This window comes from Chiloscyllium punctatum, chromosome 27, assembly GCF_047496795.1.
Source record: "Chiloscyllium punctatum isolate Juve2018m chromosome 27, sChiPun1.3, whole genome shotgun sequence".
NCBI classification, from domain to species: Eukaryota; Metazoa; Chordata; class Chondrichthyes; order Orectolobiformes; family Hemiscylliidae; genus Chiloscyllium; species Chiloscyllium punctatum.
Window position 1 is genome coordinate 53760481 of NC_092765.1, and position 144179 is coordinate 53904659.

A 144179-nucleotide genomic window follows, 5' to 3' on the forward strand; every position below is an offset into this window, starting at 1 on the left:
AAAGAGAAGATCTACATTTTGAATTATGACGTGCAGTCTTTTTCATTCAATGAATGTGAGCGGTTTGATTCACTGCATAAGTTAGTTACATCTGTCTCATTAAATCTAAGAATGCCGATTGATTCATTGAATTACTGTTTGAAGTTTAAATCAATGGCTGATTCACTGGTTTCAGCTTGTTTCATTAAATGAAAACTTTAAACTCGAAACAATGAATCAATGAGAGAAGCTGTACTCTTTGAATTAACACATGCACTTTTTATCATTAAATGAATGGGTGTAGTTTGTTTAATTGAATCGATTCCTTGAACTCGTGGTATTGAATCAATGTGTGAAGCTCTACTCATTGAATGTACAAGTGCAGGCTTTTTCATTGAAACAAAACGTTTAGCTAGGGACAACGAATAAATGAGAGTAGCTGTACTCATTGAATGAACACCTGCAGTTTGTTGCATTGAATGCATGATATAAGCTGGAAACGTTGACTGAATGAAAGAAGCTCTACACATTGAATTAACAAGTGCAATCTGCTTGATGAAATGAATGCAGGCAGTTGGTTTCTTTGACAGAAAGCGTGCAACAGGTATCATTGAATGAATGGCAAAAGCTCTACTCATTCGATTAGCATGTGCAGATATTTTCATGGAATGAATGAGTGCTGTTTGATTCATTGAATGGATGCATGCTCTTGGAATCACTAAATAAATAAGTTAAGTTTCGTTCATTCAATCAATGAATGACGTTTGATTCATTGAATCGATGATTGAAGTTTGGCACAATGATTGAATGATTGCAGTTTGTTATATTAAATGAAGGAGTTAAGCTTGACATATTGAATAAATAAGAGAAGCTCTACTCTTTGAGTTAACACGTGCAGTCTGTAAATTCAATAAATGTGTGCAGTATGTTTCACTAAAAAGGTTCGTTAGATCTGTCTCATTGAACTTAAGATTACCGTTTGATTCATTGAATCTATGATTGAAGTTTAAATAAATGACTGATTCAATTGTTTCAGCTTGTTTCATTAAGTGAAAACTTTAAGCTGGAGGCCCTCATTCAATTAGCACATGCACTTGTTGTCATTAAATCAATGGGTGCAATTTGTTTCATTGAATCGAAACCTTAAACTCGTGGTATTGAATCAATGTGAGAAGCTCTACTCATTGAATGAACACCTGCAGTTTGTTACATTGAATGAATGAGATAAACTTAAAAATTGAATGAATGAAAGAAGCTCCACACATTGAATTAACGAGAGCAGTCTGTTTGATTAAATGATTGCATGCAGTTGGTTTCTTTAACAGAAAGCATACAACTTGTTTCATTAAATGAATGGCAAAGCTCTACTTATTCGATTAGCATGTGCAGATTTTTTCATGGAATGAATGAGTGCTGTTTTATTCATTGAATGGATGAATTCAGTTGGAATCGCTAAGTAAATGAGTGAAGTTTCTTTCATTGAATCAATGAATAACGTTTGATTCATTGAATCAATGATTGAGGTTTGACACAATGATTGCAGTCTGTTATATTAAATGAAGAATTAAGCTTGACATAATGAAGAAATAAGAGAAGTTCTACTCTTTGATTTAAGACGTGCAGTCTGTTTCATTCAATGAATGTGAGCGGTTTGAGTCACTGCATAAGTTAGTTACATGTGTCTTATAAAATCTAAGAATGCCGATTGATTCATTGAATTACTGCTTGAAGTTTAAATCAATGGCTGATTCACTGGTTTCAGCTTGTTTCATTAAATGAAAACTTTAAACTCGAAACGATGAATCAATGAGAGAAGCTGTACTCATTGAATTAGCACATGCACTTTTTATCATTAAATGAATGGGTGTAGTTTGTTTAATTGAATCGAATCCTTGAACTCGTGGTATTGAATCAATGTGTGAAGCTCTACTCATTGAATGAACAAGTTCAGGCTTTTTCATTGAAACAAAACGTTTAGCTCGAGGCACTGAATAATTGAGAGAAGCTGTACTCATTGAATGAACACCTGCAGTTTGTTGCATTGAATGAATGAGATAAGCTTAAAAAGTTGAATGAATGAAAGAAGCTCTACACATTGAATTAACGAGTGCAGTCTGTTTGATTAAATGAATGCATGCAGTCGGTTTCTTTGACAGAAAGCGTCCAACTTGTTTCATTAAATGAATGGCAAAGCTCTACTTATTCGATTAACATGTGCAGCTTTTTTCATGAAATGAATGAGTGCTGTTTGATTCATTGATTGGATGAATGCTGTTAGAATCACTAAGTAAATGAGTGAAGTTTCTTTCATTGAATCAATGAATAAGGTTTGATTCATTGAATCAATGATTGAGGTTTGACACAATGATTGAATGTTTGCAGTTTGTTACATTAAATGAAGGAGTTAAGCTTGACATAATGAATAAAAAAGAGAAGATCTACTTTTTGAATTAAGACGTGCAGTCTTTTTCATTCAATGAATGTGAGCGGTTTGATTCACTGCATAAGTTAGTTACATCTGTCTCATTAAATCTAAGAATGCCGATTGATTCATTGAATTACTGTTTGAAGTTTAAATCAATGGCTGATTCACTGGTTTCAGCTTGTTTCATTAAGTGAAAACTTTAAACTCGAAATAATGAATCAATGAGAGAAGCTGTACTCTTTGAATTAACACATGCACTTTTTATCATTAAATGAATGGGTACAGTTTGTTTCATTGAATCGATTCCTTGAACTCGTGGTATTGAATCAATGTGTGAAGCTCCACTCATTAAATGAACAAGTGCAGGCTTTTTCATTGAAACAAAACGTTTAGCTAGGGGCAACGAATAAATGAGAGTAGCTGTACTCATTGAATGAACACCTGCAGTTTGTTGCATTGAATGCATGATATAAGCTGGAAACGTTGACTGAATGAAAGAAGCTCTACACATTGAATTAACAAGTGCAATCTGCTTGATGAAATGAATGCAGGCAGTTGGTTTCTTTGACAGAAAGCGTGCAACTAGTATCATTGAATGAATGGCAAAAGCTCTACTCATTCGATTAGCATGTGCAGATATTTTCATGGAATGAATGAGTGCTGTTTGATTCATTGAATGGATGCATGCTCTTGGAATCACTAAATAAATAAGTTAAGTTTCGTTCATTCAATCAATGAATGACGTTTGATTCATTGAATCGATGATTGAAGTTTGGCACAATGATTGAATGATTGCAGTTTGTTATATTAAATGAAGGAGTTAAGCTTGACATATTGAATAAATAAGAGAAGTTCTACTCTTTGAGTTAAGACGTGCAGTCTGTAAATTCAATAAATATGTGCAGTATGTTTCACTAAAAAGGTTCGTTAGATCTGTCTCATTGAACCTAAGATTACCGTTTGATTCATTGAATCTATGATTGAAGTTTAAATAAATGACTGATTCAATTGTTTCAGCTTGTTTCATTAAGTGAAAACTTTAAGCTGGAGGCCCTCATTCAGTTAGCACATGCACTTTTTGTCATTAAATCAATGGGTGCAATTTGTTTCATTGAATCGAAACCTTAAACTCGTGGTATTGAATCAATGTGAGAAGCTCTAAGCATTGAATGAACACCTGCAGTGTGTTACATTGAATGAATGAGATAAACTTAAAAATTGAATGAATGAAAGAAGCTCCACACATTGAATTAACGAGAGCAGTCTGTTTGATTAAATGAATGCATGCAGTTGGTTTCTTTAACAGAAAGCATACAACTTGTTTCATTAAATGAATGGCAAAGCTCTCCTTATTCGATTAGCATGTGCAGATTTTTTCATGGAATGAATGAGTGCTGTTTTATTCATTGAATGGATGAATTCAGTTGGAATCGCTAAGTAAATGAGTGAAGTTTCTTTCATTGAATCAATGAATAACGTTTGATTCATTGAATCAATGATTGAGGTTTGACACAATGATTGCAGTTTGTTATATTAAATGAAGGAGTTAAGCTTGACGTAATGAATAAATAAGAGAAGTTCTACTCTTTGATTTAAGACGTGCAGTCTGTTTCATTCAATGAATGTGAGCGGTTTGATTCACTGCATAAGTTAGTTACATGTGTCTTATAAAATCTAAGAATGCCGATTGATTCATTGAATTACTGCTTGAAGTTTAAATCAATGGCTGATTCACTGGTTTCAGCTTGTTTCATTGAATGAAAACTTTAAACTCGAAACGATGAATCAATGAGAGAAGCTGTACTCATTGAATTAGCACATGCACTTTTTATCATTAAATGAATGGGTGTAGTTTGTTTAATTGAATCGAATCCTTGAACTCATGGTATTGAATCAATGTGTGAAGCTCTACTCATTGAATTAACAAAGTTCAGGCTTTTTCATTGAAACAAAACGTTTAGCTCGAGGCACTGAATAATTGAGAGAAGCTGTACTCATTGAATGAATACCTGCAGTTTGTTGCATTGAATGAATGAGATAAGCTTAAAAAGTTGAATGAATGAAAGAAGCTCTACACATTGAATTAACGAGTGCAGTCTGTTTGATTAAATGAATGCATGCAGTCGGTTTCTTTGACAGAAAGCGTCCAACTTGTTTCATTAAATGAATGGCAAAGCTCTACTTATTCGATTAGCATGTGCAGCTTTTTTCATGAAATGAATGAGTGCTGTTTGATTCATTGAATGGATGAATGCTGTTAGAATCACTAAGTAAATGAGTGAAGTTTCTTTCATTGAATCAATGAATAAGGTTTGATTCATTGAATCAATGATTGAGGTTTGACACAATGATTGAATGTTTGCAGTTTGTTACATTAAATGAAGGAGTTAAGCTTGACATAATGAATAAAAAAGAGAAGATCTACTTTTTGAATTATGACGTGCAGTCTTTTTCATTCAATGAATGTGAGCGGTTTGATTCACTGCATAAGTTAGTTACATCTGTCTCATTAAATCTAAGAATGCCGATTGATTCATTGAATTACTGTTTGAAGTTTAAATCAATGGCTGATTCACTGGTTTCAGCTTGTTTCATTAAGTGAAAACTTTAAACTCGAAACAATGAATCAATGAGAGAAGCTGTACTCTTTGAATTAACACATGCACTTTTTATCATTAAATGAATGGGTACAGTTTGTTTCATTGAATCGATTCCTTGAACTCGTGGTATTGAATCAATGTGTGAAGCTCTACTCATTGAATGAACAAGTGCAGGCTTTTTCATTGAAACAAAACGTTTAGCTAGGGGCAACGAATAAATGAGAGTAGCTGTACTCATTGAATGAACACCTGCAGTTTGTTGCATTGAATGCATGATATAAGCTGGAAACGTTGACTGAATGAAAGAAGCTCTACACATTGAATTAACAAGTGCAATCTGCTTGATGAAATGAATGCAGGCAGTTGGTTTCTTTGACAGAAAGCGTGCAACAGGTATCATTGAATGAATGGCAAAAGCTCTACTCATTCGATTAGCATGTGCAGATATTTTCATGGAATGAATGAGTGCTGTTTGATTCATTGAATGGATGCATGCTCTTGGAATCACTAAATAAATAAGTTAAGTTTCGTTCATTCAATCAATGAATGACGTTTGATTCATTGAATCGATGATTGAAGTTTGGCACAATGATTGAATGATTGCAGTTTGTTATATTAAATGAAGGAGTTAAGCTTGACATATTGAATAAATAAGAGAAGCTCTACTCTTTGAGTTAACACGTGCAGTCTGTAAATTCAATAAATGTGTGCAGTATGTTTCACTAAAAAGGTTCGTTAGATCTGTCTCATTGAACTTAAGATTACCGTTTGATTCATTGAATCTATGATTGAAGTTTAAATAAATGACTGATTCAATTGTTTCAGCTTGTTTCATTAAGTGAAAACTTTAAGCTGGAGGCCCTCATTCAATTAGCACATGCACTTGTTGTCATTAAATCAATGGGTGCAATTTGTTTCATTGAATCGAAACCTTAAACTCGTGGTATTGAATCAATGTGAGAAGCTCTACTCATTGAATGAACACCTGCAGTTTGTTACATTGAATGAATGAGATAAACTTAAAAATTGAATGAATGAAAGAAGCTCCACACATTGAATTAACGAGAGCAGTCTGTTTGATGAAATGAATGCATGCAGTTGGTTTCTTTAACAGAAAGCATACAACTTGTTTCATTAAATGAATGGCAAAGCTCTACTTATTCGATTAGCATGTGCAGATTTTTTCATGGAATGAATGAGTGCTGTTTTATTCATTGAATGGATGAATTCAGTTGGAATCGCTAAGTAAATGAGTGAAGTTTCTTTCATTGAATCAATGAATAACGTTTGATTCATTGAATCAATGATTGAGGTTTGACACAATGATTGCAGTCTGTTATATTAAATGAAGAATTAAGCTTGACATAATGAAGAAATAAGAGAAGTTCTACTCTTTGATTTAAGACGTGCAGTCTGTTTCATTCAATGAATGTGAGCGGTTTGAGTCGCTGCATAAGTTAGTTACATGTGTCTTATAAAATCTAAGAATGCCGATTGATTCATTGAATTACTGCTTGAAGTTTAAATCAATGGCTGATTCACTGGTTTCAGCTTGTTTCATTAAATGAAAACTTTAAACTCGAAACGATGAATCAATGAGAGAAGCTGTACTCATTGAATTAGCACATGCACTTTTTATCATTAAATGAATGGGTGTAGTTTGTTTAATTGAATCGAATCCTTGAACTCGTGGTATTGAATCAATGTGTGAAGCTCTACTCATTGAATGAACAAGTTCAGGCTTTTTCATTGAAACAAAACGTTTAGCTCGAGGCACTGAATAATTGAGAGAAGCTGTACTCATTGAATGAACACCTGCAGTTTGTTGCATTGAATGAATGAGATAAGCTTAAAAAGTTGAATGAATGAAAGAAGCTCTACACATTGAATTAACGAGTGCAGTCTGTTTGATTAAATGAATGCATGCAGTCGGTTTCTTTGACAGAAAGCGTCCAACTTGTTTCATTAAATGAATGGCAAAGCTCTACTTATTCGATTAGCATGTGCAGCTTTTTTCATGAAATGAATGAGTGCTGTTTGATTCATTGAATGGATGAATGCTGTTAGAATCACTAAGTAAATGAGTGAAGTTTCTTTCATTGAATCAATGAATAAGGTTTGATTCATTGAATCAATGATTGAGGTTTGACACAATGATTGAATGTTTGCAGTTTGTTACATTAAATGAAGGAGTTAAGCTTGACATAATGAATAAAAAAGAGAAGATCTACTTTTTGAATTAAGACGTGCAGTCTTTTTCATTCAATGAATGTGAGCGGTTTGATTCACTGCATAAGTTAGTTACATCTGTCTCATTAAATCTAAGAATGCCGATTGATTCATTGAATTACTGTTTGAAGTTTAAATCAATGGCTGATTCACTGGTTTCAGCTTGTTTCATTAAGTGAAAACTTTAAACTCGAAATAATGAATCAATGAGAGAAGCTGTACTCTTTGAATTAACACATGCACTTTTTATCATTAAATGAATGGGTACAGTTTGTTTCATTGAATCGATTCCTTGAACTCGTGGTATTGAATCAAAGTGTGAAGCTCCACTCATTGAATGAACAAGTGCAGGCTTTTTCATTGAAACAAAACGTTTAGCTAGGGGCAACGAATAAATGAGAGTAGCTGTACTCATTGAATGAACACCTGCAGTTTGTTGCATTGAATGCATGATATAAGCTGGAAACGTTGACTGAATGAAAGAAGCTCTACACATTGAATTAACAAGTGCAATCTGCTTGATGAAATGAATGCAGGCAGTTGGTTTCTTTGACAGAAAGCGTGCAACTAGTATCATTGAATGAATGGCAAAAGCTCTACTCATTCGATTAGCATGTGCAGATATTTTCATGGAATGAATGAGTGCTGTTTGATTCATTGAATGGATGCATGCTCTTGGAATCACTAAATAAATAAGTTAAGTTTCGTTCATTCAATCAATGAATGACGTTTGATTCATTGAATCAATGATTGAAGTTTGGCACAATGATTGAATGATTGCAGTTTGTTATATTAAATGAAGGAGTTAAGCTTGACATATTGAATAAATAAGAGAAGCTCTACTCTTTGAGTTAACACGTGCAGTCTGTAAATTCAATAAATGTGTGCAGTATGTTTCACTAAAAAGGTTCGTTAGATCTGTCTCATTGAACTTAAGATTACCGTTTGATTCATTGAATCTGTGATTGAAGTTTAAATAAATGACTGATTCAATTGTTTCAGCTTGTTTCATTAAGTGAAAACTTTAAGCTGGAGGCCCTCATTCAATTAGCACATGCACTTTCTGTCATTAAATCAATGGGTGCAATTTGTTTCATTGAATCGAAACCTTAAACTCGTGGTATTGAATCAATGTGAGAAGCTCTACTCATTGAATGAACACCTGCAGTTTGTTACATTGAATGAATGAGATAAACTTAAAAATTGAATGAATGAAAGAAGCTCCACACATTGAATTAACGAGAGCAGTCTGTTTGATTAAATGAATGCATGCAGTTGGTTTCTTTAACAGAAAGCATACAACTTGTTTCATTAAATGAATGGCAAAGCTCTACTTATTCGATTAGCATGTGCAGATTTTTTCATGGAATGAATGAGTGCTGTTTTATTCATTGAATGGATGAATTCAGTTGGAATCGCTAAGTAAATGAGTGAAGTTTCTTTCATTGAAACAATGAATAACGTTTGATTCATTGAATCAATGATTGAGGTTTGACACAATGATTGCAGTTTGTTATATTAAATGAAGGAGTTAAGCTTGACGTAATGAATAAATAAGAGAAGTTCTACTCTTTGATTTAAGACGTGCAGTCTGTTTCATTCAATGAATGTGAGCGGTTTGATTCACTGCATAAGTTAGTTACATGTGTCTTATAAAATCTAAGAATGCCGATTGATTCATTGAATTACTGCTTGAAGTTTAAATCAATGGCTGATTCACTGGTTTCAGCTTGTTTCATTGAATGAAAACTTTAAACTCGAAACGATGAATCAATGAGAGAAGCTGTACTCATTGAATTAGCACATGCACTTTTTATCATTAAATGAATGGGTGTAGTTTGTTTAATTGAATCGAATCCTTGAACTCGTGGTATTGAATCAATGTGTGAAGCTCTACTCATTGAATTAACAAAGTTCAGGCTTTTTCATTGAAACAAAACGTTTAGCTCGAGGCACTGAATAATTGAGAGAAGCTGTACTCATTGAATGAACACCTGCAGTTTGTTGCATTGAATGAATGAGATAAGCTTAAAAAGTTGAATGAATGAAAGAAGCTCTACACATTGAATTAACGAGTGCAGTCTGTTTGATTAAATGAATGCATGCAGTCGGTTTCTTTGACAGAAAGCGTCCAACTTGTTTCATTAAATGAATGGCAAAGCTCTACTTATTCGATTAGCATGTGCAGCTTTTTTCATGAAATGAATGAGTGCTGTTTGATTCATTGAATGGATGAATGCTGTTAGAATCACTAAGTAAATGAGTGAAGTTTCTTTCATTGAATCAATGAATAAGGTTTGATTCATTGAATCAATGATTGAGGTTTGACACAATGATTGAATGTTTGCAGTTTGTTACATTAAATGAAGGAGTTAAGCTTGACATAATGAATAAAAAAGAGAAGATCTACTTTTTGAATTATGACGTGCAGTCTTTTTCATTCAATGAATGTGAGCGGTTTGATTCACTGCATAAGTTAGTTACATCTGTCTCATTAAATCTAAGAATGCCGATTGATTCATTGAATTACTGTTTGAAGTTTAAATCAATGGCTGATTCACTGGTTTCAGCTTGTTTCATTAAGTGAAAACTTTAAACTCGAAACAATGAATCAATGAGAGAAGCTGTACTCTTTGAATTAACACATGCACTTTTTATCATTAAATGAATGGGTACAGTTTGTTTCATTGAATCGATTCCTTGAACTCGTGGTATTGAATCAATGTGTGAAGCTCTACTCATTGAATGAACAAGTGCAGGCTTTTTCATTGAAACAAAACGTTTAGCTAGGGGCAACGAATAAATGAGAGTAGCTGTACTCATTGAATGAACACCTGCAGTTTGTTGCATTGAATGCATGATATAAGCTGGAAACGTTGACTGAATGAAAGAAGCTCTACACATTGAATTAACAAGTGCAATCTGCTTGATGAAATGAATGCAGGCAGTTGGTTTCTTTGACAGAAAGCGTGCAACAGGTATCATTGAATGAATGGCAAAAGCTCTACTCATTCGATTAGCATGTGCAGATATTTTCATGGAATGAATGAGTGCTGTTTGATTCATTGAATGGATGCATGCTCTTGGAATCACTAAATAAATAAGTTAAGTTTCGTTCATTCAATCAATGAATGACGTTTGATTCATTGAATCGATGATTGAAGTTTGGCACAATGATTGAATGATTGCAGTTTGTTATATTAAATGAAGGAGTTAAGCTTGACATATTGAATAAATAAGAGAAGCTCTACTCTTTGAGTTAACACGTGCAGTCTGTAAATTCAATAAATGTGTGCAGTATGTTTCACTAAAAAGGTTCGTTAGATCTGTCTCATTGAACTTAAGATTACCGTTTGATTCATTGAATCTATGATTGAAGTTTAAATAAATGACTGATTCAATTGTTTCAGCTTGTTTCATTAAGTGAAAACTTTAAGCTGGAGGCCCTCATTCAATTAGCACATGCACTTGTTGTCATTAAATCAATGGGTGCAATTTGTTTCATTGAATCGAAACCTTAAACTCGTGGTATTGAATCAATGTGAGAAGCTCTACTCATTGAATGAACACCTGCAGTTTGTTACATTGAATGAATGAGATAAACTTAAAAATTGAATGAATGAAAGAAGCTCCACACATTGAATTAACGAGAGCAGTCTGTTTGATGAAATGAATGCATGCAGTTGGTTTCTTTAACAGAAAGCATACAACTTGTTTCATTAAATGAATGGCAAAGCTCTACTTATTCGATTAGCATGTGCAGATTTTTTCATGGAATGAATGAGTGCTGTTTTATTCATTGAATGGATGAATTCAGTTGGAATCGCTAAGTAAATGAGTGAAGTTTCTTTCATTGAATCAATGAATAACGTTTGATTCATTGAATCAATGATTGAGGTTTGACACAATGATTGCAGTCTGTTATATTAAATGAAGAATTAAGCTTGACATAATGAAGAAATAAGAGAAGTTCTACTCTTTGATTTAAGACGTGCAGTCTGTTTCATTCAATGAATGTGAGCGGTTTGATTCACTGCATAAGTTAGTTACATGTGTCTTATAAAATCTAAGAATGCCGATTGATTCATTGAATTACTGCTTGAAGTTTAAATCAATGGCTGATTCACTGGTTTCAGCTTGTTTCATTAAATGAAAACTTTAAACTCGAAACGATGAATCAATGAGAGAAGCTGTACTCATTGAATTAGCACATGCACTTTTTATCATTAAATGAATGGGTGTAGTTTGTTTAATTGAATCGAATCCTTGAACTCGTGGTATTGAATCAATGTGTGAAGCTCTACTCATTGAATGAACAAGTTCAGGCTTTTTCATTGAAACAAAACGTTTAGCTCGAGGCACTGAATAATTGAGAGAAGCTGTACTCATTGAATGAACACCTGCAGTTTGTTGCATTGAATGAATGAGATAAGCTTAAAAAGTTGAATGAATGAAAGAAGCTCTACACATTGAATTAACGAGTGCAGTCTGTTTGATTAAATGAATGCATGCAGTCGGTTTCTTTGACAGAAAGCGTCCAACTTGTTTCATTAAATGAATGGCAAAGCTCTACTTATTCGATTAGCATGTGCAGCTTTTTTCATGAAATGAATGAGTGCTGTTTGATTCATTGAATGGATGAATGCTGTTAGAATCACTAAGTAAATGAGTGAAGTTTCTTTCATTGAATCAATGAATAAGGTTTGATTCATTGAATCAATGATTGAGGTTTGACACAATGATTGAATGTTTGCAGTTTGTTACATTAAATGAAGGAGTTAAGCTTGACATAATGAATAAAAAAGAGAAGATCTACTTTTTGAAGTAAGACGTGCAGTCTTTTTCATTCAATGAATGTGAGCGGTTTGATTCACTGCATAAGTTAGTTACATCTGTCTCATTAAATCTAAGAATGCCGATTGATTCATTGAATTACTGTTTGAAGTTTAAATCAATGGCTGATTCACTGGTTTCAGCTTGTTTCATTAAGTGAAAACTTTAAACTCGAAATAATGAATCAATGAGAGAAGCTGTACTCTTTGAATTAACACATGCACTTTTTATCATTAAATGAATGGGTACAGTTTGTTTCATTGAATCGATTCCTTGAACTCGTGGTATTGAATCAAAGTGTGAAGCTCCACTCATTGAATGAACAAGTGCAGGCTTTTTCATTGAAACAAAACGTTTAGCTAGGGGCAACGAATAAATGAGAGTAGCTGTACTCATTGAATGAACACCTGCAGTTTGTTGCATTGAATGCATGATATAAGCTGGAAACGTTGACTGAATGAAAGAAGCTCTACACATTGAATTAACAAGTGCAATCTGCTTGATGAAATGAATGCAGGCAGTTGGTTTCTTTGACAGAAAGCGTGCAACTAGTATCATTGAATGAATGGCAAAAGCTCTACTCATTCGATTAGCATGTGCAGATATTTTCATGGAATGAATGAGTGCTGTTTGATTCATTGAATGGATGCATGCTCTTGGAATCACTAAATAAATAAGTTAAGTTTCGTTCATTCAATCAATGAATGACGTTTGATTCATTGAATCAATGATTGAAGTTTGGCACAATGATTGAATGATTGCAGTTTGTTATATTAAATGAAGGAGTTAAGCTTGACATATTGAATAAATAAGAGAAGCTCTACTCTTTGAGTTAACACGTGCAGTCTGTAAATTCAATAAATGTGTGCAGTATGTTTCACTAAAAAGGTTCGTTAGATCTGTCTCATTGAACTTAAGATTACCGTTTGATTCATTGAATCTGTGATTGAAGTTTAAATAAATGACTGATTCAATTGTTTCAGCTTGTTTCATTAAGTGAAAACTTTAAGCTGGAGGCCCTCATTCAATTAGCACATGCACTTTCTGTCATTAAATCAATGGGTGCAATTTGTTTCATTGAATCGAAACCTTAAACTCGTGGTATTGAATCAATGTGAGAAGCTCTACTCATTGAATGAACACCTGCAGTTTGTTACATTGAATGAATGAGATAAACTTAAAAATTGAATGAATGAAAGAAGCTCCACACATTGAATTAACGAGAGCAGTCTGTTTGATTAAATGAATGCATGCAGTTGGTTTCTTTAACAGAAAGCATACAACTTGTTTCATTAAATGAATGGCAAAGCTCTACTTATTCGATTAGCATGTGCAGATTTTTTCATGGAATGAATGAGTGCTGTTTTATTCATTGAATGGATGAATTCAGTTGGAATCGCTAAGTAAATGAGTGAAGTTTCTTTCATTGAAACAATGAATAACGTTTGATTCATTGAATCAATGATTGAGGTTTGACACAATGATTGCAGTTTGTTATATTAAATGAAGGAGTTAAGCTTGACATAATGAATAAATAAGAGAAGGTCTACTCTTTGATTTAAGACGTGCAGTCTGTTTCATTCAATGAATGTGCGCGGTTTGATTCACTGCATAAGTTAGTTACATGTGTCTTATAAAATCTAAGAATGCCGATTGATTCATTGAATTACTGCTTGAAGTTTAAATCAATGGCTGATTCACTGGTTTCAGCTTGTTTCATTAAATGAAAACTTTAAACTCGAAACGATGAATCAATGAGAGAAGCTGTACTCATTGAATTAGCACATGCACTTTTTATCATTAAATGAATGGGTGTAGTTTGTTTAATTGAATCGAATCCTTGAACTCGTGGTATTGAATCAATGTGTGAAGCTCTACTCATTGAATTAACAAAGTTCAGGCTTTTTCATTGAAACAAAACGTTTAGCTCGAGGCACTGAATAATTGAGAGAAGCTGTACTCATTGAATGAATACCTGCAGTTTGTTGCATTGAATGAATGAGATAAGCTTAAAAAGTTGAATGAATGAAAGAAGCTCTACACATTGAATTAACGAGTGCAGTCTGTTTGATTAAATGAATGCATGCAGTCGGTTTCTTTGACAGAAAGCGTCCAACTTGTTTCATTAAATGAATGGCAAAGCTCTACTTATTCGATTAGCATGTGCAGCTTTTTTCATGAAATGAATGAGTGCTGTTTGATTCATTGAATGGATGAATGCTGTTAGAATCACTAAGTAAATGAGTGAAGTTTCTTTCATTGAATCAATGAATAAGGTTTGATTCATTGAATCAATGATTGAGGTTTGACACAATGATTGAATGTTTGCAGTTTGTTACATTAAATGAAGGAGTTAAGCTTGACATAATGAATAAAAAAGAGAAGATCTACTTTTTGAATTATGACGTGCAGTCTTTTTCATTCAATGAATGTGAGCGGTTTGATTCACTGCATAAGTTAGTTACATCTGTCTCATTAAATCTAAGAATGCCGATTGATTCATTGAATTACTGTTTGAAGTTTAAATCAATGGCTGATTCACTGGTTTCAGCTTGTTTCATTAAGTGAAAACTTGAAACTCGAAACAATGAATCAATGAGAGAAGCTGTACTCTTTGAATTAACACATGCACTTTTTATCATTAAATGAATGGATGTAGTTTGTTTAATTGAATCGATTCCTTGAACTCGTGGTATTGAATCAATGTGTGAAGCTCTACTCATTGAATGAACAAGTGCAGGCTTTTTCATTGAAACAAAACGTTTAGCTAGGGGCAACGAATAAATGAGAGTAGCTGTACTCATTGAATGAACACCTGCAGTTTGTTGCATTGAATGCATGATATAAGCTGGAAACGTTGACTGAATGAAAGAAGCTCTACACATTGAATTAACAAGTGCAATCTGCTTGATGAAATGAATGCAGGCAGTTGGTTTCTTTGACAGAAAGCGTGCAACAGGTATCATTGAATGAATGGCAAAAGCTCTACTCATTCGATTAGCATGTGCAGATATTTTCATGGAATGAATGAGTGCTGTTTGATTCATTGAATGGATGCATGCTCTTGGAATCACTAAATAAATAAGTTAAGTTTCGTTCATTCAATCAATGAATGACGTTTGATTCATTGAATCGATGATTGAAGTTTGGCACAATGATTGAATGATTGCAGTTTGTTATATTAAATGAAGGAGTTAAGCTTGACATATTGAATAAATAAGAGAAGCTCTACTCTTTGAGTTAACACGTGCAGTCTGTAAATTCAATAAATGTGTGCAGTATGTTTCACTAAAAAGGTTCGTTAGATCTGTCTCATTGAACTTAAGATTACCGTTTGATTCATTGAATCTATGATTGAAGTTTAAATAAATGACTGATTCAATTGTTTCAGCTTGTTTCATTAAGTGAAAACTTTAAGCTGGAGGCCCTCATTCAATTAGCACATGCACTTGTTGTCATTAAATCAATGGGTGCAATTTGTTTCATTGAATCGAAACCTTAAACTCGTGGTATTGAATCAATGTGAGAAGCTCTACTCATTGAATGAACACCTGCAGTTTGTTACATTGAATGAATGAGATAAACTTAAAAATTGAATGAATGAAAGAAGCTCCACACATTGAATTAACGAGAGCAGTCTGTTTGATTAAATGATTGCATGCAGTTGGTTTCTTTAACAGAAAGCATACAACTTGTTTCATTAAATGAATGGCAAAGCTCTACTTATTCGATTAGCATGTGCAGATTTTTTCATGGAATGAATGAGTGCTGTTTTATTCATTGAATGGATGAATTCAGTTGGAATCGCTAAGTAAATGAGTGAAGTTTCTTTCATTGAATCAATGAATAACGTTTGATTCATTGAATCAATGATTGAGGTTTGACACAATGATTGCAGTCTGTTATATTAAATGAAGAATTAAGCTTGACATAATGAAGAAATAAGAGAAGTTCTACTCTTTGATTTAAGACGTGCAGTCTGTTTCATTCAATGAATGTGAGCGGTTTGAGTCACTGCATAAGTTAGTTACATGTGTCTTATAAAATCTAAGAATGCCGATTGATTCATTGAATTACTGCTTGAAGTTTAAATCAATGGCTGATTCACTGGTTTCAGCTTGTTTCATTAAATGAAAACTTTAAACTCGAAACGATGAATCAATGAGAGAAGCTGTACTCATTGAATTAGCACATGCACTTTTTATCATTAAATGAATGGGTGTAGTTTGTTTAATTGAATCGAATCCTTGAACTCGTGGTATTGAATCAATGTGTGAAGCTCTACTCATTGAATGAACAAGTTCAGGCTTTTTCATTGAAACAAAACGTTTAGCTCGAGGCACTGAATAATTGAGAGAAGCTGTACTCATTGAATGAACACCTGCAGTTTGTTGCATTGAATGAATGAGATAAGCTTAAAAAGTTGAATGAATGAAAGAAGCTCTACACATTGAATTAACGAGTGCAGTCTGTTTGATTAAATGAATGCATGCAGTCGGTTTCTTTGACAGAAAGCGTCCAACTTGTTTCATTAAATGAATGGCAAAGCTCTACTTATTCGATTAACATGTGCAGCTTTTTTCATGAAATGAATGAGTGCTGTTTGATTCATTGATTGGATGAATGCTGTTAGAATCACTAAGTAAATGAGTGAAGTTTCTTTCATTGAATCAATGAATAAGGTTTGATTCATTGAATCAATGATTGAGGTTTGACACAATGATTGAATGTTTGCAGTTTGTTACATTAAATGAAGGAGTTAAGCTTGACATAATGAATAAAAAAGAGAAGATCTACTTTTTGAATTAAGACGTGCAGTCTTTTTCATTCAATGAATGTGAGCGGTTTGATTCACTGCATAAGTTAGTTACATCTGTCTCATTAAATCTAAGAATGCCGATTGATTCATTGAATTACTGTTTGAAGTTTAAATCAATGGCTGATTCACTGGTTTCAGCTTGTTTCATTAAGTGAAAACTTTAAACTCGAAATAATGAATCAATGAGAGAAGCTGTACTCTTTGAATTAACACATGCACTTTTTATCATTAAATGAATGGGTACAGTTTGTTTCATTGAATCGATTCCTTGAACTCGTGGTATTGAATCAATGTGTGAAGCTCCACTCATTAAATGAACAAGTGCAGGCTTTTTCATTGAAACAAAACGTTTAGCTAGGGGCAACGAATAAATGAGAGTAGCTGTACTCATTGAATGAACACCTGCAGTTTGTTGCATTGAATGCATGATATAAGCTGGAAACGTTGACTGAATGAAAGAAGCTCTACACATTGAATTAACAAGTGCAATCTGCTTGATGAAATGAATGCAGGCAGTTGGTTTCTTTGACAGAAAGCGTGCAACTAGTATCATTGAATGAATGGCAAAAGCTCTACTCATTCGATTAGCATGTGCAGATATTTTCATGGAATGAATGAGTGCTGTTTGATTCATTGAATGGATGCATGCTCTTGGAATCACTAAATAAATAAGTTAAGTTTCGTTCATTCAATCAATGAATGACGTTTGATTCATTGAATCGATGATTGAAGTTTGGCACAATGATTGAATGATTGCAGTTTGTTATATTAAATGAAGGAGTTAAGCTTGACATATTGAATAAATAAGAGAAGTTCTACTCTTTGAGTTAAGACGTGCAGTCTGTAAATTCAATAAATATGTGCAGTATGTTTCACTAAAAAGGTTCGTTAGATCTGTCTCATTGAACCTAAGATTACCGTTTGATTCATTGAATCTATGATTGAAGTTTAAATAAATGACTGATTCAATTGTTTCAGCTTGTTTCATTAAGTGAAAACTTTAAGCTGGAGGCCCTCATTCAGTTAGCACATGCACTTTTTGTCATTAAATCAATGGGTGCAATTTGTTTCATTGAATCGAAACCTTAAACTCGTGGTATTGAATCAATGTGAGAAGCTCTAAGCATTGAATGAACACCTGCAGTGTGTTACATTGAATGAATGAGATAAACTTAAAAATTGAATGAATGAAAGAAGCTCCACACATTGAATTAACGAGAGCAGTCTGTTTGATTAAATGAATGCATGCAGTTGGTTTCTTTAACAGAAAGCATACAACTTGTTTCATTAAATGAATGGCAAAGCTCTCCTTATTCGATTAGCATGTGCAGATTTTTTCATGGAATGAATGAGTGCTGTTTTATTCATTGAATGGATGAATTCAGTTGGAATCGCTAAGTAAATGAGTGAAGTTTCTTTCATTGAATCAATGAATAACGTTTGATTCATTGAATCAATGATTGAGGTTTGACACAATGATTGCAGTTTGTTATATTAAATGAAGGAGTTAAGCTTGACGTAATGAATAAATAAGAGAAGTTCTACTCTTTGATTTAAGACGTGCAGTCTGTTTCATTCAATGAATGTGAGCGGTTTGATTCACTGCATAAGTTAGTTACATGTGTCTTATAAAATCTAAGAATGCCGATTGATTCATTGAATTACTGCTTGAAGTTTAAATCAATGGCTGATTCACTGGTTTCAGCTTGTTTCATTGAATGAAAACTTTAAACTCGAAACGATGAATCAATGAGAGAAGCTGTACTCATTGAATTAGCACATGCACTTTTTATCATTAAATGAATGGGTGTAGTTTGTTTAATTGAATCGAATCCTTGAACTCATGGTATTGAATCAATGTGTGAAGCTCTACTCATTGAATTAACAAAGTTCAGGCTTTTTCATTGAAACAAAACGTTTAGCTCGAGGCACTGAATAATTGAGAGAAGCTGTACTCATTGAATGAATACCTGCAGTTTGTTGCATTGAATGAATGAGATAAGCTTAAAAAGTTGAATGAATGAAAGAAGCTCTACACATTGAATTAACGAGTGCAGTCTGTTTGATTAAATGAATGCATGCAGTCGGTTTCTTTGACAGAAAGCGTCCAACTTGTTTCATTAAATGAATGGCAAAGCTCTACTTATTCGATTAGCATGTGCAGCTTTTTTCATGAAATGAATGAGTGCTGTTTGATTCATTGAATGGATGAATGCTGTTAGAATCACTAAGTAAATGAGTGAAGTTTCTTTCATTGAATCAATGAATAAGGTTTGATTCATTGAATCAATGATTGAGGTTTGACACAATGATTGAATGTTTGCAGTTTGTTACATTAAATGAAGGAGTTAAGCTTGACATAATGAATAAAAAAGAGAAGATCTACTTTTTGAATTATGACGTGCAGTCTTTTTCATTCAATGAATGTGAGCGGTTTGATTCACTGCATAAGTTAGTTACATCTGTCTCATTAAATCTAAGAATGCCGATTGATTCATTGAATTACTGTTTGAAGTTTAAATCAATGGCTGATTCACTGGTTTCAGCTTGTTTCATTAAGTGAAAACTTTAAACTCGAAACAATGAATCAATGAGAGAAGCTGTACTCTTTGAATTAACACATGCACTTTTTATCATTAAATGAATGGGTACAGTTTGTTTCATTGAATCGATTCCTTGAACTCGTGGTATTGAATCAATGTGTGAAGCTCTACTCATTGAATGAACAAGTGCAGGCTTTTTCATTGAAACAAAACGTTTAGCTAGGGGCAACGAATAAATGAGAGTAGCTGTACTCATTGAATGAACACCTGCAGTTTGTTGCATTGAATGCATGATATAAGCTGGAAACGTTGACTGAATGAAAGAAGCTCTACACATTGAATTAACAAGTGCAATCTGCTTGATGAAATGAATGCAGGCAGTTGGTTTCTTTGACAGAAAGCGTGCAACAGGTATCATTGAATGAATGGCAAAAGCTCTACTCATTCGATTAGCATGTGCAGATATTTTCATGGAATGAATGAGTGCTGTTTGATTCATTGAATGGATGCATGCTCTTGGAATCACTAAATAAATAAGTTAAGTTTCGTTCATTCAATCAATGAATGACGTTTGATTCATTGAATCGATGATTGAAGTTTGGCACAATGATTGAATGATTGCAGTTTGTTATATTAAATGAAGGAGTTAAGCTTGACATATTGAATAAATAAGAGAAGCTCTACTCTTTGAGTTAACACGTGCAGTCTGTAAATTCAATAAATGTGTGCAGTATGTTTCACTAAAAAGGTTCGTTAGATCTGTCTCATTGAACTTAAGATTACCGTTTGATTCATTGAATCTATGATTGAAGTTTAAATAAATGACTGATTCAATTGTTTCAGCTTGTTTCATTAAGTGAAAACTTTAAGCTGGAGGCCCTCATTCAATTAGCACATGCACTTGTTGTCATTAAATCAATGGGTGCAATTTGTTTCATTGAATCGAAACCTTAAACTCGTGGTATTGAATCAATGTGAGAAGCTCTACTCATTGAATGAACACCTGCAGTTTGTTACATTGAATGAATGAGATAAACTTAAAAATTGAATGAATGAAAGAAGCTCCACACATTGAATTAACGAGAGCAGTCTGTTTGATGAAATGAATGCATGCAGTTGGTTTCTTTAACAGAAAGCATACAACTTGTTTCATTAAATGAATGGCAAAGCTCTACTTATTCGATTAGCATGTGCAGATTTTTTCATGGAATGAATGAGTGCTGTTTTATTCATTGAATGGATGAATTCAGTTGGAATCGCTAAGTAAATGAGTGAAGTTTCTTTCATTGAATCAATGAATAACGTTTGATTCATTGAATCAATGATTGAGGTTTGACACAATGATTGCAGTCTGTTATATTAAATGAAGAATTAAGCTTGACATAATGAAGAAATAAGAGAAGTTCTACTCTTTGATTTAAGACGTGCAGTCTGTTTCATTCAATGAATGTGAGCGGTTTGAGTCGCTGCATAAGTTAGTTACATGTGTCTTATAAAATCTAAGAATGCCGATTGATTCATTGAATTACTGCTTGAAGTTTAAATCAATGGCTGATTCACTGGTTTCAGCTTGTTTCATTAAATGAAAACTTTAAACTCGAAACGATGAATCAATGAGAGAAGCTGTACTCATTGAATTAGCACATGCACTTTTTATCATTAAATGAATGGGTGTAGTTTGTTTAATTGAATCGAATCCTTGAACTCGTGGTATTGAATCAATGTGTGAAGCTCTACTCATTGAATGAACAAGTTCAGGCTTTTTCATTGAAACAAAACGTTTAGCTCGAGGCACTGAATAATTGAGAGAAGCTGTACTCATTGAATGAACACCTGCAGTTTGTTGCATTGAATGAATGAGATAAGCTTAAAAAGTTGAATGAATGAAAGAAGCTCTACACATTGAATTAACGAGTGCAGTCTGTTTGATTAAATGAATGCATGCAGTCGGTTTCTTTGACAGAAAGCGTCCAACTTGTTTCATTAAATGAATGGCAAAGCTCTACTTATTCGATTAGCATGTGCAGCTTTTTTCATGAAATGAATGAGTGCTGTTTGATTCATTGAATGGATGAATGCTGTTAGAATCACTAAGTAAATGAGTGAAGTTTCTTTCATTGAATCAATGAATAAGGTTTGATTCATTGAATCAATGATTGAGGTTTGACACAATGATTGAATGTTTGCAGTTTGTTACATTAAATGAAGGAGTTAAGCTTGACATAATGAATAAAAAAGAGAAGATCTACTTTTTGAATTAAGACGTGCAGTCTTTTTCATTCAATGAATGTGAGCGGTTTGATTCACTGCATAAGTTAGTTACATCTGTCTCATTAAATCTAAGAATGCCGATTGATTCATTGAATTACTGTTTGAAGTTTAAATCAATGGCTGATTCACTGGTTTCAGCTTGTTTCATTAAGTGAAAACTTTAAACTCGAAATAATGAATCAATGAGAGAAGCTGTACTCTTTGAATTAACACATGCACTTTTTATCATTAAATGAATGGGTACAGTTTGTTTCATTGAATCGATTCCTTGAACTCGTGGTATTGAATCAAAGTGTGAAGCTCCACTCATTGAATGAACAAGTGCAGGCTTTTTCATTGAAACAAAACGTTTAGCTAGGGGCAACGAATAAATGAGAGTAGCTGTACTCATTGAATGAACACCTGCAGTTTGTTGCATTGAATGCATGATATAAGCTGGAAACGTTGACTGAATGAAAGAAGCTCTACACATTGAATTAACAAGTGCAATCTGCTTGATGAAATGAATGCAGGCAGTTGGTTTCTTTGACAGAAAGCGTGCAACTAGTATCATTGAATGAATGGCAAAAGCTCTACTCATTCGATTAGCATGTGCAGATATTTTCATGGAATGAATGAGTGCTGTTTGATTCATTGAATGGATGCATGCTCTTGGAATCACTAAATAAATAAGTTAAGTTTCGTTCATTCAATCAATGAATGACGTTTGATTCATTGAATCAATGATTGAAGTTTGGCACAATGATTGAATGATTGCAGTTTGTTATATTAAATGAAGGAGTTAAGCTTGACATATTGAATAAATAAGAGAAGCTCTACTCTTTGAGTTAACACGTGCAGTCTGTAAATTCAATAAATGTGTGCAGTATGTTTCACTAAAAAGGTTCGTTAGATCTGTCTCATTGAACTTAAGATTACCGTTTGATTCATTGAATCTGTGATTGAAGTTTAAATAAATGACTGATTCAATTGTTTCAGCTTGTTTCATTAAGTGAAAACTTTAAGCTGGAGGCCCTCATTCAATTAGCACATGCACTTTCTGTCATTAAATCAATGGGTGCAATTTGTTTCATTGAATCGAAACCTTAAACTCGTGGTATTGAATCAATGTGAGAAGCTCTACTCATTGAATGAACACCTGCAGTTTGTTACATTGAATGAATGAGATAAACTTAAAAATTGAATGAATGAAAGAAGCTCCACACATTGAATTAACGAGAGCAGTCTGTTTGATTAAATGAATGCATGCAGTTGGTTTCTTTAACAGAAAGCATACAACTTGTTTCATTAAATGAATGGCAAAGCTCTACTTATTCGATTAGCATGTGCAGATTTTTTCATGGAATGAATGAGTGCTGTTTTATTCATTGAATGGATGAATTCAGTTGGAATCGCTAAGTAAATGAGTGAAGTTTCTTTCATTGAAACAATGAATAACGTTTGATTCATTGAATCAATGATTGAGGTTTGACACAATGATTGCAGTTTGTTATATTAAATGAAGGAGTTAAGCTTGACGTAATGAATAAATAAGAGAAGTTCTACTCTTTGATTTAAGACGTGCAGTCTGTTTCATTCAATGAATGTGAGCGGTTTGATTCACTGCATAAGTTAGTTACATGTGTCTTATAAAATCTAAGAATGCCGATTGATTCATTGAATTACTGCTTGAAGTTTAAATCAATGGCTGATTCACTGGTTTCAGCTTGTTTCATTGAATGAAAACTTTAAACTCGAAACGATGAATCAATGAGAGAAGCTGTACTCATTGAATTAGCACATGCACTTTTTATCATTAAATGAATGGGTGTAGTTTGTTTAATTGAATCGAATCCTTGAACTCGTGGTATTGAATCAATGTGTGAAGCTCTACTCATTGAATTAACAAAGTTCAGGCTTTTTCATTGAAACAAAACGTTTAGCTCGAGGCACTGAATAATTGAGAGAAGCTGTACTCATTGAATGAACACCTGCAGTTTGTTGCATTGAATGAATGAGATAAGCTTAAAAAGTTGAATGAATGAAAGAAGCTCTACACATTGAATTAACGAGTGCAGTCTGTTTGATTAAATGAATGCATGCAGTCGGTTTCTTTGACAGAAAGCGTCCAACTTGTTTCATTAAATGAATGGCAAAGCTCTACTTATTCGATTAGCATGTGCAGCTTTTTTCATGAAATGAATGAGTGCTGTTTGATTCATTGAATGGATGAATGCTGTTAGAATCACTAAGTAAATGAGTGAAGTTTCTTTCATTGAATCAATGAATAAGGTTTGATTCATTGAATCAATGATTGAGGTTTGACACAATGATTGAATGTTTGCAGTTTGTTACATTAAATGAAGGAGTTAAGCTTGACATAATGAATAAAAAAGAGAAGATCTACTTTTTGAATTATGACGTGCAGTCTTTTTCATTCAATGAATGTGAGCGGTTTGATTCACTGCATAAGTTAGTTACATCTGTCTCATTAAATCTAAGAATGCCGATTGATTCATTGAATTACTGTTTGAAGTTTAAATCAATGGCTGATTCACTGGTTTCAGCTTGTTTCATTAAGTGAAAACTTTAAACTCGAAACAATGAATCAATGAGAGAAGCTGTACTCTTTGAATTAACACATGCACTTTTTATCATTAAATGAATGGGTACAGTTTGTTTCATTGAATCGATTCCTTGAACTCGTGGTATTGAATCAATGTGTGAAGCTCTACTCATTGAATGAACAAGTGCAGGCTTTTTCATTGAAACAAAACGTTTAGCTAGGGGCAACGAATAAATGAGAGTAGCTGTACTCATTGAATGAACACCTGCAGTTTGTTGCATTGAATGCATGATATAAGCTGGAAACGTTGACTGAATGAAAGAAGCTCTACACATTGAATTAACAAGTGCAATCTGCTTGATGAAATGAATGCAGGCAGTTGGTTTCTTTGACAGAAAGCGTGCAACAGGTATCATTGAATGAATGGCAAAAGCTCTACTCATTCGATTAGCATGTGCAGATATTTTCATGGAATGAATGAGTGCTGTTTGATTCATTGAATGGATGCATGCTCTTGGAATCACTAAATAAATAAGTTAAGTTTCGTTCATTCAATCAATGAATGACGTTTGATTCATTGAATCGATGATTGAAGTTTGGCACAATGATTGAATGATTGCAGTTTGTTATATTAAATGAAGGAGTTAAGCTTGACATATTGAATAAATAAGAGAAGCTCTACTCTTTGAGTTAACACGTGCAGTCTGTAAATTCAATAAATGTGTGCAGTATGTTTCACTAAAAAGGTTCGTTAGATCTGTCTCATTGAACTTAAGATTACCGTTTGATTCATTGAATCTATGATTGAAGTTTAAATAAATGACTGATTCAATTGTTTCAGCTTGTTTCATTAAGTGAAAACTTTAAGCTGGAGGCCCTCATTCAATTAGCACATGCACTTGTTGTCATTAAATCAATGGGTGCAATTTGTTTCATTGAATCGAAACCTTAAACTCGTGGTATTGAATCAATGTGAGAAGCTCTACTCATTGAATGAACACCTGCAGTTTGTTACATTGAATGAATGAGATAAACTTAAAAATTGAATGAATGAAAGAAGCTCCACACATTGAATTAACGAGAGCAGTCTGTTTGATGAAATGAATGCATGCAGTTGGTTTCTTTAACAGAAAGCATACAACTTGTTTCATTAAATGAATGGCAAAGCTCTACTTATTCGATTAGCATGTGCAGATTTTTTCATGGAATGAATGAGTGCTGTTTTATTCATTGAATGGATGAATTCAGTTGGAATCGCTAAGTAAATGAGTGAAGTTTCTTTCATTGAATCAATGAATAACGTTTGATTCATTGAATCAATGATTGAGGTTTGACACAATGATTGCAGTCTGTTATATTAAATGAAGAATTAAGCTTGACATAATGAAGAAATAAGAGAAGTTCTACTCTTTGATTTAAGACGTGCAGTCTGTTTCATTCAATGAATGTGAGCGGTTTGATTCACTGCATAAGTTAGTTACATGTGTCTTATAAAATCTAAGAATGCCGATTGATTCATTGAATTACTGCTTGAAGTTTAAATCAATGGCTGATTCACTGGTTTCAGCTTGTTTCATTAAATGAAAACTTTAAACTCGAAACGATGAATCAATGAGAGAAGCTGTACTCATTGAATTAGCACATGCACTTTTTATCATTAAATGAATGGGTGTAGTTTGTTTAATTGAATCGAATCCTTGAACTCGTGGTATTGAATCAATGTGTGAAGCTCTACTCATTGAATGAACAAGTTCAGGCTTTTTCATTGAAACAAAACGTTTAGCTCGAGGCACTGAATAATTGAGAGAAGCTGTACTCATTGAATGAACACCTGCAGTTTGTTGCATTGAATGAATGAGATAAGCTTAAAAAGTTGAATGAATGAAAGAAGCTCTACACATTGAATTAACGAGTGCAGTCTGTTTGATTAAATGAATGCATGCAGTCGGTTTCTTTGACAGAAAGCGTCCAACTTGTTTCATTAAATGAATGGCAAAGCTCTACTTATTCGATTAGCATGTGCAGCTTTTTTCATGAAATGAATGAGTGCTGTTTGATTCATTGAATGGATGAATGCTGTTAGAATCACTAAGTAAATGAGTGAAGTTTCTTTCATTGAATCAATGAATAAGGTTTGATTCATTGAATCAATGATTGAGGTTTGACACAATGATTGAATGTTTGCAGTTTGTTACATTAAATGAAGGAGTTAAGCTTGACATAATGAATAAAAAAGAGAAGATCTACTTTTTGAAGTAAGACGTGCAGTCTTTTTCATTCAATGAATGTGAGCGGTTTGATTCACTGCATAAGTTAGTTACATCTGTCTCATTAAATCTAAGAATGCCGATTGATTCATTGAATTACTGTTTGAAGTTTAAATCAATGGCTGATTCACTGGTTTCAGCTTGTTTCATTAAGTGAAAACTTTAAACTCGAAATAATGAATCAATGAGAGAAGCTGTACTCTTTGAATTAACACATGCACTTTTTATCATTAAATGAATGGGTACAGTTTGTTTCATTGAATCGATTCCTTGAACTCGTGGTATTGAATCAAAGTGTGAAGCTCCACTCATTGAATGAACAAGTGCAGGCTTTTTCATTGAAACAAAACGTTTAGCTAGGGGCAACGAATAAATGAGAGTAGCTGTACTCATTGAATGAACACCTGCAGTTTGTTGCATTGAATGCATGATATAAGCTGGAAACGTTGACTGAATGAAAGAAGCTCTACACATTGAATTAACAAGTGCAATCTGCTTGATGAAATGAATGCAGGCAGTTGGTTTCTTTGACAGAAAGCGTGCAACTAGTATCATTGAATGAATGGCAAAAGCTCTACTCATTCGATTAGCATGTGCAGATATTTTCATGGAATGAATGAGTGCTGTTTGATTCATTGAATGGATGCATGCTCTTGGAATCACTAAATAAATAAGTTAAGTTTCGTTCATTCAATCAATGAATGACGTTTGATTCATTGAATCAATGATTGAAGTTTGGCACAATGATTGAATGATTGCAGTTTGTTATATTAAATGAAGGAGTTAAGCTTGACATATTGAATAAATAAGAGAAGCTCTACTCTTTGAGTTAACACGTGCAGTCTGTAAATTCAATAAATGTGTGCAGTATGTTTCACTAAAAAGGTTCGTTAGATCTGTCTCATTGAACTTAAGATTACCGTTTGATTCATTGAATCTGTGATTGAAGTTTAAATAAATGACTGATTCAATTGTTTCAGCTTGTTTCATTAAGTGAAAACTTTAAGCTGGAGGCCCTCATTCAATTAGCACATGCACTTTCTGTCATTAAATCAATGGGTGCAATTTGTTTCATTGAATCGAAACCTTAAACTCGTGGTATTGAATCAATGTGAGAAGCTCTACTCATTGAATGAACACCTGCAGTTTGTTACATTGAATGAATGAGATAAACTTAAAAATTGAATGAATGAAAGAAGCTCCACACATTGAATTAACGAGAGCAGTCTGTTTGATTAAATGAATGCATGCAGTTGGTTTCTTTAACAGAAAGCATACAACTTGTTTCATTAAATGAATGGCAAAGCTCTACTTATTCGATTAGCATGTGCAGATTTTTTCATGGAATGAATGAGTGCTGTTTTATTCATTGAATGGATGAATTCAGTTGGAATCGCTAAGTAAATGAGTGAAGTTTCTTTCATTGAAACAATGAATAACGTTTGATTCATTGAATCAATGATTGAGGTTTGACACAATGATTGCAGTTTGTTATATTAAATGAAGGAGTTAAGCTTGACATAATGAATAAATAAGAGAAGGTCTACTCTTTGATTTAAGACGTGCAGTCTGTTTCATTCAATGAATGTGCGCGGTTTGATTCACTGCATAAGTTAGTTACATGTGTCTTATAAAATCTAAGAATGCCGATTGATTCATTGAATTACTGCTTGAAGTTTAAATCAATGGCTGATTCACTGGTTTCAGCTTGTTTCATTAAATGAAAACTTTAAACTCGAAACGATGAATCAATGAGAGAAGCTGTACTCATTGAATTAGCACATGCACTTTTTATCATTAAATGAATGGGTGTAGTTTGTTTAATTGAATCGAATCCTTGAACTCGTGGTATTGAATCAATGTGTGAAGCTCTACTCATTGAATTAACAAAGTTCAGGCTTTTTCATTGAAACAAAACGTTTAGCTCGAGGCACTGAATAATTGAGAGAAGCTGTACTCATTGAATGAATACCTGCAGTTTGTTGCATTGAATGAATGAGATAAGCTTAAAAAGTTGAATGAATGAAAGAAGCTCTACACATTGAATTAACGAGTGCAGTCTGTTTGATTAAATGAATGCATGCAGTCGGTTTCTTTGACAGAAAGCGTCCAACTTGTTTCATTAAATGAATGGCAAAGCTCTACTTATTCGATTAGCATGTGCAGCTTTTTTCATGAAATGAATGAGTGCTGTTTGATTCATTGAATGGATGAATGCTGTTAGAATCACTAAGTAAATGAGTGAAGTTTCTTTCATTGAATCAATGAATAAGGTTTGATTCATTGAATCAATGATTGAGGTTTGACACAATGATTGAATGTTTGCAGTTTGTTACATTAAATGAAGGAGTTAAGCTTGACATAATGAATAAAAAAGAGAAGATCTACTTTTTGAATTATGACGTGCAGTCTTTTTCATTCAATGAATGTGAGCGGTTTGATTCACTGCATAAGTTAGTTACATCTGTCTCATTAAATCTAAGAATGCCGATTGATTCATTGAATTACTGTTTGAAGTTTAAATCAATGGCTGATTCACTGGTTTCAGCTTGTTTCATTAAGTGAAAACTTGAAACTCGAAACAATGAATCAATGAGAGAAGCTGTACTCTTTGAATTAACACATGCACTTTTTATCATTAAATGAATGGATGTAGTTTGTTTAATTGAATCGATTCCTTGAACTCGTGGTATTGAATCAATGTGTGAAGCTCTACTCATTGAATGAACAAGTGCAGGCTTTTTCATTGAAACAAAACGTTTAGCTAGGGGCAACGAATAAATGAGAGTAGCTGTACTCATTGAATGAACACCTGCAGTTTGTTGCATTGAATGCATGATATAAGCTGGAAACGTTGACTGAATGAAAGAAGCTCTACACATTGAATTAACAAGTGCAATCTGCTTGATGAAATGAATGCAGGCAGTTGGTTTCTTTGACAGAAAGCGTGCAACAGGTATCATTGAATGAATGGCAAAAGCTCTACTCATTCGATTAGCATGTGCAGATATTTTCATGGAATGAATGAGTGCTGTTTGATTCATTGAATGGATGCATGCTCTTGGAATCACTAAATAAATAAGTTAAGTTTCGTTCATTCAATCAATGAATGACGTTTGATTCATTGAATCGATGATTGAAGTTTGGCACAATGATTGAATGATTGCAGTTTGTTATATTAAATGAAGGAGTTAAGCGTGACATATTGAATAAATAAGAGAAGCTCTACTCTTTGAGTTAACACGTGCAGTCTGTAAATTCAATAAATGTGTGCAGTATGTTTCACTAAAAAGGTTCGTTAGATCTGTCTCATTGAACTTAAGATTACCGTTTGATTCATTGAATCTATGATTGAAGTTTAAATAAATGACTGATTCAATTGTTTCAGCTTGTTTCATTAAGTGAAAACTTTAAGCTGGAGGCCCTCATTCAATTAGCACATGCACTTTTTGTCATTAAATCAATGGGTGCAATTTGTTTCATTGAATCGAAACCTTAAACTCGTGGTATTGAATCAATGTGAGAAGCTCTACTCATTGAATGAACACCTGCAGTTTGTTACATTGAATGAATGAGATAAACTTAAAAATTGAATGAATGAAAGAAGCTCCACACATTGAATTAACGAGAGCAGTCTGTTTGATTAAATGAATGCATGCAGTTGGTTTCTTTAACAGAAAGCATACAACTTGTTTCATTAAATGAATGGCAAAGCTCTACTTATTCGATTAGCATGTGCAGATTTTTTCATGGAATGAATGAGTGCTGTTTTATTCATTGAATGGATGAATTCAGTTGGAATCGCTAAGTAAATGAGTGAAGTTTCTTTCATTGAATCAATGAATAACGTTTGATTCATTGAATCAATGATTGAGGTTTGACACAATGATTGCAGTTTGTTATATTAAATGAAGGAGTTAAGCTTGACATAATGAATAAATAAGAGAAGTTCTACTCTTTGATTTAAGACGTGCAGTCTGTTTCATTCAATGAATGTGAGCGGTTTGATTCACTGCATAAGTTAGTTACATGTGTCTTATAAAATCTAAGAATGCCGATTGATTCATTGAATTACTGCTTGAAGTTTAAATCAATGGCTGATTCACTGGTTTCAGCTTGTTTCATTAAATGAAAACTTTAAACTCGAAACGATGAATCATTGAGAGAAGCTGTACTCATTGAATTAGCACATGCACTTTTTATCATTAAATGAATGGGTGTAGTTTGTTTAATTGAATCGAATCCTTGAACTCGTGGTATTGAATCAATGTGTGAAGCTCTACTCATTGAATTAACAAAGTTCAGGCTTTTTCATTGAAACAAAACGTTTAGCTCGAGGCACTGAATAATTGAGAGAAGCTGTACTCATTGAATGAATACCTGCAGTTTGTTGCATTGAATGAATGAGATAAGCTTAAAAAGTTGAATGAATGAAAGAAGCTCTACACATTGAATTAACGAGTGCAGTCTGTTTGATTAAATGAATGCATGCAGTCGGTTTCTTTGACAGAAAGCGTCCAACTTGTTTCATTAAATGAATGGCAAAGATCTACTTATTCGATTAGCATGTGCAGCTTTTTTCATGAAATGAATGAGTGCTGTTTGATTCATTGAATGGATGAATGCTGTTAGAATCACTAAGTAAATGAGTGAAGTTTCTTTCATTGAATCAATGAATAAGGTTTGATTCATTGAATCAATGATTGAGGTTTGACACAATGATTGAATGTTTGCAGTTTGTTACATTAAATGAAGGAGTTAAGCTTGACATAATGAATAAAAAAGAGAAGATCTACATTTTGAATTATGACGTGCAGTCTTTTTCATTCAATGAATGTGAGCGGTTTGATTCACTGCATAAGTTAGTTACATCTGTCTCATTAAATCTAAGAATGCCGATTGATTCATTGAATTACTGTTTGAAGTTTAAATCAATGGCTGATTCACTGGTTTCAGCTTGTTTCATTAAGTGAAAACTTTAAACTCGAAACAATGAATCAATGAGAGAAGCTGTACTCTTTGAATTAACACATGCACTTTTTATCATTAAATGAATGGGTGTAGTTTGTTTAATTGAATCGATTCCTTGAACTCGTGGTATTGAATCAATGTGTGAAGCTCTACTCATTGAATGAACAAGTGCAGGCTTTTTCATTGAAACAAAACGTTTAGCTAGGGGCAACGAATAAATGAGAGTAGATGTACTCATTGAATGAACACCTGCAGTTTGTTGCATTGAATGCATGATATAAGCTGGAAACGTTGACTGAATGAAAGAAGCTCTACACATTGAATTAACAAGTGCAATCTGCTTGATGAAATGAATGCAGGCAGTTGGTTTCTTTGACAGAAAGCGTGCAACTAGTATCATTGAATGAATGGCAAAAGCTCTACTCATTCGATTAGCATGTGCAGATATTTTCATGGAATGAATGAGTGTTGTTTGATTCATTGAATGGATGCATGCTCTTGGAATCACTAAATAAATAAGTTAAGTTTCGTTCATTCAATCAATGAATGACGTTTGATTCATTGAATCGATGATTGAAGTTTGGCACAATGATTGAATGATTGCAGTTTGTTATATTAAATGAAGGAGTTAAGCTTGACATATTGAATAAATAAGAGAAGCTCTACTCTTTGAGTTAACACGTGCAGTCTGTAAATTCAATAAATGTGTGCAGTATGTTTCACTAAAAAGGTTCGTTAGATCTGTCTCATTGAACTTAAGATTACCGTTTGATTCATTGAATCTATGATTGAAGTTTAAATAAATGACTGATTCAATTGTTTCAGCTTGTTTCATTAAGTGAAAACTTTAAGCTGGAGGCCCTCATTCAATTAGCACATGCACTTTTTGTCATTAAATCAATGGGTGCAATTTGTTTCATTGAATCGAAACCTTAAACTCGTGGTATTGAATCAATGTGAGAAGCTCTACTCATTGAATGAACACCTGCAGTTTGTTACATTGAATGAATGAGATAAACTTAAAAATTGAATGAATGAAAGAAGCTCCACACATTGAATTAACGAGAGCAGTCTGTTTGATTAAATGAATGCATGCAGTTGGTTTCTTTAACAGAAAGCATACAACTTGTTTCATTAAATGAATGGCAAAGCTCTACTTATTCGATTAGCATGTGCAGATTTTTTCATGGAATGAATGAGTGCTGTTTTATTCATTGAATGGATGAATTCAGTTGGAATCGCTAAGTAAATGAGTGAAGTTTCTTTCATTGAATCAATGAATAACGTTTGATTCATTGAATCAATGATTGAGGTTTGACACAATGATTGCAGTTTGTTATATTAAATGAAGGAGTTAAGCTTGACATAATGAATAAATAAGAGAAGTTCTACTCTTTGAATTATGACGTGCAGTCTGTTTCATTCAATGAATATGAGCGGTTTGATTCACTGCATAAGATAGTTACATCTGTCTCATTAAATCTAAGAATGCCGATTGATTCATTGAATTACTGCTTGAAGTTTAAATCAATGGCTGATTCACTGGTTTCAGCTTGTTTCATTAAATGAAAACTTTAAACTCGAAACGATGAATCAATGAGAGAAGCTGTACTCATTGAATTAGCACATGCACTTTTTATCATTAAATGAATGGGTGTAGTTTGTTTAATTGAATCGAATCCTTGAACTCGTGGTATTGAATCAATGTGTGAAGCTCTACTCATTGAATTAACAAAGTTCAGGCTTTTTCATTGAAACAAAACGTTTAGCTCGAGGCACTGAATAATTGAGAGAAGCTGTACTCATTGAATGAATACCTGCAGTTTGTTGCATTGAATGAATGAGATAAGCTTAAAAAGTTGAATGAATGAAAGAAGCTCTACACATTGAATTAACGAGTGCAGTCTGTTTGATTAAATGAATGCATGCAGTCGGTTTCTTTGACAGAAAGCGTCCAACTTGTTTCATTAAATGAATGGCAAAGCTCTACTTATTCGATTAGCATGTGCAGCTTTTTCATGAAATGAATGAGTGCTGTTTGATTCATTGAATGGATGAATGCTGTTAGAATCACTAAGTAAATGAGTGAAGTTTCTTTCATTGAATCAATGAATAAGGTTTGATTCATTGAATCAATGATTGAGGTTTGACACAATGATTGAATGTTTGCAGTTTGTTACATTAAATGAAGGAGTTAAGCTTGACATAATGAATAAAAAAGAGAAGATCTACGTTTTGAATTATGACGTGCAGTCTTTTTCATTCCATGAATGTGAGCGGTTTGATTCACTGCATAAGTTAGTTACATCTGTCTCATTAAATCTAAGAATGCCGATTGATTCATTGAATTACTGTTTGAAGTTTAAATCAATGGCTGATTCACTGGTTTCAGCTTGTTTCATTAAGTGAAAACTTTAAACTCGAAACAATGAATCAATGAGAGAAGCTGTACTCTTTGAATTAACACATGCACTTTTTATCATTAAATGAATGGGTGTAGTTTGTTTAATTGAATCGATTCCTTGAACTCGTGGTATTGAATCAATGTGTGAAGCTCTACTCATTGAATGAACAAGTGCAGGCTTTTTCATTGAAACAAAACGTTTAGCTAGGGGCAACGAATAAATGAGAGTAGCTGTACTCATTGAATGAACACCTGCAGTTTGTTGCATTGAATGCATGATATAAGCTGGAAACGTTGACTGAATGAAAGAAGCTCTACACATTGAATTAACAAGTGCAATCTGCTTGATGAAATGAATGCAGGCAGTTGGTTTCTTTGACAGAAAGCGTGCAACAGGTATCATTGAATGAATGGCAAAAGCTCTACTCATTCGATTAGCATGTGCAGATATTTTCATGGAATGAATGAGTGCTGTTTGATTCATTGAATGGATGCATGCTCTTGGAATCACTAAATAAATAAGTTAAGTTTCGTTCATTCAATCAATGAATGACGTTTGATTCATTGAATCGATGATTGAAGTTTGGCACAATGATTGAATGATTGCAGTTTGTTATATTAAATGAAGGAGTTAAGCTTGACATATTGAATAAATAAGAGAAGCTCTACTCTTTGAGTTAACACGTGCAGTCTGTAAATTCAATAAATGTGTGCAGTATGTTTCACTAAAAAGGTTCGTTAGATCTGTCTCATTGAACTTAAGATTACCGTTTGATTCATTAAATCTATGATTGAAGTTTAAATAAATGACTGATTCAATTGTTTCAGCTTGTTTCATTAAGTGAAAACTTTAAGCTGGAGGCCCTCATTCAATTAGCACATGCACTTTTTGTCATTAAATCAATGGGTGCAATTTGTTTCATTGAATCGAAACCTTAAACTCGTGGTATTGAATCAATGTGAGAAGCTCTACTCATTGAATGAACACCTGCAGTTTGTTACATTGAATGAATGAGATAAACTTAAAAATTGAATGAATGAAAGAAGCTCCACACATTGAATTAACGAGAGCAGTCTGTTTGATTAAATGAATGCATGCAGTTGGTTTCTTTAACAGAAAGCATACAACTTGTTTCATTAAATGAATGGCAAAGCTCTACTTATTCGATTAGCATGTGCAGATTTTTTCATGGAATGAATGAGTGCTGTTTTATTCATTGAATGGATGAATTCAGTTGGAATCGCTAAGTAAATGAGTGAAGTTTCTTTCATTGAATCAATGAATAACGTTTGATTCATTGAATCAATGATTGAGGTTTGACACAATGATTGCAGTTTGTTATATTAAATGAAGGAGTTAAGCTTGACATATTGAATAAATAAGAGAAGCTCTACTCTTTGATTTAAGACGTGCAGTCTGTTTCATTCAATGAATGTGAGCGGTTTGATTCACTGCATAAGTTAGTTACATGTGTCTTATAAAATCTAAGAATGCCGATTGATTCATTGAATTACTGCTTGAAGTATAAATCAATGGCTGATTCACTGGTTTCAGCTTGTTTCATTAAATGAAAACTTTAAACTCGAAACGATGAATCAATGAGAGAAGCTGTACTCATTGAATTAGCACATGCACTTTTTATCATTAAATGAATGGGTGTAGTTTGTTTAATTGAATCGAATCCTTGAACTCGTGGTATTGAATCAATGTGTGAAGCTCTACTCATTGAATTAACAAAGTTCAGGCTTTTTCATTGAAACAAAACGTTTAGCTCGAGGCACTGAATAATTGAGAGAAGCTGTACTCATTGAATGAATACCTGCAGTTTGTTGCATTGAATGAATGAGATAAGCTTAAAAAGTTGAATGAATGAAAGAAGCTCTACACATTGAATTAACGAGTGCAGTCTGTTTGATTAAATGAATGCATGCAGTCGGTTTCTTTGACAGAAAGCGTCCAAATTGTTTCATTAAATGAATGGCAAAGCTCTACTTATTCGATTAGCATGTGCAGCTTTTTTCATGAAATGAATGAGTGCTGTTTGATTCATTGAATGGATGAATGCTGTTAGAATCACAAAGTAAATGAGTGAAGTTTCTTTCATTGAATCAATGAATAAGGTTTGATTCATTGAATCAATGATTGAGGTTTGACACAATGATTGAATGTTTGCAGTTTGTTACATTAAATGAAGGAGTTAAGCTTGACATAATGAATAAAAAAGAGAAGATCTACATTTTGAATTATGACGTGCAGTCTTTTTCATTCAATGAATGTGAGCGGTTTGATTCACTGCATAAGTTAGTTACATCTGTCTCATTAAATCTAAGAATGCCGATTGATTCATTGAATTACTGTTTGAAGTTTAAATCAATGGCTGATTCACTGGTTTCAGCTTGTTTCATTAAATGAAAACTTTAAACTCGAAACAATGAATCAATGAGAGAAGCTGTACTCTTTGAATTAACACATGCACTTTTTATCATTAAATGAATGGGTGTAGTTTGTTTAATTGAATCGATTCCTTGAACTCGTGGTATTGAATCAATGTGTGAAGCTCTACTCATTGAATGTACAAGTGCAGGCTTTTTCATTGAAACAAAACGTTTAGCTAGGGGCAACGAATAAATGAGAGTAGCTGTACTCATTGAATGAACACCTGCAGTTTGTTGCATTGAATGCATGATATAAGCTGGAAACGTTGACTGAATGAAAGAAGCTCTACACATTGAATTAACAAGTGCAATCTGCTTGATGAAATGAATGCAGGCAGTTGGTTTCTTTGACAGAAAGCGTGCAACAGGTATCATTGAATGAATGGCAAAAGCTCTACTCATTCGATTAGCATGTGCAGATATTTTCATGGAATGAATGAGTGCTGTTTGATTCATTGAATGGATGCATGCTCTTGGAATCACTAAATAAATAAGTTAAGTTTCGTTCATTCAATCAATGAATGACGTTTGATTCATTGAATCGATGATTGAAGTTTGGCACAATGATTGAATGATTGCAGTTTGTTATATTAAATGAAGGAGTTAAGCTTGACATATTGAATAAATAAGAGAAGCTCTACTCTTTGAGTTAACACGTGCAGTCTGTAAATTCAATAAATGTGTGCAGTATGTTTCACTAAAAAGGTTCGTTAGATCTGTCTCATTGAACTTAAGATTACCGTTTGATTCATTGAATCTATGATTGAAGTTTAAATAAATGACTGATTCAATTGTTTCAGCTTGTTTCATTAAGTGAAAACTTTAAGCTGGAGGCCCTCATTCAATTAGCACATGCACTTGTTGTCATTAAATCAATGGGTGCAATTTGTTTCATTGAATCGAAACCTTAAACTCGTGGTATTGAATCAATGTGAGAAGCTCTACTCATTGAATGAACACCTGCAGTTTGTTACATTGAATGAATGAGATAAACTTAAAAATTGAATGAATGAAAGAAGCTCCACACATTGAATTAACGAGAGCAGTCTGTTTGATTAAATGATTGCATGCAGTTGGTTTCTTTAACAGAAAGCATACAACTTGTTTCATTAAATGAATGGCAAAGCTCTACTTATTCGATTAGCATGTGCAGATTTTTTCATGGAATGAATGAGTGCTGTTTTATTCATTGAATGGATGAATTCAGTTGGAATCGCTAAGTAAATGAGTGAAGTTTCTTTCATTGAATCAATGAATAACGTTTGATTCATTGAATCAATGATTGAGGTTTGACACAATGATTGCAGTCTGTTATATTAAATGAAGAATTAAGCTTGACATAATGAAGAAATAAGAGAAGTTCTACTCTTTGATTTAAGACGTGCAGTCTGTTTCATTCAATGAATGTGAGCGGTTTGAGTCACTGCATAAGTTAGTTACATGTGTCTTATAAAATCTAAGAATGCCGATTGATTCATTGAATTACTGCTTGAAGTTTAAATCAATGGCTGATTCACTGGTTTCAGCTTGTTTCATTAAATGAAAACTTTAAACTCGAAACGATGAATCAATGAGAGAAGCTGTACTCATTGAATTAGCACATGCACTTTTTATCATTAAATGAATGGGTGTAGTTTGTTTAATTGAATCGAATCCTTGAACTCGTGGTATTGAATCAATGTGTGAAGCTCTACTCATTGAATGAACAAGTTCAGGCTTTTTCATTGAAACAAAACGTTTAGCTCGAGGCACTGAATAATTGAGAGAAGCTGTACTCATTGAATGAACACCTGCAGTTTGTTGCATTGAATGAATGAGATAAGCTTAAAAAGTTGAATGAATGAAAGAAGCTCTACACATTGAATTAACGAGTGCAGTCTGTTTGATTAAATGAATGCATGCAGTCGGTTTCTTTGACAGAAAGCGTCCAACTTGTTTCATTAAATGAATGGCAAAGCTCTACTTATTCGATTAGCATGTGCAGCTTTTTTCATGAAATGAATGAGTGCTGTTTGATTCATTGATTGGATGAATGCTGTTAGAATCACTAAGTAAATGAGTGAAGTTTCTTTCATTGAATCAATGAATAAGGTTTGATTCATTGAATCAATGATTGAGGTTTGACACAATGATTGAATGTTTGCAGTTTGTTACATTAAATGAAGGAGTTAAGCTTGACATAATGAATAAAAAAGAGAAGATCTACTTTTTGAATTAAGACGTGCAGTCTTTTTCATTCAATGAATGTGAGCGGTTTGATTCACTGCATAAGTTAGTTACATCTGTCTCATTAAATCTAAGAATGCCGATTGATTCATTGAATTACTGTTTGAAGTTTAAATCAATGGCTGATTCACTGGTTTCAGCTTGTTTCATTAAGTGAAAACTTTAAACTCGAAATAATGAATCAATGAGAGAAGCTGTACTCTTTGAATTAACACATGCACTTTTTATCATTAAATGAATGGGTACAGTTTGTTTCATTGAATCGATTCCTTGAACTCGTGGTATTGAATCAATGTGTGAAGCTCCACTCATTGAATGAACAAGTGCAGGCTTTTTCATTGAAACAAAACGTTTAGCTAGGGGCAACGAATAAATGAGAGTAGCTGTACTCATTGAATGAACACCTGCAGTTTGTTGCATTGAATGCATGATATAAGCTGGAAACGTTGACTGAATGAAAGAAGCTCTACACATTGAATTAACAAGTGCAATCTGCTTGATGAAATGAATGCAGGCAGTTGGTTTCTTTGACAGAAAGCGTGCAACTAGTATCATTGAATGAATGGCAAAAGCTCTACTCATTCGATTAGCATGTGCAGATATTTTCATGGAATGAATGAGTGCTGTTTGATTCATTGAATGGATGCATGCTCTTGGAATCACTAAATAAATAAGTTAAGTTTCGTTCATTCAATCAATGAATGACGTTTGATTCATTGAATCGATGATTGAAGTTTGGCACAATGATTGAATGATTGCAGTTTGTTATATTAAATGAAGGAGTTAAGCTTGACATATTGAATAAATAAGAGAAGTTCTACTCTTTGAGTTAAGACGTGCAGTCTGTAAATTCAATAAATATGTGCAGTATGTTTCACTAAAATGGTTCGTTAGATCTGTCTCATTGAACCTAAGATTACCGTTTGATTCATTGAATCTATGATTGAAGTTTAAATAAATGACTGATTCAATTGTTTCAGCTTGTTTCATTAAGTGAAAACTTTAAGCTGGAGGCCCTCATTCAGTTAGCACATGCACTTTTTGTCATTAAATCAATGGGTGCAATTTGTTTCATTGAATCGAAACCTTAAACTCGTGGTATTGAATCAATGTGAGAAGCTCTAAGCATTGAATGAACACCTGCAGTGTGTTACATTGAATGAATGAGATAAACTTAAAAATTGAATGAATGAAAGAAGCTCCACACATTGAATTAACGAGAGCAGTCTGTTTGATTAAATGAATGCATGCAGTTGGTTTCTTTAACAGAAAGCATACAACTTGTTTCATTAAATGAATGGCAAAGCTCTCCTTATTCGATTAGCATGTGCAGATTTTTTCATGGAATGAATGAGTGCTGTTTTATTCATTGAATGGATGAATTCAGTTGGAATCGCTAAGTAAATGAGTGAAGTTTCTTTCATTGAATCAATGAATAACGTTTGATTCATTGAATCAATGATTGAGGTTTGACACAATGATTGCAGTTTGTTATATTAAATGAAGGAGTTAAGCTTGACGTAATGAATAAATAAGAGAAGTTCTACTCTTTGATTTAAGACGTGCAGTCTGTTTCATTCAATGAATGTGAGCGGTTTGATTCACTGCATAAGTTAGTTACATGTGTCTTATAAAATCTAAGAATGCCGATTGATTCATTGAATTACTGCTTGAAGTTTAAATCAATGGCTGATTCACTGGTTTCAGCTTGTTTCATTGAATGAAAACTTTAAACTCGAAACGATGAATCAATGAGAGAAGCTGTACTCATTGAATTAGCACATGCACTTTTTATCATTAAATGAATGGGTGTAGTTTGTTTAATTGAATCGAATCCTTGAACTCGTGGTATTGAATCAATGTGTGAAGCTCTACTCATTGAATTAACAAAGTTCAGGCTTTTTCATTGAAACAAAACGTTTAGCTCGAGGCACAGAATAATTGAGAGAAGCTGTACTCATTGAATGAACACCTGCAGTTTGTTGCATTGAATGAATGAGATAAGCTTAAAAAGTTGAATGAATGAAAGAAGCTCTACACATTGAATTAACGAGTGCAGTCTGTTTGATTAAATGAATGCATGCAGTCGGTTTCTTTGACAGAAAGCGTCCAACTTGTTTCATTAAATGAATGGCAAAGCTCTACTTATTCGATTAGCATGTGCAGCTTTTTTCATGAAATGAATGAGTGCTGTTTGATTCATTGAATGGATGAATGCTGTTAGAATCACTAAGTAAATGAGTGAAGTTTCTTTCATTGAATCAATGAATAAGGTTTGATTCATTGAATCAATGATTGAGGTTTGACACAATGATTGAATGTTTGCAGTTTGTTACATTAAATGAAGGAGTTAAGCTTGACATAATGAATAAAAAAGAGAAGATCTACTTTTTGAATTATGACGTGCAGTCTTTTTCATTCAATGAATGTGAGCGGTTTGATTCACTGCATAAGTTAGTTACATCTGTCTCATTAAATCTAAGAATGCCGATTGATTCATTGAATTACTGTTTGAAGTTTAAATCAATGGCTGATTCACTGGTTTCAGCTTGTTTCATTAAGTGAAAACTTTAAACTCGAAACAATGAATCAATGAGAGAAGCTGTACTCTTTGAATTAACACATGCACTTTTTATCATTAAATGAATGGGTACAGTTTGTTTCATTGAATCGATTCCTTGAACTCGTGGTATTGAATCAATGTGTGAAGCTCTACTCATTGAATGAACAAGTGCAGGCTTTTTCATTGAAACAAAACGTTTAGCTAGGGGCAACGAATAAATGAGAGTAGCTGTACTCATTGAATGAACACCTGCAGTTTGTTGCATTGAATGCATGATATAAGCTGGAAACGTTGACTGAATGAAAGAAGCTCTACACATTGAATTAACAAGTGCAATCTGCTTGATGAAATGAATGCAGGCAGTTGGTTTCTTTGACAGAAAGCGTGCAACAGGTATCATTGAATGAATGGCAAAAGCTCTACTCATTCGATTAGCATGTGCAGATATTTTCATGGAATGAATGAGTGCTGTTTGATTCATTGAATGGATGCATGCTCTTGGAATCACTAAATAAATAAGTTAAGTTTCGTTCATTCAATCAATGAATGACGTTTGATTCATTGAATCGATGATTGAAGTTTGGCACAATGATTGAATGATTGCAGTTTGTTATATTAAATGAAGGAGTTAAGCTTGACATATTGAATAAATAAGAGAAGCTCTACTCTTTGAGTTAACACGTGCAGTCTGTAAATTCAATAAATGTGTGCAGTATGTTTCACTAAAAAGGTTCGTTAGATCTGTCTCATTGAACTTAAGATTACCGTTTGATTCATTGAATCTATGATTGAAGTTTAAATAAATGACTGATTCAATTGTTTCAGCTTGTTTCATTAAGTGAAAACTTTAAGCTGGAGGCCCTCATTCAATTAGCACATGCACTTGTTGTCATTAAATCAATGGGTGCAATTTGTTTCATTGAATCGAAACCTTAAACTCGTGGTATTGAATCAATGTGAGAAGCTCTACTCATTGAATGAACACCTGCAGTTTGTTACATTGAATGAATGAGATAAACTTAAAAATTGAATGAATGAAAGAAGCTCCACACATTGAATTAACGAGAGCAGTCTGTTTGATGAAATGAATGCATGCAGTTGGTTTCTTTAACAGAAAGCATACAACTTGTTTCATTAAATGAATGGCAAAGCTCTACTTATTCGATTAGCATGTGCAGATTTTTTCATGGAATGAATGAGTGCTGTTTTATTCATTGAATGGATGAATTCAGTTGGAATCGCTAAGTAAATGAGTGAAGTTTCTTTCATTGAATCAATGAATAACGTTTGATTCATTGAATCAATGATTGAGGTTTGACACAATGATTGCAGTCTGTTATATTAAATGAAGAATTAAGCTTGACATAATGAAGAAATAAGAGAAGTTCTACTCTTTGATTTAAGACGTGCAGTCTGTTTCATTCAATGAATGTGAGCGGTTTGAGTCGCTGCATAAGTTAGTTACATGTGTCTTATAAAATCTAAGAATGCCGATTGATTCATTGAATTACTGCTTGAAGTTTAAATCAATGGCTGATTCACTGGTTTCAGCTTGTTTCATTAAATGAAAACTTTAAACTCGAAACGATGAATCAATGAGAGAAGCTGTACTCATTGAATTAGCACATGCACTTTTTATCATTAAATGAATGGGTGTAGTTTGTTTAATTGAATCGAATCCTTGAACTCGTGGTATTGAATCAATGTGTGAAGCTCTACTCATTGAATGAACAAGTTCAGGCTTTTTCATTGAAACAAAACGTTTAGCTCGAGGCACTGAATAATTGAGAGAAGCTGTACTCATTGAATGAACACCTGCAGTTTGTTGCATTGAATGAATGAGATAAGCTTAAAAAGTTGAATGAATGAAAGAAGCTCTACACATTGAATTAACGAGTGCAGTCTGTTTGATTAAATGAATGCATGCAGTCGGTTTCTTTGACAGAAAGCGTCCAACTTGTTTCATTAAATGAATGGCAAAGCTCTACTTATTCGATTAGCATGTGCAGCTTTTTTCATGAAATGAATGAGTGCTGTTTGATTCATTGAATGGATGAATGCTGTTAGAATCACTAAGTAAATGAGTGAAGTTTCTTTCATTGAATCAATGAATAAGGTTTGATTCATTGAATCAATGATTGAGGTTTGACACAATGATTGAATGTTTGCAGTTTGTTACATTAAATGAAGGAGTTAAGCTTGACATAATGAATAAAAAAGAGAAGATCTACTTTTTGAATTAAGACGTGCAGTCTTTTTCATTCAATGAATGTGAGCGGTTTGATTCACTGCATAAGTTAGTTACATCTGTCTCATTAAATCTAAGAATGCCGATTGATTCATTGAATTACTGTTTGAAGTTTAAATCAATGGCTGATTCACTGGTTTCAGCTTGTTTCATTAAGTGAAAACTTTAAACTCGAAATAATGAATCAATGAGAGAAGCTGTACTCTTTGAATTAACACATGCACTTTTTATCATTAAATGAATGGGTACAGTTTGTTTCATTGAATCGATTCCTTGAACTCGTGGTATTGAATCAAAGTGTGAAGCTCCACTCATTGAATGAACAAGTGCAGGCTTTTTCATTGAAACAAAACGTTTAGCTAGGGGCAACGAATAAATGAGAGTAGCTGTACTCATTGAATGAACACCTGCAGTTTGTTGCATTGAATGCATGATATAAGCTGGAAACGTTGACTGAATGAAAGAAGCTCTACACATTGAATTAACAAGTGCAATCTGCTTGATGAAATGAATGCAGGCAGTTGGTTTCTTTGACAGAAAGCGTGCAACTAGTATCATTGAATGAATGGCAAAAGCTCTACTCATTCGATTAGCATGTGCAGATATTTTCATGGAATGAATGAGTGTTGTTTGATTCATTGAATGGATGCATGCTCTTGGAATCACTAAATAAATAAGTTAAGTTTCGTTCATTCAATCAATGAATGACGTTTGATTCATTGAATCAATGATTGAAGTTTGGCACAATGATTGAATGATTGCAGTTTGTTATATTAAATGAAGGAGTTAAGCTTGACATATTGAATAAATAAGAGAAGCTCTACTCTTTGAGTTAACACGTGCAGTCTGTAAATTCAATAAATGTGTGCAGTATGTTTCACTAAAAAGGTTCGTTAGATCTGTCTCATTGAACTTAAGATTACCGTTTGATTCATTGAATCTGTGATTGAAGTTTAAATAAATGACTGATTCAATTGTTTCAGCTTGTTTCATTAAGTGAAAACTTTAAGCTGGAGGCCCTCATTCAATTAGCACATGCACTTTCTGTCATTAAATCAATGGGTGCAATTTGTTTCATTGAATCGAAACCTTAAACTCGTGGTATTGAATCAATGTGAGAAGCTCTACTCATTGAATGAACACCTGCAGTTTGTTACATTGAATGAATGAGATAAACTTAAAAATTGAATGAATGAAAGAAGCTCCACACATTGAATTAACGAGAGCAGTCTGTTTGATTAAATGAATGCATGCAGTTGGTTTCTTTAACAGAAAGCATACAACTTGTTTCATTAAATGAATGGCAAAGCTCTACTTATTCGATTAGCATGTGCAGATTTTTTCATGGAATGAATGAGTGCTGTTTTATTCATTGAATGGATGAATTCAGTTGGAATCGCTAAGTAAATGAGTGAAGTTTCTTTCATTGAAACAATGAATAACGTTTGATTCATTGAATCAATGATTGAGGTTTGACACAATGATTGCAGTTTGTTATATTAAATGAAGGAGTTAAGCTTGACATAATGAATAAATAAGCGAAGGTCTACTCTTTGATTTAAGACGTGCAGTCTGTTTCATTCAATGAATGTGAGCGGTTTGATTCACTGCATAAGTTAGTTACATGTGTCTTATAAAATCTAAGAATGCCGATTGATTCATTGAATTACTGCTTGAAGTTTAAATCAATGGCTGATTCACTGGTTTCAGCTTGTTTCATTAAATGAAAACTTTAAACTCGAAACGATGAATCAATGAGAGAAGCTGTACTCATTGAATTAGCACATGCACTTTTTATCATTAAATGAATGGGTGTAGTTTGTTTAATTGAATCGAATCCTTGAACTCGTGGTATTGAATCAATGTGTGAAGCTCTACTCATTGAATTAACAAAGTTCAGGCTTTTTCATTGAAACAAAACGTTTAGCTCGAGGCACTGAATAATTGAGAGAAGCTGTACTCATTGAATGAATACCTGCAGTTTGTTGCATTGAATGAATGAGATAAGCTTAAAAAGTTGAATGAATGAAAGAAGCTCTACACATTGAATTAACGAGTGCAGTCTGTTTGATTAAATGAATGCATGCAGTCGGTTTCTTTGACAGAAAGCGTCCAACTTGTTTCATTAAATGAATGGCAAAGCTCTACTTATTCGATTAGCATGTGCAGCTTTTTTCATGAAATGAATGAGTGCTGTTTGATTCATTGAATGGATGAATGCTGTTAGAATCACTAAGTAAATGAGTGAAGTTTCTTTCATTGAATCAATGAATAAGGTTTGATTCATTGAATCAATGATTGAGGTTTGACACAATGATTGAATGTTTGCAGTTTGTTACATTAAATGAAGGAGTTAAGCTTGACATAATGAATAAAAAAGAGAAGATCTACTTTTTGAATTATGACGTGCAGTCTTTTTCATTCAATGAATGTGAGCGGTTTGATTCACTGCATAAGTTAGTTACATCTGTCTCATTAAATCTAAGAATGCCGATTGATTCATTGAATTACTGTTTGAAGTTTAAATCAATGGCTGATTCACTGGTTTCAGCTTGTTTCATTAAGTGAAAACTTTAAACTCGAAACAATGAATCAATGAGAGAAGCTGTACTCTTTGAATTAACACATGCACTTTTTATCATTAAATGAATGGATGTAGTTTGTTTAATTGAATCGATTCCTTGAACTCGTGGTATTGAATCAATGTGTGAAGCTCTACTCATTGAATGAACAAGTGCAGGCTTTTTCATTGAAACAAAACGTTTAGCTAGGGGCAACGAATAAATGAGAGTAGCTGTACTCATTGAATGAACACCTGCAGTTTGTTGCATTGAATGCATGATATAAGCTGGAAACGTTGACTGAATGAAAGAAGCTCTACACATTGAATTAACAAGTGCAATCTGCTTGATGAAATGAATGCAGGCAGTTGGTTTCTTTGACAGAAAGCGTGCAACAGGTATCATTGAATGAATGGCAAAAGCTCTACTCATTCGATTAGCATGTGCAGATATTTTCATGGAATGAATGAGTGCTGTTTGATTCATTGAATGGATGCATGCTCTTGGAATCACTAAATAAATAAGTTAAGTTTCGTTCATTCAATCAATGAATGACGTTTGATTCATTGAATCGATGATTGAAGTTTGGCACAATGATTGAATGATTGCAGTTTGTTATATTAAATGAAGGAGTTAAGCGTGACATATTGAATAAATAAGAGAAGCTCTACTCTTTGAGTTAACACGTGCAGTCTGTAAATTCAATAAATGTGTGCAGTATGTTTCACTAAAAAGGTTCGTTAGATCTGTCTCATTGAACTTAAGATTACCGTTTGATTCATTGAATCTATGATTGAAGTTTAAATAAATGACTGATTCAATTGTTTCAGCTTGTTTCATTAAGTGAAAACTTTAAGCTGGAGGCCCTCATTCAATTAGCACATGCACTTGTTGTCATTAAATCAATGGGTGCAATTTGTTTCATTGAATCGAAACCTTAAACTCGTGGTATTGAATCAATGTGAGAAGCTCTACTCATTGAATGAACACCTGCAGTTTGTTACATTGAATGAATGAGATAAACTTAAAAATTGAATGAATGAAAGAAGCTCCACACATTGAATTAACGAGAGCAGTCTGTTTGATTAAATGATTGCATGCAGTTGGTTTCTTTAACAGAAAGCATACAACTTGTTTCATTAAATGAATGGCAAAGCTCTACTTATTCGATTAGCATGTGCAGATTTTTTCATGGAATGAATGAGTGCTGTTTTATTCATTGAATGGATGAATTCAGTTGGAATCGCTAAGTAAATGAGTGAAGTTTCTTTCATTGAATCAATGAATAACGTTTGATTCATTGAATCAATGATTGAGGTTTGACACAATGATTGCAGTTTGTTATATTAAATGAAGGAGTTAAGCTTGACATAATGAATAAATAAGAGAAGTTCTACTCTTTGATTTAAGACGTGCAGTCTGTTTCATTCAATGAATGTGAGCGGTTTGATTCACTGCATAAGTTAGTTACATGTGTCTTATAAAATCTAAGAATGCCGATTGATTCATTGAATTACTGCTTGAAGTTTAAATCAATGGCTGATTCACTGGTTTCAGCTTGTTTCATTAAATGAAAACTTTAAACTCGAAACGATGAATCATTGAGAGAAGCTGTACTCATTGAATTAGCACATGCACTTTTTATCATTAAATGAATGGGTGTAGTTTGTTTAATTGAATCGAATCCTTGAACTCGTGGTATTGAATCAATGTGTGAAGCTCTACTCATTGAATTAACAAAGTTCAGGCTTTTTCATTGAAACAAAACGTTTAGCTCGAGGCACTGAATAATTGAGAGAAGCTGTACTCATTGAATGAATACCTGCAGTTTGTTGCATTGAATGAATGAGATAAGCTTAAAAAGTTGAATGAATGAAAGAAGCTCTACACATTGAATTAACGAGTGCAGTCTGTTTGATTAAATGAATGCATGCAGTCGGTTTCTTTGACAGAAAGCGTCCAACTTGTTTCATTAAATGAATGGCAAAGATCTACTTATTCGATTAGCATGTGCAGCTTTTTTCATGAAATGAATGAGTGCTGTTTGATTCATTGAATGGATGAATGCTGTTAGAATCACTAAGTAAATGAGTGAAGTTTCTTTCATTGAATCAATGAATAAGGTTTGATTCATTGAATCAATGATTGAGGTTTGACACAATGATTGAATGTTTGCAGTTTGTTACATTAAATGAAGGAGTTAAGCTTGACATAATGAATAAAAAAGAGAAGATCTACATTTTGAATTATGACGTGCAGTCTTTTTCATTCAATGAATGTGAGCGGTTTGATTCACTGCATAAGTTAGTTACATCTGTCTCATTAAATCTAAGAATGCCGATTGATTCATTGAATTACTGTTTGAAGTTTAAATCAATGGCTGATTCACTGGTTTCAGCTTGTTTCATTAAGTGAAAACTTTAAACTCGAAACAATGAATCAATGAGAGAAGCTGTACTCTTTGAATTAACACATGCACTTTTTATCATTAAATGAATGGGTGTAGTTTGTTTAATTGAATCGATTCCTTGAACTCGTGGTATTGAATCAATGTGTGAAGCTCTACTCATTGAATGAACAAGTGCAGGCTTTTTCATTGAAACAAAACGTTTAGCTAGGGGCAACGAATAAATGAGAGTAGATGTACTCATTGAATGAACACCTGCAGTTTGTTGCATTGAATGTATGATATAAGCTGGAAACGTTGACTGAATGAAAGAAGCTCTACACATTGAATTAACAAGTGCAATCTGCTTGATGAAATGAATGCAGGCAGTTGGTTTCTTTGACAGAAAGCGTGCAACTAGTATCATTGAATGAATGGCAAAAGCTCTACTCATTCGATTAGCATGTGCAGATATTTTCATGGAATGAATGAGTGTTGTTTGATTCATTGAATGGATGCATGCTCTTGGAATCACTAAATAAATAAGTTAAGTTTCGTTCATTCAATCAATGAATGACGTTTGATTCATTGAATCGATGATTGAAGTTTGGCACAATGATTGAATGATTGCAGTTTGTTATATTAAATGAAGGAGTTAAGCTTGACATATTGAATAAATAAGAGAAGCTCTACTCTTTGAGTTAACACGTGCAGTCTGTAAATTCAATAAATGTGTGCAGTATGTTTCACTAAAAAGGTTCGTTAGATCTGTCTCATTGAACTTAAGATTACCGTTTGATTCATTGAATCTATGATTGAAGTTTAAATAAATGACTGATTCAATTGTTTCAGCTTGTTTCATTAAGTGAAAACTTTAAGCTGGAGGCCCTCATTCAATTAGCACATGCACTTTTTGTCATTAAATCAATGGGTGCAATTTGTTTCATTGAATCGAAACCTTAAACTCGTGGTATTGAATCAATGTGAGAAGCTCTACTCATTGAATGAACACCTGCAGTTTGTTACATTGAATGAATGAGATAAACTTAAAAATTGAATGAATGAAAGAAGCTCCACACATTGAATTAACGAGAGCAGTCTGTTTGATTAAATGAATGCATGCAGTTGGTTTCTTTAACAGAAAGCATACAACTTGTTTCATTAAATGAATGGCAAAGCTCTACTTATTCGATTAGCATGTGCAGATTTTTTCATGGAATGAATGAGTGCTGTTTTATTCATTGAATGGATGAATTCAGTTGGAATCGCTAAGTAAATGAGTGAAGTTTCTTTCATTGAATCAATGAATAACGTTTGATTCATTGAATCAATGATTGAGGTTTGACACAATGATTGCAGTTTGTTATATTAAATGAAGGAGTTAAGCTTGACATAATGAATAAATAAGAGAAGTTCTACTCTTTGATTTAAGACGTGCAGTCTGTTTCATTCAATGAATGTGAGCGGTTTGATTCACTGCATAAGTTAGTTACATGTGTCTTATAAAATCTAAGAATGCCGATTGATTCATTGAATTACTGCTTGAAGTTTAAATCAATGGCTGATTCACTGGTTTCAGCTTGTTTCATTAAATGAAAACTTTAAACTCGAAACGATGAATCATTGAGAGAAGCTGTACTCATTGAATTAGCACATGCACTTTTTATCATTAAATGAATGGGTGTAGTTTGTTTAATTGAATCGAATCCTTGAACTCGTGGTATTGAATCAATGTGTGAAGCTCTACTCATTGAATTAACAAAGTTCAGGCTTTTTCATTGAAACAAAACGTTTAGCTCGAGGCACTGAATAATTGAGAGAAGCTGTACTCATTGAATGAATACCTGCAGTTTGTTGCATTGAATGAATGAGATAAACTTAAAAATTGAATGAATGAAAGAAGCTCCACACATTGAATTAACGAGAGCAGTCTGTTTGATTAAATGAATGCATGCAGTTGGTTTCTTTAACAGAAAGCATACAACTTGTTTCATTAAATGAATGGCAAAGCTCTACTTATTCGATTAGCATGTGCAGCTTTTTTCATGAAATGAATGAGTGCTGTTTGATTCATTGAATGGATGAATGCTGTTAGAATCGCTAAGTAAATGAGTGAAGTTTCTTTCATTGAATCAATGAATAAGGTTTGATTCATTGAATCAATGATTGAGGTTTGACACAATGATTGAATGTTTGCAGTTTGTTACATTAAATGAAGGAGTTAAGCTTGACATAATGAATAAAAAAGAGAAGATCTACTTTTTGAATTATGACGTGCAGTCTTTTTCATTCAATGAATGTGAGCGGTTTGATTCACTGCATAAGTTAGTTACATCTGTCTCATTAAATCTAAGAATGCCGATTGATTCATTGAATTACTGTTTGAAGTTTAAATCAATGGCTGATTCACTGGTTTCAGCTTGTTTCATTAAGTGAAAACTTTAAACTCGAAACAATGAATCAATGAGAGAAGCTGTACTCTTTGAATTAACACATGCACTTTTTATCATTAAATGAATGGGTGTAGTTTGTTTAATTGAATCGATTCCTTGAACTCGTGGTATTGAATCAATGTGTGAAGCTCTACTCATTGAATGAACAAGTGCAGGCTTTTTCATTGAAACAAAACGTTTAGCTAGGGGCAACGAATAAATGAGAGTAGCTGTACTCATTGAATGAACACCTGCAGTTTGTTGCATTGAATGCATGATATAAGCTGGAAACGTTGACTGAATGAAAGAAGCTCTACACATTGAATTAACAAGTGCAATCTGCTTGATGAAATGAATGCAGGCAGTTGGTTTCTTTGACAGAAAGCGTGCAACAGGTATCATTGAATGAATGGCAAAAGCTCTACTCATTCGATTAGCATGTGCAGATATTTTCATGGAATGAATGAGTGCTGTTTGATTCATTGAATGGATGCATGCTCTTGGAATCACTAAATAAATAAGTTAAGTTTCGTTCATTCAATCAATGAATGACGTTTGATTCATTGAATCGATGATTGAAGTTTGGCACAATGATTGAATGATTGCAGTTTGTTATATTAAATGAAGGAGTTAAGCTTGACATATTGAATAAATAAGAGAAGCTCTACTCTTTGAGTTAACACGTGCAGTCTGTAAATTCAATAAATGTGTGCAGTATGTTTCACTAAAAAGGTTCGTTAGATCTGTCTCATTGAACTTAAGATTACCGTTTGATTCATTGAATCTATGATTGAAGTTTAAATAAATGACTGATTCAATTGTTTCAGCTTGTTTCATTAAGTGAAAACTTTAAGCTGGAGGCCCTCATTCAATTAGCACATGCACTTTTTGTCATTAAATCAATGGGTGCAATTTGTTTCATTGAATCGAAACCTTAAACTCGTGGTATTGAATCAATGTGAGAAGCTCTACTCATTGAATGAACACCTGCAGTTTGTTACATTGAATGAATGAGATAAACTTAAAAATTGAATGAATGAAAGAAGCTCCACACATTGAATTAACGAGAGCAGTCTGTTTGATTAAATGAATGCATGCAGTTGGTTTCTTTAACAGAAAGCATACAACTTGTTTCATTAAATGAATGGCAAAGCTCTACTTATTCGATTAGCATGTGCAGATTTTTTCATGGAATGAATGAGTGCTGTTTTATTCATTGAATGGATGAATTCAGTTGGAATCGCTAAGTAAATGAGTGAAGTTTCTTTCATTGAATCAATGAATAACGTTTGATTCATTGAATCAATGATTGAGGTTTGACACAATGATTGCAGTTTGTTATATTAAATGAAGGAGTTAAGCTTGACATAATGAATAAATAAGAGAAGTTCTACTCTTTGATTTAAGACGTGCAGTCTGTTTCATTCAATGAATGTGAGCGGTTTGATTCACTGCATAAGTTAGTTACATGTGTCTTATAAAATCTAAGAATGCCGATTGATTCATTGAATTACTGCTTGAAGTTTAAATCAATGGCTGATTCACTGGTTTCAGCTTGTTTCATTAAATGAAAACTTTAAACTCGAAACGATGAATCATTGAGAGAAGCTGTACTCATTGAATTAGCACATGCACTTTTTATCATTAAATGAATGGGTGTAGTTTGTTTAATTGAATCGAATCCTTGAACTCGTGGTATTGAATCAATGTGTGAAGCTCTACTCATTGAATTAACAAAGTTCAGGCTTTTTCATTGAAACAAAACGTTTAGCTCGAGGCACTGAATAATTGAGAGAAGCTGTACTCATTGAATGAATACCTGCAGTTTGTTGCATTGAATGAATGAGATAAGCTTAAAAAGTTGAATGAATGAAAGAAGCTCTACACATTGAATTAACGAGTGCAGTCTGTTTGATTAAATGAATGCATGCAGTCGGTTTCTTTGACAGAAAGCGTCCAACTTGTTTCATTAAATGAATGGCAAAGCTCTACTTATTCGATTAGCATGTGCAGCTTTTTTCATGAAATGAATGAGTGCTGTTTGATTCATTGAATGGATGAATGCTGTTAGAATCACTAAGTAAATGAGTGAAGTTTCTTTCATTGAATCAATGAATAAGGTTTGATTCATTGAATCAATGACTGAGGTTTGACACAATGATTGAATGTTTGCAGTTTGTTACATTAAATGAAGGAGTTAAGCTTGACATAATGAATAAAAAGGAGAAGATCTACTTTTTGAATTATGACGTGCAGTCTTTTTCATTCAATGAATGTGAGCGGTTTGATTCACTGCATAAGTTAGTTACATCTGTCTCATTAAATCTAAGAATGCCGATTGATTCATTGAATTACTGTTTGAAGTTTAAATCAATGGCTGATTCACTGGTTTCAGCTTGTTTCATTAAGTGAAAACTTTAAACTCGAAACAATGAATCAATGAGAGAAGCTGTACTCTTTGAATTAACACATGCACTTTTTATCATTAAATGAATGGGTGTAGTTTGTTTAATTGAATCGATTCCTTGAACTCGTGGTATTGAATCAATGTGTGAAGCTCTACTCATTGAATGAACAAGTGCTGGCTTTTTCATTGAAACAAAACGTTTAGCTAGGGGCAACGAATAAATGAGAGTAGCTGTACTCATTGAATGAACACCTGCAGTTTGTTGCATTGAATGCATGATATAAGCTGGAAACGTTGACTGAATGAAAGAAGCTCTACACATTGAATTAACAAGTGCAATCTGCTTGATGAAATGAATGCAGGCAGTTGGTTTCTTTGACAGAAAGCGTGCAACAGGTATCATTGAATGAATGGCAAAAGCTCTACTCATTCGATTAGCATGTGCAGATATTTTCATGGAATGAATGAGTGCTGTTTGATTCATTGAATGGATGCATGCTCTTGGAATCACTAAATAAATAAGTTAAGTTTCGTTCATTCAATCAATGAATGACGTTTGATTCATTGAATCGATGATTGAAGTTTGGCACAATGATTGAATGATTGCAGTTTGTTATATTAAATGAAGGAGTTAAGCTTGACATATTGAATAAATAAGAGAAGCTCTACTCTTTGAGTTAACACGTGCAGTCTGTAAATTCAATAAATGTGTGCAGTATGTTTCACTAAAAAGGTTCGTTAGATCTGTCTCATTGAACTTAAGATTACCGTTTGATTCATTGAATCTATGATTGAAGTTTAAATAAATGACTGATTCAATTGTTTCAGCTTGTTTCATTAAGTGAAAACTTTAAGCTGGAGGCCCTCATTCAATTAGCACATGCACTTTTTGTCATTAAATCAATGGGTGCAATTTGTTTCATTGAATCGAAACCTTAAACTCGTGGTATTGAATCAATGTGAGAAGCTCTACTCATTGAATGAACACCTGCAGTTTGTTACATTGAATGAATGAGATAAACTTAAAAATTGAATGAATGAAAGAAGCTCCACACATTGAATTAACGAGAGCAGTCTGTTTGATTAAATGAATGCATGCAGTTGGTTTCTTTAACAGAAAGCATACAACTTGTTTCATTAAATGAATGGCAAAGCTCTACTTATTCGATTAGCATGTGCAGATTTTTTCATGGAATGAATGAGTGCTGTTTTATTCATTGAATGGATGAATTCAGTTGGAATCGCTAAGTAAATGAGTGAAGTTTCTTTCATTGAATCAATGAATAACGTTTGATTCATTGAATCAATGATTGAGGTTTGACACAATGATTGCAGTTTGTTATATTAAATGAAGGAGTTAAGCTTGACATAATGAATAAATAAGAGAAGTTCTACTCTTTGATTTAAGACGTGCAGTCTGTTTCATTCAATGAATGTGAGCGGTTTGATTCACTGCATAAGTTAGTTACATGTGTCTTATAAAATCTAAGAATGCCGATTGATTCATTGAATTACTGTTTGAAGTTTAAATCAATGGCTGATTCACTGGTTTCAGCTTGTTTCATTAAATGAAAACTTTAAACTCGAAACGATGAATCATTGAGAGAAGCTGTACTCATTGAATTAGCACATGCACTTTTTATCATTAAATGAATGGGTGTAGTTTGTTTAATTGAATCGAATCCTTGAACTCGTGGTATTGAATCAATGTGTGAAGCTCTACTCATTGAATTAACAAAGTTCAGGCTTTTTCATTGAAACAAAACGTTTAGCTCGAGGCACTGAATAATTGAGAGAAGCTGTACTCATTGAATGAATACCTGCAGTTTGTTGCATTGAATGAATGAGATAAGCTTAAAAAGTTGAATGAATGAAAGAAGCTCTACACATTGAATTAACGAGTGCAGTCTGTTTGATTAAATGAATGCATGCAGTCGGTTTCTTTGACAGAAAGCGTCCAACTTGTTTCATTAAATGAATGGCAAAGCTCTACTTATTCGATTAGCATGTGCAGCTTTTTTCATGAAATGAATGAGTGCTGTTTGATTCATTGAATGGATGAATGCTGTTAGAATCACTAAGTAAATGAGTGAAGTTTCTTTCATTGAATCAATGAATAAGGTTTGATTCATTGAATCAATGATTGAGGTTTGACATACTGATTGAATGTTTGCAGTTTGTTACATTAAATGAAGGAGCTAAGCTTGACATAATGAATAAAAAAGAGAAGATCTACTTTTTGAATTATGACGTGCAGTCTTTTTCATTCAATGAATATGAGCGGTTTGATTCACTGCATAAGTTAGTTACATCTGTCTCATTAAATCTAAGAATGCCGATTGATTCATTGAATTACTGTTTGAAGTTTAAATCAATGGCTGATTCACTGGTTTCAGCTTGTTTCATTAAGTGAAAACTTTAAACTCGAAACAATGAATCAATGAGAGAAGCTGCACTCTTTGAATTAACACATGCACTTTTTATCATTAAATGAATGGGTACAGTTTGTTTCATTGAATCGATTCCTTGAACTCGTGGTATTGAATCAATGTGTGAAGCTCTACTCATTCAATGAACAAGTGCTGGCTTTTTCATTGAAACAAAACGTTTAGCTAGGGGCAACGAATAAATGAGAGTAGCTGTACTCATTGAATGAACACCTGCAGTTTGTTGCATTGAATGCATGATATAAGCTGGAAACGTTGACTGAATGAAAGAAGCTCTACACATTGAATTAACAAGTGCAATCTGCTTGATGAAATGAATGCAGGCAGTTGGTTTCTTTGACAGAAAGCGTGCAACTAGTATCATTGAATGAATGGCAAAAGCTCTACTCATTCGATTAGCATGTGCAGATATTTTCATGGAATGAATGAGTGCTGTTTGATTCATTGAATGGATGCATGCTCTTGGAATCACTAAATAAATAAGTTAAGTTTCGTTCATTCAATCAATGAATGACGTTTGATTCATTGAATCAATGATTGAAGTTTGGCACAATGATTGAATGATTGCAGTTTGTTATATTAAATGAAGGAGTTAAGCTTGACATATTGAATAAATAAGAGAAGTTCTACTCTTTGAGTTAACACGTGCAGTCTGTAAATTCAATAAATGTGTGCAGTATGTTTCACTAAAAAGGTTCGTTAGATCTGTCTCATTGAACCTAAGATTACCGTTTGATTCATTGAATCTATGATTGAAGTTTAAATAAATGACTGATTCAATTGTTTCAGCTTGTTTCATTAAGTGAAAACTTTAAGCTGGAGGCCCTCATTCAGTTAGCACATGCACTTTTTGTCATTAAATCAATGGGTGCAATTTGTTTCATTGAATCGAAACCTTAAACTCGTGGTATTGAATCAATGTGAGAAGCTCTACTCATTGAATGAACACCTGCAGTTTGTTACATTGAATGAATGAGATAAACTTAAAAATTGAATGAATGAAAGAAGCTCCACACATTGAATTAACGAGAGCAGTCTGTTTTATTAAATGAATGCATGCAGTTGGTTTCTTTAACAGAAAGCATACAACTTGTTTCATTAAATGAATGGCAAAGCTCTACTTATTCGATTAGCATGTGCAGATTTTTTCATGGAATGAATGAGTGCTGTTTTATTCATTGAATGGATGAATTCAGTTGGAATCGCTAAGTAAATGAGTGAAGTTTCTTTCATTGAATCAATGAATAACGTTTGATTCATTGAATCAATGATTGAGGTTTGACACAATGATTGCAGTTTGTTATATTAAATGAAGGAGTTAAGCTTGACATAATGAATAAATAAGAGAAGTTCTACTCTTTGATTTAAGACGTGCAGTCTGTTTCATTCAATGAATGTGAGCGGTTTGATTCACTGCATAAGTTAGTTACATGTGTCTTATAAAATCTAAGAATGCCGATTGATTCATTGAATTACTGCTTGAAGTTTAAATCAATGGCTGATTCACTGGTTTCAGCTTGTTTCATTAAATGAAAACTTTAAACTCGAAACGATGCATCAATGAGAGAAGCTGTACTCATTGAATTAGCACATGCACTTTTTATCATTAAATGAATGGGTGTAGTTTGTTTAATTGAATCTATTCCTTGAACTCGTGGTATTGAATCAATGTGTGAAGCTCTACTCATTGAATGAACAAGTTCAGGCTTTTTCATTGAAACAAAACGTTTAGCTCGAGGCACTGAATAATTGAGAGAAGCTGTACTAATTGAATTTTCACCTGCAGTTTGTTGCGTTGAATGAATGAGATAAGTTTAAAAAGTTGAATGAATGAAAGAAGCTCTACACATTGAATTAACGAGTGCAGTCTGTTTGATTAAATGAATGCATGCAGTCGGTTTCTTTGACAGAAAGCGTGCAACTTCTTTCATTAAATGAATGGCAAAGCTCTATTAATTCGATCAGCATGTGCAGCTTTTTTCATGAAATGAATGAGTGCTGTTTGATTCATTGAATGGATGAATGCTGTTAGAATCACTAAGTAAATGAGTGAAGTTTCTTTCATTGAATCAATGAATAAGGTTTGATTCATTGAATCAATGATTGAGGTTTGACACAATGATTGAATGTTTGCAGTTTGTTACATTAAATGAAGGAGTTAAGCTTGACATAATGAATAAAAAGGAGAAGATCTACTTTTTGAATTAAGACGTGCAGTCTTTTTCATTCAATGAATGTGAGCGGTTTGATTCACTGCATAAGTTAGTTACATCTGTCTCATTAAATCTAAGAATGCCGATTGATTCATTGAATTACTGTTTGAAGTTTAAATCAATGGCTGATTCACTGGTTTCAGCTTGTTTCATTAAGTGAAAACTTTAAACTCGAAACAATGAATCAATGAGAGAAGCTGTACTCTTTGAATTACACATGCACTTTTTATCATTAAATGAATGGGTGTAGTTTGTTTAATTGAATCGAGTCCTTGAACTCGTGGTATTGAATCAATGTGTGAAGCTCTTCTCATTTAATGAACAAGTGCTGGCTTTTTCATTGAAACAAAACGTTTAGCTAGGGGCAACGAATAAATGAGAGTAGCTGTACTCATTGAATGAACACCTGCAGTTTGTTGCATTGAATGCATGATATAAGCTGGAAACGTTGACTGAATGAAAGAAGCTCTACACATTGAATTAACAAGTGCAATCTGCTTGATGAAATGAATGCAGGCAGTTGGTTTCTTTGACAGAAAGCGTGCAACTAGTATCATTGAATGAATGGCAAAAGCTCTACTCATTCGATTAGCATGTGCAGATATTTTCATGGAATGAATGAGTGCTGTTTGATTCATTGAATGGATGCATGCTCTTGGAATCACTAAATAAATAAGTTAAGTTTCGTTCATTCAATCAATGAATGACGTTTGATTCATTGAATCAATGATTGAAGTTTGGCACAATGATTGATGGATTGCAGTTTGTTATATTAAATGAAGGAGTTAAGCTTGACATATTGAATAAATAAGAGAAGCTGTACTCTTTGAGTTAACACGTGCAGTCTGTAAATTCAATAAATGTGTGCAGTATGTTTCACTAAAAAGGTTCGTTAGATCTGTCTCATTGAACTTAAGATTACCGTTTGATTCATTGAATCTATGATTGAAGTTTAAATAAATGACTGATTCAATTGTTTCAGCTTGTTTCATTAAGTGAAAACTTTAAGCTGGAGGCCCTCATTCAATTAGCACATGCACTTTTTGTCATTAAATCAATGGGTGCAATTTGTTTCATTGAATCAAAACCTTAAACTCGTGGTATTGAATCAATGTGAGAAGCTCTACTCATTGAATGAACACCTGCAGTTTGTTACATTGAATGAATGAGATAAACTTAAAAATTGAATGAATGAATGAAGCTCCACACATTGAATTAACGAGAGCAGTCTGTTTGATTAAATGAATGCATGCAGTTGGTTTCTTTAACAGAAAGCATACAACTTGTTTCATTAAATGAATGGCAAAGCTCTACTTATTCGATTAGCATGTGCAGATTTTTTCATGGAATGAATGAGTGCTGTTTTATTCATTGAATGGATGAATTCAGTTGGAATCGCTAAGTAAATGAGTGAAGTTTCTTTCATTGAATCAATGAATAACGTTTGATTCATTGAATCAATGATTGAGGTTTGACACAATGATTGCAGTTTGTTATATTAAATGAAGGAGTTAAGCTTGACGTAATGAATAAATAAGAGAAGTTCTACTCTTTGATTTAAGACGTGCAGTCTGTTTCATTCAATGAATGTGAGCGGTTTGATTCACTGCATAAGTTAGTTACATGTGTCTTATAAAATCTAAGAATGCCGATTGATTCATTGAATTACTGCTTGAAGTATAAATCAAAAGCTGATTCACTGGTTTCAGCTTGTTTCATTAAATGAAAACTTTAAACTCGAAACGATGAATCAATGAGAGAAGCTGTACTCATTGAATTAGCACATGCACTTTTTATCATTAAATGAATGGGTGTAGTTTGTTTAATTGAATCGAATCCTTGAACTCGTGGTATTGAATCAATGTGTGAAGCTCTACTCATTGAATTAACAAAGTTCAGGCTTTTTCATTGAAACAAAACGTTTAGCTCGAGGCACTGAATAATTGAGAGAAGCTGTACTCATTGAATGAATACCTGCAGTTTGTTGCATTGAATGAATGAGATAAGCTTAAAAAGTTGAATGAATGAAAGAAGCTCTACACATTGAATTAACGAGTGCAGTCTGTTTGATTAAATGAATGCATGCAGTCGGTTTCTTTGACAGAAAGCGTCCAACTTGTTTCATTAAATGAATGGCAAAGCTCTACTTATTCGATTAGCATGTGCAGCTTTTTTCATGAAATGAATGAGTGCTGTTTGATTCATTGAATGGATGAATGCTGTTAGAATCACTAAGTAAATGAGTGAAGTTTCTTTCATTGAATCAATGAATAAGGTTTGATTCATTGAATCAATGATTGAGGTTTGACACAATGATTGAATGTTTGCAGTTTGTTACATTAAATGAAGGAGTTAAGCTTGACATAATGAATAAAAAAGAGAAGATCTACATTTTGAATTATGACGTGCAGTCTTTTTCATTCAATGAATGTGAGCGGTTTGATTCACTGCATAAGTTAGTTACATCTGTCTCATTAAATCTAAGAATGCCGATTGATTCATTGAATTACTGTTTGAAGTTTAAATCAATGGCTGATTCACTGGTTTCAGCTTGTTTCATTAAGTGAAAACTTTAAACTCGAAACAATGAATCAATGAGAGAAGCTGTACTCTTTGAATTAACACATGCACTTTTTATCATTAAATGAATGGGTGTAGTTTGTTTAATTGAATCGATTCCTTGAACTCGTGGTATTGAATCAATGTGTGAAGCTCTACTCATTGAATGAACAAGTGCTGGCTTTTTCATTGAAACAAAACGTTTAGCTAGGGGCAACGAATAAATGAGAGTAGCTGTACTCATTGAATGAACACCTGCAGTTTGTTGCATTGAATGCATGATATAAGCTGGAAACGTTGACTGAATGAAAGAAGCTCTACACATTGAATTAACAAGTGCAATCTGCTTGATGAAATGAATGCAGGTTTCTTTGACAGAAAGCGTGCAACTAGTATCATTGAATGAATGGCAAAAGCTCTACTCATTCGATTAGCATGTGCAGATATTTTCATGGAATGAATGAGTGCTGTTTGATTCATTGAATGGATGCATGCTCTTGGAATCACTAAATAAATAAGTTAAGTTTCGTTCATTCAATCAATGAATGACGTTTGATTCATTGAATCGATGATTGAAGTTTGGCACAATGATTGAATGATTGCAGTTTGTTATATTAAATGAAGGAGTTAAGCTTGACATATTGAATAAATAAGAGAAGCTCTACTCTTTGAGTTAACACGTGCAGTCTGTAAATTCAATAAATGTGTACAGTATGTTTCACTAAAAAGGTTCGTTAGATCTGTCTCATTGAACTTAAGATTACCGTTTGATTCATTGAATCTATGATTGAAGTTTAAATAAATGACTGATTCAATTGTTTCAGCTTGTTTCATTAAGTGAAAACTTTAAGCTGGAGGCCCTCATTCAATTAGCACATGCACTTTTTGTCATTAAATCAATGGGTGCAATTTGTTTCATTGAATCGAAACCTTAAACTCGTGGTATTGAATCAATGTGAGAAGCTCTACTCATTGAATGAACACCTGCAGTTTGTTACATTGAATGAATGAGATAAACTTAAAAATTGAATGAATGAAAGAAGCTCCACACATTGAATTAACGAGAGCAGTCTGTTTGATTAAATGAATGCATGCAGTTGGTTTCTTTAACAGAAAGCATACAACTTGTTTCATTAAATGAATGGCAAAGCTCTACTTATTCGATTAGCATGTGCAGATTTTTTCATGGAATGAATGAGTGCTGTTTTATTCATTGAATGGATGAATTCAGTTGGAATCGCTAAGTAAATGAGTGAAGTTTCTTTCATTGAATCAATGAATAACGTTTGATTCATTGAATCAATGATTGAGGTTTGACACAATGATTGCAGTCTGTTATATTAAATGAAGAATTAAGCTTGACATAATGAAGAAATAAGAGAAGTTCTACTCTTTGATTTAAGACGTGCAGTCTGTTTCATTCAATGAATGTGAGCGGTTTGATTCACTGCATAAGTTAGTTACATGTGTCTTATAAAATCTAAGAATGCCGATTGATTCATTGAATTACTGCTTGAAGTTTAAATCAATGGCTGATTCACTGGTTTCAGCTTGTTTCATTAAATGAAAACTTTAAACTCGAAACGATGAATCAATGAGAGAAGCTGTACTCATTGAATTAGCACATGCACTTTTTATCATTAAATGAATGGGTGTAGTTTGTTTAATTGAATCGAATCCTTGAACTCGTGGTATTGAATCAATGTGTGAAGCTCTACTCATTGAATGAACAAGTTCAGGCTTTTTCATTGAAACAAAACGTTTAGCTCGAGGCACTGAATAATTGAGAGAAGCTGTACTCATTGAATGAACACCTGCAGTTTGTTGCATTGAATGAATGAGATAAGCTTAAAAAGTTGAATGAATGAAAGAAGCTCTACACATTGAATTAACGAGTGCAGTCTGTTTGATTAAATGAATGCATGCAGTCGGTTTCTTTGACAGAAAGCGTCCAACTTGTTTCATTAAATGAATGGCAAAGCTCTACTTATTCGATTAGCATGTGCAGCTTTTTTCATGAAATTAATAAGTGCTGTTTGATTCATTGAATGGATGAATGCTGTTAGAATCACTAAGTAAATGAGTGAAGTTTCTTTCATTGAATCAATGAATAAGGTTTGATTCATTGAATCAATGATTGAGGTTTGACACAATGATTGAATGTTTGCAGTTTGTTACATTAAATGAAGGAGTTAAGCTTGACATAATGAATAAAAAAGAGAAGATCTACTTTTTGAATTAAGACGTGCAGTCTTTTTCATTCAATGAATGTGACCGGTTTGATTCACTGCATAAGTTAGTTACATCTGTCTCATTAAATCTAAGAATGCCGATTGATTCATTGAATTACTGTTTGAAGTTTAAATCAATGGCTGATTCACTGGTTTCAGCTTGTTTCATTAAGTGAAAACTTTAAACTCGAAATAATGAATCAATGAGAGAAGCTGTACTCTTTGAATTAACACATGCACTTTTTATCATTAAATGAATGGGTACAGTTTGTTTAATTGAATCGATTCCTTGAACTCGTGGTATTGAATCAATGTGTGAAGCTCCACTCATTGAATGAACAAGTGCAGGCTTTTTCATTGAAACAAAACGTTTAGCTAGGGGCAACGAATAAATGAGAGTAGCTGTACTCATTGAATGAACACCTGCAGTTTGTTGCATTGAATGCATGATATAAGCTGGAAACGTTGACTGAATGAAAGAAGCTCTACACATTGAATTAACAAGTGCAATCTGCTTGATGAAATGAATGCAGGCAGTTGGTTTCTTTGACAGAAAGCGTGCAACTAGTATCATTGAATGAATGGCAAAAGCTCTACTCATTCGATTAGCATGTGCAGATATTTTCATGGAATGAATGAGTGTTGTTTGATTCATTGAATGGATGCATGCTCTTGGAATCACTAAATAAATAAGTTAAGTTTCGTTCATTCAATCAATGAATGACGTTTGATTCATTGAATCAATGATTGAAGTTTGGCACAATGATTGAATGATTGCAGTTTGTTATATTAAATGAAGGAGTTAAGCTTGACATATTGAATAAATAAGAGAAGCTCTACTCTTTGAGTTAACACGTGCAGTCTGTAAATTCAATAAATGTGTGCAGTATGTTTCACTAAAAAGGTTCGTTAGATCTGTCTCATTGAACTTAAGATTACCGTTTGATTCATTGAATCTATGATTGAAGTTTAAATAAATGACTGATTCAATTGTTTCAGCTTGTTTCATTAAGTGAAAACTTTAAGCTGGAGGCCCTCATTCAATTAGCACATGCACTTTTTGTCATTAAATCAATGGGTGCAATTTGTTTCATTGAATCAAAACCTTAAACTCGTGGTATTGAATCAATGTGAGAAGCTCTACTCATTGAAAGAACACCTGCAGTTTGTTACATTGAATGAATGAGATAAACTTAAAAATTGAATGAATGAAAGAAGCTCCACACATTGAATTAACGAGAGCAGTCTGTTTGATTAAATGAATGCATGCAGTTGGTTTCTTTAACAGAAAGCATACAACTTGTTTCATTAAATGAATGGCAAAGCTCTACTGATTCGATTAGCATGTGCAGATTTTTTCATGGAATGAATGAGTGCTGTTTTATTCATTGAATGGATGAATTCAGTTGGAATCGCTAAGTAAATGAGTGAAGTTTCTTTCATTGAATCAATGAATAACGTTTGATTCATTGAATCAATGATTGAGGTTTGACACAATGATTGCAGTTTGTTATATTAAATGAAGGAGTTAAGCTTGACGTAATGAATAAATAAGAGAAGTTCTACTCTTTGATTTAAGACGTGCAGTCTGTTTCATTCAATGAATGTGAGCGGTTTGATTCACTGCATAAGTTAGTTACATGTGTCTTATAAAATCTAAGAATGCCGATTGATTCATTGAATTACTGCTTGAAGTATAAATCAATGGCTGATTCACTGGTTTCAGCTTGTTTCATTAAATGAAAACTTTAAACTCGAAACGATGAATCAATGAGAGAAGCTGTACTCATTGAATTAGCACATGCACTTTTTATCATTAAATGAATGGGTGTAGTTTGTTTAATTGAATCGAATCCTTGAACTCGTGGTATTGAATCAATGTGTGAAGCTCTACTCATTGAATTAACAAAGTTCAGGCTTTTTCATTGAAACAAAACGTTTAGCTCGAGGCACTGAATAATTGAGAGAAGCTGTACTCATTGAATGAATACCTGCAGTTTGTTGCATTGAATGAATGAGATAAGCTTAAAAAGTTGAATGAATGAAAGAAGCTCTACACATTGAATTAACGAGTGCAGTCTGTTTGATTAAATGAATGCATGCAGTCGGTTTCTTTGACAGAAAGCGTCCAACTTGTTTCATTAAATGAATGGCAAAGCTCTACTTATTCGATTAGCATGTGCAGCTTTTTTCATGAAATGAATGAGTGCTGTTTGATTCATTGAATGGATGAATGCTGTTAGAATCACTAAGTAAATGAGTGAAGTTTCTTTCATTGAATCAATGAATAAGGTTTGATTCATTGAATCAATGATTGAGGTTTGACACAATGATTGAATGTTTGCAGTTTGTTACATTAAATGAAGGAGTTAAGCTTGACATAATGAATAAAAAAGAGAAGATCTACATTTTGAATTATGACGTGCAGTCTTTTTCATTCAATGAATGTGAGCGGTTTGATTCACTGCATAAGTTAGTTACATCTGTCTCATTAAATCTAAGAATGCCGATTGATTCATTGAATTACTGTTTGAAGTTTAAATCAATGGCTGATTCACTGGTTTCAGCTTGTTTCATTAAGTGAAAACTTTAAACTCGAAACAATGAATCAATGAGAGAAGCTGTACTCTTTGAATTAACACATGCACTTTTTATCATTAAATGAATGGGTGTAGTTTGTTTAATTGAATCGATTCCTTGAACTCGTGGTATTGAATCAATGTGTGAAGCTCTACTCATTGAATGAACAAGTGCAGGCTTTTTCATTGAAACAAAACGTTTAGCTAGGGGCAACGAATAAATGAGAGTAGCTGTACTCATTGAATGAACACCTGCAGTTTGTTGCATTGAATGCATGATATAAGCTGGAAACGTTGACTGAATGAAAGAAGCTCTACACATTGAATTAACAAGTGCAATCTGCTTGATGAAATGAATGCAGGCAGTTGGTTTCTTTGACAGAAAGCGTGCAACAGGTATCATTGAATGAATGGCAAAAGCTCTACTCATTCGATTAGCATGTGCAGATATTTTCATGGAATGAATGAGTGCTGTTTGATTCATTGAATGGATGCATGCTCTTGGAATCACTAAATAAATAAGTTAAGTTTCGTTCATTCAATCAATGAATGACGTTTGATTCATTGAATCGATGATTGAAGTTTGGCACAATGATTGAATGATTGCAGTTTGTTATATTAAATGAAGGAGTTAAGCTTGACATATTGAATAAATAAGAGAAGCTCTACTCTTTGAGTTAACACGTGCAGTCTGTAAATTCAATAAATGTGTGCAGTATGTTTCACTAAAAAGGTTCGTTAGATCTGTCTCATTGAACTTAAGATTACCGTTTGATTCATTGAATCTATGATTGAAGTTTAAATAAATGACTGATTCAATTGTTTCAGCTTGTTTCATTAAGTGAAAACTTTAAGCTGGAGGCCCTCATTCAATTAGCACATGCACTTTTTGTCATTAAATCAATGGGTGCAATTTGTTTCATTGAATCAAAACCTTAAACTCGTGGTATTGAATCAATGTGAGAAGCTCTACTCATTGAATGAACACCTGCAGTTTGTTACATTGAATGAATGAGATAAACTTAAAAATTGAATGAATGAATGAAGCTCCACACATTGAATTAACGAGAGCAGTCTGTTTGATTAAATGAATGCATGCAGTTGGTTTCTTTAACAGAAAGCATACAACTTGTTTCATTAAATGAATGGCAAAGCTCTACTTATTCGATTAGCATGTGCAGATTTTTTCATGGAATGTATGAGTGCTGTTTTATTCATTGAATGGATGAATTCAGTTGGAATCGCTAAGTAAATGAGTGAAGTTTCTTTCATTGAATCAATGAATAACGTTTGATTCATTGAATCAATGATTGAGGTTTGACACAATGATTGCAGTTTGTTATATTAAATGAAGGAGTTAAGCTTGACGTAATGAATAAATAAGAGAAGTTCTACTCTTTGATTTAAGACGTGCAGTCTGTTTCATTCAATGAATGTGAGCGGTTTGATTCACTGCATAAGTTAGTTACATGTGTCTTTTAAATCTAAGAATGCCGATTGATTCATTGAATTACTGCTTGAAGTATAAATCAAAAGCTGATTCACTGGTTTCAGCTTGTTTCATTAAATGAAAACTTTAAACTCGAAACGATGAATCAATGAGAGAAGCTGTACTCATTGAATTAGCACATGCACTTTTTATCATTAAATGAATGGGTGTAGTTTGTTTAATTGAATCGAATCCTTGAACTCGTGGTATTGAATCAATGTGTGAAGCTCTACTCATTGAATTAACAAAGTTCAGGCTTTTTCATTGAAACAAAACGTTTAGCTCGAGGCACTGAATAATTGAGAGAAGCTGTACTCATTGAATGAATACCTGCAGTTTGTTGCATTGAATGAATGAGATAAGCTTAAAAAGTTGAATGAATGAAAGAAGCTCTACACATTGAATTAACGAGTGCAGTCTGTTTGATTAAATGAATGCATGCAGTCGGTTTCTTTGACAGAAAGCGTCCAACTTGTTTCATTAAATGAATGGCAAAGCTCTACTTATTCGATTAGCATGTGCAGCTTTTTTCATGAAATGAATGAGTGCTGTTTGATTCATTGAATGGATGAATGCTGTTAGAATCACTAAGTAAATGAGTGAAGTTTCTTTCATTGAATCAATGAATAAGGTTTGATTCATTGAATCAATGATTGAGGTTTGACACAATGATTGAATGTTTGCAGTTTGTTACATTAAATGAAAGAGTTAAGCTTGACATAATGAATAAAAAAGAGAAGATCTACATTTTGAATTATGACGTGCAGTCTTTTTCATTCAATGAATGTGAGCGGTTTGATTCACTGCATAAGTTAGTTACATCTGTCTCATTAAATCTAAGAATGCCGATTGATTCATTGAATTACTGTTTGAAGTTTAAATCAATGGCTGATTCACTGGTTTCAGCTTGTTTCATTAAGTGAAAACTTTAAACTCGAAACAATGAATCAATGAGAGAAGCTGTACTCTTTGAATTAACACATGCACTTTTTATCATTAAATGAATGGGTGTAGTTTGTTTAATTGAATCGATTCCTTGAACTCGTGGTATTGAATCAATGTGTGAAGCTCTACTCATTGAATGAACAAGTGCAGGCTTTTTCATTGAAACAAAACGTTTAGCTAGGGGCAACGAATAAATGAGAGTAGCTGTACTCATTGAATGAACACCTGCAGTTTGTTGCATTGAATGCATGATATAAGCTGGAAACGTTGACTGAATGAAAGAAGCTCTACACATTGAATTAACAAGTGCAATCTGCTTGATGAAATGAATGCAGGCAGTTGGTTTCTTTGACAGAAAGCGTGCAACAGGTATCATTGAATGAATGGCAAAAGCTCTACTCATTCGATTAGCATGTGCAGATATTTTCATGGAATGAATGAGTGCTGTTTGATTCATTGAATGGATGCATGCTCTTGGAATCACTAAATAAATAAGTTAAGTTTCGTTCATTCAATCAATGAATGACGTTTGATTCATTGAATCGATGATTGAAGTTTGGCACAATGATTGAATGATTGCAGTTTGTTATATTAAATGAAGGAGTTAAGCTTGACATATTGAATAAATAAGAGAAGCTCTACTCTTTGAGTTAACACGTGCAGTCTGTAAATTCAATAAATGTGTGCAGTATGTTTCACTAAAAAGGTTCGTTAGATCTGTCTCATTGAACTTAAGATTACCGTTTGATTCATTGAATCTATGATTGAAGTTTAAATAAATGACTGATTCAATTGTTTCAGCTTGTTTCATTAAGTGAAAACTTTAAGCTGGAGGCCCTCATTCAATTAGCACATGCACTTTTTGTCATTAAATCAATGGGTGCAATTTGTTTCATTGAATCAAAACCTTAAACTCGTGGTATTGAATCAATGTGAGAAGCTCTACTCATTGAATGAACACCTGCAGTTTGTTACATTGAATGAATGAGATAAACTTAAAAATTGAATGAATGAATGAAGCTCCACACATTGAATTAACGAGAGCAGTCTGTTTGATTAAATGAATGCATGCAGTTGGTTTCTTTAACAGAAAGCATACAACTTGTTTCATTAAATGAATGGCAAAGCTCTACTTATTCGATTAGCATGTGCAGATTTTTTCATGGAATGTATGAGTGCTGTTTTATTCATTGAATGGATGAATTCAGTTGGAATCGCTAAGTAAATGAGTGAAGTTTCTTTCATTGAATCAATGAATAACGTTTGATTCATTGAATCAATGATTGAGGTTTGACACAATGATTGCAGTTTGTTATATTAAATGAAGGAGTTAAGCTTGACGTAATGAATAAATAAGAGAAGTTCTACTCTTTGATTTAAGACGTGCAGTCTGTTTCATTCAATGAATGTGAGCGGTTTGATTCACTGCATAAGTTAGTTACATGTGTCTTATAAAATCTAAGAATGCCGATTGATTCATTGAATTACTGCTTGAAGTATAAATCAAAAGCTGATTCACTGGTTTCAGCTTGTTTCATTAAATGAAAACTTTAAACTCGAAACGATGAATCAATGAGAGAAGCTGTACTCATTGAATTAGCACATGCACTTTTTATCATTAAATGAATGGGTGTAGTTTGTTTAATTGAATCGAATCCTTGAACTCGTGGTATTGAATCAATGTGTGAAGCTCTACTCATTGAATTAACAAAGTTCAGGCTTTTTCATTGAAACAAAACGTTTAGCTCGAGGCACTGAATAATTGAGAGAAGCTGTACTCATTGAATGAATACCTGCAGTTTGTTGCATTGAATGAATGAGATAAGCTTAAAAAGTTGAATGAATGAAAGAAGCTCTACACATTGAATTAACGAGTGCAGTCTGTTTGATTAAATGAATGCATGCAGTCGGTTTCTTTGACAGAAAGCGTCCAACTTGTTTCATTAAATGAATGGCAAAGCTCTACTTATTCGATTAGCATGTGCAGCTTTTTTCATGAAATGAATGAGTGCTGTTTGATTCATTGAATGGATGAATGCTGTTAGAATCACTAAGTAAATGAGTGAAGTTTCTTTCATTGAATCAATGAATAAGGTTTGATTCATTGAATCAATGATTGAGGTTTGACACAATGATTGAATGTTTGCAGTTTGTTACATTAAATGAAGGAGTTAAGCTTGACATAATGAATAAAAAAGAGAAGATCTACATTTTGAATTATGACGTGCAGTCTTTTTCATTCAATGAATGTGAGCGGTTTGATTCACTGCATAAGTTAGTTACATCTGTCTCATTAAATCTAAGAATGCCGATTGAATCATTGAATTACTGTTTGAAGTTTAAATCAATGGCTGATTCACTGGTTTCAGCTTGTTTCATTAAGTGAAAACTTTAAACTCGAAACAATGAATCAATGAGAGAAGCTGTACTCTTTGAATTAACACATGCACTTTTTATCATTAAATGAATGGGTGTAGTTTGTTTAATTGAATCGATTCCTTGAACTCGTGGTATTGAATCAATGTGTGAAGCTCTACTCATTGAATGAACAAGTGCTGGCTTTTTCATTGAAACAAAACGTTTAGCTAGGGGCAACGAATAAATGAGAGTAGCTGTACTCATTGAATGAACACCTGCAGTTTGTTGCATTGAATGCATGATATAAGCTGGAAACGTTGACTGAATGAAAGAAGCTCTACACATTGAATTAACAGGTGCAATCTGCTTGATGAAATGAATGCAGGTTTCTTTGACAGAAAGCGTGCAACTAGTATCATTGAATGAATGGCAAAAGCTCTACTCATTCGATTAGCATGTGCAGATATTTTCATGGAATGAATGAGTGCTGTTTGATTCATTGAATGGATGCATGCTCTTGGAATCACTAAATAAATAAGTTAAGTTTCGTTCATTCAATCAATGAATGACGTTTGATTCATTGAATCGATGATTGAAGTTTGGCACAATGATTGAATGATTGCAGTTTGTTATATTAAATGAAGGAGTTAAGCTTGACATATTGAATAAATAAGAGAAGCTCTACTCTTTGAGTTAACACGTGCAGTCTGTAAATTCAATAAATGTGTACAGTATGTTTCACTAAAAAGGTTCGTTAGATCTGTCTCATTGAACTTAAGATTACCGTTTGATTCATTGAATCTATGATTGAAGTTTAAATAAATGACTGATTCAATTGTTTCAGCTTGTTTCATTAAGTGAAAACTTTAAGCTGGAGGCCCTCATTCAATTAGCACATGCACTTTTTGTCATTAAATCAATGGGTGCAATTTGTTTCATTGAATCGAAACCTTAAACTCGTGGTATTGAATCAATGTGAGAAGCTCTACTCATTGAATGAACACCTGCAGTTTGTTACATTGAATGAATGAGATAAACTTAAAAATTGAATGAATGAAAGAAGCTCCACACATTGAATTAACGAGAGCAGTCTGTTTGATTAAATGAATGCATGCAGTTGGTTTCTTTAACAGAAAGCATACAACTTGTTTCATTAAATGAATGGCAAAGCTCTACTTATTCGATTAGCATGTGCAGATTTTTTCATGGAATGAATGAGTGCTGTTTTATTCATTGAATGGATGAATTCAGTTGGAATCGCTAAGTAAATGAGTGAAGTTTCTTTCATTGAATCAATGAATAACGTTTGATTCATTGAATCAATGATTGAGGTTTGACACAATGATTGCAGTCTGTTATATTAAATGAAGAATTAAGCTTGACATAATGAAGAAATAAGAGAAGTTCTACTCTTTGATTTAAGACGTGCAGTCTGTTTCATTCAATGAATGTGAGCGGTTTGATTCACTGCATAAGTTAGTTACATGTGTCTTATAAAATCTAAGAATGCCGATTGATTCATTGAATTACTGCTTGAAGTTTAAATCAATGGCTGATTCACTGGTTTCAGCTTGTTTCATTAAATGAAAACTTTAAACTCGAAACGATGAATCAATGAGAGAAGCTGTACTCATTGAATTAGCACATGCACTTTTTATCATTAAATGAATGGGTGTAGTTTGTTTAATTGAATCGAATCCTTGAACTCGTGGTATTGAATCAATGTGTGAAGCTCTACTCATTGAATGAACAAGTTCAGGCTTTTTCATTGAAACAAAACGTTTAGCTCGAGGCACTGAATAATTGAGAGAAGCTGTACTCATTGAATGAACACCTGCAGTTTGTTGCATTGAATGAATGAGATAAGCTTAAAAAGTTGAATGAATGAAAGAAGCTCTACACATTGAATTAACGAGTGCAGTCTGTTTGATTAAATGAATGCATGCAGTCGGTTTCTTTGACAGAAAGCGTCCAACTTGTTTCATTAAATGAATGGCAAAGCTCTACTTATTCGATTAGCATGTGCAGCTTTTTTCATGAAATTAATAAGTGCTGTTTGATTCATTGAATGGATGAATGCTGTTAGAATCACTAAGTAAATGAGTGAAGTTTCTTTCATTGAATCAATGAATAAGGTTTGATTCATTGAATCAATGATTGAGGTTTGACACAATGATTGAATGTTTGCAGTTTGTTACATTAAATGAAGGAGTTAAGCTTGACATAATGAATAAAAAAGAGAAGATCTACTTTTTGAATTAAGACGTGCAGTCTTTTTCATTCAATGAATGTGACCGGTTTGATTCACTGCATAAGTTAGTTACATCTGTCTCATTAAATCTAAGAATGCCGATTGATTCATTGAATTACTGTTTGAAGTTTAAATCAATGGCTGATTCACTGGTTTCAGCTTGTTTCATTAAGTGAAAACTTTAAACTCGAAATAATGAATCAATGAGAGAAGCTGTACTCTTTGAATTAACACATGCACTTTTTATCATTAAATGAATGGGTACAGTTTGTTTAATTGAATCGATTCCTTGAACTCGTGGTATTGAATCAATGTGTGAAGCTCCACTCATTGAATGAACAAGTGCAGGCTTTTTCATTGAAACAAAACGTTTAGCTAGGGGCAACGAATAAATGAGAGTAGCTGTACTCATTGAATGAACACCTGCAGTTTGTTGCATTGAATGCATGATATAAGCTGGAAACGTTGACTGAATGAAAGAAGCTCTACACATTGAATTAACAAGTGCAATCTGCTTGATGAAATGAATGCAGGCAGTTGGTTTCTTTGACAGAAAGCGTGCAACTAGTATCATTGAATGAATGGCAAAAGCTCTACTCATTCGATTAGCATGTGCAGATATTTTCATGGAATGAATGAGTGTTGTTTGATTCATTGAATGGATGCATGCTCTTGGAATCACTAAATAAATAAGTTAAGTTTCGTTCATTCAATCAATGAATGACGTTTGATTCATTGAATCAATGATTGAAGTTTGGCACAATGATTGAATGATTGCAGTTTGTTATATTAAATGAAGGAGTTAAGCTTGACATATTGAATAAATAAGAGAAGCTCTACTCTTTGAGTTAACACGTGCAGTCTGTAAATTCAATAAATGTGTGCAGTATGTTTCACTAAAAAGGTTCGTTAGATCTGTCTCATTGAACTTAAGATTACCGTTTGATTCATTGAATCTATGATTGAAGTTTAAATAAATGACTGATTCAATTGTTTCAGCTTGTTTCATTAAGTGAAAACTTTAAGCTGGAGGCCCTCATTCAATTAGCACATGCACTTTTTGTCATTAAATCAATGGGTGCAATTTGTTTCATTGAATCAAAACCTTAAACTCGTGGTATTGAATCAATGTGAGAAGCTCTACTCATTGAAAGAACACCTGCAGTTTGTTACATTGAATGAATGAGATAAACTTAAAAATTGAATGAATGAAAGAAGCTCCACACATTGAATTAACGAGAGCAGTCTGTTTGATTAAATGAATGCATGCAGTTGGTTTCTTTAACAGAAAGCATACAACTTGTTTCATTAAATGAATGGCAAAGCTCTACTGATTCGATTAGCATGTGCAGATTTTTTCATGGAATGAATGAGTGCTGTTTTATTCATTGAATGGATGAATTCAGTTGGAATCGCTAAGTAAATGAGTGAAGTTTCTTTCATTGAATCAATGAATAACGTTTGATTCATTGAATCAATGATTGAGGTTTGACACAATGATTGCAGTTTGTTATATTAAATGAAGGAGTTAAGCTTGACGTAATGAATAAATAAGAGAAGTTCTACTCTTTGATTTAAGACGTGCAGTCTGTTTCATTCAATGAATGTGAGCGGTTTGATTCACTGCATAAGTTAGTTACATGTGTCTTATAAAATCTAAGAATGCCGATTGATTCATTGAATTACTGCTTGAAGTATAAATCAATGGCTGATTCACTGGTTTCAGCTTGTTTCATTAAATGAAAACTTTAAACTCGAAACGATGAATCAATGAGAGAAGCTGTACTCATTGAATTAGCACATGCACTTTTTATCATTAAATGAATGGGTGTAGTTTGTTTAATTGAATCGAATCCTTGAACTCGTGGTATTGAATCAATGTGTGAAGCTCTACTCATTGAATTAACAAAGTTCAGGCTTTTTCATTGAAACAAAACGTTTAGCTCGAGGCACTGAATAATTGAGAGAAGCTGTACTCATTGAATGAATACCTGCAGTTTGTTGCATTGAATGAATGAGATAAGCTTAAAAAGTTGAATGAATGAAAGAAGCTCTACACATTGAATTAACGAGTGCAGTCTGTTTGATTAAATGAATGCATGCAGTCGGTTTCTTTGACAGAAAGCGTCCAACTTGTTTCATTAAATGAATGGCAAAGCTCTACTTATTCGATTAGCATGTGCAGCTTTTTTCATGAAATGAATGAGTGCTGTTTGATTCATTGAATGGATGAATGCTGTTAGAATCACTAAGTAAATGAGTGAAGTTTCTTTCATTGAATCAATGAATAAGGTTTGATTCATTGAATCAATGATTGAGGTTTGACACAATGATTGAATGTTTGCAGTTTGTTACATTAAATGAAGGAGTTAAGCTTGACATAATGAATAAAAAAGAGAAGATCTACATTTTGAATTATGACGTGCAGTCTTTTTCATTCAATGAATGTGAGCGGTTTGATTCACTGCATAAGTTAGTTACATCTGTCTCATTAAATCTAAGAATGCCGATTGATTCATTGAATTACTGTTTGAAGTTTAAATCAATGGCTGATTCACTGGTTTCAGCTTGTTTCATTAAGTGAAAACTTTAAACTCGAAACAATGAATCAATGAGAGAAGCTGTACTCTTTGAATTAACACATGCACTTTTTATCATTAAATGAATGGGTGTAGTTTGTTTAATTGAATCGATTCCTTGAACTCGTGGTATTGAATCAATGTGTGAAGCTCTACTCATTGAATGAACAAGTGCAGGCTTTTTCATTGAAACAAAACGTTTAGCTAGGGGCAACGAATAAATGAGAGTAGCTGTACTCATTGAATGAACACCTGCAGTTTGTTGCATTGAATGCATGATATAAGCTGGAAACGTTGACTGAATGAAAGAAGCTCTACACATTGAATTAACAAGTGCAATCTGCTTGATGAAATGAATGCAGGCAGTTGGTTTCTTTGACAGAAAGCGTGCAACAGGTATCATTGAATGAATGGCAAAAGCTCTACTCATTCGATTAGCATGTGCAGATATTTTCATGGAATGAATGAGTGCTGTTTGATTCATTGAATGGATGCATGCTCTTGGAATCACTAAATAAATAAGTTAAGTTTCGTTCATTCAATCAATGAATGACGTTTGATTCATTGAATCGATGATTGAAGTTTGGCACAATGATTGAATGATTGCAGTTTGTTATATTAAATGAAGGAGTTAAGCTTGACATATTGAATAAATAAGAGAAGCTCTACTCTTTGAGTTAACACGTGCAGTCTGTAAATTCAATAAATGTGTGCAGTATGTTTCACTAAAAAGGTTCGTTAGATCTGTCTCATTGAACTTAAGATTACCGTTTGATTCATTGAATCTATGATTGAAGTTTAAATAAATGACTGATTCAATTGTTTCAGCTTGTTTCATTAAGTGAAAACTTTAAGCTGGAGGCCCTCATTCAATTAGCACATGCACTTTTTGTCATTAAATCAATGGGTGCAATTTGTTTCATTGAATCAAAACCTTAAACTCGTGGTATTGAATCAATGTGAGAAGCTCTACTCATTGAATGAACACCTGCAGTTTGTTACATTGAATGAATGAGATAAACTTAAAAATTGAATGAATGAATGAAGCTCCACACATTGAATTAACGAGAGCAGTCTGTTTGATTAAATGAATGCATGCAGTTGGTTTCTTTAACAGAAAGCATACAACTTGTTTCATTAAATGAATGGCAAAGCTCTACTTATTCGATTAGCATGTGCAGATTTTTTCATGGAATGTATGAGTGCTGTTTTATTCATTGAATGGATGAATTCAGTTGGAATCGCTAAGTAAATGAGTGAAGTTTCTTTCATTGAATCAATGAATAACGTTTGATTCATTGAATCAATGATTGAGGTTTGACACAATGATTGCAGTTTGTTATATTAAATGAAGGAGTTAAGCTTGACGTAATGAATAAATAAGAGAAGTTCTACTCTTTGATTTAAGACGTGCAGTCTGTTTCATTCAATGAATGTGAGCGGTTTGATTCACTGCATAAGTTAGTTACATGTGTCTTTTAAATCTAAGAATGCCGATTGATTCATTGAATTACTGCTTGAAGTATAAATCAAAAGCTGATTCACTGGTTTCAGCTTGTTTCATTAAATGAAAACTTTAAACTCGAAACGATGAATCAATGAGAGAAGCTGTACTCATTGAATTAGCACATGCACTTTTTATCATTAAATGAATGGGTGTAGTTTGTTTAATTGAATCGAATCCTTGAACTCGTGGTATTGAATCAATGTGTGAAGCTCTACTCATTGAATTAACAAAGTTCAGGCTTTTTCATTGAAACAAAACGTTTAGCTCGAGGCACTGAATAATTGAGAGAAGCTGTACTCATTGAATGAATACCTGCAGTTTGTTGCATTGAATGAATGAGATAAGCTTAAAAAGTTGAATGAATGAAAGAAGCTCTACACATTGAATTAACGAGTGCAGTCTGTTTGATTAAATGAATGCATGCAGTCGGTTTCTTTGACAGAAAGCGTCCAACTTGTTTCATTAAATGAATGGCAAAGCTCTACTTATTCGATTAGCATGTGCAGCTTTTTTCATGAAATGAATGAGTGCTGTTTGATTCATTGAATGGATGAATGCTGTTAGAATCACTAAGTAAATGAGTGAAGTTTCTTTCATTGAATCAATGAATAAGGTTTGATTCATTGAATCAATGATTGAGGTTTGACACAATGATTGAATGTTTGCAGTTTGTTACATTAAATGAAAGAGTTAAGCTTGACATAATGAATAAAAAAGAGAAGATCTACATTTTGAATTATGACGTGCAGTCTTTTTCATTCAATGAATGTGAGCGGTTTGATTCACTGCATAAGTTAGTTACATCTGTCTCATTAAATCTAAGAATGCCGATTGATTCATTGAATTACTGTTTGAAGTTTAAATCAATGGCTGATTCACTGGTTTCAGCTTGTTTCATTAAGTGAAAACTTTAAACTCGAAACAATGAATCAATGAGAGAAGCTGTACTCTTTGAATTAACACATGCACTTTTTATCATTAAATGAATGGGTGTAGTTTGTTTAATTGAATCGATTCCTTGAACTCGTGGTATTGAATCAATGTGTGAAGCTCTACTCATTGAATGAACAAGTGCAGGCTTTTTCATTGAAACAAAACGTTTAGCTAGGGGCAACGAATAAATGAGAGTAGCTGTACTCATTGAATGAACACCTGCAGTTTGTTGCATTGAATGCATGATATAAGCTGGAAACGTTGACTGAATGAAAGAAGCTCTACACATTGAATTAACAAGTGCAATCTGCTTGATGAAATGAATGCAGGCAGTTGGTTTCTTTGACAGAAAGCGTGCAACAGGTATCATTGAATGAATGGCAAAAGCTCTACTCATTCGATTAGCATGTGCAGATATTTTCATGGAATGAATGAGTGCTGTTTGATTCATTGAATGGATGCATGCTCTTGGAATCACTAAATAAATAAGTTAAGTTTCGTTCATTCAATCAATGAATGACGTTTGATTCATTGAATCGATGATTGAAGTTTGGCACAATGATTGAATGATTGCAGTTTGTTATATTAAATGAAGGAGTTAAGCTTGACATATTGAATAAATAAGAGAAGCTCTACTCTTTGAGTTAACACGTGCAGTCTGTAAATTCAATAAATGTGTGCAGTATGTTTCACTAAAAAGGTTCGTTAGATCTGTCTCATTGAACTTAAGATTACCGTTTGATTCATTGAATCTATGATTGAAGTTTAAATAAATGACTGATTCAATTGTTTCAGCTTGTTTCATTAAGTGAAAACTTTAAGCTGGAGGCCCTCATTCAATTAGCACATGCACTTTTTGTCATTAAATCAATGGGTGCAATTTGTTTCATTGAATCAAAACCTTAAACTCGTGGTATTGAATCAATGTGAGAAGCTCTACTCATTGAATGAACACCTGCAGTTTGTTACATTGAATGAATGAGATAAACTTAAAAATTGAATGAATGAATGAAGCTCCACACATTGAATTAACGAGAGCAGTCTGTTTGATTAAATGAATGCATGCAGTTGGTTTCTTTAACAGAAAGCATACAACTTGTTTCATTAAATGAATGGCAAAGCTCTACTTATTCGATTAGCATGTGCAGATTTTTTCATGGAATGTATGAGTGCTGTTTTATTCATTGAATGGATGAATTCAGTTGGAATCGCTAAGTAAATGAGTGAAGTTTCTTTCATTGAATCAATGAATAACGTTTGATTCATTGAATCAATGATTGAGGTTTGACACAATGATTGCAGTTTGTTATATTAAATGAAGGAGTTAAGCTTGACGTAATGAATAAATAAGAGAAGTTCTACTCTTTGATTTAAGACGTGCAGTCTGTTTCATTCAATGAATGTGAGCGGTTTGATTCACTGCATAAGTTAGTTACATGTGTCTTATAAAATCTAAGAATGCCGATTGATTCATTGAATTACTGCTTGAAGTATAAATCAAAAGCTGATTCACTGGTTTCAGCTTGTTTCATTAAATGAAAACTTTAAACTCGAAACGATGAATCAATGAGAGAAGCTGTACTCATTGAATTAGCACATGCACTTTTTATCATTAAATGAATGGGTGTAGTTTGTTTAATTGAATCGAATCCTTGAACTCGTGGTATTGAATCAATGTGTGAAGCTCTACTCATTGAATTAACAAAGTTCAGGCTTTTTCATTGAAACAAAACGTTTAGCTCGAGGCACTGAATAATTGAGAGAAGCTGTACTCATTGAATGAATACCTGCAGTTTGTTGCATTGAATGAATGAGATAAGCTTAAAAAGTTGAATGAATGAAAGAAGCTCTACACATTGAATTAACGAGTGCAGTCTGTTTGATTAAATGAATGCATGCAGTCGGTTTCTTTGACAGAAAGCGTCCAACTTGTTTCATTAAATGAATGGCAAAGCTCTACTTATTCGATTAGCATGTGCAGCTTTTTTCATGAAATGAATGAGTGCTGTTTGATTCATTGAATGGATGAATGCTGTTAGAATCACTAAGTAAATGAGTGAAGTTTCTTTCATTGAATCAATGAATAAGGTTTGATTCATTGAATCAATGATTGAGGTTTGACACAATGATTGAATGTTTGCAGTTTGTTACATTAAATGAAGGAGTTAAGCTTGACATAATGAATAAAAAAGAGAAGATCTACATTTTGAATTATGACGTGCAGTCTTTTTCATTCAATGAATGTGAGCGGTTTGATTCACTGCATAAGTTAGTTACATCTGTCTCATTAAATCTAAGAATGCCGATTGAATCATTGAATTACTGTTTGAAGTTTAAATCAATGGCTGATTCACTGGTTTCAGCTTGTTTCATTAAGTGAAAACTTTAAACTCGAAACAATGAATCAATGAGAGAAGCTGTACTCTTTGAATTAACACATGCACTTTTTATCATTAAATGAATGGGTGTAGTTTGTTTAATTGAATCGATTCCTTGAACTCGTGGTATTGAATCAATGTGTGAAGCTCTACTCATTGAATGAACAAGTGCTGGCTTTTTCATTGAAACAAAACGTTTAGCTAGGGGCAACGAATAAATGAGAGTAGCTGTACTCATTGAATGAACACCTGCAGTTTGTTGCATTGAATGCATGATATAAGCTGGAAACGTTGACTGAATGAAAGAAGCTCTACACATTGAATTAACAGGTGCAATCTGCTTGATGAAATGAATGCAGGTTTCTTTGACAGAAAGCGTGCAACTAGTATCATTGAATGAATGGCAAAAGCTCTACTCATTCGATTAGCATGTGCAGATATTTTCATGGAATGAATGAGTGCTGTTTGATTCATTGAATGGATGCATGCTCTTGGAATCACTAAATAAATAAGTTAAGTTTCGTTCATTCAATCAATGAATGACGTTTGATTCATTGAATCGATGATTGAAGTTTGGCACAATGATTGAATGATTGCAGTTTGTTATATTAAATGAAGGAGTTAAGCTTGACATATTGAATAAATAAGAGAAGCTCTACTCTTTGAGTTAACACGTGCAGTCTGTAAATTCAATAAATGTGTACAGTATGTTTCACTAAAAAGGTTCGTTAGATCTGTCTCATTGAACCTAAGATTACCGTTTGATTCATTGAATCTATGATTGAAGTTTAAATAAATGACTGATTCAATTGTTTCAGCTTGTTTCATTAAGTGAAAACTTTAAGCTGGAGGCCCTCATTCAATTAGCACATGCACTTTTTGTCATTAAATCAATGGGTGCAATTTGTCTCATTGAATCGAAACCTTAAACTCGTGGTATTGAATCAATGTGAGAAGCTCTACTCATTGAATGAACACCTGCAGTTTGTTACATTGAATGAATGAGATAAACTTAAAAATTGAATGAATGAAAGAAGCTCCACACATTGAATTAACGAGAGCAGTCTGTTTGATTAAATGAATGCATGCAGTTGGTTTCTTTAACAGAAAGCATACAACTTGTTTCATTAAATGAATGGCAAAGCTCTACTTATTCGATTAGCATGTGCAGATTTTTTCATGGAATGAATGAGTGCTGTTTTATTCATTGAATGGATGAATTCAGTTGGAATCGCTAAGTAAATGAGTGAAGTTTCTTTCATTGAATCAATGAATAACGTTTGATTCATTGAATCAATGATTGAGGTTTGACACAATGATTGCAGTCTGTTATATTAAATGAAGAATTAAGCTTGACATAATGAAGAAATAAGAGAAGTTCTACTCTTTGATTTAAGACGTGCAGTCTGTTTCATTCAATGAATGTGAGCGGTTTGATTCACTGCATAAGTTAGTTACATGTGTCTTATAAAATCTAAGAATGCCGATTGATTCATTGAATTACTGCTTGAAGTTTAAATCAATGGCTGATTCACTGGTTTCAGCTTGTTTCATTAAATGAAAACTTTAAACTCGAAACGATGAATCAATGAGAGAAGCTGTACTCATTGAATTAGCACATGCACTTTTTATCATTAAATGAATGGGTGTAGTTTGTTTAATTGAATCGAATCCTTGAACTCGTGGTATTGAATCAATGTGTGAAGCTCTACTCATTGAATGAACAAGTTCAGGCTTTTTCATTGAAACAAAACGTTTAGCTCGAGGCACTGAATAATTGAGAGAAGCTGTACTCATTGAATGAACACCTGCAGTTTGTTGCATTGAATGAATGAGATAAGCTTAAAAAGTTGAATGAATGAAAGAAGCTCTACACATTGAATTAACGAGTGCAGTCTGTTTGATTAAATGAATGCATGCAGTCGGTTTCTTTGACAGAAAGCGTCCAACTTGTTTCATTAAATGAATGGCAAAGCTCTACTTATTCGATTAGCATGTGCAGCTTTTTTCATGAAATTAATAAGTGCTGTTTGATTCATTGAATGGATGAATGCTGTTAGAATCACTAAGTAAATGAGTGAAGTTTCTTTCATTGAATCAATGAATAAGGTTTGATTCATTGAATCAATGATTGAGGTTTGACACAATGATTGAATGTTTGCAGTTTGTTACATTAAATGAAGGAGTTAAGCTTGACATAATGAATAAAAAAGAGAAGATCTACTTTTTGAATTAAGACGTGCAGTCTTTTTCATTCAATGAATGTGACCGGTTTGATTCACTGCATAAGTTAGTTACATCTGTCTCATTAAATCTAAGAATGCCGATTGATTCATTGAATTACTGTTTGAAGTTTAAATCAATGGCTGATTCACTGGTTTCAGCTTGTTTCATTAAGTGAAAACTTTAAACTCGAAATAATGAATCAATGAGAGAAGCTGTACTCTTTGAATTAACACATGCACTTTTTATCATTAAATGAATGGGTACAGTTTGTTTCATTGAATCGATTCCTTGAACTCGTGGTATTGAATCAATGTGTGAAGCTCCACTCATTGAATGAACAAGTGCAGGCTTTTTCATTGAAACAAAACGTTTAGCTAGGGGCAACGAATAAATGAGAGTAGCTGTACTCATTGAATGAACACCTGCAGTTTGTTGCATTGAATGCATGATATAAGCTGGAAACGTTGACTGAATGAAAGAAGCTCTACACATTGAATTAACAAGTGCAATCTGCTTGATGAAATGAATGCAGGCAGTTGGTTTCTTTGACAGAAAGCGTGCAACTAGTATCATTGAATGAATGGCAAAAGCTCTACTCATTCGATTAGCATGTGCAGATATTTTCATGGAATGAATGAGTGTTGTTTGATTCATTGAATGGATGCATGCTCTTGGAATCACTAAATAAATAAGTTAAGTTTCGTTCATTCAATCAATGAATGACGTTTGATTCATTGAATCGATGATTGAAGTTTGGCACAATGATTGAATGATTGCAGTTTGTTATATTAAATGAAGGAGTTAAGCTTGACATATTGAATAAATAAGAGAAGCTCTACTCTTTGAGTTAACACGTGCAGTCTGTAAATTCAATAAATGTGTGCAGTATGTTTCACTAAAAAGGTTCGTTAGATCTGTCTCATTGAACTTAAGATTACCGTTTGATTCATTGAATCTATGATTGAAGTTTAAATAAATGACTGATTCAATTGTTTCAGCTTGTTTCATTAAGTGAAAACTTTAAGCTGGAGGCCCTCATTCAATTAGCACATGCACTTTTTGTCATTAAATCAATGGGTGCAATTTGTTTCATTGAATCAAAACCTTAAACTCGTGGTATTGAATCAATGTGAGAAGCTCTACTCATTGAATGAACACCTGCAGTTTGTTACATTGAATGAATGAGATAAACTTAAAAATTGAATGAATGAAAGAAGCTCCACACATTGAATTAACGAGAGCAGTCTGTTTGATTAAATGAATGCATGCAGTTGGTTTCTTTAACAGAAAGCATACAACTTGTTTCATTAAATGAATGGCAAAGCTCTACTGATTCGATTAGCATGTGCAGATTTTTTCATGGAATGAATGAGTGCTGTTTTATTCATTGAATGGATGAATTCAGTTGGAATCGCTAAGTAAATGAGTGAAGTTTCTTTCATTGAATCAATGAATAACGTTTGATTCATTGAATCAATGATTGAGGTTTGACACAATGATTGCAGTTTGTTATATTAAATGAAGGAGTTAAGCTTGACGTAATGAATAAATAAGAGAAGTTCTACTCTTTGATTTAAGACGTGCAGTCTGTTTCATTCAATGAATGTGAGCGGTTTGATTCACTGCATAAGTTAGTTACATGTGTCTTATAAAATCTAAGAATGCCGATTGATTCATTGAATTACTGCTTGAAGTATAAATCAATGGCTGATTCACTGGTTTCAGCTTGTTTCATTAAATGAAAACTTTAAACTCGAAACGATGAATCAATGAGAGAAGCTGTACTCATTGAATTAGCACATGCACTTTTTATCATTAAATGAATGGGTGTAGTTTGTTTAATTGAATCGAATCCTTGAACTCGTGGTATTGAATCAATGTGTGAAGCTCTACTCATTGAATTAACAAAGTTCAGGCTTTTTCATTGAAACAAAACGTTTAGCTCGAGGCACTGAATAATTGAGAGAAGCTGTACTCATTGAATGAATACCTGCAGTTTGTTGCATTGAATGAATGAGATAAGCTTAAAAAGTTGAATGAATGAAAGAAGCTCTACACATTGAATTAACGAGTGCAGTCTGTTTGATTAAATGAATGCATGCAGTCGGTTTCTTTGACAGAAAGCGTCCAACTTGTTTCATTAAATGAATGGCAAAGCTCTACTTATTCGATTAGCATGTGCAGCTTTTTTCATGAAATGAATGAGTGCTGTTTGATTCATTGAATGGATGAATGCTGTTAGAATCACTAAGTAAATGAGTGAAGTTTCTTTCATTGAATCAATGAATAAGGTTTGATTCATTGAATCAATGATTGAGGTTTGACACAATGATTGAATGTTTGCAGTTTGTTACATTAAATGAAGGAGTTAAGCTTGACATAATGAATAAAAAAGAGAAGATCTACATTTTGAATTATGACGTGCAGTCTTTTTCATTCAATGAATGTGAGCGGTTTGATTCACTGCATAAGTTAGTTACATCTGTCTCATTAAATCTAAGAATGCCGATTGATTCATTGAATTACTGTTTGAAGTTTAAATCAATGGCTGATTCACTGGTTTCAGCTTGTTTCATTAAGTGAAAACTTTAAACTCGAAACAATGAATCAATGAGAGAAGCTGTACTCTTTGAATTAACACATGCACTTTTTATCATTAAATGAATGGGTGTAGTTTGTTTAATTGAATCGATTCCTTGAACTCGTGGTATTGAATCAATGTGTGAAGCTCTACTCATTGAATGAACAAGTGCAGGCTTTTTCATTGAAACAAAACGTTTAGCTAGGGGCAACGAATAAATGAGAGTAGCTGTACTCATTGAATGAACACCTGCAGTTTGTTGCATTGAATGCATGATATAAGCTGGAAACGTTGACTGAATGAAAGAAGCTCTACACATTGAATTAACAAGTGCAATCTGCTTGATGAAATGAATGCAGGCAGTTGGTTTCTTTGACAGAAAGCGTGCAACAGGTATCATTGAATGAATGGCAAAAGCTCTACTCATTCGATTAGCATGTGCAGATATTTTCATGGAATGAATGAGTGCTGTTTGATTCATTGAATGGATGCATGCTCTTGGAATCACTAAATAAATAAGTTAAGTTTCGTTCATTCAATCAATGAATGACGTTTGATTCATTGAATCGATGATTGAAGTTTGGCACAATGATTGAATGATTGCAGTTTGTTATATTAAATGAAGGAGTTAAGCTTGACATATTGAATAAATAAGAGAAGCTCTACTCTTTGAGTTAACACGTGCAGTCTGTAAATTCAATAAATGTGTGCAGTATGTTTCACTAAAAAGGTTCGTTAGATCTGTCTCATTGAACTTAAGATTACCGTTTGATTCATTGAATCTATGATTGAAGTTTAAATAAATGACTGATTCAATTGTTTCAGCTTGTTTCATTAAGTGAAAACTTTAAGCTGGAGGCCCTCATTCAATTAGCACATGCACTTTTTGTCATTAAATCAATGGGTGCAATTTGTTTCATTGAATCGAAACCTTAAACTCGTGGTATTGAATCAATGTGAGAAGCTCTACTCATTGAATGAACACCTGCAGTTTGTTACATTGAATGAATGAGATAAACTTAAAAATTGAATGAATGAAAGAAGCTCCACACATTGAATTAACGAGAGCAGTCTGTTTGATTAAATGAATGCATGCAGTTGGTTTCTTTAACAGAAAGCATACAACTTGTTTCATTAAATGAATGGCAAAGCTCTACTTATTCGATTAGCATGTGCAGATTTTTTCATGGAATGAATGAGTGCTGTTTTATTCATTGAATGGATGAATTCAGTTGGAATCGCTAAGTAAATGAGTGAAGTTTCTTTCATTGAATCAATGAATAACGTTTGATTCATTGAATCAATGATTGAGGTTTGACACAATGATTGCAGTTTGTTATATTAAATGAAGGAGTTAAGCTTGACATAATGAAGAAATAAGAGAAGTTCTACTCTTTGATTTAAGACGTGCAGTCTGTTTCATTCAATGAATGTGAGCGGTTTGATTCACTGCATAAGTTAGTTACATGTGTCTTATAAAATCTAAGAATGCCGATTGATTCATTGAATTACTGCTTGAAGTTTAAATCAATGGCTGATTCACTGGTTTCAGCTTGTTTCATTAAATGAAAACTTTAAACTCGAAACGATGAATCATTGAGAGAAGCTGTACTCATTGAATTAGCACATGCGCTTTTTATCATTAAATGAATGGGTGTAGTTTGTTTAATTGAATCGAATCCTTGAACTCGTGGTATTGAATCAATGTGTGAAGCTCTACTCATTGAATTAACAAAGTTCAGGCTTTTTCATTGAAACAAAACGTTTAGTTCGAGGCACTGAATAATTGAGAGAAGCTGTACTCATTGAATGAATACCTGCAATTTGTTGCATTGAATGAATGAGATAAGCTTAAAAAGTTGAATGAATGAAAGAAGCTCTACACATTGAATTAACGAGTGCAGTCTGTTTGATTAAATGAATGCATGCAGTCGGTTTCTTTGACAGAAAGTGTCCAACTTGTTTCATTAAATGAATGGCAAAGCTCTACTTATTCGATTAGAATGTGCAGCTTTTTTCATGAAATGAATGAGTGCTGTTTGATTCATTGAATGGATGAATGCTGTTAGAATCACTAAGTAAATGAGTGAAGTTTCTTTCATTGAATCAATGAATAAGGTTTGATTCATTGAATCAATGATTGAGGTTTGACATACTGATTGAATGTTTGCAGTTTGTTACATTAAATGAAGGAGTTAAGCTTGACATAATGAATAAAAAAGAGAAGATCTACATTTTGAATTATGACGTGCAGTCTTTTTCATTCAATGAATGTGAGCGGTTTGATTCACTGCATAAGTTAGTTACATCTGTCTCATTAAATCTAAGAATGCCGATTGATTCATTGAATTACTGTTTGAAGTTTAAATCAATGGCTGATTCACTGGTTTCAGCTTGTTTCATTAAGTGAAAACTTTAAACTCGAAACAATGAATCAATGAGAGAAGCTGTACTCTTTGAATTAACACATGCACTTTTTATCATTAAATGAATGGGTGTAGTTTGTTTAATTGAATCGATTCCTTGAACTCGTGGTATTGAATCAATGTGTGAAGCTCTACTCATTGAATGAACAAGTGCAGGCTTTTTCATTGAAACAAAACGTTTAGCTAGGGGCAACGAATAAATGAGAGTAGCTGTACTCATTGAATGAACACCTGCAGTTTGTTGCATTGAATGCATGATATAAGCTGGAAACGTTGACTGAATGAAAGAAGCTCTACACATTGAATTAACAAGTGCAATCTGCTTGATGAAATGAATGCAGGCAGTTGGTTTCTTTGACAGAAAGCGTGCAACAGGTATCATTGAATGAATGGCAAAAGCTCTACTCATTCGATTAGCATGTGCAGATATTTTCATGGAATGAATGAGTGCTGTTTGATTCATTGAATGGATGCATGCTCTTGGAATCACTAAATAAATAAGTTAAGTTTCGTTCATTCAATCAATGAATGACGTTTGATTCATTGAATCGATGATTGAAGTTTGGCACAATGATTGAATGATTGCAGTTTGTTATATTAAATGAAGGAGTTAAGCTTGACATATTGAATAAATAAGAGAAGCTCTACTCTTTGAGTTAACACGTGCAGTCTGTAAATTCCATAAATGTGTGCAGTATGTTTCACTAAAAAGGTTCGTTAGATCTGTCTCATTGAACTTAAGATTACCGTTTGATTCATTGAATCTATGATTGAAGTTTAAATAAATGACTGATTCAATTGTTTCAGCTTGTTTCATTAAGTGAAAACTTTAAGCTGGAGGCCCTCATTCAATTAGCACATGCACTTTTTGTCATTAAATCAATGGGTGCAATTTGTTTCATTGAATCGAAACCTTAAACTCGTGGTATTGAATCAATGTGAGAAGCTCTACTCATTGAATGAACACCTGCAGTTTGTTACATTGAATGAATGAGATAAACTTAAAAATTGAATGAATGAAAGAAGCTCCACACATTGAATTAACGAGAGCAGTCTGTTTGATTAAATGAATGCATGCAGTTGGTTTCTTTAACAGAAAGCATACAACTTGTTTCATTAAATGAATGGCAAAGCTCTACTTATTCGATTAGCATGTGCAGATTTTTTCATGGAATGAATGAGTGCTGTTTTATTCATTGAATGGATGAATTCAGTTGGAATCGCTAAGTAAATGAGTGAAGTTTCTTTCATTGAATCAATGAATAACGTTTGATTCATTGAATCAATGATTGAGGTTTGACACAATGATTGCAGTTTGTTATATTAAATGAAGGAGTTAAGCTTGACGTAATGAATAAATAAGAGAAGTTCTACTCTTTGATTTAAGACGTGCAGTCTGTTTCATTCAATGAATGTGAGCGGTTTGATTCACTGCATAAGTTAGTTACATGTGTCTTATAAAATCTAAGAATGCCGATTGATTCATTGAATTACTGCTTGAAGTATAAATCAAAAGCTGATTCACTGGTTTCAGCTTGTTTCATTAAATGAAAACTTTAAACTCGAAACGATGAATCAATGAGAGAAGCTGTACTCATTGAATTAGCACATGCACTTTTTATCATTAAATGAATGGGTGTAGTTTGTTTAATTGAATCGAATCCTTGAACTCGTGGTATTGAATCAATGTGTGAAGCTCTACTCATTGAATTAACAAAGTTCAGGCTTTTTCATTGAAACAAAACGTTTAGCTCGAGGCACTGAATAATTGAGAGAAGCTGTACTCATTGAATGAATACCTGCAGTTTGTTGCATTGAATGAATGAGATAAGCTTAAAAAGTTGAATGAATGAAAGAAGCTCTACACATTGAATTAACGAGTGCAGTCTGTTTGATTAAATGAATGCATGCAGTCGGTTTCTTTGACAGAAAGCGTCCAACTTGTTTCATTAAATGAATGGCAAAGCTCTACTTATTCGATTAGCATGTGCAGCTTTTTTCATGAAATGAATGAGTGCTGTTTGATTCATTGAATGGATGAATGCTGTTAGAATCACTAAGTAAATGAGTGAAGTTTCTTTCATTGAATCAATGAATAAGGTTTGATTCATTGAATCAATGATTGAGGTTTGACACAATGATTGAATGTTTGCAGTTTGTTACATTAAATGAAGGAGTTAAGCTTGACATAATGAATAAAAAAGAGAAGATCTACATTTTGAATTATGACGTGCAGTCTTTTTCATTCAATGAATGTGAGCGGTTTGATTCACTGCATAAGTTAGTTACATCTGTCTCATTAAATCTAAGAATGCCGATTGAATCATTGAATTACTGTTTGAAGTTTAAATCAATGGCTGATTCACTGGTTTCAGCTTGTTTCATTAAGTGAAAACTTTAAACTCGAAACAATGAATCAATGAGAGAAGCTGTACTCTTTGAATTAACACATGCACTTTTTATCATTAAATGAATGGGTGTAGTTTGTTTAATTGAATCGATTCCTTGAACTCGTGGTATTGAATCAATGTGTGAAGCTCTACTCATTGAATGAACAAGTGCTGGCTTTTTCATTGAAACAAAACGTTTAGCTAGGGGCAACGAATAAATGAGAGTAGCTGTACTCATTGAATGAACACCTGCAGTTTGTTGCATTGAATGCATGATATAAGCTGGAAACGTTGACTGAATGAAAGAAGCTCTACACATTGAATTAACAAGTGCAATCTGCTTGATGAAATGAATGCAGGTTTCTTTGACAGAAAGCGTGCAACTAGTATCATTGAATGAATGGCAAAAGCTCTACTCATTCGATTAGCATGTGCAGATATTTTCATGGAATGAATGAGTGCTGTTTGATTCATTGAATGGATGCATGCTCTTGGAATCACTAAATAAATAAGTTAAGTTTCGTTCATTCAATCAATGAATGACGTTTGATTCATTGAATCGATGATTGAAGTTTGGCACAATGATTGAATGATTGCAGTTTGTTATATTAAATGAAGGAGTTAAGCTTGACATATTGAATAAATAAGAGAAGCTCTACTCTTTGAGTTAACACGTGCAGTCTGTAAATTCAATAAATGTGTACAGTATGTTTCACTAAAAAGGTTCGTTAGATCTGTCTCATTGAACTTAAGATTACCGTTTGATTCATTGAATCTATGATTGAAGTTTAAATAAATGACTGATTCAATTGTTTCAGCTTGTTTCATTAAGTGAAAACTTTAAGCTGGAGGCCCTCATTCAATTAGCACATGCACTTTTTGTCATTAAATCAATGGGTGCAATTTGTCTCATTGAATCGAAACCTTAAACTCGTGGTATTGAATCAATGTGAGAAGCTCTACTCATTGAATGAACACCTGCAGTTTGTTACATTGAATGAATGAGATAAACTTAAAAATTGAATGAATGAAAGAAGCTCCACACATTGAATTAACGAGAGCAGTCTGTTTGATTAAATGAATGCATGCAGTTGGTTTCTTTAACAGAAAGCATACAACTTGTTTCATTAAATGAATGGCAAAGCTCTACTTATTCGATTAGCATGTGCAGATTTTTTCATGGAATGAATGAGTGCTTTTTTATTCATTGAATGGATGAATTCAGTTGGAATCGCTAAGTAAATGAGTGAAGTTTCTTTCATTGAATCAATGAATAACGTTTGATTCATTGAATCAATGATTGAGGTTTGACACAATGATTGCAGTCTGTTATATTAAATGAAGAATTAAGCTTGACATAATGAAGAAATAAGAGAAGTTCTACTCTTTGATTTAAGACGTGCAGTCTGTTTCATTCAATGAATGTGAGCGGTTTGATTCACTGCATAAGTTAGTTACATGTGTCTTATAAAATCTAAGAATGCCGATTGATTCATTGAATTACTGCTTGAAGTTTAAATCAATGGCTGATTCACTGGTTTCAGCTTGTTTCATTAAATGAAAACTTTAAACTCGAAACGATGAATCAATGAGAGAAGCTGTACTCATTGAATTAGCACATGCACTTTTTATCATTAAATGAATGGGTGTAGTTTGTTTAATTGAATCGAATCCTTGAACTCGTGGTATTGAATCAATGTGTGAAGCTCTACTCATTGAATGAACAAGTTCAGGCTTTTTCATTGAAACAAAACGTTTAGCTCGAGGCACTGAATAATTGAGAGAAGCTGTACTCATTGAATGAACACCTGCAGTTTGTTGCATTGAATGAATGAGATAAGCTTAAAAAGTTGAATGAATGAAAGAAGCTCTACACATTGAATTAACGAGTGCAGTCTGTTTGATTAAATGAATGCATGCAGTCGGTTTCTTTGACAGAAAGCGTCCAACTTGTTTCATTAAATGAATGGCAAAGCTCTACTTATTCGATTAGCATGTGCAGCTTTTTTCATGAAATTAATAAGTGCTGTTTGATTCATTGAATGGATGAATGCTGTTAGAATCACTAAGTAAATGAGTGAAGTTTCTTTCATTGAATCAATGAATAAGGTTTGATTCATTGAATCAATGATTGAGGTTTGACACAATGATTGAATGTTTGCAGTTTGTTACATTAAATGAAGGAGTTAAGCTTGACATAATGAATAAAAAAGAGAAGATCTACTTTTTGAATTAAGACGTGCAGTCTTTTTCATTCAATGAATGTGACCGGTTTGATTCACTGCATAAGTTAGTTACATCTGTCTCATTAAATCTAAGAATGCCGATTGATTCATTGAATTACTGTTTGAAGTTTAAATCAATGGCTGATTCACTGGTTTCAGCTTGTTTCATTAAGTGAAAACTTTAAACTCGAAACAATGAATCAATGAGAGAAGCTGTACTCTTTGAATTAACACATGCACTTTTTATCATTAAATGAATGGGTACAGTTTGTTTAATTGAATCGATTCCTTGAACTCGTGGTATTGAATCAATGTGTGAAGCTCCACTCATTGAATGAACAAGTGCAGGCTTTTTCATTGAAACAAAACGTTTAGCTAGGGGCAACGAATAAATGAGAGTAGCTGTACTCATTGAATGAACACCTGCAGTTTGTTGCATTGAATGCATGATATAAGCTGGAAACGTTGACTGAATGAAAGAAGCTCTACACATTGAATTAACAAGTGCAATCTGCTTGATGAAATGAATGCAGGCAGTTGGTTTCTTTGACAGAAAGCGTGCAACTAGTATCATTGAATGAATGGCAAAAGCTCTACTCATTCGATTAGCATGTGCAGATATTTTCATGGAATGAATGAGTGTTGTTTGATTCATTGAATGGATGCATGCTCTTGGAATCACTAAATAAATAAGTTAAGTTTCGTTCATTCAATCAATGAATGACGTTTGATTCATTGAATCGATGATTGAAGTTTGGCACAATGATTGAATGATTGCAGTTTGTTATATTAAATGAAGGAGTTAAGCTTGACATATTGAATAAATAAGAGAAGCTCTACTCTTTGAGTTAACACGTGCAGTCTGTAAATTCAATAAATGTGTGCAGTATGTTTCATTAAAAAGGTTCGTTAGATCTGTCTCATTGAACTTAAGATTACCGTTTGATTCATTGAATCTATGATTGAAGTTTAAATAAATGACTGATTCAATTGTTTCAGCTTGTTTCATTAAGTGAAAACTTTAAGCTGGAGGCCCTCATTCAATTAGCACATGCACTTTTTGTCATTAAATCAATGGGTGCAATTTGTTTCATTGAATCAAAACCTTAAACTCGTGGTATTGAATCAATGTGAGAAGCTCTACTCATTGAATGAACACCTGCAGTTTGTTACATTGAATGAATGAGATAAACTTAAAAATTGAATGAATGAAAGAAGCTCCACACATTGAATTAACGAGAGCAGTCTGTTTGATTAAATGAATGCATGCAGTTGGTTTCTTTAACAGAAAGCATACAACTTGTTTCATTAAATGAATGGCAAAGCTCTACTGATTCGATTAGCATGTGCAGATTTTTTCATGGAATGAATGAGTGCTGTTTTATTCATTGAATGGATGAATTCAGTTGGAATCGCTAAGTAAATGAGTGAAGTTTCTTTCATTGAATCAATGAATAACGTTTGATTCATTGAATCAATGATTGAGGTTTGACACAATGATTGCAGTTTGTTATATTAAATGAAGGAGTTAAGCTTGACGTAATGAATAAATAAGAGAAGTTCTACTCTTTGATTTAAGACGTGCAGTCTGTTTCATTCAATGAATGTGAGCGGTTTGATTCACTGCATAAGTTAGTTACATGTGTCTTATAAAATCTAAGAATGCCGATTGATTCATTGAATTACTGCTTGAAGTATAAATCAATGGCTGATTCACTGGTTTCAGCTTGTTTCATTAAATGAAAACTTTAAACTCGAAACGATGAATCAATGAGAGAAGCTGTACTCATTGAATTAGCACATGCACTTTTTATCATTAAATGAATGGGTGTAGTTTGTTTAATTGAATCGAATCCTTGAACTCGTGGTATTGAATCAATGTGTGAAGCTCTACTCATTGAATTAACAAAGTTCAGGCTTTTTCATTGAAACAAAACGTTTAGCTCGAGGCACTGAATAATTGAGAGAAGCTGTACTCATTGAATGAATACCTGCAGTTTGTTGCATTGAATGAATGAGATAAGCTTAAAAAGTTGAATGAATGAAAGAAGCTCTACACATTGAATTAACGAGTGCAGTCTGTTTGATTAAATGAATGCATGCAGTCGGTTTCTTTGACAGAAAGCGTCCAACTTGTTTCATTAAATGAATGGCAAAGCTCTACTTATTCGATTAGCATGTGCAGCTTTTTTCATGAAATGAATGAGTGCTGTTTGATTCATTGAATGGATGAATGCTGTTAGAATCACTAAGTAAATGAGTGAAGTTTCTTTCATTGAATCAATGAATAAGGTTTGATTCATTGAATCAATGATTGAGGTTTGACACAATGATTGAATGTTTGCAGTTTGTTACATTAAATGAAGGAGTTAAGCTTGACATAATGAATAAAAAAGAGAAGATCTACATTTTGAATTATGACGTGCAGTCTTTTTCATTCAATGAATGTGAGCGGTTTGATTCACTGCATAAGTTAGTTACATCTGTCTCATTAAATCTAAGAATGCCGATTGATTCATTGAATTACTGTTTGAAGTTTAAATCAATGGCTGATTCACTGGTTTCAGCTTGTTTCATTAAGTGAAAACTTTAAACTCGAAACAATGAATCAATGAGAGAAGCTGTACTCTTTGAATTAACACATGCACTTTTTATCATTAAATGAATGGGTGTAGTTTGTTTAATTGAATCGATTCCTTGAACTCGTGGTATTGAATCAATGTGTGAAGCTCTACTCATTGAATGAACAAGTGCAGGCTTTTTCATTGAAACAAAACGTTTAGCTAGGGGCAACGAATAAATGAGAGTAGCTGTACTCATTGAATGAACACCTGCAGTTTGTTGCATTGAATGCATGATATAAGCTGGAAACGTTGACTGAATGAAAGAAGCTCTACACATTGAATTAACAAGTGCAATCTGCTTGATGAAATGAATGCAGGCAGTTGGTTTCTTTGACAGAAAGCGTGCAACAGGTATCATTGAATGAATGGCAAAAGCTCTACTCATTCGATTAGCATGTGCAGATATTTTCATGGAATGAATGAGTGCTGTTTGATTCATTGAATGGATGCATGCTCTTGGAATCACTAAATAAATAAGTTAAGTTTCGTTCATTCAATCAATGAATGACGTTTGATTCATTGAATCGATGATTGAAGTTTGGCACAATGATTGAATGATTGCAGTTTGTTATATTAAATGAAGGAGTTAAGCTTGACATATTGAATAAATAAGAGAAGCTCTACTCTTTGAGTTAACACGTGCAGTCTGTAAATTCAATAAATGTGTGCAGTATGTTTCACTAAAAAGGTTCGTTAGATCTGTCTCATTGAACTTAAGATTACCGTTTGATTCATTGAATCTATGATTGAAGTTTAAATAAATGACTGATTCAATTGTTTCAGCTTGTTTCATTAAGTGAAAACTTTAAGCTGGAGGCCCTCATTCAATTAGCACATGCACTTTTTGTCATTAAATCAATGGGTGCAATTTGTTTCATTGAATCGAAACCTTAAACTCGTGGTATTGAATCAATGTGAGAAGCTCTACTCATTGAATGAACACCTGCAGTTTGTTACATTGAATGAATGAGATAAACTTAAAAATTGAATGAATGAAAGAAGCTCCACACATTGAATTAACGAGAGCAGTCTGTTTGATTAAATGAATGCATGCAGTTGGTTTCTTTAACAGAAAGCATACAACTTGTTTCATTAAATGAATGGCAAAGCTCTACTTATTCGATTAGCATGTGCAGATTTTTTCATGGAATGAATGAGTGCTGTTTTATTCATTGAATGGATGAATTCAGTTGGAATCGCTAAGTAAATGAGTGAAGTTTCTTTCATTGAATCAATGAATAACGTTTGATTCATTGAATCAATGATTGAGGTTTGACACAATGATTGCAGTTTGTTATATTAAATGAAGGAGTTAAGCTTGACATAATGAAGAAATAAGAGAAGTTCTACTCTTTGATTTAAGACGTGCAGTCTGTTTCATTCAATGAATGTGAGCGGTTTGATTCACTGCATAAGTTAGTTACATGTGTCTTATAAAATCTAAGAATGCCGATTGATTCATTGAATTACTGCTTGAAGTTTAAATCAATGGCTGATTCACTGGTTTCAGCTTGTTTCATTAAATGAAAACTTTAAACTCGAAACGATGAATCATTGAGAGAAGCTGTACTCATTGAATTAGCACATGCGCTTTTTATCATTAAATGAATGGGTGTAGTTTGTTTAATTGAATCGAATCCTTGAACTCGTGGTATTGAATCAATGTGTGAAGCTCTACTCATTGAATTAACAAAGTTCAGGCTTTTTCATTGAAACAAAACGTTTAGCTCGAGGCACTGAATAATTGAGAGAAGCTGTACTCATTGAATGAATACCTGCAGTTTGTTGCATTGAATGAATGAGATAAGCTTAAAAAGTTGAATGAATGAAAGAAGCTCTACACATTGAATTAACGAGTGCAGTCTGTTTGATTAAATGAATGCATGCAGTCGGTTTCTTTGACAGAAAGTGTCCAACTTGTTTCATTAAATGAATGGCAAAGCTCTACTTATTCGATTAGAATGTGCAGCTTTTTTCATGAAATGAATGAGTGCTGTTTGATTCATTGAATGGATGAATGCTGTTAGAATCACTAAGTAAATGAGTGAAGTTTCTTTCATTGAATCAATGAATAAGGTTTGATTCATTGAATCAATGATTGAGGTTTGACATACTGATTGAATGTTTGCAGTTTGTTACATTAAATGAAGGAGTTAAGCTTGACATAATGAATAAAAAAGAGAAGATCTACATTTTGAATTATGACGTGCAGTCTTTTTCATTCAATGAATGTGAGCGGTTTGATTCACTGCATAAGTTAGTTACATCTGTCTCATTAAATCTAAGAATGCCGATTGATTCATTGAATTACTGTTTGAAGTTTAAATCAATGGCTGATTCACTGGTTTCAGCTTGTTTCATTAAGTGAAAACTTTAAACTCGAAACAATGAATCAATGAGAGAAGCTGTACTCTTTGAATTAACACATGCACTTTTTATCATTAAATGAATGGGTGTAGTTTGTTTAATTGAATCGATTCCTTGAACTCGTGGTATTGAATCAATGTGTGAAGCTCTACTCATTGAATGAACAAGTGCAGGCTTTTTCATTGAAACAAAACGTTTAGCTAGGGGCAACGAATAAATGAGAGTAGCTGTACTCATTGAATGAACACCTGCAGTTTGTTGCATTGAATGCATGATATAAGCTGGAAACGTTGACTGAATGAAAGAAGCTCTACACATTGAATTAACAAGTGCAATCTGCTTGATGAAATGAATGCAGGCAGTTGGTTTCTTTGACAGAAAGCGTGCAACAGGTATCATTGAATGAATGGCAAAAGCTCTACTCATTCGATTAGCATGTGCAGATATTTTCATGGAATGAATGAGTGCTGTTTGATTCATTGAATGGATGCATGCTCTTGGAATCACTAAATAAATAAGTTAAGTTTCGTTCATTCAATCAATGAATGACGTTTGATTCATTGAATCGATGATTGAAGTTTGGCACAATGATTGAATGATTGCAGTTTGTTATATTAAATGAAGGAGTTAAGCTTGACATATTGAATAAATAAGAGAAGCTCTACTCTTTGAGTTAACACGTGCAGTCTGTAAATTCAATAAATGTGTGCAGTATGTTTCACTAAAAAGGTTCGTTAGATCTGTCTCATTGAACTTAAGATTACCGTTTGATTCATTGAATCTATGATTGAAGTTTAAATAAATGACTGATTCAATTGTTTCAGCTTGTTTCATTAAGTGAAAACTTTAAGCTGGAGGCCCTCATTCAATTAGCACATGCACTTTTTGTCATTAAATCAATGGGTGCAATTTGTTTCATTGAATCGAAACCTTAAACTCGTGGTATTGAATCAATGTGAGAAGCTCTACTCATTGAATGAACACCTGCAGTTTGTTACATTGAATGAATGAGATAAACTTAAAAATTGAATGAATGAAAGAAGCTCCACACATTGAATTAACGAGAGCAGTCTGTTTGATTAAATGAATGCATGCAGTTGGTTTCTTTAACAGAAAGCATACAACTTGTTTCATTAAATGAATGGCAAAGCTCTACTTATTCGATTAGCATGTGCAGATTTTTTCATGGAATGAATGAGTGCTGTTTTATTCATTGAATGGATGAATTCAGTTGGAATCGCTAAGTAAATGAGTGAAGTTTCTTTCATTGAATCAATGAATAACGTTTGATTCATTGAATCAATGATTGAGGTTTGACACAATGATTGCAGTTTGTTATATTAAATGAAGGAGTTAAGCTTGACATAATGAAGAAATAAGAGAAGTTCTACTCTTTGATTTAAGACGTGCAGTCTGTTTCATTCAATGAATGTGAGCGGTTTGATTCACTGCATAAGTTAGTTACATGTGTCTTATAAAATCTAAGAATGCCGATTGATTCATTGAATTACTGCTTGAAGTTTAAATCAATGGCTGATTCACTGGTTTCAGCTTGTTTCATTAAATGAAAACTTTAAACTCGAAACGATGAATCATTGAGAGAAGCTGTACTCATTGAATTAGCACATGCGCTTTTTATCATTAAATGAATGGGTGTAGTTTGTTTAATTGAATCGAATCCTTGAACTCGTGGTATTGAATCAATGTGTGAAGCTCTACTCATTGAATTAACAAAGTTCAGGCTTTTTCATTGAAACAAAACGTTTAGCTCGAGGCACTGAATAATTGAGAGAAGCTGTACTCATTGAATGAATACCTGCAGTTTGTTGCATTGAATGAATGAGATAAGCTTAAAAAGTTGAATGAATGAAAGAAGCTCTACACATTGAATTAACGAGTGCAGTCTGTTTGATTAAATGAATGCATGCAGTCGGTTTCTTTGACAGAAAGTGTCCAACTTGTTTCATTAAATGAATGGCAAAGCTCTACTTATTCGATTAGCATGTGCAGCTTTTTTCATGAAATGAATGAGTGCTGTTTGATTCATTGAATGGATGAATGCTGTTAGAATCACTAAGTAAATGAGTGAAGTTTCTTTCATTGAATCAATGAATAAGGTTTGATTCATTGAATCAATGATTGAGGTTTGACATACTGATTGAATGTTTGCAGTTTGTTACATTAAATGAAGGAGTTAAGCTTGACATAATGAATAAAAAAGAGAAGATCTACTTTTTGAATTATGACGTGCAGTCTTTTTCATTCAATGAATATGAGCGGTTTGATTCACTGCATCTTACATCTGTCTCATTAAATCTAAGAATGCCGATTGATTCATTGAATTACTGTTTGAAGTTTAAATCAATGGCTGATTCACTGGTTTCAGCTTGTTTCATTAAGTGAAAACTTTAAACTCGAAACAATGAATCAATGAGAGAAGCTGTACTCTTTGAATTAACACATGCACTTTTTATCATTAAATGAATGGGTGTAGTTTGTTTAATTGAATCGATTCCTTGAACTCGTGGTATTGAATCAATGTGTGAAGCTCTACTCATTGAATGAACAAGTGCAGGCTTTTTCATTGAAACAAAACGTTTAGCTAGGGGCAACGAATAAATGAGAGTAGCTGTACTCATTGAATGAACACCTGCAGTTTGTTGCATTGAATGCATGATATAAGCTGGAAACGTTGACTGAATGAAAGAAGCTCTACACATTGAATTAACAAGTGCAATCTGCTTGATGAAATGAATGCAGGCAGTTGGTTTCTTTGACAGAAAGCGTGCAACTAGTATCATTGAATGAATGGCAAAAGCTCTACTCATTCGATTAGCATGTGCAGATATTTTCATGGAATGAATGAGTGCTGTTTGATTCATTGAATGGATGCATGCTCTTGGAATCACTAAATAAATAAGTTAAGTTTCGTTCATTCAATCAATGAATGACGTTTGATTCATTGAATCAATGATTGAAGTTTGGCACAATGATTGAATGATTGCAGTTTGTTATATTAAATGAAGGAGTTCAGCTTGACATATTGAATAAATAAGAGAAGTTCTACTCTTTGAGTTAACACGTGCAGTCTGTAAATTCAATAAATGTGTGCAGTATGTTTCACTAAAAAGGTTCGTTAGATCTGTCTCATTGAACTTAAGATTACCGTTTGATTCATTGAATCTATGATTGAAGTTTAAATAAATGACTGATTCAATTGTTTCAGCTTGTTTCATTAAGTGAAAACTTTAAGCTGGAGGCCCTCATTCAGTTAGCACATGCACTTTTTGTCATTAAATCAATGGGTGCAATTTGTTTCATTGAATCGAAACCTTAAACTCGTGGTATTGAATCAATGTGAGAAGCTCTACTCATTGAATGAACACCTGCAGTTTGTTACATTGAATGAATGAGATAAACTTAAAAATTGAATGAATGAAAGAAGCTCCACACATTGAATTAACGAGAGCAGTCTGTTTTATTAAATGAATGCATGCAGTTGGTTTCTTTAACAGAAAGCATACAACTTGTTTCATTAAATGAATGGCAAAGCTCTACTTATTCGATTAGCATGTGCAGATTTTTTCATGGAATGAATGAGTGCTGTTTTATTCATTGAATGGATGAATTCAGTTGGAATCGCTAAGTAAATGAGTGAAGTTTCTTTCATTGAATCAATGAATAACGTTTGATTCATTGAATCAATGATTGAGGTTTGACACAATGATTGCAGTCTGTTATATTAAATGAAGAATTAAGCTTGACATAATGAAGAAATAAGAGAAGTTCTACTCTTTGATTTAAGACGTGCAGTCTGTTTCATTCAATGAATGTGAGCGGTTTGATTCACTGCATAAGTTAGTTACATGTGTCTTATAAAATCTAAGAATGCCGATTGATTCATTGAATTACTGCTTGAAGTTTAAATCAATGGCTGATTCACTGGTTTCAGCTTGTTTCATTAAATGAAAACTTTAAACTCGAAACGATGAATCAATGAGAGAAGCTGTACTCATTGAATTAGCACATGCACTTTTTATCATTAAATGAATGGGTGTAGTTTGTTTAATTGAATCGAATCCTTGAACTCGTGGTATTGAATCAATGTGTGAAGCTCTACTCATTGAATGAACAAGTTCAGGCTTTTTCATTGAAACAAAACGTTTAGCTCGAGGCACTGAATAATTGAGAGAAGCTGTACTCATTGAATGAACACCTGCAGTTTGTTGCATTGAATGAATGAGATAAGCTTAAAAAGTTGAATGAATGAAAGAAGCTCTACACATTGAATTAACGAGTGCAGTCTGTTTGATTAAATGAATGCATGCAGTCGGTTTCTTTGACAGAAAGCGTCCAACTTGTTTCATTAAATGAATGGCAAAGCTCTACTTATTCGATTAGCATGTGCAGCTTTTTTCATGAAATTAATAAGTGCTGTTTGATTCATTGAATGGATGAATGCTGTTAGAATCACTAAGTAAATGAGTGAAGTTTCTTTCATTGAATCAATGAATAAGGTTTGATTCATTGAATCAATGATTGAGGTTTGACACAATGATTGAATGTTTGCAGTTTGTTACATTAAATGAAGGAGTTAAGCTTGACATAATGAATAAAAAAGAGAAGATCTACTTTTTGAATTAAGACGTGCAGTCTTTTTCATTCAATGAATGTGACCGGTTTGATTCACTGCATAAGTTAGTTACATCTGTCTCATTAAATCTAAGAATGCCGATTGATTCATTGAATTACTGTTTGAAGTTTAAATCAATGGCTGATTCACTGGTTTCAGCTTGTTTCATTAAGTGAAAACTTTAAACTCGAAATAATGAATCAATGAGAGAAGCTGTACTCTTTGAATTAACACATGCACTTTTTATCATTAAATGAATGGGTACAGTTTGTTTAATTGAATCGATTCCTTGAACTCGTGGTATTGAATCAATGTGTGAAGCTCCACTCATTGAATGAACAAGTGCAGGCTTTTTCATTGAAACAAAACGTTTAGCTAGGGGCAACGAATAAATGAGAGTAGCTGTACTCATTGAATGAACACCTGCAGTTTGTTGCATTGAATGCATGATATAAGCTGGAAACGTTGACTGAATGAAAGAAGCTCTACACATTGAATTAACAAGTGCAATCTGCTTGATGAAATGAATGCAGGCAGTTGGTTTCTTTGACAGAAAGCGTGCAACTAGTATCATTGAATGAATGGCAAAAGCTCTACTCATTCGATTAGCATGTGCAGATATTTTCATGGAATGAATGAGTGCTGTTTGATTCATTGAATGGATGCATGCTCTTGGAATCACTAAATAAATAAGTTAAGTTTCGTTCATTCAATCAATGAATGACGTTTGATTCATTGAATCAATGATTGAAGTTTGGCACAATGATTGAATGATTGCAGTTTGTTATATTAAATGAAGGAGTTAAGCTTGACATATTGAATAAATAAGAGAAGCTCTACTCTTTGAGTTAACACGTGCAGTCTGTAAATTCAATAAATGTGTGCAGTATGTTTCACTAAAAAGGTTCGTTAGATCTGTCTCATTGAACTTAAGATTACCGTTTGATTCATTGAATCTATGATTGAAGTTTAAATAAATGACTGATTCAATTGTTTCAGCTTGTTTCATTAAGTGAAAACTTTAAGCTGGAGGCCCTCATTCAATTAGCACATGCACTTTTTATCATTAAATGAATGGGTGTAGTTTGTTTAATTGAATCGAATCCTTGAACTCGTGGTATTGAATCAATGTGTGAAGCTCTACTCATTGAATGAACAAGTTCAGGCTTTTTCATTGAAACAAAACGTTTAGCTCGAGGCACTGAATAATTGAGAGAAGCTGTACTCATTGAATGAACACCTGCAGTTTGTTGCATTGAATGAATGAGATAAGCTTAAAAAGTTGAATGAATGAAAGAAGCTCTACACATTGAATTAACGAGTGCAGTCTGTTTGATTAAATGAATGCATGCAGTCGGTTTCTTTGACAGAAAGCGTCCAACTTGTTTCATTAAATGAATGGCAAAGCTCTACTTATTCGATTAGCATGTGCAGCTTTTTTCATGAAATTAATAAGTGCTGTTTGATTCATTGAATGGATGAATGCTGTTAGAATCACTAAGTAAATGAGTGAAGTTTCTTTCATTGAATCAATGAATAAGGTTTGATTCATTGAATCAATGATTGAGGTTTGACACAATGATTGAATGTTTGCAGTTTGTTACATTAAATGAAGGAGTTAAGCTTGACATAATGAATAAAAAAGAGAAGATCTACTTTTTGAATTAAGACGTGCAGTCTTTTTCATTCAATGAATGTGACCGGTTTGATTCACTGCATAAGTTAGTTACATCTGTCTCATTAAATCTAAGAATGCCGATTGATTCATTGAATTACTGTTTGAAGTTTAAATCAATGGCTGATTCACTGGTTTCAGCTTGTTTCATTAAGTGAAAACTTTAAACTCGAAATAATGAATCAATGAGAGAAGCTGTACTCTTTGAATTAACACATGCACTTTTTATCATTAAATGAATGGGTACAGTTTGTTTAATTGAATCGATTCCTTGAACTCGTGGTATTGAATCAATGTGTGAAGCTCCACTCATTGAATGAACAAGTGCAGGCTTTTTCATTGAAACAAAACGTTTAGCTAGGGGCAACGAATAAATGAGAGTAGCTGTACTCATTGAATGAACACCTGCAGTTTGTTGCATTGAATGCATGATATAAGCTGGAAACGTTGACTGAATGAAAGAAGCTCTACACATTGAATTAACAAGTGCAATCTGCTTGATGAAATGAATGCAGGCAGTTGGTTTCTTTGACAGAAAGCGTGCAACTAGTATCATTGAATGAATGGCAAAAGCTCTACTCATTCGATTAGCATGTGCAGATATTTTCATGGAATGAATGAGTGCTGTTTGATTCATTGAATGGATGCATGCTCTTGGAATCACTAAATAAATAAGTTAAGTTTCGTTCATTCAATCAATGAATGACGTTTGATTCATTGAATCAATGATTGAAGTTTGGCACAATGATTGAATGATTGCAGTTTGTTATATTAAATGAAGGAGTTAAGCTTGACATATTGAATAAATAAGAGAAGCTCTACTCTTTGAGTTAACACGTGCAGTCTGTAAATTCAATAAATGTGTGCAGTATGTTTCACTAAAAAGGTTCGTTAGATCTGTCTCATTGAACTTAAGATTACCGTTTGATTCATTGAATCTATGATTGAAGTTTAAATAAATGACTGATTCAATTGTTTCAGCTTGTTTCATTAAGTGAAAACTTTAAGCTGGAGGCCCTCATTCAATTAGCACATGCACTTTTTGTCATTAAATCAATGGGTGCAATTTGTTTCATTGAATCAAAACCTTAAACTCGTGGTATTGAATCAATGTGAGAAGCTCTACTCATTGAATGAACACCTGCAGTTTGTTACATTGAATGAATGAGATAAACTTAAAAATTGAATGAATGAAAGAAGCTCCACACATTGAATTAACGAGAGCAGTCTCTTTGATTAAATGAATGCATGCAGTTGGTTTCTTTAACAGAAAGCATACAACTTGTTTCATTAAATGAATGGCAAAGCTCTACTGATTCGATTAGCATGTGCAGATTTTTTCATGGAATGAATGAGTGCTGTTTTATTCATTGAATGGATGAATTCAGTTGGAATCGCTAAGTAAATGAGTGAAGTTTCTTTCATTGAATCAATGAATAACGTTTGATTCATTGAATCAATGATTGAGGTTTGACACAATGATTGCAGTTTGTTATATTAAATGAAGGAGTTAAGCTTGACGTAATGAATAAATAAGAGAAGTTCTACGCTTTGATTTAAGACGTGCAGTCTGTTTCATTCAATGAATGTGAGCGGTTTGATTCACTGCATAAGTTAGTTACATGTGTCTTATAAAATCTAAGAATGCCGATTGATTCATTGAATTACTGCTTGAAGTATAAATCAATGGCTGATTCACTGGTTTCAGCTTGTTTCATTAAATGAAAACTTTAAACTCGAAACGATGAATCAATGAGATAAGCTGTACTCATTGAATTAGCACATGCACTTTTTATCATTAAATGAATGGGTGTAGTTTGTTTAGTTGAATCGAATCCTTGAACTCGTGGTATTGAATCAATGTGTGAAGCTCTACTCATTGAATTAACAAAGTTCAGGCTTTTTCATTGAAACAAAACGTTTAGCTCGAGGCACTGAATAATTGAGAGAAGCTGTACTCATTGAATGAATACCTGCAGTTTGTTGCATTGAATGAATGAGATAAGCTTAAAAAGTTGAATGAATGAAAGAAGCTCTACACATTGAATTAACGAGTGCAGTCTGTTTGATTAAATGAATGCATGCAGTCGGTTTCTTTGACAGAAAGCGTCCAACTTGTTTCATTAAATGAATGGCAAAGCTCTACTTATTCGATTAGCATGTGCAGCTTTTTTCATGAAATGAATGAGTGCTGTTTGATTCATTGAATGGATGAATGCTGTTAGAATCACTAAGTAAATGAGTGAAGTTTCTTTCATTGAATCAATGAATAAGGTTTGATTCATTGAATCAATGATTGAGGTTTGACACAATGATTGAATGTTTGCAGTTTGTTACATTAAATGAAGGAGTTAAGCTTGACATAATGAATAAAAAAGAGAAGATCTACATTTTGAATTATGACGTGCAGTCTTTTTCATTCAATGAATGTGAGCGGTTTGATTCACTGCATAAGTTAGTTACATCTGTCTCATTAAATCTAAGAATGCCGATTGATTCATTGAATTACTGTTTGAAGTTTAAATCAATGGCTGATTCACTGGTTTCAGCTTGTTTCATTAAGTGAAAACTTTAAACTCGAAACAATGAATCAATGAGAGAAGCTGTACTCTTTGAATTAACACATGCACTTTTTATCATTAAATGAATGGGTACAGTTTGTTTCATTGAATCGATTCCTTGAACTCGTGGTATTGAATCAATGTGTGAAGCTCTACTCATTGAATGAACAAGTGCAGGCTTTTTCATTGAAACAAAACGTTTAGCTAGGGGCAACGAATAAATGAGAGTAGCTGTACTCATTGAATGAACACCTGCAGTTTGTTGCATTGAATGCATGATATAAGCTGGAAACGTTGACTGAATGAAAGAAGCTCTACACATTGAATTAACAAGTGCAATCTGCTTGATGAAATGAATGCAGGCAGTTGGTTTCTTTGACAGAAAGCGTGCAACAGGTATCATTGAATGAATGGCAAAAGCTCTACTCATTCGATTAGCATGTGCAGATATTTTCATGGAATGAATGAGTGCTGTTTGATTCATTGAATGGATGCATGCTCTTGGAATCACTAAATAAATAAGTTAAGTTTCGTTCATTCAATCAATGAATGACGTTTGATTCATTGAATCGATGATTGAAGTTTGGAACAATGATTGAATGATTGCAGTTTGTTATATTAAATGAAGGAGTTAAGCTTGACATATTGAATAAATAAGAGAAGCTCTACTCTTTGAGTTAACACGTGCAGTCTGTAAATTCAATAAATGTGTGCAGTATGTTTCACTAAAAAGGTTCGTTAGATCTGTCTCATTGAACTTAAGATTACCGTTTGATTCATTGAATCTATGATTGAAGTTTAAATAAATGACTGATTCAATTGTTTCAGCTTGTTTCATTAAGTGAAAACTTTAAGCTGGAGGCCCTCATTCAATTAGCACATGCACTTTTTGTCATTAAATCAATGGGTGCAATTTGTTTCATTGAATCGAAACCTTAAACTCGTGGTATTGAATCAATGTGAGAAGCTCTACTCATTGAATGAACACCTGCAGTTTGTTACATTGAATGAATGAGATAAACTTAAAAATTGAATGAATGAAAGAAGCTCCACACATTGAATTAACGAGAGCAGTCTGTTTGATTAAATGAATGCATGCAGTTGGTTTCTTTAACAGAAAGCATACAACTTGTTTCATTAAATGAATGGCAAAGCTCTACTTATTCGATTAGCATGTGCAGATTTTTTCATGGAATGAATGAGTGCTGTTTTATTCATTGAATGGATGAATTCAGTTGGAATCGCTAAGTAAATGAGTGAAGTTTCTTTCATTGAATCAATGAATAACGTTTGATTCATTGAATCAATGATTGAGGTTTGACACAATGATTGCAGTTTGTTATATTAAATGAAGGAGTTAAGCTTGACATAATGAAGAAATAAGAGAAGTTCTACTCTTTGATTTAAGACGTGCAGTCTGTTTCATTCAATGAATGTGAGCGGTTTGATTCACTGCATAAGTTAGTTACATGTGTCTTATAAAATCTAAGAATGCCGATTGATTCATTGAATTACTGCTTGAAGTTTAAATCAATGGCTGATTCACTGGTTTCAGCTTGTTTCATTAAATGAAAACTTTAAACTCGAAACGATGAATCATTGAGAGAAGCTGTACTCATTGAATTAGCACATGCGCTTTTTATCATTAAATGAATGGGTGTAGTTTGTTTAATTGAATCGAATCCTTGAACTCGTGGTATTGAATCAATGTGTGAAGCTCTACTCATTGAATTAACAAAGTTCAGGCTTTTTCATTGAAACAAAACGTTTAGCTCGAGGCAGTGAATAATTGAGAGAAGCTGTACTCATTGAATGAATACCTGCAGTTTGTTGCATTGAATGAATGAGATAAGCTTAAAAAGTTGAATGAATGAAAGAAGCTCTACACATTGAATTAACGAGTGCAGTCTGTTTGATTAAATGAATGCATGCAGTCGGTTTCTTTGACAGAAAGCGTCCAACTTGTTTCATTAAATGAATGGCAAAGCTCTACTTATTCGATTAGCATGTGCAGCTTTTTTCATGAAATGAATGAGTGCTGTTTGATTCATTGAATGGATGAATGCTGTTAGAATCACTAAGTAAATGAGTGAAGTTTCTTTCATTGAATCAATGAATAAGGTTTGATTCATTGAATCAATGATTGAGGTTTGACATACTGATTGAATGTTTGCAGTTTGTTACATTAAATGAAGGAGTTAAGCTTGACATAATGAATAAAAAAGAGAAGATCTACTTTTTGAATTATGACGTGCAGTCTTTTTCATTCAATGAATATGAGCGGTTTGATTCACTGCATAAGTTAGTTACATCTGTCTCATTAAATCTAAGAATGCCGATTGATTCATTGAATTACTGTTTGAAGTTTAAATCAATGGCTGATTCACTGGTTTCAGCTTGTTTCATTAAGTGAAAACTTTAAACTCGAAACAATGAATCAATGAGAGAAGCTGTACTCTTTGAATTAACACATGCACTTTTTATCATTAAATGAATGGGTACAGTTTGTTTCATTGAATCGATTCCTTGAACTCGTGGTATTGAATCAATGTGTGAAGCTCTACTCATTGAATGAACAAGTGCAGGCTTTTTCATTGAAACAAAACGTTTAGCTAGGGGCAACGAATAAATGAGAGTAGCTGTACTCATTGAATGAACACCTGCAGTTTGTTGCATTGAATGCATGATATAAGCTGGAAACGTTGACTGAATGAAAGAAGCTCTACACATTGAATTAACAAGTGCAATCTGCTTGATGAAATGAATGCAGGCAGTTGGTTTCTTTGACAGAAAGCGTGCAACTAGTATCATTGAATGAATGGCAAAAGCTCTACTCATTCGATTAGCATGTGCAGATATTTTCATGGAATGAATGAGTGCTGTTTGATTCATTGAATGGATGCATGCTCTTGGAATCACTAAATAAATAAGTTAAGTTTCGTTCATTCAATCAATGAATGACGTTTGATTCATTGAATCAATGATTGAAGTTTGGCACAATGATTGAATGATTGCAGTTTGTTATATTAAATGAAGGAGTTCAGCTTGACATATTGAATAAATAAGAGAAGTTCTACTCTTTGAGTTAACACGTGCAGTCTGTAAATTCAATAAATGTGTGCAGTATGTTTCACTAAAAAGGTTCGTTAGATCTGTCTCATTGAACCTAAGATTACCGTTTGATTCATTGAATCTATGATTGAAGTTTAAATAAATGACTGATTCAATTGTTTCAGCTTGTTTCATTAAGTGAAAACTTTAAGCTGGAGGCCCTCATTCAGTTAGCACATGCACTTTTTGTCATTAAATCAATGGGTGCAATTTGTTTCATTGAATCGAAACCTTAAACTCGTGGTATTGAATCAATGTGAGAAGCTCTACTCATTGAATGAACACCTGCAGTTTGTTACATTGAATGAATGAGATAAACTTAAAAATTGAATGAATGAAAGAAGCTCCACATATTGAATTAACGAGAGCAGTCTGTTTTATTAAATGAATGCATGCAGTTGGTTTCTTTAACAGAAAGCATACAACTTGTTTCATTAAATGAATGGCAAAGCTCTACTTATTCGATTAGCATGTGCAGATTTTTTCATGGAATGAATGAGTGCTGTTTTATTCATTGAATGGATGAATTCAGTTGGAATCGCTAAGTAAATGAGTGAAGTTTCTTTCATTGAATCAATGAATAACGTTTGATTCATTGAATCAATGATTGAGGTTTGACACAATGATTGCAGTTTGTTATATTAAATGAAGGAGTTAAGCTTGACGTAATGAATAAATAAGAGAAGTTCTACTCTTTGATTTAAGACGTGCAGTCTGTTTCATTCAATGAATGTGAGCGGTTTGATTCACTGCATAAGTTAGTTACATGTGTCTTATAAAATCTAAGAATGCCGATTGATTCATTGAATTACTGCTTGAAGTTTAAATCAATGGCTGATTCACTGGTTTCAGCTTGTTTCATTAAATGAAAACTTTAAACTCGAAACGATGAATCAATGAGAGAAGCTGTACTTATTGAATTAGCGCATGCACTTTTTATCATTAAATGAATGGGTGTATTTTGTTTAATTGAATCTATTCCTTGAACTCGTGGTATTGAATCAATGTGTGAAGCTCTACTCATTGAATGAACAAGTTCAGGCTTTTTCATTGAAACAAAACGTTTAGCTCGAGGCACTGAATAATTGAGAGAAGCTGTACTCATTGAATTTTCACCTGCAGTTTGTTGCGTTGAATGAATGAGATAAGTTTAAAAAGTTGAATGAATGAAAGAAGCTCTACACATTGAATTAACGAGTGCAGTCTGTTTGATTAAATGAATGCATGCAGTCGGTTTCTTTGACAGAAAGCGTCCAACTTGTTTCATTAAATGAATGGCAAAGCTCTACTTATTCGATTAGCATGTGCAGCTTTTTTCATGAAATGAATGAGTGCTGTTTGATTCATTGAATGGATGAATGCTGTTAGAATCACTAAGTAAATGAGTGAAGTTTCTTTCATTGAATCAATGAATAAGGTTTGATTCATTGAATCAATGATTGAGGTTTGACACAATGATTGAATGTTTGCAGTTTGTTACATTAAATGAAGGAGTTAAGCTTGACATAATGAATAAAAAGGAGAAGATCTACTTTTTGAATTAAGACGTGCAGTCTTTTTCATTCAATGAATGTGAGCGGTTTGATTCACTGCATAAGTTAGTTACATCTGTCTCATTAAATCTAAGAATACCGATTGATTCATTGAATTACTGTTTGAAGTTTAAATCAACGGCTGATTCACTGGTTTCAGCTTGTTTCATTAAGTGAAAACTTTAAACTCGAAACAATGAATCAATGAGAGAAGCTGTACTCTTTGAATTAACACATGCACTTTTTATCATTAAATGAATGGGTGTAGTTTGTTTAATTGAATCGAGTCCTTGAACTCGTGGTATTGAATCAATGTGTGAAGCTCTACTCATTTAATGAACAAGTGCTGGCTTTTTCATTGAAACAAAACGTTTAGCTAGGGGCAACGAATAAATGAGAGTAGCTGTACTCATTGAATGAACACCTGCAGTTTGTTGCATTGAATGCATGATATAAGCTGGAAACGTTGACTGAATGAAAGAAGCTCTGCACATTGAATTAACAAGTGCAATCTGCTTGATGAAATGAATGCAGGCAGTTGGTTTCTTTGACAGAAAGCGTGCAACTAGTATCATTGAATGAATGGCAAAAGCTCTACTCATTCGATTAGCATGTGCAGATATTTTCATGGAATGAATGAGTGCTGTTTGATTCAATGAATGGATGCATGCTCTTGGAATCACTAAATAAATAAGTTAAGTTTCGTTCATTCAATCAATGAATGACGTTTGATTCATTGAATCAATGATTGAAGTTTGGCACAATGATTGAATGATTGCAGTTTGTTATATTAAATGAAGGAGTTAAGCTTGACATATTGAATAAATAAGAGAAGCTCTACTCTTTGAGTTAACACGTGCAGTCTGTAAATTCAATAAATGTGTGCAGTATGTTTCACTAAAAAGGTTCGTTAGATCTGTCTCATTGAACTTAAGATTACCGTTTGATTCATTGAATCTATGATTGAAGTTTAAATAAATGACTGATTCAATTGTTTCAGCTTGTTTCATTAAGTGAAAACTTTAAGCTGGAGGCCCTCATTCAATTAGCACATGCACTTTTTGTCATTAAATCAATGGGTGCAATTTGTTTCATTGAATCAAAACCTTAAACTCGTGGTATTGAATCAATGTGAGAAGCTCTACTCATTGAATGAACACCTGCAGTTTGTTACATTGAATGAATGAGATAAACTTAAAAATTGAATGAATGAAAGAAGCTCCACACATTGAATTAACGAGAGCAGTCTGTTTGATTAAATGAATGCATGCAGTTGGTTTCTTTAACAGAAAGCATACAACTTGTTTCATTAAATGAATGGCAAAGCTCTACTTATTCGATTAGCATGTGCAGATTTTTTCATGGAATGAATGAGTGCTGTTTTATTCATTGAATGGATGAATTCAGTTGGAATCGCTAAGTAAATGAGTGAAGTTTCTTTCATTGAATCAATGAATAATGTTTGATTCATTGAATCAATGATTGAGGTTTGACACAATGATTGCAGTTTGTTATATTAAATGAAGGAGTTAAGCTTGACGTAATGAATAAATAAGAGAAGTTCTACTCTTTGATTTAAGACGTGCAGTCTGTTTCATTCAATGAATGTGAGCGGTTTGATTCACTGCATAAGTTAGTTACATGTGTCTTATAAAATCTAAGAATGCCGATTGATTCATTGAATTACTGCTTGAAGTATAAATCAATGGCTGATTCACTGGTTTCAGCTTGTTTCATTAAATGAAAACTTTAAACTCGAAACGATGAATCAATGAGAGAAGCTGTACTCATTGAATTAGCACATGCACTTTTTATCATTAAATGAATGGGTGTAGTTTGTTTAATTGAATCGAATCCTTGAACTCGTGGTATTGAATCAATGTGTGAAGCTCTACTCATTGAATTAACAAAGTTCAGGCTTTTTCATTGAAACAAAACGTTTAGCTCGAGGCACTGAATAATTGAGAGAAGCTGTACTCATTGAATGAATACCTGCAGTTTGTTGCATTGAATGAATGAGATAAGCTTAAAAAGTTGAATGAATGAAAGAAGCTCTACACATTGAATTAACGAGTGCAGTCTGTTTGATTAAATGAATGCATGCAGTCGGTTTCTTTGACAGAAAGCGTCCAACTTGTTTCATTAAATGAATGGCAAAGCTCTACTTATTCGATTAGCATGTGCAGCTTTTTTCATGAAATGAATGAGTGCTGTTTGATTCATTGAATGGATGAATGCTGTTAGAATCACTAAGTAAATGAGTGAAGTTTCTTTCATTGAATCAATGAATAAGGTTTGATTCATTGAATCAATGATTGAGGTTTGACACAATGATTGAATGTTTGCAGTTTGTTACATTAAATGAAGGAGTTAAGCTTGACATAATGAATAAAAAAGAGAAGATCTACATTTTGAATTATGACGTGCAGTCTTTTTCATTCAATGAATGTGAGCGGTTTGATTCACTGCATAAGTTAGTTACATCTGTCTCATTAAATCTAAGAATGCCGATTGATTCATTGAATTACTGTTTGAAGTTTAAATCAATGGCTGATTCACTGGTTTCAGCTTGTTTCATTAAGTGAAAACTTTAAACTCGAAACAATGAATCAATGAGAGAAGCTGTACTCTTTGAATTAACACATGCACTTTTTATCATTAAATGAATGGGTGTAGTTTGTTTAATTGAATCGATTCCTTGAACTCGTGGTATTGAATCAATGTGTGAAGCTCTACTCATTGAATGAACAAGTGCAGGCTTTTTCATTGAAACAAAACGTTTAGCTAGGGGCAACGAATAAATGAGAGTAGCTGTACTCATTGAATGAACACCTGCAGTTTGTTGCATTGAATGCATGATATAAGCTGGAAACGTTGACTGAATGAAAGAAGCTCTACACATTGAATTAACAAGTGCAATCTGCTTGATGAAATGAATGCAGGTTTCTTTGACAGAAAGCGTGCAACTAGTATCATTGAATGAATGGCAAAAGCTCTACTCATTCGATTAGCATGTGCAGATATTTTCATGGAATGAATGAGTGCTGTTTGATTCATTGAATGGATGCATGCTCTTGGAATCACTAAATAAATAAGTTAAGTTTCGTTCATTCAATCAATGAATGACGTTTGATTCATTGAATCAATGATTGAAGTTTGGCACAATGATTGAATGATTGCAGTTTGTTATATTAAATGAAGGAGTTAAGCTTGACATATTGAATAAATAAGAGAAGCTCTACTCTTTGAGTTAACACGTGCAGTCTGTAAATTCAATAAATGTGTACAGTATGTTTCACTAAAAAGGTTCGTTAGATCTGTCTCATTGAACTTAAGATTACCGTTTGATTCATTGAATCTATGATTGAAGTTTAAATAAATGACTGATTCAATTGTTTCAGCTTGTTTCATTAAGTGAAAACTTTAAGCTGGAGGCCCTCATTCAATTAGCACATGCACTTTTTGTCATTAAATCAATGGGTGCAATTTGTTTCATTGAATCGAAACCTTAAACTCGTGGTATTGAATCAATGTGAGAAGCTCTACTCATTGAATGAACACCTGCAGTTTGTTACATTGAATGAATGAGATAAACTTAAAAATTGAATGAATGAAAGAAGCTCCACACATTGAATTAACGAGAGCAGTCTGTTTGATTAAATGAATGCATGCAGTTGGTTTCTTTAACAGAAAGCATACAACTTGTTTCATTAAATGAATGGCAAAGCTCTACTTATTCGATTAGCATGTGCAGATTTTTTCATGGAATGAATGAGTGCTGTTTTATTCATTGAATGGATGAATTCAGTTGGAATCGCTAAGTAAATGAGTGAAGTTTCTTTCATTGAATCAATGAATAACGTTTGATTCATTGACTCAATGATTGAGGTTTGACACAATGATTGCAGTCTGTTATATTAAATGAAGAATTAAGCTTGACATAATGAAGAAATAAGAGAAGTTCTACTCTTTGATTTAAGACGTGCAGTCTGTTTCATTCAATGAATGTGAGCGGTTTGATTCACTGCATAAGTTAGTTACATGTGTCTTATAAAATCTAAGAATGCCGATTGATTCATTGAATTACTGCTTGAAGTTTAAATCAATGGCTGATTCACTGGTTTCAGCTTGTTTCATTAAATGAAAACTTTAAACTCGAAACGATGAATCAATGAGAGAAGCTGTACTCATTGAATTAGCACATGCACTTTTTATCATTAAATGAATGGGTGTAGTTTGTTTAATTGAATCGAATCCTTGAACTCGTGGTATTGAATCAATGTGTGAAGCTCTACTCATTGAATGAACAAGTTCAGGCTTTTTCATTGAAACAAAACGTTTAGCTCGAGGCACTGAATAATTGAGAGAAGCTGTACTCATTGAATGAACACCTGCAGTTTGTTGCATTGAATGAATGAGATAAGCTTAAAAAGTTGAATGAATGAAAGAAGCTCTACACATTGAATTAACGAGTGCAGTCTGTTTGATTAAATGAATGCATGCAGTCGGTTTCTTTGACAGAAAGCGTCCAACTTGTTTCATTAAATGAATGGCAAAGCTCTACTTATTCGATTAGCATGTGCAGCTTTTTTCATGAAATTAATAAGTGCTGTTTGATTCATTGAATGGATGAATGCTGTTAGAATCACTAAGTAAATGAGTGAAGTTTCTTTCATTGAATCAATGAATAAGGTTTGATTCATTGAATCAATGATTGAGGTTTGACACAATGATTGAATGTTTGCAGTTTGTTACATTAAATGAAGGAGTTAAGCTTGACATAATGAATAAAAAAGAGAAGATCTACTTTTTGAATTAAGACGTGCAGTCTTTTTCATTCAATGAATGTGACCGGTTTGATTCACTGCATAAGTTAGTTACATCTGTCTCATTAAATCTAAGAATGCCGATTGATTCATTGAATTACTGTTTGAAGTTTAAATCAATGTCTGATTCACTGGTTTCAGCTTGTTTCATTAAGTGAAAACTTTAAACTCGAAATAATGAATCAATGAGAGAAGCTGTACTCTTTGAATTAACACATGCACTTTTTATCATTAAATGAATGGGTGTAGTTTGTTTAATTGAATCGATTCCTTGAACTCGTGGTATTGAATCAATGTGTGAAGCTCCACTCATTGAATGAACAAGTGCAGGCTTTTTCATTGAAACAAAACGTTTAGCTAGGGGCAACGAATAAATGAGAGTAGCTGTACTCATTGAATGAACACCTGCAGTTTGTTGCATTGAATGCATGATATAAGCTGGAAACGTTGACTGAATGAAAGAAGCTCTACACATTGAATTAACAAGTGCAATCTGCTTGATGAAATGAATGCAGGCAGTTGGTTTCTTTGACAGAAAGCGTGCAACTAGTATCATTGAATGAATGGCAAAAGCTCTACTCATTCGATTAGCATGTGCAGATATTTTCATGGAATGAATGAGTGTTGTTTGATTCATTGAATGGATGCATGCTCTTGGAATCACTAAATAAATAAGTTAAGTTTCGTTCATTCAATCAATGAATGACGTTTGATTCATTGAATCAATGATTGAATGATTGCAGTTTGTTATATTAAATGAAGGAGTTAAGCTTGACATATTGAATAAATAAGAGAAGCTCTACTCTTTGAGTTAACACGTGCAGTCTGTAAATTCAATAAATGTGTGCAGTATGTTTCACTAAAAAGGTTCGTTAGATCTGTCTCATTGAACTTAAGATTACCGTTTGATTCATTGAATCTATGATTGAAGTTTAAATAAATGACTGATTCAATTGTTTCAGCTTGTTTCATTAAGTGAAAACTTTAAGCTGGAGGCACTCATTCAATTAGCACATGCACTTTTTGTCATTAAATCAATGGGTGCAATTTGTTTCATTGAATCAAAACCTTAAACTCGTGGTATTGAATCAATGTGAGAAGCTCTACTCATTGAATGAACACCTGCAGTTTGTTACATTGAATGAATGAGATAAACTTAAAAATTGAATGAATGAAAGAAGCTCCACACATTGAATTAACGAGAGCAGTCTGTTTGATTAAATGAATGCATGCAGTTGGTTTCTTTAACGGAAAGCATACAACTTGTTTCATTATATGAATGGCAAAGCTCTACTGATTCGATTAGCATGTGCAGATTTTTTCATGGAATGAATGAGTGCTGTTTTATTCATTGAATGGATGAATTCAGTTGGAATCGCTAAGTAAATGAGTAAAGTTTCTTTCATTGAATCAATGAATAACGTTTGATTCATTGAATCAATGATTGAGGTTTGACACAATGATTGCAGTTTGTTATATTAAATGAAGGAGTTAAGCTTGACGTAATGAATAAATAAGAGAAGTTCTACTCTTTGATTTAAGACGTGCAGTGTGTTTCATTCAATGAATGTGAGCGGTTTGATTCACTGCATAAGTTAGTTACATGTGTCTTATAAAATCTAAGAATGCCGATTGATTCATTGAATTACTGCTTGAAGTATAAATCAATGGCTGATTCACTGGTTTCAGCTTGTTTCATTAAATGAAAACTTTAAACTCGAAACGATGAATCAATGAGAGAAGCTGTACTCATTGAATTAGCACATGCACTTTCTATCATTAAATGAATGGGTGTAGTTTGTTTAATTGAATCGAATCCTTGAACTCGTGGTATTGAATCAATGTGTGAAGCTCTACTCATTGAATTAACAAAGTTCAGGCTTTTTCATTGAAACAAAACGTTTAGCTCGAGGCACTGAATAATTGAGAGAAGCTGTACTCATTGAATGAATACCTGCAGTTTGTTGCATTGAATGAATGAGATAAGCTTAAAAAGTTGAATGAATGAAAGAAGCTCTACACATTGAATTAACGAGTGCAGTCTGTTTGATTAAATGAATGCATGCAGTCGGTTTCTTTGACAGAAAGCGTCCAACTTGTTTCATTAAATGAATGGCAAAGCTCTACTTATTCGATTAGCATGTGCAGCTTTTTTCATGAAATGAATGAGTGCTGTTTGATTCATTGAATGGATGAATGCTGTTAGAATCACTAAGTAAATGAGTGAAGTTTCTTTCATTGAATCAATGAATAAGGTTTGATTCATTGAATCAATGATTGAGGTTTGACACAATGATTGAATGTTTGCAGTTTGTTACATTAAATGAAGGAGTTAAGCTTGACATAATGAATAAAAAAGAGAAGATCTACATTTTGAATTATGACGTGCAGTCTTTTTCATTCAATGAATGTGAGCGGTTTGATTCACTGCATAAGTTAGTTACATCTGTCTCATTAAATCTAAGAATGCCGATTGATTCATTGAATTACTGTTTGAAGTTTAAATCAATGGCTGATTCACTGGTTTCAGCTTGTTTCATTAAGTGAAAACTTTAAACTCGAAACAATGAATCAATGAGAGAAGCTGTACTCTTTGAATTAACACATGCACTTTTTATCATTAAATGAATGGGTACAGTTTGTTTAATTGAATCGATTCCTTGAACTCGTGGTATTGAATCAATGTGTGAAGCTCTACTCATTGAATGAACAAGTGCAGGCTTTTTCATTGAAACAAAACGTTTAGCTAGGGGCAACGAATAAATGAGAGTAGCTGTACTCATTGAATGAACACCTGCAGTTTGTTGCATTGAATGCACGATATAAGCTGGAAACGTTGACTGAATGAAAGAAGCTCTACACATTGAATTAACAAGTGCAATCTGCTTGATGAAATGAATGCAGGCAGTTGGTTTCTTTGACAGAAAGCGTGCAACAGGTATCATTGAATGAATGGCAAAAGCTCTACTCATTCGATTAGCATGTGCAGATATTTTCATGGAATGAATGAGTGCTGTTTGATTCATTGAATGGATGCATGCTCTTGGAATCACTAAATAAATAAGTTAAGTTTCGTTCATTCAATCAATGAATGACGTTTGATTCATTGAATCGATGATTGAAGTTTGGCACAATGATTGAATGATTGCAGTTTGTTATATTAAATGAAGGAGTTAAGCTTGACATATTGAATAAATAAGAGAAGCTCTACTCTTTGAGTTAACACGTGCAGTCTGTAAATTCAATAAACGTGTGCAGTATGTTTCACTAAAAAGGTTCGTTAGATCTGTCTCATTGAACTTAAGATTACCGTTTGATTCATTGAATCTATGATTGAAGTTTAAATAAATGACTGATTCAATTGTTTCAGCTTGTTTCATTAAGTGAAAACTTTAAGCTGGAGGCCCTCATTCAATTAGCACATGCACTTTTTGTCATTAAATCAATGGGTGCAATTTGTTTCATTGAATCGAAACCTTAAACTCGTGGTATTGAATCAATGTGAGAAGCTCTACTCATTGAATGAACACCTGCAGTTTGTTACATTGAATGAATGAGATAAACTTAAAAATTGAATGAATGAAAGAAGCTCCACACATTGAATTAACGAGAGCAGTCTGTTTGATTAAATGAATGCATGCAGTTGGTTTCTTTAACAGAAAGCATACAACTTGTTTCATTAAATGAATGGCAAAGCTCTACTTATTCGATTAGCATGTGCAGATTTTTTCATGGAATGAATGAGTGCTGTTTTATTCATTGAATGGATGAATTCAGTTGGAATCGCTAAGTAAATGAGTGAAGTTTCTTTCATTGAATCAATGAATAACGTTTGATTCATTGAATCAATGATTGAGGTTTGACACAATGATTGCAGTTTGTTATATTAAATGAAGGAGTTAAGCTTGACATAATGAAGAAATAAGAGAAGTTCTACTCTTTGATTTAAGACGTGCAGTCTGTTTCATTCAATGAATGTGAGCGGTTTGATTCACTGCATAAGTTAGTTACATGTGTCTTATAAAATCTAAGAATGCCGATTGATTCATTGAATTACTGCTTGAAGTTTAAATCAATGGCTGATTCACTGGTTTCAGCTTGTTTCATTAAATGAAAACTTTAAACTCGAAACGATGAATCATTGAGAGAAGCTGTACTCATTGAATTAGCACATGCGCTTTTTATCATTAAATGAATGGGTGTAGTTTGTTTAATTGAATCGAATCCTTGAACTCGTGGTATTGAATCAATGTGTGAAGCTCTACTCATTGAATTAACAAAGTTCAGGCTTTTTCATTGAAACAAAACGTTTAGCTCGAGGCACTGAATAATTGAGAGAAGCTGTACTCATTGAATGAATACCTGCAGTTTGTTGCATTGAATGAATGAGATAAGCTTAAAAAGTTGAATGAATGAAAGAAGCTCTACACATTGAATTAACGAGTGCAGTCTGTTTGATTAAATGAATGCATGCAGTCGGTTTCTTTGACAGAAAGTGTCCAACTTGTTTCATTAAATGAATGGCAAAGCTCTACTTATTCGATTAGCATGTGCAGCTTTTTTCATGAAATGAATGAGTGCTGTTTGATTCATTGAATGGATGAATGCTGTTAGAATCACTAAGTAAATGAGTGAAGTTTCTTTCATTGAATCAATGAATAAGGTTTGATTCATTGAATCAATGATTGAGGTTTGACATACTGATTGAATGTTTGCAGTTTGTTACATTAAATGAAGGAGTTAAGCTTGACATAATGAATAAAAAAGAGAAGATCTACTTTTTGAATTATGACGTGCAGTCTTTTTCATTCAATGAATATGAGCGGTTTGATTCACTGCATAAGTTAGTTACATCTGTCTCATTAAATCTAAGAATGCCGATTGATTCATTGAATTACTGTTTGAAGTTTAAATCAATGGCTGATTCACTGGTTTCAGCTTGTTTCATTAAGTGAAAACTTTAAACTCGAAACAATGAATCAATGAGAGAAGCTGTACTCTTTGAATTAACACATGCACTTTTTATCATTAAATGAATGGGTACAGTTTGTTTCATTGAATCGATTCCTTGAACTCGTGGTATTGAATCAATGTGTGAAGCTCTACTCATTGAATGAACAAGTGCAGGCTTTTTCATTGAAACAAAACGTTTAGCTAGGGGCAACGAATAAATGAGAGTAGCTGTACTCATTGAATGAACACCTGCAGTTTGTTGCATTGAATGCATGATATAAGCTGGAAACGTTGACTGAATGAAAGAAGCTCTACACATTGAATTAACAAGTGCAATCTGCTTGATGAAATGAATGCAGGCAGTTGGTTTCTTTGACAGAAAGCGTGCAACTAGTATCATTGAATGAATGGCAAAAGCTCTACTCATTCGATTAGCATGTGCAGATATTTTCATGGAATGAATGAGTGCTGTTTGATTCATTGAATGGATGCATGCTCTTGGAATCACTAAATAAATAAGTTAAGTTTCGTTCATTCAATCAATGAATGACGTTTGATTCATTGAATCAATGATTGAAGTTTGGCACAATGATTGAATGATTGCAGTTTGTTATATTAAATGAAGGAGTTCAGCTTGACATATTGAATAAATAAGAGAAGTTCTACTCTTTGAGTTAACACGTGCAGTCTGTAAATTCAATAAATGTGTGCAGTATGTTTCACTAAAAAGGTTCGTTAGATCTGTCTCATTGAACCTAAGATTACCGTTTGATTCATTGAATCTATGATTGAAGTTTAAATAAATGACTGATTCAATTGTTTCAGCTTGTTTCATTAAGTGAAAACTTTAAGCTGGAGGCCCTCATTCAGTTAGCACATGCACTTTTTGTCATTAAATCAATGGGTGCAATTTGTTTCATTGAATCGAAACCTTAAACTCGTGGTATTGAATCAATGTGAGAAGCTCTACTCATTGAATGAACACCTGCAGTTTGTTACATTGAATGAATGAGATAAACTTAAAAATTGAATGAATGAAAGAAGCTCCACACATTGAATTAACGAGAGCAGTCTGTTTGATTAAATGAATGCATGCAGTTGGTTTCTTTAACAGAAAGCATACAACTTGTTTCATTAAATGAATGGCAAAGCTCTACTTATTCGATTAGCATGTGCAGATTTTTTCATGGAATAAATGAGTGCTGTTTTATTCATTGAATGGATGAATTCAGTTGGAATCGCTAAGTAAATGAGTGAAGTTTCTTTCATTGAATCAATGAATAACGTTTGATTCATTGAATCAATGATTGAGGTTTGACACAATGATTGCAGTCTGTTATATTAAATGAAGAATTAAGCTTGACATAATGAAGAAATAAGAGAAGTTCTACTCGTTGATTTAAGACGTGCAGTCTGTTTCATTCAATGAATGTGAGCGGTTTGGTTCACTGCATAAGTTAGTTACATGTGTCTTATAAAATCTAAGAATGCCGATTGATTCATTGAATTACTGCTTGAAGTTTAAATCAATGGCTGATTCACTGGTTTCAGCTTGTTTCATTAAATGAAAACTTTAAACTCGAAACGATGAATCAATGAGAGAAGCTGTACTCATTGAATTAGCACATGCACTTTTTATCATTAAATGAATGGGTGGAGTTTGTTTAATTGAATCGAATCCTTGAACTCGTGGTATTGAATCAATGTGTGAAGCTCTACTCATTGAATTAACAAAGTTCAGGCTTTTTCATTGAAACAAAACGTTTAGCTCGAGGCACTGAATAATTGAGAGAAGCTGTACTCATTGAATGAATACCTGCAGTTTGTTGCATTGAATGAATGAGATAAGCTTAAAAAGTTGAATGAATGAAAGAAGCTCTACACATTGAAATAACGAGTGCAGTCTGTTTGATTAAATGAATGCATGCTGTCGGTTTCTTTGACAGAAAGCGTCCAACTTGTTTCATTAAATGAATGGCAAAGCTCTACTTATTCGATTAGCATGTGCAGCTTTTTTCATGAAATGAATGAGTGCTGTTTGATTCATTGAATGGATGAATGCTGTTAGAATCACTAAGTAAATGAGTGAAGTTTCTTTCATTGAATCAATGAATAAGGTTTGATTCATTGAATCAATGATTGAGGTTTGGCACAATGATTGAATGTTTGCAGTTTGTTACATTAAATGAAGGAGTTAAGCTTGACATAATGAATAAAAAAGAGAAGATCTACTTTTTGAATTATGACGTGCAGTCTTTTTCATTCAATGAATGTGAGCGGTTTGATTCACTGCATAAGTTAGTTACATCTGTCTCATTAAATCTAAGAATGCCGATTGATTCATTGAATTACTGTTTGAAGTTTAAATCAATGGCTGATTCACTGGTTTCAGCTTGTTTCATTAAGTGAAAACTTTAAACTCGAAACAATGAATCAATGAGAGAAGCTGTACTCTTTGAATTAACACATGCACTTTTTATCATTAAATGAATGGGTGTAGTTTGTTTAATTGAATCGATTCCTTGAACTCGTGGTATTGAATCAATGTGTGAAGCTCTACTCATTGAATGAACAAGTGCAGGCTTTTTCATTGAAACAAAACGTTTAGCTAGGGGCAACGAATAAATGAGAGTAGCTGTACTCATTGAATGAACACCTGCAGTTTGTTGCATTGAATGCATGATATAAGCTGGAAACGTTGACTGAATGAAAGAAGCTCTACACATTGAATTAACAAGTGCAATCTGCTTGATGAAATGAATGCAGGCAGTTGGTTTCTTTGACAGGAAGCGTGCAACTAGTATCATTGAATGTATGGCAAAAGCTCTACTCATTCGATTAGCATGTGCAGATATTTTCATGGAATGAATGAGTGCTGTTTGATTCATTGAATGGATGCATGCTCTTGGAATCACTAAATAAATAAGTTAAGTTTCGTTCATTCAATCAATGAATGACGTTTGATTCATTGAATCGATGATTGAAGTTTGGCACAATGATTGAATGATTGCAGTTTGTTATATTAAATGAAGGAGTTAAGCTTGACATATTGAATAAATAAGAGAAGCTCTACTCTTTGAGTTAACACGTGCAGTCTGTAAATTCAATAAATGTGTGCAGTATGTTTCACTAAAAAGGTTCGTTAGATCTGTCTCATTGAACTTAAGATTACCGTTTGATTCATTGAATCTATGATTGAAGTTTAAATAATTGACTGATTCAATTGTTTCAGCTTGTTTCATTAAGTGAAAACTTTAAGCTGGAGGCCCTCATTCAATTAGCACATGCACTTTTTGTCATTAAATCAATGGGTGCAATTTGTTTCATTGAATCGAAACCTTAAACTCGTGGTATTGAATCAATGTGAGAAGCTCTACTCATTGAATGAACACCTGCAGTTTGTTACATTGAATGAATGAGATAAACTTAAAAATTGAATGAATGAAAGAAGCTACACACATTGAATTAACGAGAGCAGTCTGTTTGATGAAATGAATGCATGCAGTTGGTTTCTTTAACAGAAAGCATACAACTTGTTTCATTAAATGAATGGCAAAGCTCTACTTATTCGATTAGCATGTGCAGATTTTTTCATGGAATGAATGAGTGCTGTTTTATTCATTGAATGGATGAATTCAGTTGGAATCGCTAAGTAAATGAGTGAAGTTTCTTTCATTGAATCAATGAATAACGTTTGATTCATTGAATCAATGATTGAAGTTTGACAGAATGATTGCAGTTTGTTATATTAAATGAAGGAGTTAAGCTTGACATAATGAATAAATAAGAGAAGTTCTACTCTTTGATTTAAGACGTGCAGTCTGTTTCATTCAATGAATGTGAGCAGTTTGATTCACTGCATAAGTTAGTTACATGTGTCTTATAAAATCTAAGAATGCCGATTGATTCATTGAATTACTGCTTGAAGTTTAAATCAATGGCTGATTCACTGGTTTCAGCTTGTTTCATTAAATGAAAACTTTAAACTCGAAAGGATGAATCAATGAGAGAAGCTGTACTCATTGAATTAGCACATGCACTTTTTATCATTAAATGAATGGGTGCAGTTTGTTTCATTGAATCTATTCCTTGAACTCGTGGTATTGAATCAATGTGTGAAGCTCTACTCATTGAATTAACAAGTTCAGGCTTTTTCATTGAAACAAAACGTTTAGCTCGAGGCACTGAATAATTGAGAGAAGCTGTACTCATTGAATGAACACCTGCAGTTTGTTGCGTTGAATGAATGAGATAAGCTTAAAAAGTTGAATGAATGAAAGAAGCTCTACACATTGAATAAACGAGAGCAGTCTGTTTGTTTAAATGAATGCATGCAGTCGGTTTCTTTGACAGAAAGCGTGCAACTTGTTTCATTAAATGAATGGCAAAGCTCTACTTATTCGATCAGCATGTGCAGCTTTTTTCATGAAATGAATGAGTGCTGTTTGATTCATTGAATGGATGAATGCTGTTAGAATCACTAAGTAAATGAGTGAAGTTTCTTTCATTGAATAAATGAATAAGGTTTGATTCATTGAATCAATGATTGAGGTTTGACACAATGATTGAATGTTTGCAGTTTGTTACATTAAATGAAGGAGTTAAGCTTGACATAATGAATAAAAAGGAGAAGATCTACTTTTTGAATTAAGACGTGCAGTCTTTTTCATTCAATGAATGTGAGCGGTTTGATTCACTGCATAAGTTAGTTACATCTGTCTCATTAAATCTAAGAATGCTGATTGATTCATTGAATTACTGTTTGAAGTTTAAATCAATGGCTGATTCACTGGTTTCAGCTTGTTTCATTAAGTGAAAACTTTAAACTCGAAACAATGAATCAATGAGAGAAGCTGTACTCTTTGAATTAACACATGCACTTTTTATCATTAAATGAATGGGTACAGTTTGTTTCATTGAATCGATTCCTTGAACTCGTGGTATTGAATCAATGTGTGAAGCTCTACTCATTGAATGAACAAGTGCTGGCTTTTTCATTGAAACAAAACGTTTAGCTAGGGGCAACGAATAAATGAGAGTAGCTGTACTCATTGAATGAACACCTGCAGTTTGTTGCATTGAATGCATGATATAAGCTGGAAACGTTGTCTGAATGAAAGAAGCTCTACACATTGAATTAACAAGTGCAATCTGCTTGATGAAATGAATGCAGGCAGTTGGTTTCTTTGACAGAAAGCGTGCAACTAGTATCATTGAATGAATGGCAAAAGCTCTACTCATTCGATTAGCATGTGCAGATATTTTCATGGAATGAATGAGTGCTGTTTGATTCATTGAATGGATGCATGCTCTTGGAATCACTAAATAAATAAGTTAAGTTTCGTTCATTCAATCAATGAATGACGTTTGATTCATTGAATCAATGATTGAAGTTTGGCACAATGATTGAATGATTGCAGTTTGTTATATTAAATGAAGGAGTTAAGCTTGACATATTGAATAAATAAGAGAAGCTCTACTCTTTGAGTTAACACGTGCAGTCTGTAAATTCAATAAATGTGTGCAGTATGTTTCACTAAAAAGGTTCGTTAGATCTGTCTCATTGAACTTAAGATTACCGTTTGATTCATTGAATCTATGATTGAAGTTTAAATAAATGACTGATTCAATTGTTTCAGCTTGTTTCATTAAGTGAAAACTTTAAGCTGGAGGCCCTCATTCAATTAGCACATGCACTTTTTGTCATTAAATCAATGGGTGCAATTTGTTTCATTGAATCGAAACCTTAAACTCGTGGTATTGAATCAATGTGAGAAGCTCTACTCATTGAATGAACACCTGCAGTTTGTTACATTGAATGAATGAGATAAACTTAAAAATTGAATGAATGAAAGAAGCTCCACACATTGAATTAACGAGAGCAGTCTGTTTGATGAAATGAATGCATGCAGTTGGTTTCTTTAACAGAAAGCATACAACTTGTTTCATTAAATGAATGGCAAAGCTCTACTTATTCGATTAGCATGTGCAGATTTTTTCATGGAATGAATGAGTGCTGTTTTATTCATTGAATGGATGAATTCAGTTGGAATCGCTAAGTAAATGAGTGAAATTTCTTTCATTGAATCAATGAATAACGTTTGATTCATTGAATCAATGATTGAGGTTTGACACAATGATTGCAGTTTGTTATATTAAATGAAGGAGTTAAGCTTGACATAATGAATAAATAAGAGAAGTTCTACTCTTTGATTTAAGACGTGCAGTCTGTTTCATTCAATGAATGTGAGCGGTTTGATTCACTGCATAAGTTAGTTACATGTGTCTTATAAAATCTAAGAATGCCGATTGATTCATTGAATTACTGCTTGAAGTTTAAATCAATGGCTGATTCACTGGTTTCAGCTTGTTTCATTGAATGAAAACTTTAAACTCGAAACGATGAATCAATGAGAGAAGCTGTACTCATTGAATTAGCACATGCACTTTTTATCATTAAATGAATGGGTGTAGTTTGTTTAATTGAATCGAATCCTTGAACTCGTGGTATTGAATCAATGTGTGAAGCTCTACTCATTGAATTAACAAAGTTCAGGCTTTTTCATTGAAACAAAACGTTTAGCTCGAGGCACTGAATAATTGAGAGAAGCTGTACTCATTGAATGAATACCTGCAGTTTGTTGCATTGAATGAATGAGATAAGCTTAAAAAGTTGAATGAATGAAAGAAGCTCTACACATTGAATTAACGAGTGCAGTCTGTTTGATTAAATGAATGCATGCAGTCGGTTTCTTTGACAGAAAGCGTCCAACTTGTTTCATTAAATGAATGGCAAAGCTCTACTTATTCGATTAGCATGTGCAGCTTTTTTCATGAAATGAATGAGTGCTGTTTGATTCATTGAATGGATGAATGCTGTTAGAATCACTAAGTAAATGAGTGAAGTTTCTTTCATTGAATCAATGAATAAGGTTTGATTCATTGAATCAATGATTGAGGTTTGACACAATGATTGAATGTTTGCAGTTTGTTACATTAAATGAAGGAGTTAAGCTTGACATAATGAATAAAAAAGAGAAGATCTACTTTTTGAATTATGACGTGCAGTCTTTTTCATTCAATGAATGTGAGCGGTTTGATTCACTGCATAAGTTAGTTACATCTGTCTCATTAAATCTAAGAATGCCGATTGATTCATTGAATTACTGTTTGAAGTTTAAATCAATGGCTGATTCACTGGTTTCAGCTTGTTTCATTAAGTGAAAACTTTAAACTCGAAACAATGAATCAATGAGAGAAGCTGTACTCTTTGAATTAACACATGCACTTTTTATCATTAAATGAATGGGTACAGTTTGTTTCATTGAATCGATTCCTTGAACTCGTGGTATTGAATCAATGTGTGAAGCTCTACTCATTGAATGAACAAGTGCAGGCTTTTTCATTGAAACAAAACGTTTAGCTAGGGGCAACGAATAAATGAGAGTAGCTGTACTCATTGAATGAACACCTGCAGTTTGTTGCATTGAATGCATGATATAAGCTGGAAACGTTGACTGAATGAAAGAAGCTCTACACATTGAATTAACAAGTGCAATCTGCTTGATGAAATGAATGCAGGCAGTTGGTTTCTTTGACAGGAAGCGTGCAACTAGTATCATTGAATGTATGGCAAAAGCTCTACTCATTCGATTAGCATGTGCAGATATTTTCATGGAATGAATGAGTGCTGTTTGATTCATTGAATGGATGCATGCTCTTGGAATCACTAAATAAATAAGTTAAGTTTCGTTCATTCAATCAATGAATGACGTTTGATTCATTGAATCGATGATTGAAGTTTGGCACAATGATTGAATGATTGCAGTTTGTTATATTAAATGAAGGAGTTAAGCTTGACATATTGAATAAATAAGAGAAGCTCTACTCTTTGAGTTAACACGTGCAGTCTGTAAATTCAATAAATGTGTGCAGTATGTTTCACTAAAAAGGTTCGTTAGATCTGTCTCATTGAACTTAAGATTACCGTTTGATTCATTGAATCTATGATTGAAGTTTAAATAAATGACTGATTCAATTGTTTCAGCTTGTTTCATTAAGTGAAAACTTTAAGCTGGAGGCCCTCATTCAATTAGCACATGCACTTTTTGTCATTAAATCAATGGGTGCAATTTGTTTCATTGAATCGAAACCTTAAACTCGTGGTATTGAATCAATGTGAGAAGCTCTACTCATTGAATGAACACCTGCAGTTTGTTACATTGAATGAATGAGATAAACTTAAAAATTGAATGAATGAAAGAAGCTACACACATTGAATTAACGAGAGCAGTCTGTTTGATGAAATGAATGCATGCAGTTGGTTTCTTTAACAGAAAGCATACAACTTGTTTCATTAAATGAATGGCAAAGCTCTACTTATTCGATTAGCATGTGCAGATTTTTTCATGGAATGAATGAGTGCTGTTTTATTCATTGAATGGATGAATTCAGTTGGAATCGCTAAGTAAATGAGTGAAGTTTCTTTCATTGAATCAATGAATAACGTTTGATTCATTGAATCAATGATTGAAGTTTGACAGAATGATTGCAGTTTGTTATATTAAATGAAGGAGTTAAGCTTGACATAATGAATAAATAAGAGAAGTTCTACTCTTTGATTTAAGACGTGCAGTCTGTTTCATTCAATGAATGTGAGCGGTTTGATTCACTGCATAAGTTAGTTACATCTGTCTTATAAAATCTAAGAATGCCGATTGATTCATTGAATTACTGCTTGAAGTTTAAATCAATGGCTGATTCACTGGTTTCAGCTTGTTTCATTAAATGAAAACTTTAAACTCGAAAGGATGAATCAATGAGAGAAGCTGTACTCATTGAATTAGCACATGCACTTTTTATCATTTAATGAATGGGTGCAGTTTGTTTCATTGAATCTATTCCTTGAACTCGTGGTATTGAATCAATGTGTGAAGCTCTACTCATTGAATTAACAAGTTCAGGCTTTTTCATTGAAACAAAACGTTTAGCTCGAGGCACTGAATAATTGAGAGAAGCTGTACTCATTGAATGAACACCTGCAGTTTGTTGCGTTGAATGAATGAGATAAGCTTAAAAAGTTGAATGAATGAAATAAGCTCTACACATTGAATAAACGAGAGCAGTCTGTTTGTTTAAATGAATGCATGCAGTCGGTTTCTTTGACAGAAAGCGTGCAACTTGTTTCATTAAATGAATGGCAAAGCTCTACTTATCCGATCAGCATGTGCAGCTTTTTTCATGAAATGAATGAGTGCTGTTTGATTCATTGAATGGATGAATGCTTTTAGAATCACTAAGTAAATGAGTGAAGTTTCTTTCATTGAATCAATGAATAAGGTTTGATTCATTGAATCAATGATTGAGGTTTGACACAATGATTGAATGTTTGCAGTTTGTTACATTAAATGAAGGAGTTAAGCTTGACATAATGAATAAAAAAGAGAAGATCTACTTTTTGAATTAAGACGTGCAGTCTTTTTCATTCAATGAATGTGAGCGGTTTGATTCACAGCATAAGTTAGTTAACTCTGTCTCATTAAATCTAAGAATGCCGATTGATACATTGAATTACTGTTTGAAGTTTAAATCAATGGCTGATTCACTGGTTTCAGCTTGTTTCATTAAGTGAAAACTTTAAACTCGAAACAATGAATCAATGAGAGAAGCTGTACTCTTTGAATTAACACATGCACTTTTTATCATTAAATGAATGGGTACAGTTTGTTTCATTGAATCGATTCCTTGAACTCGTGGTATTGAATCAATGTGTGAAGCTCTACTCATTGAATGAACAAGTGCAGGCTTTTTCATTGAAACAAAACGTTTAGCTAGGGGCAACGAATAAATGAGAGTAGCTGTACTCATTGAATGAACACCTGCAGTTTGTTGCATTGAATGCATGATATAAGCTGGAAACGTTGACTGAATGAAAGAAGCTCTACACATTGAATTAACAAGTGCAATCTGCTTGATGAAATGAATGCAGGCAGTTGGTTTCTTTGACAGAAAGCGTGCAACTAGTATCATTGAATGAATGGCAAAAGCTCTACTCATTCGATTAGCATGTGCAGATATTTTCATGGAATGAATGAGTGCTGTTTGATTCATTGAATGGATGCATGCTCTTGGAATCACTAAATAAATAAGTTAAGTTTCGTTCATTCAATCAATGAATGACGTTTGATTCATTGAATCAATGATTGAAGTTTGGCACAATGATTGAATGATTGCAGTTTGTTATATTAAATGAAGGAGTTAAGCTTGACATATTGAATAAATAAGAGAAGCTCTACTCTTTGAGTTAACACGTGCAGTCTGTAAATTCAATAAATGTGTGCAGTATGTTTCACTAAAAAGGTTCGTTAGATCTGTCTCATTGAACTTAAGATTACCGTTTGATTCATTGAATCTATGATTGAAGTTTAAATAAATGACTGATTCAATTGTTTCAGCTTGTTTCATTAAGTGAAAACTTTAAGCTGGAGGCCCTCATTCAATTAGCACATGCACTTTTTGTCATTAAATCAATGGGTGCAATTTGTTTCATTGAATCGAAACCTTAAACTCGTGGTATTGAATCAATGTGAGAAGCTCTACTCATTGAATGAACACCTGCAGTTTGTTACATTGAATGAATGAGATAAACTTAAAAATTGAATGAATGAAAGAAGCTCCACACATTGAATTAACGAGAGCAGTCTGTTTGATTAAATGAATGCATGCAGTTGGTTTCTTTAACAGAAAGCATACAACTTGTTTCATTAAATGAATGGCAAAGCTCTACTTATTCGATTAGCATGTGCAGATTTTTTCATGGAATGAATGAGTGCTGTTTTATTCATTGAATGGATGAATTCAGTTGGAATCGCTAAGTAAATGAGTGAAGTTTCTTTCATTGAATCAATGAATAACGTTTGATTCATTGAATCAATGATTGAGGTTTGACACAATGATTGCAGTTTGTTATATTAAATGAAGGAGTTAAGCTTGACATAATGAATAAATAAGAGAAGTTCTACTCTTTGATTTAAGACGTGCAGTCTGTTTCATTCAATGAATGTGAGCGGTTTGATTCACTGCATAAGTTAGTTACATGTGTCTTATAAAATCTAAGAATGCCGATTGATTCATTGAATTACTGCTTGAAGTTTAAATCAATGGCTGATTCACTGGTTTCAGCTTGTTTCATTGAATGAAAACTTTATACTCGAAACGATGAATCAATGAGAGAAGCTGTACTCATTGAATTAGCACATGCACTTTTTATCATTAAATGAATGGGTGTAGTTTGTTTAATTGAATCGAATCCTTGAACTCGTGGTATTGAATCAATGTGTGAAGCTCTACTCATTGAATTAACAAAGTTCAGGCTTTTTCATTGAAACAAAACGTTTAGCTCGAGGCACTGAATAATTGAGAGAAGCTGTACTCATTGAATGAATACCTGCAGTTTGTTGCATTGAATGAATGAGATAAGCTTAAAAAGTTGAATGAATGAAAGAAGCTCTACACATTGAATTAACGAGTGCAGTCTGTTTGATTAAATGAATGCATGCAGTCGGTTTCTTTGACAGAAAGCGTCCAACTTGTTTCATTAAATGAATGGCAAAGCTCTACTTATTCGATTAGCATGTGCAGCTTTTTTCATGAAATGAATGAGTGCTGTTTGATTCATTGAATGGATGAATGCTGTTAGAATCACTAAGTAAATGAGTGAAGTTTCTTTCATTGAATCAATGAATAAGGTTTGATTCATTGAATCAATGATTGAGGTTTGACACAATGATTGAATGTTTGCAGTTTGTTACATTAAATGAAGGAGTTAAGCTTGACATAATGAATAAAAAAGAGAAGATCTACTTTTTGAATTATGACGTGCAGTCTTTTTCATTCAATGAATGTGAGCGGTTTGATTCACTGCATAAGTTAGTTACATCTGTCTCATTAAATCTAAGAATGCCGATTGATTCATTGAATTACTGTTTGAAGTTTAAATCAATGGCTGATTCACTGGTTTCAGCTTGTTTCATTAAGTGAAAACTTTAAACTCGAAACAATGAATCAATGAGAGAAGCTGTACTCTTTGAATTAACACATGCACTTTTTATCATTAAATGAATGGGTGTAGTTTGTTTAATTGAATCGATTCCTTGAACTCGTGGTATTGAATCAATGTGTGAAGCTCTACTCATTGAATGAACAAGTGCAGGCTTTTTCATTGAAACAAAACGTTTAGCTAGGGGCAACGAATAAATGAGAGTAGCTGTACTCATTGAATGAACACCTGCAGTTTGTTGCATTGAATGCATGATATAAGCTGGAAACGTTGACTGAATGAAAGAAGCTCTACACATTGAATTAACAAGTGCAATCTGCTTGATGAAATGAATGCAGGCAGTTGGTTTCTTTGACAGGAAGCGTGCAACTAGTATCATTGAATGTATGGCAAAAGCTCTACTCATTCGATTAGCATGTGCAGATATTTTCATGGAATGAATGAGTGCTGTTTGATTCATTGAATGGATGCATGCTCTTGGAATCACTAAATAAATAAGTTAAGTTTCGTTCATTCAATCAATGAATGACGTTTGATTCATTGAATCGATGATTGAAGTTTGGCACAATGATTGAATGATTGCAGTTTGTTATATTAAATGAAGGAGTTAAGCTTGACATATTGAATAAATAAGAGAAGCTCTACTCTTTGAGTTAACACGTGCAGTCTGTAAATTCAATAAATGTGTGCAGTATGTTTCACTAAAAAGGTTCGTTAGATCTGTCTCATTGAACTTAAGATTACCGTTTGATTCATTGAATCTATGATTGAAGTTTAAATAAATGACTGATTCAATTGTTTCAGCTTGTTTCATTAAGTGAAAACTTTAAGCTGGAGGCCCTCATTCAATTAGCACATGCACTTTTTGTCATTAAATCAATGGGTGCAATTTGTTTCATTGAATCGAAACCTTAAACTCGTGGTATTGAATCAATGTGAGAAGCTCTACTCATTGAATGAACACCTGCAGTTTGTTACATTGAATGAATGAGATAAACTTAAAAATTGAATGAATGAAAGAAGCTACACACATTGAATTAACGAGAGCAGTCTGTTTGATGAAATGAATGCATGCAGTTGGTTTCTTTAACAGAAAGCATACAACTTGTTTCATTAAATGAATGGCAAAGCTCTACTTATTCGATTAGCATGTGCAGATTTTTTCATGGAATGAATGAGTGCTGTTTTATTCATTGAATGGATGAATTCAGTTGGAATCGCTAAGTAAATGAGTGAAGTTTCTTTCATTGAATCAATGAATAACGTTTGATTCATTGAATCAATGATTGAAGTTTGACAGAATGATTGCAGTTTGTTATATTAAATGAAGGAGTTAAGCTTGACATAATGAATAAATAAGAGAAGTTCTACTCTTTGATTTAAGACGTGCAGTCTGTTTCATTCAATGAATGTGAGCGGTTTGATTCACTGCATAAGTTAGTTACATCTGTCTTATAAAATCTAAGAATGCCGATTGATTCATTGAATTACTGCTTGAAGTTTAAATCAATGGCTGATTCACTGGTTTCAGCTTGTTTCATTAAATGAAAACTTTAAACTCGAAAGGATGAATCAATGAGAGAAGCTGTACTCATTGAATTAGCACATGCACTTTTTATCATTAAATGAATGAGTGTAGTTTGTTTAATTGAATCTATTCCTTGAACTCGTGGTATTGAATCAATGTGTGAAGCTCTACTCATTGAATGAACAAGTTCAGGCTTTTTCATTGAAACAAAACGTTTAGCTCGAGGCACTGAATAATTGAGAGAAGCTGTACTCATTGAATGAACACCTGCAGTTTGTTGCGTTGAATGAATGAGATAAGCTTAAAAAGTTGAATGAATGAAATAAGCTCTACACATTGAATAAACGAGAGCAGTCTGTTTGTTTAAATGAATGCATGCAGTCGGTTTCTTTGACAGAAAGCGTGCAACTTGTTTCATTAAATGAATGGCAAAGCTCTACTTATCCGATCAGCATGTGCAGCTTTTTTCATGAAATGAATGAGTGCTGTTTGATTCATTGAATGGATGAATGCTTTTAGAATCACTAAGTAAATGAGTGAAGTTTCTTTCATTGAATCAATGAATAAGGTTTGATTCATTGAATCAATGATTGAGGTTTGACACAATGATTGAATGTTTGCAGTTTGTTACATTAAATGAAGGAGTTAAGCTTGACATAATGAATAAAAAAGAGAAGATCTACTTTTTGAATTAAGACGTGCAGTCTTTTTCATTCAATGAATGTGAGCGGTTTGATTCACAGCATAAGTTAGTTAACTCTGTCTCATTAAATCTAAGAATGCCGATTGATTCATTGAATTACTGTTTGAAGTTTAAATCAATGGCTGATTCACTGGTTTCAGCTTGTTTCATTAAGTGAAAACTTTAAACTCGAAACAATGAATCAATGAGAGAAGCTGTACTCTTTGAATTAACACATGCACTTTTTATCATTAAATGAATGGGTACAGTTTGTTTCATTGAATCGATTCCTTGAACTCGTGGTATTGAATCAATGTGTGAAGCTCTACTCATTGAATGAACAAGTGCAGGCTTTTTCATTGAAACAAAACGTTTAGCTAGGGGCAACGAATAAATGAGAGTAGCTGTACTCATTGAATGAACACCTGCAGTTTGTTGCATTGAATGCATGATATAAGCTGGAAACGTTGACTGAATGAAAGAAGCTCTACACATTGAATTAACAAGTGCAATCTGCTTGATGAAATGAATGCAGGCAGTTGGTTTCTTTGACAGGAAGCGTGCAACTAGTATCATTGAATGTATGGCAAAAGCTCTACTCATTCGATTAGCATGTGCAGATATTTTCATGGAATGAATGAGTGCTGTTTGATTCATTGAATGGATGCATGCTCTTGGAATCACTAAATAAATAAGTTAAGTTTCGTTCATTCAATCAATGAATGACGTTTGATTCATTGAATCAATGATTGAAGTTTGGCACAATGATTGATGGATTGCAGTTTGTTATATTAAATGAAGGAGTTAAGCTTGACATATTGAATAAATAAGAGAAGCTCTACTCTTTGAGTTAACACGTGCAGTCTGTAAATTCAATAAATGTGTGCAGTATGTTTCACTAAAAAGGTTCGTTAGATCTGTCTCATTGAACTTAAGATTACCGTTTGATTCATTGAATCTATGATTGAAGTTTAAATAAATGACTGATTCAATTGTTTCAACTTGTTTCATTAAGTGAAAACTTTAAGCTGGAGGCCCTCATTCAATTAGCACATGCACTTTTTGTCATTAAATCAATGGGTGCAATTTGTTTCATTGAATCGAAACCTTAAACTCGTGGTATTGAATCAATGTGAGAAGCTCTACTCATTGAATGAACACCTGCAGTTTGTTACATTGAATGAATGAGATAAACTTAAAAATTGAATGAATGAAAGAAGCTCCACACATTGAATTAACGAGAGCAGTCTGTTTGATGAAATGAATGCATGCAGTTGGTTTCTTTAACAGAAAGCATACAACTTGTTTCATTAAATGAATGGCAAAGCTCTACTTATTCGATTAGCATGTGCAGATTTTTTCATGGAATGAATGAGTGCTGTTTTATTCATTGAATGGATGAATTCAGTTGGAATCGCTAAGTAAATGAGTGAAGTTTCTTTCATTGAATCAATGAATAAGGTTTGATTCATTGAATCAATGATTGAGGTTTGACACAATGATTGCAGTTTGTTATATTAAATGAAGGAGTTAAGCTTGACATAATGAATAAATAAGAGAAGTTCTACTCTTTGATTTAAGACGTGCAGTCTGTTTCATTCAATGAATGTGAGCGGTTTGATTCACTGCATAAGTTAGTTACATGTGTCTTATAAAATCTAAGAATGCCGATTGATTCATTGAATTACTGCTTGAAGTTTAAATCAATGGCTGATTCACTGGTTTCAGCTTGTTTCATTAAATGAAAACTTTAAACTCGAAAGGATGAATCAATGAGAGAAGCTGTACTCATTGAATTAGCACATGCACTTTTTATCATTAAATGAATGGGTGCAGTTTGTTTCATTGAATCTATTCCTTGAACTCGTGGTATTGAATCAATGTGTGAAGCTCTACTCATTGAATTAACAAGTTCAGGCTTTTTCATTGAAACAAAACGTTTAGCTCGAGGCACTGAATAATTGAGAGAAGCTGTACTCATTGAATGAACACCTGCAGTTTGTTGCGTTGAATGAATGAGATAAGCTTAAAAAGTTGAATGAATGAAAGAAGCTCTACACATTGAATAAACGAGAGCAGTCTGTTTGTTTAAATGAATGCATGCAGTCGGTTTCTTTGACAGAAAGCGTGCAACTTGTTTCATTAAATGAATGGCAAAGCTCTACTTATTCGATCAGCATGTGCAGCTTTTTTCATGAAATGAATGAGTGCTGTTTGATTCATTGAATGGATGAATGCTGTTAGAATCACTAAGTAAATGAGTGAAGTTTCTTTCATTGAATAAATGAATAAGGTTTGATTCATTGAATCAATGATTGAGGTTTGACACAATGATTGAATGTTTGCAGTTTGTTACATTAAATGAAGGAGTTAAGCTTGACATAATGAATAAAAAGGAGAAGATCTACTTTTTGAATTAAGACGTGCAGTCTTTTTCATTCAATGAATGTGAGCGGTTTGATTCACTGCATAAGTTAGTTACATCTGTCTCATTAAATCTAAGAATGCTGATTGATTCATTGAATTACTGTTTGAAGTTTAAATCAATGGCTGATTCACTGGTTTCAGCTTGTTTCATTAAGTGAAAACTTTAAACTCGAAACAATGAATCAATGAGAGAAGCTGTACTCTTTGAATTAACACATGCACTTTTTATCATTAAATGAATGGGTACAGTTTGTTTCATTGAATCGATTCCTTGAACTCGTGGTATTGAATCAATGTGTGAAGCTCTACTCATTGAATGAACAAGTGCTGGCTTTTTCATTGAAACAAAACGTTTAGCTAGGGGCAACGAATAAATGAGAGTAGCTGTACTCATTGAATGAACACCTGCAGTTTGTTGCATTGAATGCATGATATAAGCTGGAAACGTTGTCTGAATGAAAGAAGCTCTACACATTGAATTAACAAGTGCAATCTGCTTGATGAAATGAATGCAGGCAGTTGGTTTCTTTGACAGAAAGCGTGCAACTAGTATCATTGAATGAATGGCAAAAGCTCTACTCATTCGATTAGCATGTGCAGATATTTTCATGGAATGAATGAGTGCTGTTTGATTCATTGAATGGATGCATGCTCTTGGAATCACTAAATAAATAAGTTAAGTTTCGTTCATTCAATCAATGAATGACGTTTGATTCATTGAATCAATGATTGAAGTTTGGCACAATGATTGAATGATTGCAGTTTGTTATATTAAATGAAGGAGTTAAGCTTGACATATTGAATAAATAAGAGAAGCTCTACTCTTTGAGTTAACACGTGCAGTCTGTAAATTCAATAAATGTGTGCAGTATGTTTCACTAAAAAGGTTCGTTAGATCTGTCTCATTGAACTTAAGATTACCGTTTGATTCATTGAATCTATGATTGAAGTTTAAATAAATGACTGATTCAATTGTTTCAGCTTGTTTCATTAAGTGAAAACTTTAAGCTGGAGGCCCTCATTCAATTAGCACATGCACTTTTTGTCATTAAATCAATGGGTGCAATTTGTTTCATTGAATCGAAACCTTAAACTCGTGGTATTGAATCAATGTGAGAAGCTCTACTCATTGAATGAACACCTGCAGTTTGTTACATTGAATGAATGAGATAAACTTAAAAATTGAATGAATGAAAGAAGCTCCACACATTGAATTAACGAGAGCAGTCTGTTTGATGAAATGAATGCATGCAGTTGGTTTCTTTAACAGAAAGCATACAACTTGTTTCATTAAATGAATGGCAAAGCTCTACTTATTCGATTAGCATGTGCAGATTTTTTCATGGAATGAATGAGTGCTGTTTTATTCATTGAATGGATGAATTCAGTTGGAATCGCTAAGTAAATGAGTGAAGTTTCTTTCATTGAATCAATGAATAACGTTTGATTCATTGAATCAATGATTGAGGTTTGACACAATGATTGCAGTTTGTTATATTAAATGAAGGAGTTAAGCTTGACATAATGAATAAATAAGAGAAGTTCTACTCTTTGATTTAAGACGTGCAGTCTGTTTCATTCAATGAATGTGAGCGGTTTGATTCACTGCATAAGTTAGTTACATGTGTCTTATAAAATCTAAGAATGCCGATTGATTCATTGAATTACTGCTTGAAGTTTAAATCAATGGCTGATTCACTGGTTTCAGCTTGTTTCATTGAATGAAAACTTTAAACTCGAAACGATGAATCAATGAGAGAAGCTGTACTCATTGAATTAGCACATGCACTTTTTATCATTAAATGAATGGGTGTAGTTTGTTTAATTGAATCGAATCCTTGAACTCGTGGTATTGAATCAATGTGTGAAGCTCTACTCATTGAATTAACAAAGTTCAGGCTTTTTCATTGAAACAAAACGTTTAGCTCGAGGCACTGAATAATTGAGAGAAGCTGTACTCATTGAATGAATACCTGCAGTTTGTTGCATTGAATGAATGAGATAAGCTTAAAAAGTTGAATGAATGAAAGAAGCTCTACACATTGAATTAACGAGTGCAGTCTGTTTGATTAAATGAATGCATGCAGTCGGTTTCTTTGACAGAAAGCGTCCAACTTGTTTCATTAAATGAATGGCAAAGCTCTACTTATTCGATTAGCATGTGCAGCTTTTTTCATGAAATGAATGAGTGCTGTTTGATTCATTGAATGGATGAATGCTGTTAGAATCACTAAGTAAATGAGTGAAGTTTCTTTCATTGAATCAATGAATGAGGTTTGATTCATTGAATCAATGATTGAGGTTTGACACAATGATTGAATGTTTGCAGTTTGTTACATTAAATGAAGGAGTTAAGCTTGACATAATGAATAAAAAAGAGAAGATCTACTTTTTGAATTATGACGTGCAGTCTTTTTCATTCAATGAATGTGAGCGGTTTGATTCACTGCATAAGTTAGTTACATCTGTCTCATTAAATCTAAGAATGCCGATTGATTCATTGAATTACTGTTTGAAGTTTAAATCAATGGCTGATTCACTGGTTTCAGCTTGTTTCATTAAGTGAAAACTTTAAACTCGAAACAATGAATCAATGAGAGAAGCTGTACTCTTTGAATTAACACATGCACTTTTTATCATTAAATGAATGGGTGTAGTTTGTTTAATTGAATCGATTCCTTGAACTCGTGGTATTGAATCAATGTGTGAAGCTCTACTCATTGAATGAACAAGTGCAGGCTTTTTCATTGAAACAAAACGTTTAGCTAGGGGCAACGAATAAATGAGAGTAGCTGTACTCATTGAATGAACACCTGCAGTTTGTTGCATTGAATGCATGATATAAGCTGGAAACGTTGACTGAATGAAAGAAGCTCTACACATTGAATTAACAAGTGCAATCTGCTTGATGAAATGAATGCAGGCAGTTGGTTTCTTTGACAGGAAGCGTGCAACTAGTATCATTGAATGTATGGCAAAAGCTCTACTCATTCGATTAGCATGTGCAGATATTTTCATGGAATGAATGAGTGCTGTTTGATTCATTGAATGGATGCATGCTCTTGGAATCACTAAATAAATAAGTTAAGTTTCGTTCATTCAATCAATGAATGACGTTTGATTCATTGAATCGATGATTGAAGTTTGGCACAATGATTGAATGATTGCAGTTTGTTATATTAAATGAAGGAGTTAAGCTTGACATATTGAATAAATAAGAGAAGCTCTACTCTTTGAGTTAACACGTGCAGTCTGTAAATTCAATAAATGTGTGCAGTATGTTTCACTAAAAAGGTTCGTTAGATCTGTCTCATTGAACTTAAGATTACCGTTTGATTCATTGAATCTATGATTGAAGTTTAAATAAATGACTGATTCAATTGTTTCAGCTTGTTTCATTAAGTGAAAACTTTAAGCTGGAGGCCCTCATTCAATTAGCACATGCACTTTTTGTCATTAAATCAATGGGTGCAATTTGTTTCATTGAATCGAAACCTTAAACTCGTGGTATTGAATCAATGTGAGAAGCTCTACTCATTGAATGAACACCTGCAGTTTGTTACATTGAATGAATGAGATAAACTTAAAAATTGAATGAATGAAAGAAGCTACACACATTGAATTAACGAGAGCAGTCTGTTTGATGAAATGAATGCATGCAGTTGGTTTCTTTAACAGAAAGCATACAACTTGTTTCATTAAATGAATGGCAAAGCTCTACTTATTCGATTAGCATGTGCAGATTTTTTCATGGAATGAATGAGTGCTGTTTTATTCATTGAATGGATGAATTCAGTTGGAATCGCTAAGTAAATGAGTGAAGTTTCTTTCATTGAATCAATGAATAACGTTTGATTCATTGAATCAATGATTGAAGTTTGACAGAATGATTGCAGTTTGTTATATTAAATGAAGGAGTTAAGCTTGACATAATGAATAAATAAGAGAAGTTCTACTCTTTGATTTAAGACGTGCAGTCTGTTTCATTCAATGAATGTGAGCGGTTTGATTCACTGCATAAGTTAGTTACATCTGTCTTATAAAATCTAAGAATGCCGATTGATTCATTGAATTACTGCTTGAAGTTTAAATCAATGGCTGATTCACTGGTTTCAGCTTGTTTCATTAAATGAAAACTTTAAACTCGAAAGGATGAATCAATGAGAGAAGCTGTACTCATTGAATTAGCACATGCACTTTTTATCATTTAATGAATGGGTGCAGTTTGTTTCATTGAATCTATTCCTTGAACTCGTGGTATTGAATCAATGTGTGAAGCTCTACTCATTGAATTAACAAGTTCAGGCTTTTTCATTGAAACAAAACGTTTAGCTCGAGGCACTGAATAATTGAGAGAAGCTGTACTCATTGAATGAACACCTGCAGTTTGTTGCGTTGAATGAATGAGATAAGCTTAAAAAGTTGAATGAATGAAATAAGCTCTACACATTGAATAAACGAGAGCAGTCTGTTTGTTTAAATGAATGCATGCAGTCGGTTTCTTTGACAGAAAGCGTGCAACTTGTTTCATTAAATGAATGGCAAAGCTCTACTTATCCGATCAGCATGTGCAGCTTTTTTCATGAAATGAATGAGTGCTGTTTGATTCATTGAATGGATGAATGCTTTTAGAATCACTAAGTAAATGAGTGAAGTTTCTTTCATTGAATCAATGAATAAGGTTTGATTCATTGAATCAATGATTGAGGTTTGACACAATGATTGAATGTTTGCAGTTTGTTACATTAAATGAAGGAGTTAAGCTTGACATAATGAATAAAAAAGAGAAGATCTACTTTTTGAATTAAGACGTGCAGTCTTTTTCATTCAATGAATGTGAGCGGTTTGATTCACAGCATAAGTTAGTTAACTCTGTCTCATTAAATCTAAGAATGCCGATTGATTCATTGAATTACTGTTTGAAGTTTAAATCAATGGCTGATTCACTGGTTTCAGCTTGTTTCATTAAGTGAAAACTTTAAACTCGAAACAATGAATCAATGAGAGAAGCTGTACTCTTTGAATTAACACATGCACTTTTTATCATTAAATGAATGGGTACAGTTTGTTTCATTGAATCGATTCCTTGAACTCGTGGTATTGAATCAATGTGTGAAGCTCTACTCATTGAATGAACAAGTGCAGGCTTTTTCATTGAAACAAAACGTTTAGCTAGGGGCAACGAATAAATGAGAGTAGCTGTACTCATTGAATGAACACCTGCAGTTTGTTGCATTGAATGCATGATATAAGCTGGAAACGTTGACTGAATGAAAGAAGCTCTACACATTGAATTAACAAGTGCAATCTGCTTGATGAAATGAATGCAGGCAGTTGGTTTCTTTGACAGGAAGCGTGCAACTAGTATCATTGAATGTATGGCAAAAGCTCTACTCATTCGATTAGCATGTGCAGATATTTTCATGGAATGAATGAGTGCTGTTTGATTCATTGAATGGATGCATGCTCTTGGAATCACTAAATAAATAAGTTAAGTTTCGTTCATTCAATCAATGAATGACGTTTGATTCATTGAATCAATGATTGAAGTTTGGCACAATGATTGATGGATTGCAGTTTGTTATATTAAATGAAGGAGTTAAGCTTGACATATTGAATAAATAAGAGAAGCTCTACTCTTTGAGTTAACACGTGCAGTCTGTAAATTCAATAAATGTGTGCAGTATGTTTCACTAAAAAGGTTCGTTAGATCTGTCTCATTGAACTTAAGATTACCGTTTGATTCATTGAATCTATGATTGAAGTTTAAATAAATGACTGATTCAATTGTTTCAACTTGTTTCATTAAGTGAAAACTTTAAGCTGGAGGCCCTCATTCAATTAGCACATGCACTTTTTGTCATTAAATCAATGGGTGCAATTTGTTTCATTGAATCGAAACCTTAAACTCGTGGTATTGAATCAATGTGAGAAGCTCTACTCATTGAATGAACACCTGCAGTTTGTTACATTGAATGAATGAGATAAACTTAAAAATTGAATGAATGAAAGAAGCTCCACACATTGAATTAACGAGAGCAGTCTGTTTGATGAAATGAATGCATGCAGTTGGTTTCTTTAACAGAAAGCATACAACTTGTTTCATTAAATGAATGGCAAAGCTCTACTTATTCGATTAGCATGTGCAGATTTTTTCATGGAATGAATGAGTGCTGTTTTATTCATTGAATGGATGAATTCAGTTGGAATCGCTAAGTAAATGAGTGAAGTTTCTTTCATTGAATCAATGAATAACGTTTGATTCATTGAATCAATGATTGAAGTTTGACAGAATGATTGCAGTTTGTTATATTAAATGAAGGAGTTAAGCTTGACATAATGAATAAATAAGAGAAGTTCTACTCTTTGATTTAAGACGTGCAGTCTGTTTCATTCAATGAATGTGAGCGGTTTGATTCACTGCATAAGTTAGTTACATCTGTCTTATAAAATCTAAGAATGCCGATTGATTCATTGAATTACTGCTTGAAGTTTAAATCAATGGCTGATTCACTGGTTTCAGCTTGTTTCATTAAATGAAAACTTTAAACTCGAAAGGATGAATCAATGAGAGAAGCTGTACTCATTGAATTAGCACATGCACTTTTTATCATTTAATGAATGGGTGCAGTTTGTTTCATTGAATCTATTCCTTGAACTCGTGGTATTGAATCAATGTGTGAAGCTCTACTCATTGAATTAACAAGTTCAGGCTTTTTCATTGAAACAAAACGTTTAGCTCGAGGCACTGAATAATTGAGAGAAGCTGTACTCATTGAATGAACACCTGCAGTTTGTTGCGTTGAATGAATGAGATAAGCTTAAAAAGTTGAATGAATGAAATAAGCTCTACACATTGAATAAACGAGAGCAGTCTGTTTGTTTAAATGAATGCATGCAGTCGGTTTCTTTGACAGAAAGCGTGCAACTTGTTTCATTAAATGAATGGCAAAGCTCTACTTATCCGATCAGCATGTGCAGCTTTTTTCATGAAATGAATGAGTGCTGTTTGATTCATTGAATGGATGAATGCTTTTAGAATCACTAAGTAAATGAGTGAAGTTTCTTTCATTGAATCAATGAATAAGGTTTGATTCATTGAATCAATGATTGAGGTTTGACACAATGATTGAATGTTTGCAGTTTGTTACATTAAATGAAGGAGTTAAGCTTGACATAATGAATAAAAAAGAGAAGATCTACTTTTTGAATTAAGACGTGCAGTCTTTTTCATTCAATGAATGTGAGCGGTTTGATTCACTGCATAAGTTAGTTAACTCTGTCTCATTAAATCTAAGAATGCCGATTGATTCATTGAATTACTGTTTGAAGTTTAAATCAATGGCTGATTCACTGGTTTCAGCTTGTTTCATTAAGTGAAAACTTTAAACTCGAAACAATGAATCAATGAGAGAAGCTGTACTCTTTGAATTAACACATGCACTTTTTATCATTAAATGAATGGGTACAGTTTGTTTCATTGAATCAATGAATAACGTTTGATTCATTGAATCAATGATTGAAGTTTGACAGAATGATTGCAGTTTGTTATATTAAATGAAGGAGTTAAGCTTGACATAATGAATAAATAAGAGAAGTTCTACTCTTTGATTTAAGACGTGCAGTCTGTTTCATTCAATGAATGTGAGCAGTTTGATTCACTGCATAAGTTAGTTACATGTGTCTTATAAAATCTAAGAATGCCGATTGATTCATTGAATTACTGCTTGAAGTTTAAAT